This window comes from Castanea sativa, chromosome 4, assembly GCF_040712315.1.
Source record: "Castanea sativa cultivar Marrone di Chiusa Pesio chromosome 4, ASM4071231v1".
NCBI classification, from domain to species: domain Eukaryota; kingdom Viridiplantae; phylum Streptophyta; class Magnoliopsida; order Fagales; family Fagaceae; genus Castanea; species Castanea sativa.
This window is the reverse complement of record NC_134016.1, coordinates 27,568,475-27,712,653: the sequence shown is the minus strand read 5'-3', so window position 1 is coordinate 27,712,653 and position 144,179 is coordinate 27,568,475. Positions and strand designations below refer to the sequence as shown.

At 36.6% G+C, this 144,179-nt stretch overlaps 8 protein-coding genes and 3 long non-coding RNA genes across 15 annotated transcripts; 6 read left to right on the top strand and 5 right to left on the bottom strand.

Moving 5' to 3' along the window:
- The first annotated feature begins 27,898 nt into the window (after window positions 1–27,898).
- Window positions 27,899–29,291, top strand: LOC142630492 (uncharacterized). Its single transcript, XR_012843324.1, has 2 exons — window positions 27,899–28,168; window positions 28,820–29,291. It is a non-coding gene; the product is annotated as an uncharacterized LOC142630492 (long non-coding RNA).
- A 7,466-nt stretch (window positions 29,292–36,757) lies between these two features.
- Window positions 36,758–47,135, bottom strand: LOC142631004 (pre-mRNA-splicing factor SPF27 homolog). Of its 2 annotated transcripts, none has more exons than XM_075805059.1 (7): window positions 46,730–47,135; window positions 46,452–46,627; window positions 45,797–45,880; window positions 44,977–45,046; window positions 44,749–44,882; window positions 44,599–44,663; window positions 36,758–37,089 (listed from the first exon to the last, which is right to left on the bottom strand). In XM_075805059.1, the coding sequence occupies exons 1-6, from the start codon at window positions 46,967–46,969 to the stop codon at window positions 44,603–44,605; spliced, it is 765 nt and encodes a 254-aa protein (XP_075661174.1). In that variant the 5' UTR covers window positions 46,970–47,135; the 3' UTR covers window positions 36,758–37,089; window positions 44,599–44,602. The 2 variants fall into 2 exon arrangements, with proteins under 2 accessions (XP_075661174.1, XP_075661175.1); XM_075805060.1 differs by having other exon boundaries at window positions 36,758–37,086.
- Window positions 42,318–43,076, bottom strand: LOC142632662 (uncharacterized). The gene has a single exon (XM_075807029.1). The coding sequence runs from the start codon at window positions 43,074–43,076 to the stop codon at window positions 42,318–42,320; it is 759 nt and encodes a 252-aa protein (XP_075663144.1).
- A 1,825-nt stretch (window positions 47,136–48,960) lies between the features above and the next one.
- LOC142631003 (peroxisome biogenesis protein 3-1) lies at window positions 48,961–71,040 on the bottom strand. Its single transcript, XM_075805058.1, has 7 exons — window positions 70,637–71,040; window positions 70,179–70,340; window positions 69,860–70,059; window positions 69,582–69,712; window positions 51,533–51,660; window positions 50,438–50,662; window positions 48,961–49,754 (listed from the first exon to the last, which is right to left on the bottom strand). The coding sequence occupies exons 1-7, from the start codon at window positions 70,651–70,653 to the stop codon at window positions 49,502–49,504; spliced, it is 1,116 nt and encodes a 371-aa protein (XP_075661173.1). The 5' UTR covers window positions 70,654–71,040; the 3' UTR covers window positions 48,961–49,501.
- Window positions 71,041–94,792: 23,752 nt separating this feature from the next.
- On the top strand, window positions 94,793–96,902 carry LOC142630557 (small ribosomal subunit protein RACK1). The gene is made up of 2 exons (XM_075804559.1): window positions 94,793–95,780; window positions 96,578–96,902. Exons 1-2 carry the CDS (start codon window positions 94,899–94,901, stop codon window positions 96,680–96,682), a joined length of 987 nt encoding a protein of 328 aa, XP_075660674.1. The 5' UTR covers window positions 94,793–94,898; the 3' UTR covers window positions 96,683–96,902.
- A 4,587-nt stretch (window positions 96,903–101,489) lies between these two features.
- On the bottom strand, window positions 101,490–103,530 carry LOC142632661 (enoyl-CoA delta isomerase 2, peroxisomal-like). The gene is made up of 2 exons (XM_075807028.1): window positions 103,522–103,530; window positions 101,490–102,059 (listed from the first exon to the last, which is right to left on the bottom strand). The coding sequence occupies exons 1-2, from the start codon at window positions 103,528–103,530 to the stop codon at window positions 101,490–101,492; spliced, it is 579 nt and encodes a 192-aa protein (XP_075663143.1).
- Window positions 102,819–112,757, bottom strand: LOC142631662 (uncharacterized). The gene is made up of 10 exons (XM_075805893.1): window positions 112,294–112,757; window positions 110,776–111,293; window positions 109,663–109,862; window positions 107,929–108,099; window positions 107,201–107,515; window positions 105,746–105,904; window positions 105,519–105,668; window positions 105,180–105,386; window positions 105,054–105,095; window positions 102,819–104,858 (listed from the first exon to the last, which is right to left on the bottom strand). Exons 1-10 carry the CDS (start codon window positions 112,655–112,657, stop codon window positions 103,631–103,633), a joined length of 3,354 nt encoding a protein of 1,117 aa, XP_075662008.1. The 5' UTR covers window positions 112,658–112,757; the 3' UTR covers window positions 102,819–103,630.
- Window positions 112,758–116,215: 3,458 nt separating this feature from the next.
- LOC142632660 (serine/threonine-protein phosphatase 7 long form homolog) lies at window positions 116,216–118,647 on the top strand. The gene is made up of 6 exons (XM_075807027.1): window positions 116,216–116,326; window positions 116,446–117,212; window positions 117,307–117,397; window positions 117,571–117,969; window positions 118,193–118,570; window positions 118,642–118,647. Exons 1-6 carry the CDS (start codon window positions 116,216–116,218, stop codon window positions 118,645–118,647), a joined length of 1,752 nt encoding a protein of 583 aa, XP_075663142.1.
- A 14-nt stretch (window positions 118,648–118,661) lies between these two features.
- Window positions 118,662–119,667, top strand: LOC142630446 (uncharacterized). 4 transcript variants are annotated; one of them, XR_012843315.1, is made up of 4 exons: window positions 118,662–118,954; window positions 119,055–119,174; window positions 119,310–119,377; window positions 119,481–119,667. It is a non-coding gene; the product is annotated as an uncharacterized LOC142630446 (long non-coding RNA). The 4 variants fall into 4 exon arrangements; XR_012843316.1 differs by having other exon boundaries at window positions 119,310–119,385; XR_012843318.1 differs by having other exon boundaries at window positions 119,055–119,210.
- A 46-nt stretch (window positions 119,668–119,713) lies between these two features.
- LOC142632659 (protein STRUBBELIG-RECEPTOR FAMILY 5-like) lies at window positions 119,714–124,201 on the top strand. Its single transcript, XM_075807026.1, has 12 exons — window positions 119,714–119,741; window positions 120,091–120,223; window positions 120,338–120,409; window positions 120,512–120,577; window positions 121,205–121,276; window positions 121,362–121,433; window positions 122,045–122,116; window positions 122,187–122,252; window positions 122,985–123,047; window positions 123,135–123,297; window positions 124,003–124,062; window positions 124,172–124,201. The coding sequence occupies exons 1-12, from the start codon at window positions 119,714–119,716 to the stop codon at window positions 124,199–124,201; spliced, it is 897 nt and encodes a 298-aa protein (XP_075663141.1).
- Window positions 124,202–125,361: 1,160 nt separating this feature from the next.
- Window positions 125,362–126,434, top strand: LOC142630568 (uncharacterized). The gene is made up of 2 exons (XR_012843353.1): window positions 125,362–125,415; window positions 126,019–126,434. It is a non-coding gene; the product is annotated as an uncharacterized LOC142630568 (long non-coding RNA).
- Window positions 126,435–144,179: the final 17,745 nt, after the last annotated feature.

Below are 144,179 nucleotides of genomic sequence, written 5' to 3'. Positions count from 1 at the left end.
TTTCTTTGTTGGAACCTGAAGGTTCTGTAGGATATGGAATTAGCTGTGGGACCATCAGAGGCAGAACAGGGAGAGTTGAGTCAGGGGTAGGAGTAGCAGCAGGAGCCTCTTTAATCTCCTGTATCTCCAGGGGAAGCCAAACGTTCTCGGACTTCCTCAGATCCGAGGATAGAGGAACTCCAGCTACATTTAGGGCTTCCCCCCAGACTTTCTGACAGTACTCTCGGCACAAAGCCGCGAAGGCCTCTGTCAGCTGCTCCTCGGTGGTTGCTACCCCTTCCTCGTAGCTCGTCTGCTTGGCAGCCTGTAAAGAGCTTTGGAATGAGCTGGCTTCTTCCTTCATCAGCGCAAGTTCTTTTTCCAAATTCGAGCGTTCCCTTTGGACTCGAGCGAGCTCATCATCTTTTTTGCGAAGGAGCTTGCGCTGCCCTTCTATCTGGGTCTTCATAGTCTTCAAGTTTGACTCGACCCCATTTTTCTCTCTCTTCAGCTCAGCCACCTCCGAAGTAAGCTTCTCATTTTCAGCAAGGGCTGTGCCCAAGGACTTCTCAGTCTCCATCCTAATCTCCTGCTCAGTTCTGGCCTTCTTCCGAGTGTCTTCTATGAACTTCTCGGCTACAAAGACTTCCTGAATGGCCTGTAACAAAGTATGAGGGAATCAGGAATAGTAAAAACACTTATGAATATTGTTAAAAGTGGAATCTTCCTAAAAAAGGGGTAAACTTACCAATGCTAAGTCTCTTTTTAAAGAGAGGAATAGTTGTGGCTGGCTCATTTTTTCCAAGGTTTCCATGTCCTTGGGAAGCAAAAGAGGGCGCTCCAACACTTCGGCCAGGTGGTGAGCATGACCTTGTTGAACCGCCCTTATACTGGATTGGCAAGAGATGGGTGCACCGTCCAATCTTAAGTCGGGGGACCACGTGGTCGGTGCTCAGCGCACTTCGGCCACGTTCCTGATTTCCCCGCTTTCAACTGAGCGGGCCCTACCCTTGCCTTTATCCAGCTTCTGCTGCTGAGCCGCTGGAAGTTGTTGTCGTGGTTTCTTGGGGTCCTTACTGATTGTCCCCTCGGCCTCCCCCTTTCTCTTCTTTTTAGGATCCTCGGCTGGAAGTTTTGGCTCAGCTGGAGGAGGAGGAGGTGGCAAAGATTGAAGAGCTTGGGACCCCCCCGTCTTTTTCTCCACCACCTTCGCAGCTCTATTGGTTAGGAGACCCTTCATCCTGTCCATATCCTCCTCGGATTCGTCTTCTGGTTGGGCAACGACTAACCCTGCAATTCCAGAGGTCTCAGTGGCTTCTTCTTCCTCGTCAGAGAGTACAACGAACTGGTTCCCTCGAGGTCTTTCGGTATCTTCAAATTGGAACTGTTCTATCTCCTCGTCTAGCGTGTTTGAAGAAGACACTTGCTCCTCTAGGACAACAATCGCCTGGGAGTGTGTAGCTAGAGGGACCGCAGCAATTGGTTGTAGATGCAGTACGGTGTGAGGGGCGTCAGGGAGATCGTGGTCGTCCAAAAAGTTGGGCCGGGCTACGTTGATCTTCTTTCGCCTTCGGTCACCCGCTACTATGGTGTTTTCTATCTCTTGGAAGTCCGAGGAGATAGGATCGTACCCTAGAATCAGATGAACGGCTCTGAGTTGTAGGTCCTCGCTGACAAACACCTCGGAGCGCAGTACTCGGTTAAGATCTGCAACGTTGCAGTGGCTTAAGCGTGGGCGCACGTGTTGCTTATCTGTAAAAGAAGACACCAAATCAAACAAACATGGTCAGATTCACACAACATATAATAAACCTAAATAAATGTGAATACGCATTTGTGTGAGTGTTAGAGGAGTTTGTGCGGGGGGTAAGGTTAGTCCTAAGGTGTCGCACCTGGATCTCCCCACTCAACTGGGCAGTGGAGGCCGTCGTGCCAGTTCCCAGAAACGATCAGGTAGTCATCCTTCATGCCTTTGTTGGATTTGGGCAGACAGGAGATTAGCCTAACGACGCTGGAACGGGATTTAATATAGTAACCTACTTTGGAGAGTTTATGGGACTCGTACAGAAAGACGACGTCGTGCCAGGTGAGGTTTAGCCACATTTGCTCGTTTAGAGCATCGACGCTGCCCAACACTCTAAAAACGTTTGGGAGGCATTGATCGGGACACAACCAGTGGTTGCGAAGGTACTCCCTGGTTACAGGTTTCATTGGGAGGGTCATCCCACCCTCTATAAAGGCTATCATTGGGATGATAACCTCTCCCTCTTTTCTAGAACCGGCCACGGCTTCTGCCGGGCAATATTTTAACCCTACATCGCCGGGAATGTGATACTTGGCTCTGAAGCCTTCCATTCCAGCGGCGGTATCAACTACACACTTAAACCTACCCATCAGAAAAGAACGAAAGGCTAAACTCTAAAGGGAAGAATATCTACGAAGATAGCCGAGGACTATATCCGAGGAGAAAAGGTTAAGAATAGAGAGAGCAAGAACTTACAAAGTTGAAGGTGAGCAGATTTCCACGGTTTTCTGCAGGTAAAGTATGATTGCTGATGTTTTGATGGGATTAGCCCCTGGGGAATTAAATGAAGGCGCAGGTTCCCGAAGCGTCACGATGTGCGGAAAGGCGGCCTCGAAATTATATTCGTCCCGCCCAAATTTTCGTGGAGTAACAAGGACCGTTGGATACCCATCTCGCCGTTGAACGTGGGGGACAGAGTGTAACTTACAGCAATAAATGCGCGCATTTTTGAAAATAAAACCGCCAAGTGGCGTCTTCTGGGACGCGAAACGATTTCCACACGTGCAATCATTCACAAAGTGTGTGGAGTAAGTTCTCGTCAGATCAAAACCCTATTTTTCTCCTCGGACGTTGAAAATTAGAGTTTTAAGGGGCTATTGTGGGGAGTAAAAAGACCTAATGGGGATGTGGGCCTTTGGGCCATGCTAAGGAAGGCCGACCTACTCTTGGGTTTAGAGCTTGTTAGTATTACGGGTCGGCCCATACGCCAAGGATCCGAGGATCCAGCCGAGGATTAATTTCCCTTCGGACGGACACCGGAGAACCCGGGACTTCATGGTAAAGTTTAGGGAAAGACACGGTCAAGACCAATGGTTAAAAGGGGTGAACCCTTGAATGTCCTAGAAGCATCGATGTTAGAGAAATACCAAAGATAAAGGCTGCCACCTCCACATTAAAGACCCTGCACCTACCACCCTGGCCACATTAATGGGGAAGTGACACCTGAACAGTGGAAATGAAACTTCTGGTTACTATTCAAAGGCACTGAGAAAAGAAATATCTAGGCTAAGGGGGAGTTGGGGCAACACATGTACAAAGTATCACAAAGAGGAGTATTTAAGGAGAAACCTAGAACCGGAAAGGGGGACTCTCTTTTTTGGTAATCGAAAGAAAAAGAAAAAAGGGAAGAGATAATATAAGAACAGCTCTCGGCTTACGTCCGAGTAGGTTGATTTATAATATCCTTGTTGTTTCCAAGTGTTTGCAATCTTTGGCTTGTCATTTGATCCTCAAACACTTCTAACCTGGGTTTCAAGCCCACACTCTACAAATTCATATTGTTTAAGGCTCATTGGGCCTGAGCCCATAACTGTTCTTGGGGCCAGGTGCAATTGTGCACTTACAGGGTGTTCATTAAAAACTAAGTAAGCTAAATATCACACCTATATATGCTCATAAAATGTAAATATAAACAAGGAAGTATGAATATAACAAAATTTAATTGTGGATGATTGCAGTTATTTGATGAAAAACTTCAATTGTAGCATATGACATTATTCATCGAAAAAAAAATTAAATATTGTGACAATATTTTAGCAAAACTCAATTAGTAAGAAATTTTATAGTAAAATAGATATTCATGTCTAAAATAGCTACTCTAACTTTATGTAATCAAAATTCCTATATGAATGAGATTAATATTATATGATATACATATTTTATTTACATAGTTTCATACTTCTTTAAATAGAATTTTATCTTAATTTTCTCACTCAGGATGTAGCACATGCCTTGCACGGGTCTCCCAAATTAGTAGTACATAATATGATATTGGTTGTGTAAACAACTTTTTTTTTTTTTTTTGGGTCTAAAAATCAGTTTTGTATTTTGTGGACAAATTTAATGATACATATGTACGTCTTTTCAATAATTATTTAATTAATTACTTTATTTTAAGTAGCCAGCTTATATTATTTTCTTAAAAAATATAAATGGATAATATTATTTTAAGTTTTTAAATGATGTATTATATGATTTATTATTTTATGTAACATTTGTATATAATTATAGGGTCCTTTTCATGTGGGAACAAAACTCCAAAAGTGTGAAACCTACAAAAATCATTAATGATATTAATAAAGAAAAAAATCATTAAAATAGCTTGTTGAATTTAGATTATAGGTTCAATATGCTATTTTTTCTATTTAATAAAGATAAAATCTATTAATAATAAAGATATTAACAAGATTTTATTTTACTAATAATAAAGATAAAATATATGGTTAAATTCCTTTATCATCATCAAAGATTTTGGTTAACGCAAACCAGATACAAGATTTTTCGAACCTAGTCAATATAGTCCCTAAAACTAACTTATTAGTTTCTAATTAAAAAGTTAGTTATTTTTTCTCAATTATTTTAAGGACTAAATTGATTTTAAAGATCAAAAGTTAGTTTTGAAAAATCTTGAATTTGACATTAGCCCAAAGGCCCCAAGCTTAGCAGTGTGTTTGGAAAGGCCGGAGGAGAGAGGAAAAAAAAGAGAAATGAGAAGAAATGCAATCAATTACTCTGTATATTTATCATGGAAAAAATAAAATAGAAAAAACCATTTTCCCTAAGTCCACATGTTTGCAATCTGCCCAAATTAGGTGATTTTGAAAGGAGAAAATGGTTTTAAAAAAATAGAGTCCACATAAATAATATAATATGACATAAAGTTATATATTTATTTATAACTTTTATGCATCTTGTACATTTTATACGGACATAAAAGTAAAAAAAACATATATTTTCTTTTCATTTCCTTCTGTATAGCAAATCAAATAAAGGAAAAAGAAATACAATTTTCTCTTTTCTTTTCTCCATCTCACCCTATTTCCAAACATACACAGGAAAATTGATTTTTTTTTTTTTTCTTTCTCATTACTTTGCTGCTATTCATTTCTTTCATTTTTCTACTCTCTCATTTGTAACCAAACAAAGCATAGGTGTAAATGAAATTTACCCAAAATATAATTTGAGCGACAGCAATTAAGAAAATGCATAGAGAATCGCAAAATGTGCGCATGGCATGGGAAGCAGTAGGGCTTAGCTGGCAGTCATCACTGTGTTCAAAGTTCAAACTGGAACGCCGCTGTCCTGTCCCGTCTCGTCTTTCGATTAACAAATAGTGGATCATTATCAGCAGAATCTGAATAAAAAAGCACTGTATCTGTATGTATTAATTAAAATTTTTATTTTTTTTGCGATAATTGCAAGTAAGTATTACATTCCTCTTTACCAACCACGTGTTCTGGATTCCATACGCAACGTGGGGACAACACAGACCAAGACGAAGAAAAAGCTAAAGTTGTCAGCCCTGTACTCATTAAGATCTACCCCTAGATTTTCATTGTCTACTACTCCACTCCTCTACTTTTAACTCCACTTCACCCACCACTATTAAGTATTATCTTATCTAACTTTTTACCGAATTTTTTATTATTATAAATAAAAAGTTAAAATAAATATATAAAAAACTTACGCATAATAAGAAAAAAAAAGATAATTTACATAAAATTCACAAATATTAAGACAAATAATTTATAAATTGATTTTCAAATGAATCTCAGACAAATTCATTATTTTTTTTCTCTATATATATATATATAACTCACCAAAAAAAAATTTATAAGTTTTTTATTGTAAATAATTTATAAGTTGATTTATAAATGAATCTCAAATAGAATTCATTATATATATATATATATATAATATAATATGAGAGCATACCTTATCACTTGCAAACATGAATTAATGAGAAAAAAATAATAGCTCTAAATTCACAACAGCACGAATCACAGAATTCTGTTAAAAAAAATGGCAAAAGTGTATCATATTACCGACAACATCTGTATGTAAAAAAAATAATGAGAATTTATTACGGTTATTTAAACAATAATTTTTAATATTTAAATAATTTTTTATTTTTATATTTTTTTTATTTATATATATTTTTAAGAAGCAACAACTTACTCAAAATCTCTTCACCCTAAATTCGAAGGCTTTTACTTTATGAATATTTGTAATTCATGCCTTTTTCTACTAAAAGGAAAATTAATCTTGCTCTGTCTCAGTTTATTTGTCTATTATTTTATTTTGAAATGTTTTATAATATTATAATTTTTAAAAAATAAAAATTATTAATTTATTAATGTTTCTATTATACTTTTATTTTATTTTTAAAACTATTTGAAAAGAAAATTAATAAATATTTAAAAAATTAATCTAATTGGGTCACCTTTTTAATTATCTCTTAAAAATAATTCTTTTTAAAAAAATTGATAAATTTATTTAAGAATAATTTTGTAAGCTTATACATTTTTATAAAGTAGATAAAATAATAAATGATATTTTCTTAAAAAAATTGACTTTTCAAAGGACAAATAAATCAAAACAAAAACTTTTTATTAAATAAAAATAATAATAAATAAAGGTAAATTAGTTGGAAAATGTGGTTAATGAATGCGAAGAGCAGGAGTGAGTGAACGTTAACGTTAACGTGCGCACTGTGAGGAGGAGGGGCCTACCAATCAGAATGACATTGTGTTGTCAAATCAGCGTCGCTTTTGTCTAATCAAGGGAAAATTTATTCAACATCGACCATTCATTCATCCCAGACTTTCCACCCTATTTCACCGACACGTGTCCGCTAAACATTTTGGCATTACATCTCGCGAGTTGTTCTTTCGTAAAATCTCGTGTTCCCTATTTTGAGTTTTCCTAGACCATCACGTGACGTGAGACTTGGCAGCAACAAACTTCTCTACTGGGCTATATACTCTCTATAGTCTATACTCTATAGCTCAAACCTGTCTCTTTGTTTTGGGCATGTAACCAAGAACTGAACCCAACTAGCAGCCGAACTGGATTGGTTGAACCGGTTTTAGCAGGGAGAGAGAGGGTTAGGGATGGCAACCACACTTAGAGTCCACTTATTATATGTGCTTAAAAATTAAAAATTGTTATTTGAAAATATTTGTAGAAATATATATCAGTGAAAAAGTGTGTGAAAATATGTGTAATGTTGTTTAAAAACTGAAAAAAAATGATTGTTTGAAAACACAAACCAAATACCTCTTTGATTTTTTAGATATATAATTTAATAAAAAGTTATTTTGAATAAATTAAATTAAAACTCATAAAACATTTTAAAAAACAAGTTCTAACATAACAAAACATTTTTAAAACATAACAAGACGAAAATTCACGTATTAAAAAAAATATAAATACAATTCAAACATAACAATGCAATAACTAAAAATATAAACAATTTAAATCTTAAAAAAAATATAAATTCAATAGTATAGCATAAAAAAATCTGAAATTTAAAGTCTGAAAACTAAAAGCACATATATGCCTTACAAAAAAAGTTAATAAAAAAAATATATTTTAATTGCTTGAATATAATCAGGGTGAGTACATGGAAAAATTTTAGCATCATCTTGTTCCATTTATTATGCGAGGCCAGTAAATTTCGTTCACTAGGGGTGTGCATTATTTTGAAACCCAAACTATTCAAAAAATCGGGAAAAAAAAAAGTTCAAAGTTTTTGAGGTCAGACCGGGGTTTAATTGAGATCAAATTATGGGAAAATAATAATTATTAATTGAATTATATAATAAATATTATAGTTTGTAAGATAAAGACCCAAGAAGTTGGATTGCCTTAATAGTTCGTGTATCATACACAATTTCTAGCATAGGTGGCCTAGATTTGAGTCCCAACACTTGCCTCTTATCTAATATTTTCCAAAAACACATACTCTAGTTTAAATTACCAGGAACTGATAGTGGAGAACCTTTTTTCCACGCCCCTAAGTTTTAAAGTTTATTATATATATATTTCCACAACTCTACATTGGGAAAATCATCAAAATACTATGAGCTTTCTAATGAATTATAGGATGATTTGAGTTTTCAAAAAGAAGAAGAAGAAGAAGAAGAAGAAGAAGAATAATAAGAAGAGCTCTCTCTCTCTCTCTCTCTCTCTCTCTCTCTCTCTCTCTTACAATTTTACCAATTGTTTAATTGTTTTTCTTAAGAAATTAAGAAAGAGACAGAGACAGTGAGAGGTTCTCTCTCTTTCTTCTCTTTAGGCGTTGAAACAAACTTGCCTTAATACACTAATCCCCTAATGGATTGGGTAAAATTTGTACTCGTCGAGTTGGGTATTCGTCCCCAAATGGATTTTTGCCATCCCTAAAGAGAAGCTTTGAGAGAGAGAGAGAGTTCACATAAATAAAAGGTCTATAAATCAATGTTATTGATACCGTACTGTACCGGTCAGTGCACCGGTACAGGTACATTCCTATTTCGTACTGGAATAAATACCGGCCGTACCGGCCAGTAAATGAATACCGGACCAAAACACAAAATGCTATGTTTTTTTTATTTTTAAATTGTGGCAGTTTTTGTCTCTAAAATAATCAATAATGAAAGTATTTTGTAGATAATTTCATTATTACACCTAACATTTGATCTCTCCAATTCTTTTACTTAATTTGGATTTGGTGTTTGAATTAAGAGTTCTATTTTCTTCTTTTTTAACTGTTTTACTAACATTAATTCTAATTTCCAGTTGATCTTTAGGTTGCTGTATTAATCAATATACAATAGTTGAAATGGAAGGTATTTATGAGACTAAAAGTTGAAGAGTCTGTGTGTGTGTGTGTCTAAATAGAGATTTTGTGTGTGTGTGCGTGTGTGTGCGTGTGCGTGCGCGCGCGTGTATTAAATATATAAAATAGCGGTAAACCCAATACAATACATCGGTATTGATCGTTATCCAAATATATCGTACTGGTGACCAAATCGGTACAGCCTCCGATACAGTATTGACTTCTTTGCTATAAATAACGGTGCTAGACACAAGATTTGGTAGTTGAGCTATTGAGTTATTGCTACATTGGGTGCAATGACATGGTGAAAATACATTACTTTGTTATTGTATCACTTCTCAAGTTCAAGAGCATGCAAATTTTATTTTATTTATTTAGTATTTTTGTAATGTCAAAAAACTGTAGTAAAGTTTACTTTGTTTGATTTGGATAAGGTACAATTATCATCTCATATGAGATGTAAAAATTAATAGAGTAAACTTTTTAAACCTTTTTACATTGTTTTCTAATAAGTTTTTACATTTCATATAAAGGCAATTGTGGGGGGACAAGGATCAAAGGTAGTTAATGGAGATAATTAGAGTAATTCCGAAGAGAGGAACTAAACGGAGAGGATTTGGTTAACTAGTAAGGAGTTTGGGATGATGCCACTGTTGACAATTCCAAGGGGGCCTACTTAACCTCAGGAAGGCCGAGACCCCGGAAAGAAGGTAACACAATGCGACCCTCGGGGAAACAAAGGTAATTTGGTTCTAAACAAGGAGAAGAAGAAAAAGGAAGGACAAGGAAGTCATCCCCTCCACATTAAATATACTGCAACCACTTAATTGGCCGCATTAATAGAGAAATGACCATGAACAGTGTCTATCACAGCTCATATTTTTGTTGTAGAAGCCTTCTAGTAAGATCTTGATGGGACAAGTATCAAAAGAATTTGATCTCAACCCTCTAAATGTAAGATTCAGATGCATCCTTGAACCTTATATAAAGCCAAGGAGCACCTGGATCAAGGGGAGGTTGAAAAAAGGGAAGGAGAAGGAAAAAAGATCATTTAGTTGTAATTCTATCCTCGGACTGAACTCGAGGACGAACACTTAATAAATTTCAATGAGAATTCAAATTGACTACTTATATCTCATATCAAAGTTTAACCTGAAGATTCCTTTTTACTTAATGGGTATTTTAATGTTAACCTTGCATCCCATCTCTACAAATTAATTAAGTGAGTAAATTGTAATAAAATAAAAAAAATCAACATTTACTGATTGACTTTTCGCTACTTTTCGCCCGCCACAATTGGCGCCGTCTGTGGGGAGGTCAACTGAAGTACCCTTACGGTTATGGCTGGTTCCAGGCACAGTGGATCAGTGGAATCTGTAGGTTCTCAACGCAGAGATCACTTCATTAATCTGGAGAGAAGGAGAAATCGTCATATGGTCCACACTCATAGTCAAGGAGTACCCTTTGTCCATTCTAAGCGGACTGGACAACACGAGGCCAGTCATCATTCACATGATGAGGAACTACACAACTTGGAGAGGCAAGTTAAGCGGCTATGACGACGTCTTCATCACCGAACTCAAATAAAGGGAAGTAGGACTTCCTCTTCAAAACAGTATTCAAGTACTGGAAGTGATTGTAGTTATCGACCCAAAAGCAGAACTCCGCCTAGTGAGTCGTTCACATCATCCTCCCGTCACACTTCTGGACGAAAGTATTATCGTAAGAAATCTTGTACTCTGCTGAGGAGAGGCCAGGGGCATAGGGCCATAGGGAAGGCCCTCCTTCAAATTTCTTATTCTCCATTTTCTCAGCGTATTGAGCAAGCCGAGCTCTCTCGTCACTTTAACCAGCCTACTTTCACCATCTATAATGGTAAAACCAATCTTGTTGAGCATTTGAGCCATTTTAACCAGAGGATGGCCATTCACTCTAAGAACAAGACTGATGTGTAAAGTTTTCCCTTCAAGCCTTGGACCAGTGGCCATGAGGTGGTTCAATGGCCTCGAGGAAGGATCAATACATTCCTTTGAAAAGCTCAAGAGAGCCTTTGGGGCACGGTTTGTAACTTGCAGTAGAATCCCTAGACCCTTGGACTTTCTACTTTTGATGTCTATGAGAGAAGGAGAGACCTAGAAGAATTATTCTGGCTGATATTGGGAGATATACAATGAGATCGATGGAGATTTTGAAGGTGTTGTTGTATGAACCTTCAAAGTAGGACTTCCTACGCAATCCGACTTGTGGAAATCACTTACTATGAAACCACCTCGGAGTATGCATCAATTGATGGATCAGATAGAAGAACATAAACAGGTCAAGGACAAATAGAGTTCTGTTAAAGGTAAGGCTAAGGCTTTCTCCACTAATCGAAAGGATAGTTTAGTAGGTTGGTTCACATCTTCCAGGCCGAGGAGAGAATTTTTTAACCAAACACCCCATAATATCGCGGCCACTTAAGTGGTAAATTCAGTGTTCAAAGAACCAATATATCAAGTGTTAAAGAAGATTAAGCACGAGCCCTACTTCAAATGGCTAAATAAGATGGGAGGAGATCCCATTAGAAGAAATCAGAATATGTATTGCCAGTACCACCAAGATCGAGGTCACACAACTGAGAACTGTAGAAATTTAAGGGCCTTTTTGGACCAGCTAATTAAAGTAAGAAGGCTAAAGCAATTTCTACAACAGCCAGATAGTCAAGGAGATCGACCTGTCGCAGGACTGCAAAGGGGTGGTGCATCTCGGTCATCCTTAGGAACGATAAATGTTATTTTTGCAACCCTGAGAGAACCACCTCACCTAGCTAATAGGGTAATGTTGGTGTCACCACAAGTGGAAGAATCTGCAAAAGAAATTCAGAACAACTAGTCATAGGATTTTCCGTGGAGGATAAATTGGGAACGATTCAACCACATGATGACGCCCTGGTGGTAACCCTGTGGATAGCAGGATTTGATGTCAAGAAAGTAATGGTTGATCAAGGCAGTGGGATAGAAATTATGTACCCTAACTTATTTAAAGGATTAGGACTTAGACTAGAGGACTTGGACTAGTGTAACGCTCCGTTGATTGGGTTTGATGGAAACACTACTATTCCAAAGGGGATTATTCAGTTGCCTGTTCAAACGGGGGAAAGGTGGTAGATGTAGATTTCATAGTAGTGGACGCGTTTTCATCATACACTGTCATCTTGGCCAGGCCATGGCTACATGCAATGGGGTTGGTTTCATCCGCATTGCATCTCAAGGTAAAGTATCCTACCTCAAAAAGGGTGGCAGAGCTATTGGGATGTCAGTCAGTGGCCAGACAATGCATGGTGGTGGCGGTTGGGCATTGTGTGGCCGAGATTGGTTCAGAGAAAGTGGCACCGACATTGTATCAATCACAGCTTGGGATGCTTACCTTCTCGAATGGTCCAGTGTCCTGTAAGGAGTTAAAAAAGGTTACCATTAGAGAAGATGTGGATAGAAATTTTCAAGTTGGAATTCGCCTCCTAGTAGAGGATAAGAGGCAACTAGTGGATTTCCTTATGCATAATTTGGATGTTTTTGCATGGAGTGCATACGAAGCACTCGAGGTTGATCTCGAGTTTATCTGTCATCACTTGAATGTTAATCCCAAGGCTACCTCGAAGAAGCAACTACCTCGGCGTTCATCTAAGGAACACGTTGAGGCTAAAAAAGAAGAGGTCCATAAGCTTAAGCATGTTGGGGAAATCAAGGAGGTTTTCTATCCTGAATAGTTGGCTAATACTGTGGTGGTAAAAAAGAAGTTAGGGAAGTGGAGAGTATGTGTGGATTTACTGATCTCAATAAAGCTTGTCCAAAGAACACGTTTCCCATCCCAAGAATAGATAAGTTAGTTGACGCAACGTATGGACATCCTAGGATGAGTTTCCTAGATGCGCTTCAAGGCTACCACTAAATCTCATTGGCGTTGCCTGACCATGAGAAAACAACCTTCCTTACCCCAACATGCAATTACCACTACAGGGTAATGCCCTTTGGGCTAAAGAATGTGGGATCTACCTATCAAAGGATACTAACTAGGATGTTTGAAAACCAATTGGGAAAAAACATGGAAGCATACATTGATGATATGGTGGTTAAAAGTAAAGAAGAGATCGAGCATCTATTAGACCTTGGAGAAACTTCTGCAATCTTAAGAAAGCATAAATTACGCTTAAACGCTTCTAAATGCTCTTTTAGGGTAGGGTCTGGAAAGTTTTTGGGTTACATGATCACCAATAAAGGGATAGAAGTTAATCTCGACCAAATTAAGGCTATTCATGACTTGCATCCTCCTCGAAATCCAAAAGAGGTTCAACGCCTTACCAAGATGATAGTAGCTTTGAAATAGTTTATCTTGAGGTTTGCTAAGTGGTGTAGACCATTTTTTCAACTATTGGATAAGTGGAAGGTTTTTTCGTGGTCCAAGGAATGCGATAAGGCTTTTGAAGAATTGAAGGCATATTTGGCTAACCCACCACTCTTGTCTCAGCCAGAGAAGGAGGAGATTTTGTATGCATATGTGGTTGTTGCTAAACATGCAGTGAGTTTAGTGTTGATACGGGTGGATGAAGGAATTCAAAAACCAGTGTATTATGATGCAAATCCCTTCAAGAGGCTTAGATCAGGTATCTCCATTTGGAGAAAGCAATTCTTGCTATCATCCACGCTACGAAGAAGTTGCCTCACTACTTCTAGGCTCATACTGTGATTGTTCTGACTTAGTTGCCCTTACAAGCATTACTCTAAAGGTCGGATTATACAAGAAGGGTCGCAAAATAGGGAACTATGCTTGGTGTGTTTGATATTAAGTATTTGCCTCAAACTGCTATAAAGGACCAAATTCTGGCGAAACTGGTAGCAACATTTATAGAAGAGTTAGGTGACTCAAAAGAGGGAGTAGAACCTGAGGAGATAGTAGCAGTGGGTTTAGTAGAAATTCAGCAAGTTTGGCGTCTGTTTGTGGATGGTGCAGCCAATCAAAAGGGATCAGGAATAGGAATTGTGATGATTTCTCCGGAAGGAATTACTTTAGAAAAATCCCTGAGATTGGGTTTTGCAGCAACAAATGACGAGGCTAAATATAAGGCTTTATTGGCGGGGTTGGCAGCCATGCGCAAGCTCAAGGGTAAGGTGGTTAGAGTATTGTGATTCAAGACTTATAGTTGGACAGGTTCGGGGTGATTTTAAAGCTAAAGACCCGAGGATGCTTTGATACTTGAATCAAGTCAAACTTTCTTTAGGAGGCTTTTATTCCTTTACGCTTGAGCAGGTACCCTGAAGCAAAAATTCTCATGCTGATTCACTCACAACTCTAGCTACCATAAGCAAGGAGAATCTTCCTAGAATTATCTTGGTGGAGGATTATACATCGCCTGCCTATGATGTACCAGTTTTGGTTTAGATCCATTTCACTCAGATGGGCCCAAGTTGGATGGACTCATTGCTTACATTTCTCAAAAGCGGATTATTACTCGAGGATAAAACCGAGGTAGAGAAAGTTCGTAGGAAAGCGTCAAGGTTTTGGCTGTCTGAAGATCAAAAACTATATAAGCACTCATATCTATTGTACATTCATCCTGAGGCAGTAGAAATACTACTGGAGGAGTTGCATGAGGGAATATGCAACAGTCACATAGGTGGGAGGTCGTTTGCTCATAGGGCCTTAACGCAAGGATATTGGTGGCCGAGCATGCAGAAGTCCTCTCAAGAGTATGTTAAGAAGTGTGATCAGTGTCAAAGGTATTCTCCTAACGTACATCAGCCAGGGGGTGCTAAATCCATTGAGTAGTCCTTGGCCTTTTGCGCAGTGGGAGCTGGATATTGTGGGACCTTTTCTTAGGGCAACAGGGAATCAAGTATCTCCTTGTTGCAACTAACTATTTTACTAAATGGGTTGAGGCTGAACCATTGGCAAACATCCGTGATCAAGATGTCAAAAGGTTCGTGTGGCGAAATATTGTAATAAGGTTTAGGGTCCCTAACATACTTATCTCGGATAATGGGTTTCAATTTGATAGTAAAGTCTTTCAGAGGTACTGTTATGACTTAGGGATAAAGAATAGGTATTCCACCCCATCGTACCCACATAGTAATGGATAAGCAAAGGCCATCAACAAAATCATTGTAAATGGATTAAATAAAAGATTGGAGGATGCCAAAGGAAAATGGGTGGACGAGTTGCCCCATGTTTTATGGACATATCGCATAACTCCTAGAACATCTATGGGCAAGACCCCATTTTCCATGACGTATGGATATGAGGCGATTATTCCTACTGAAACGGGTTTCCATCATTAAGGTCTGACCAACTCCTCGGTGGCGACAATGAACGGTTTCTATCCCTTGATCTTGACTTAGTCGAGGAACGAAGGGAAATGGTTGCGATCAAATTTGCACAATACCAACATAAACTTAGGCAAGGGTTTGACAAATGGATCAAGGTTAGGGCATTCATTCCTAGAGATCTCGTTTTACATAGAGTGGTCGGAAATATGAGGAACCCCTCTTGGGGAAAGCTGGGTCCTAATTAGGAAGGTCCTTACTACTTACTAGGTAACTTCTATAGCTAGAACGGGAGCTTATTGGTTGGAAGATCTAGACGGGGTTGTAGTTCCTTGGCTGTGGAATGTAAATAACTTGCGAAAATATTATTATTAGTTGTCTAATTGTAAGTTATGTATATATGGATATTTGAGATGTGTTGATCAACTTTGGTACATTCCTTGTTTTAATCCTAAATATTTCTAAGTAAATCGCCAAGTGTTAAATAAAGCCTTGGTCGGGTTCAATTCTTTAGATCACCTGCCTTGGGTAAATTAACACTTAAACAAATCGTCAAGTGTTAAACAAAACGTCAGTCGAGTTCAATTCTTCAAATCACCCGCCTTGGGTAAATTAATACTTAAGCAAATCACCAAGAGTTAAACAGAACCTCGGCTGGGTTTGATTCCTTTGATCACCTGCCTTGGGTAAATTAACACTTAGGCAAGTCACCAAGGGTTAAACAGAACCTCGGTTGGGTTCTACTCCTCGAATCACCTGCCTTGGGTAAATTAACTATGGTTAGAGTGCATATGGAACCTCAGTTGTTCTGTAGTTTCCAAATTTCTTGCCTTGAATAAGTTAGCGCATATTGGAAATCATAAATTGTCTATTCGAAACTAATTAGTACTTAAAAAAAATTGAAAAGTGCAGAAATTGAAGTTCACTACAAAGGGTGCATAATGAAACTGGAATTGAAGTTTTCTTGTATTAGCAAGGTTAAACGTTCATCAACTTCAATATACAAAAATATATGGTAGAGGCCATCACACTTAAGGCCATATATAAGAAAAAAACAAAACAAACAAACAACAAAACATGACAATATAGTAATAAGGTGTCCCAATCCAGCCTCTACTGTGTCTTAGAGACCTCCAGTCCCTTCTGCTTCTTGATGCCCCCAGAAACTTGCCCTTCTGCAGTGAGTTGAGATGGCAGTGGAACTTTTTCAGCAGTTCTATAATATAAGGTCTTCGTTCTTCCTACACCGCAAAGAGCCGAGGTAGGATTCTTTTCAGTTGAAGGTGTCTCAACTACAACAGTGGAAGAGGACAGGGCAGTTGTGCTAGATTTTGGGGGTGGATTCTCAGCCGGGGAAGGCTGGATAGCGGTAGTAGTGTTGGAAGGAGGTTAAGTAGGAGTGTGCACTCTAATGGCTAGAGGATAAAAAAAATTTCTTGATTTCTCAGCTCCGAAGAAGGATCTACGCTAGCAGCATTTAAGGCCTCAACCCAAGTCCGAAGACAAAAGCTTTAGCATACCACTAGGATCTAGGATTTGAGGTGGGCTTCAGTTTCTTTTTGTCCCAGGTCAAATGCAACATGCTCAATCTTACCCATATCTTTGGTTTTTTGCTCCAATTCTTTGTTTAGGTCAGAAATTATCGCTTGAGCAATAGAAATTGTAATAGTAATTGACGAGGAAAGAAAGTGTACCAGGGCTAAATCCCTTTTCAGAGATAAAAACATCTCATGCTTTTTTAAGTTCCGAAGTTTTGCCATGTCTCTTGGAAGAAGAAGCGCTTACTCAACTGAGCTCGCCACGTAGCCTACCCTCTCGTGATCAAAATTACGAATTGAGGGGTTTGAAGAAAGAGGGGTACCGTCTAGTACGAATGGAGGGTTCCAGCTTGGAACACGAGAGCAATGTTCAAATATCGCCTCGAGATCCTCACATTCCCTCCTTTGTTGAGTTCGGCTCATTTTCGTTACTTTGGCCTGCTTAGGAGGTGTTTCTTCTTGGATCTCTCCCTCCTCGGTTGAACCCTTTCCACCCTTCTTATCCCTTTTTCGCTTTTTGTCGATTGGTTCATTTTGTGGGGGAGGAGGCAGAATCAGAGTAGGAGGTCTAGGAACTACTGAGACTTCAGGGGTGGTGTTCCAACATGAGATTCCAGTAAAGACAACAGGTCAGGCATCCTTTTTTCTAGCACCATTGCTTCAGGTACCTCACTTACCTCTTGCTTTTAACTAACAAGAGTTGTGGTTAACCTTGAACTAGATGCTATATCCTCAACCATGTTTGGATGGTAGAAAACCTTGAAGTCCTCCTCGCGGACAAGGCTTTCTGTACTCTCCCCTGATTCGTCTTCTTCATCTTCTTCGAATTGAGCTTTGGATGGGGTTTCGGCTTTTTCATCTGAAGATGGAATAACCTCAGTTATTGGTTAAGGATCTTTAAAAGTAAGGAGATCTACAGTTTGTGTGCTAGCCAGGGGAGGTTTCCGAATAAAGCCTTCAACGGCGACGTCAACCAAGGCAAGACGCGAATCCTTGGCTTTGATCACGTGTTTGGACACTTGGAATCAGTTAGAAATAGATTTGAAACCGAGAATGACATGTACTGCCTGAAGTTGTCCTTCCTGGTGTAGAAAGATCTTGGATCTTAAAACTCGGTTTAGTAAAGCAAAATTTACCAGACCCCGTCTTTTGGCAGTAGCTTTTTTGTCTGTAATAAGAAAATAAATCTTAGTTACTTAGGCAGAATTAAATAGTAAGATAATGAAACCAAAAACAAATAGTGTTGAATATTTAAAATATTGGTACTTCCCCTAAGTAGCAAAAGGCCTTAAAGACTTCTCTAAACTCCCACTTGGAATGCCATTTGTGGTCAGACAGTGAAGTCCATCATGCCATTCTCTGGAAATGATGAGGAAGTCCTCGTCCATGCCTTTGTTCGTCTCGAGGAGGCAAGAAATCAATCTAACGACAGGAACCCTAGTTTTAAGATAACAGTTTGCTTCGTTATTCTTTTGGCAACTATAGATCCAATTGATGTTGTGATGGGTGAGGTATATACCCATCTTCTCGTTCATCACATCCACACTACCTAACACCTTAAACATATTTAGGACACATTAGGTAGGACAAAGTCTAAATAGAGTAAAAAAAATCCCTAGTAACTCTACCCATGGGAATCCTCATCCCTCCCTCAATAAAGGCTATCATCGGAATCACAACGGCTTTAGTAGGCCTTCTCTAATGCCATTCACTTATAGTACAGTTTTGTATTGATACATTACTAGGAATCCTATAGTATTTGTTAAACTTCTCTCTGTGTTCGGGAGTGTCAACCAAATTAAAAATTCTACCCATATGGGAAAGATAAAAGATAAAAGATGAGAAAAGTCTATAAATGTGAAGGAATAAGGAAGAATTTCTTTTTAATATATATATATATATATATAGAAATGACATACACTTACAAAATTCGGAAAAGAATGACTCCTTGGGCTAGTTTTCTGGAATGAAGAGCGTTTGTTTGTTCTTAAAAGGAAGAAATAGAGATAGAAGTTCCCTATTTCCCTGTATATATAGAGGATGAAATGGTGGCGGCAATTTTCCCACTTTTTTGCTGGAGGAATAAGGTCTGTACGATGTTCATCTCATTGTAGAACGTGGGTGATAGCGAGCCACCTATAGCATTTATTGAGGCGTTGTGGTTTCCGAAGCGTCAAGAGCGTGCTTCAGTCAGGTGAAAGGAAATTCTCACATGGGATAATCTAGAAGTGTGGTATTAGGAGAAATGGCCTAAGAAGACAAAACCTCTCTCTCTTGACTCGAGAACGGAGAGTGAGGTTTTGGGGGGCTGTTGTGGGAGGACGAGGATCAAAGGTAGTTAATGGTGGTAATTAGAGTAATTCTGGAAAGGGGAACTAGTAAGGAGTTTGGGATGATGCTGCTGTTGACAATGCCGAGGGGGCATACTTAACCTCGGGAAGGCCGAGACCCCGGAAAGAAGGTAACACGATGCGACCCTCAAGGAGACAAAGGTAATTTGGTTTCGAACAAGGAAGAGAAGAAAAAGGAAGGACTGGGAAGCCATCCCCTTCGCATTAAATATACTGCAACCACTTAACTGGCCGCATTAATGGAGAAATGACCATAAACAATAACCATCACAGCTCATATTTTTGTTGTAGAAGCCTTCTAGCAAGATTAAGATAGGACAAGTATCAAGAGAACTTGAAATCAACCCTCCAAATGTAAGATTTAGTTGCATTCTTGCAACTTATATAAAGCCAAGGAGCACCTGGATCAAGGGGAGGTTGAAGAAAGGAAAGGAGAAAGAAAAAAAAAATCATTCAGTTGCAATTCTATCCTCGGATTGAACCCGAGGACAAACACTTAGCAAATTTCAATGAGAATTCAAATTGACTACTTTTATCTCATATCAAAGTATAACTCGGAGATTCCTCTTTACTTAATGGGTATTTTAATGTTAACCTTGCATCCCATCTCTACAAATTAATTAAGTGCGTAAACTGTAATAAAATCATAAATCAACATTTACTAATTGACTTTTCGCTACTTTTCACCTACCACACTAACTTTTCATGTAACAACCAAAAAATCCATAAGAAATAGGGAGAAAACATGACAATGAATATCCATACTCCATATTATCCATAGTATTTGTCAAAAGAATGGCATAACAAATATGAGGATGTGTTGTTTTCATGATGAAATTATTATATTTAAAATTTTGTAGAGTTAAAAATAATTTTAAAATTGTGTAAAAATAATAGGCTAAAATGCAAAATTGACCCTCTAGCTTTCTTCAGATTTCATTTCAATCCTCTAACTTTGCTTTCGTTCATTTTAGTTCTTTAAGTTTCAGATCAATTTAATTAAGGCCTTTTCGTTAACTTTTGTTAAAATTTTTTGGAAAAAAAAAACCTGGAATATATTTTTCATTCATTAATTGATTTTTTTAATTTAAGAAATTTGAAGAAAATTTTATAAAATTGAAAAATTAAATTAAAAAAAATCTGGAAAATATTTTTCAATCGTTAATTGAATTTGTTAATTTAAAATATTTGAAGAAAAATTTATAAAATTGAAAAATTAACCACAGCATATAACAAAAGTTGATGGAAAAACCTTAATTGAATAAACTTGAAAGTTAGAGGACTGAAATGAACAAAAGCAAAGTTAGAGGACTGAAATGAAATCTGAAGAAACTTAGGGAGTAAGTTTTGCATTTTACCCAAAATAATATTACAACTCACAATGTGGAAGATAGTGAGAGAATAATAAGACATGTAAAATGGTGAAACTTTCATCATTATACTATGTATGGATGGAAAGAAATAAATAGAGGATGGGAGAGAAGGAAATAATAAAATAAAGGAATAAAATATAAGAGAAAATAAAGCAGGTTATTCCTTTATGGAAGAGAATTTTTTTTTTTGGTTGTGTTGGAGGGAGGGGGGTTCAATTAGGGAAAAGAAAATTGCGATGACATTGAATGATTCTTTTTTGCTTAGGCACGAGCCTAATGTTGATAATTACACAAAGCTACAACCTTTTTTTTTCTACAATCTTATTGAGAAAAAATTTGTGCTAGTGACAAAACACTTTAGTAAGTAGTGAATAATATTGAATTAAGGCGTCATGTATTGTGGAGTTTGGTAATATTTACCTTTTGATAGATAGCTTATTTACTTAAAAGTAAAATGGAAAGTAGCTTAAAGCTATCAAAATATGAGTTAGGCAATCGGATGAGGAAAATATATGACACTTTTAGAATATTTGATTATTATATATTAAAATAATTGAAAAGAAATATTTTATCTCAAAATTTTTCTATCTCATTATATGACAATTGATAAAACCATTGTTTTAAAAACCGAACCAAACCGACCGGTTCAACCAGTTGAACTGGGAACCAAAACTATAACTGGTCCAAAAAAACCCAAAATAACTGGTGAAAATCAGTCAAGAACAGGGAAGCAGACCCTTTCATGGTTCTTTAACCATTCTAGCTTTTAAAACCATGGATAAAACCATCAAAATATAGTTTGTCTCATAATCTAGTTAATGAGTTGTGTGACTTATTTTAATAATACACGTGAATGATCTTATAAATCATCATGTAATGGGTTAGGAATATTCATCCAAACTAGTTTTTTTTTTTTTTTTTTAAACTTTTATCCAAATATTAATATATTTCTCATTCATCATTTCTGTCATTATACAAATTTTAATATCCACCACTAGTTTTCAACTTAAATGTCAAAACCAAATATAGGTTTCCATTTGCCAAAATGCATTTTGTCTTTAGCCTAAGATGAAGAAGAAAAAAAAAAACTAAAACTGAACTAACTTTAGACCTAAGACCTATGGGTAAAATGATCATTGGCAATTCTAGACCTAAGATCGTTCCTCATCCTTTGCCTAAAAGGCTAGATACTCCACATACTCCTTATGCCATTTTTGTGGTGAAGCACGCACCCCAACTACTTCAAGTTGCAAGTAGTAGCTATGACATGTTAGTGAGAAGGTGTCCTAGCCAAAAGTGAAAAATCATGTGCCTCTTCTAAATTAATAGATCAAGGCTTTGATCATTCTCATTAAATTTTGAGGGAATAACAATCCCTCTCGCCATCCTTGGCGCTGTTCAAGCAATTATGCCTTTACATCTACATAGACTCAACCTTGAGCCGTGTGGGTGAAAAAGGCCTTTGAGAGCTTGACATATGACTTACTAAAGTAAATCAATTGAGAATAATGTTCTCAAAATATATCAAACCCAATTAGTTGTCCATACTCTAGGGTTTTGTGATCTCATTTCTAAAGTAAAAAAGGACAATTGAAGGACGACTAAAATAAACAGACTTTTAGAGAGCTACATTTTGCATGCATAGGGTTCATATATCCAAGTTCTCTAACAGTATTACCCATTAGAGATTGATATATTCGAGCTTTGATCATCAAGGTGAAGCTGCTACACTTAAGACATATTGATGATTTGAAGAATCTTTAAGAAGATTCTTGAACTTGTGGATGAAATGTTTGTGTTGAACAGAGTACATGTTACTTGTTAGAAGACTCTAAGGATTTAAAGCTTCATGTTTTCACATCAATAAGATTGACATGAGGTAGTTGTTGAGTTAGAGTTAATTCTATTGTATAAACTTCAATTTTTTATACAGTAAATTTGTTTCTTGTAGGGTTGGCGATAAACACCAAGGGTTATTCATTGCTAAGGTTATCTATTTATAGCAACATTGCATGCCTCTTTTAATTTATGCATTATTTATTCTTCCCGATATTGGTGTTGTTAGGATTAGTGCCTTTAAATCCTATTATATGATGCTATGTATGACATTATGTATGATTTAATGTTGTGATTAATAAAGTTGTATTATTATTATCTAAAATAATGGTAACATGAATATTTAGACATTATTATATAATTCATGAGATGCATAGTATGTGATTTAGTCACAAAAGATATAAATTACAAGTTCTTTGTTAACTCAGAATTTTAGTTTGTAGTTGGTGATGAAATTGGGCATTTCATCTGTGAAGACTATAACATATCAACTAAGATGATTTGTCTTGATAATGGAAGTAGAGACTTCTAGTTGATATGTTGATATGTTTTAAGAGTTAAGGCATATTGAACTAGACCGCTGTGAGATTTATTATTCTCCTAACAATTGTCAAATGAATAATAAATCTAATGACTTCTATTTACATCAACTCTTAATCCTGAGAGATTAATGGACCTGATTATGAAGTGTAGATTGCTTTGATATATTAGGAGTAAGATCTAAAGTCACGATCAAAACCTCAGTATGTTAGGCAGCCACATTTAGTATTGATAAAACTTATATTCTCAAAATGAAATTTATAATCTCTTAACGAAGATATAAAATATTCTCTTGAAATAAGTTTAATGAGTTTGGTTATTTAGAGTGTTAAACCTAACCACTTTAGTAAGGAGTTACTAAAGTATATATTTATGAAACTAGATTTCATAAATATATAATGAATAGCTTAAAGGATTAAACCGGGTACTCAAAGATTAAGATGTAGTAATCTTCAAAGTGGCAGTCTACATTCATGACTTTGTTTTACTACGAATATTTTATGAAGGGGTTGCCTGTATAATAAAGTTTTGGGATATAATTTATTAATAAGGCCTAAAGTGCAATTATATTTATATAGTGGTATTAAATATAATTAATGGTAACTTTGGACTTGTCAAGAGTTGACAGAAAAGCCCAAGACTCATTTTAGCTAGAGTCTTATTTGTTGTCTTTTGATCCCACTCCAAGCCACATACTAAAACTCAATTGGAATGACCCAAAAGGCTAGCTCAATTAGATAATCAATTAGAAATAAGGAGAGAAACATACAGAATTTCATAAGTGTTGAATAAAGAATGAAATGGTTTGTATGTGAGTATAAGCCACTCTCTTATTCTCCCTTAGAAATTGATTGAGAGATCACACTTCTTGGGCATTAAGTGGAACTGGAGTGAAGATTAAAAGTGTTCTCAAGTACTTCTAATCTTTGGTTTTTGAATTTCACCACACCAAGGTACACTTTTTTGTTCTTGAATTCTGAAGTACATGTTAACAATTGCGAATGAAGTAGATCCATTAATTTTTCGCTGTGCATGTTTTGTATGCGATACAAACTATATTTTTCCAATATGTGTGTGATTGATTAACCATGAATTCAAAGCTTAATTGATTAATCTAATTAAGATGACTTAAAATTGGTTAATTTGCAACAACCAAGGTCTGAATTTCCTAAAGCCTAAATTTTATAGATAAAATTTTAGAGATTTTATGAAATTTCATTGTATTTTTCAAAAAAAAAAATTGAATATGGGAAACAAATCTATAAAGGATGAAGAGACACCATTGAAGAGCCAGCAATGAAGGGCTATGACACGTTAGAGACAATTCAAACTTTGCATTAGGCTTACTGTTTGCATAATTCTATAGAAAACAAACATTTTGAATGACTTCGCTTACACGAATTGTTTTGCTTGACTCTTTGATCAAACAAACATTGAGTGAACCTCAAATGACTTCAAACATAAAGTTTGATCGATCTTCGCCTAATACTGTCTTGAGTGATCATTAAAATTAGAACTTTGCTAACTTAGTACGACACTCACTTGAGTGATGTTTAGACAAATTTTTTGCTCAAACACTCCACTCAAATAAACTCCAAAGAATCACACCACTATAATTGATTTCTTTTTAAGATTATTCCTCCACTTCTAATATGTGATTATTACATATATTACAACTTATGCATAAAAAACTTAATTTGAAATCAAGTGCAAATGCAATACCTAAGTAGTCTCAAATATTAAATAAAAAAGTTAGAAGAAGTAAAAAGGTAAAGAAATTGTGGGAGGGGATCCGAGGGTAGCACCTCTATTGGACCATGTTCAAGGAGCTTACAAGCCCAACAATCGAGCTTTGAGCTGGGAGACCTAATAAAGCCTAGACGAGGACCCTAAACAACTTAAGGAAGTGAACAAGAGGAACCCCGACCCTAGTTAGGAAGCACGAATCAAAGGAAGTAACAGTAGCCAGTATAGGCAAAGAGAAGGAGATGGAAAGCTTCCCAAGGAAGCATCCATCACCTCTGCATAACCGCATTGAATGCCCTGCAACAACAATGTTAGCCGCATTAATGGTTGAATGACACATGAACAGTGTTAAGACAGCCTATAGTTCATTCAGCACTTTCTCTAAAGGTGGGATGGGAGAAGTATTTAAGGGAGATCAACTACCATCCATGTGAAGGGTCAAGATGGAAAGGAAACCATTATAAAAGGAGGGAGGATCCCAATGAACAGGGACCAGAACCTAAAGATTTGAGAGAGAAAACACTAGTGAACTTTTAAGTGTACAAGCTTCCTCGGCTGACCGAGGAGAGATCAATATATTCTTTTACTCGTTTTATTTGCCTAATTTTTACTTTTTTCCATTTGGACCATTTCTTAAATGTTAACCCACTAGATAAGAAGCCAAGTGTTGATTTGATATTCCTAACTCTACAAATTAATTGTAGTGGGCTCACATCAAAAGCTTGTTTATCCTGCCCGGGCTTTTTTTTCCTTTGTTTTTTGACCCACAAAAAAAAAAAAGGTGAGAGAAATGGGTGTAATTGCATAGAGTGCAATACCTAGGCTATTTTGCACCTTATCTCAATCCTAAAAACTTTGTCCCCAAAAGAAATGTTTGAAAGTATTAGCAATGTCTCACATCCAATGCAAACATTGTTCATATATATATTTGTTTGACTTCTTTTTCTAAGGTATTGGAAGAAGCACACATGTAAGCACTAATTCATATTCATAGGGAAAAAAAACACCAATTCATGTCAAGTGCAAATGCAATACCTAAGTAGTCTCAAATATTAAATAAAAAAGTTAGAAGAAGTAAAAATGTAAAGAAATTGTGGGAGGGGATCCGAGGGTAGCACCTCTATTGGACCATGTTCGAGGAGCATACAAGCCCAACAATCGAGCTTTGAGTTAGGAGACCTAATAAAGCCTGGACAAGGACCCTGAACAACTTAAGGAAGTGAACAAGAGGAACCCTGACCCTAGCTGGGAAGCACAAATCGAAGGAAGTAACAGTAGCCAGTATAGGCAAAGAGAAGGAGATGGGAAGCTTCCCAAGGAAGCACCCATCACCTCCGTATAACTGCATTGAATGCCTTGCAACAATAATGTCAGCCGCATTAATGGCTAAATAACACCTGAACAGTGTTAAGACAGCTTGTAGTTCATTCAGCACTTCCTCTAAAGGTGGGATGAGACAAGTATCTAAGGGAGATCAACCACCCTCCATGTGAAGGGTCAAGATGGAAAGGAAACCATTATAAACAGAGGGAGGATCCCAATGAACAGGGACCAGAACCTGAAGATTGGAGAGAGAAAACACTTAAACTTGTGAACTTTTAAGTGTACAAGCTTCCTCGGCTGACCAAGGAAAGATCAATATATTCTTTTACTCGTTTTTTTTGCCTAATTTTTACTTTTTTCCATTTGGACCATTTCTTAAAGGTTAACCCACTAGATAAGAAGCCAAGTGTTGGTTTGCTATTCCTAACTTTACAAATTAATTGTAGTGGGCTCACATCAAAAGCTTGTTTATCTTGCCTGGGCTTTTTTTTCCTTTGTTTTTTGACCCACCAAAAAAAAAAAAGTGAGTGAAATGGGTGTAATTGCATAGAGTGCAATACCTAGGCTATTTTGCACCTTATCTCAATCCAAAATACTTTGTCCCCAAAAGAAATGTTTGAAAGTATTAGCAACATCTCACATCCAATGCAAACATTGTTCATATATATATTTGTTTGACTTCTTTTTCTAAGGTATCAGAAGAAGCACACATGTAAGCGCTAATTCATATTCATAGGGAAAAAAAACACCAATTCATGTCATTGTAGTCTAATATCTCTATCAGTTTCTCATATCATCATATGCAAAGCACTAATTCATGTCATAGTAGCTTTCTCAGTCTCTCACACGCAATCACTATTCACTATTCAAGTCATTATAAAATGAGGGAAAATCCCAATGAATAGAGACCAGAACCTGAAGATTGGAGAGAGAAAACACTCAAACTTGTAAACCTTTTAGTGTAACAATTTTCCTCGACTGATCAAGGGAAGATCAATATATTCTTTTACACGTTTTATTTGCCTAATTTTTACTTATTTCTATGTGGACCCTTTCTTAAACTTTAACCTACTAGATAAGAAGCCCAAGTGTTGGTCCGCTATTACTATATTTACAAATTAATTATAGTGGGCTCACATCCAAAGTCTGTTTATCCTGCCTAGGCCTTTTTTTCCTTTGTTTTTCGACACACACAAAAATTTAAAAAGAAAAAATTGTGAGAGAAATGGGTGTAATTGCATGTAGAGCAATACCTAGATTGTTTTGCACCTTATCTCAATCTTAAAAATTGTCCCCAAAAGAAATGTGGCAGCAACATCACACACATCCAATGCAAACATTGTTCATAGATATATATATATATATATATATATATATATATATATATATATATATATATTTTTTTTTTTTTTTGTTGGACTTCATTTTTTGAAGATATCAGAAGAAGCAGCACACATGCAAAGCACTAATTCATATTTATAGGGGGAAAAGAACACCGATTCATATCGTTGTAGTCTAATATCTCTATCAGCCTCTCACATGCAAAGCACTAATTCATGTCACAGTAGCTTTCTCTCTCTTTCTCAGTCTGTCACACGCAAACACTATTCACTATTCAAGTCATTAATAACTCATGCTTTTTTCTTTTTTTTTTATGGGAAATAACTCATGCTTTGGACAACAGAGTACAGGTGAAAGGATTTTTCCCTCCGAGACCTTTTCCTATTCCCCATTCTATAAAATGATGGACAGGGTTTGTATAGCAGTAGTACTACTATTTCTCTTTGTACGTGAAGAATTGTAGACAGTCAAAACAACGATAAAATCCTACAACTATATATCGTGGAAAAAGCGAGGCACGTGATTATCATAATGAGTCTTCATCAACGAATCTTAAAAACAAACACTGCCGGTTCCCAAGACTTTTCGTTAAAAGAAAAAGAAAACAGACCTGGCCGACTCCTACCATTAAAGCACTATAAAAATACCCTCCTATCTACCTCATCCAATACATCAAAGGTCTCCTTAGTTTACCAGCTATTGAAGGGCATAAATGGGTGGTTGTGCTGGCCTAACTTTAGTTGGTATTTACTGTATAAGGTTTGAAGAGCTGGTTTGAAGTGGGGTTATCTATGTTGTTAGGGTATTAAAGGTGATTCCGGACTTTATAAGGAAGGCTGTGTGGTGTGGTGCGGTGTGGTGGTAGCCAGATATAAGTTCTCTGAACGTTATGATGTCTGGGTTGTCATGGATCTGTCAGTTTTATGAGTGTCTTAGCATGTATGTGTGTGTTTATTTTTATATATATTTTTTAAATAAATTTATTTCCTTTTGAATCGTGAGGGGTTTTTGCATAAATAGATGGATCTGTGATAGTTTGTCTATGTGTGTTTTTTTTGTATTCTTGTTTTTAGGTTCTATCTACTCCTATTTTCAATTTTGGTGTATGAGGTAAAGTTAGGGTTTTGGAAGGTAATGAATTTAGGGTTGCAGTTGTTGCTTAGTGCTTCTAAGGTTTATGGAGTGGAGCTCCTTGAAGTCCAATAGAGGGTCTTGCTGGGTTGATTGAGCTGCTTTGTTATGGATCCCACAGCCCTATCCATCAGATTATTTGGATAGGTTTGCGGCTTGCATACCTTAGGAGCTGCGTTGCCTAAAGTTAGATCCTTGTTTGGATTGAAGGGAGCTCTACACCTCTACTCTTTTATGTCTTGGACTTAAATCGGTGATATTTATGTTATATTTGCATGTACTTCGATCTTGTAAATTTTTTGGTTAATCTTTGTGTCATTCTTGTTCATGAACAGGTGCTATTTTGTGATTTTATTTGATGTTCGTTTACCATGTCTAATGTCTTATATAAAGTTGTTCAATTTTAGCATGATATTGTGATATTTTGTACCTTTCGTTTGCCATTTCTGGTCCTCACAGGCAGTCAATGCTGTCGTTCAAGCGCTAGATTTGCTGCTGTTTTTTATTAATGATGCCTACTGGTTGCCTCAGAAGCATTATGATTGTCTCAGCTGAGCTCCTTTTTGCTTGGCCTATTAGCCAACGAGAGCTTTTGTGGTTAGATCCATTCAATCAGGATGCATATCTGTGCACACTTATGAGAGTTTGCGGAGTACTGTATCATTACAGATTTGGAGTGAATTGTCCAGAAAATAGACTTTATTCGAAGATGTATGTAATAATTTAATAGTATGTGTGAGATCTGAGAAGTTGCATTCTACTTTGACTTTTAGGTTTGTAGTTGAGACTAGTCAGCCTGGCCCCAAGTTTAAACCAGATTGAAACTTATTAAGACACATTGTTGTCTGGTGTAATTACTCCTGATTATACAATTTTATTATTCAATTTTTGTAATTAAGTGATTTGGATAAATGTTGATGCACTAACTCAAGCCTCTCTGTGGGTGATGTGGTTTGCGGTCATGATACTGCCCTGCTAGTGAATAATGTTTACACTAAAAATGATGTCTTACCTTTTACAAAAACCATTGAAGCGAGGCCTCGCTCAAGCCATAATTTCTGGTGTTAGATACTCTGGTTTTTGGTGCAAAACTGTGTAGAACTCGATTAATCATTAATGTCTGCTGGGAATCTATTTTTCGTTGCCCGAATTTCTTTAGTTTGATTCGGCTTTGTAGCTGTATCTCTCTATAATATTGTCACTCATCTAATATTGCAATTTCCAAGTGATATTTCTCTACGCGTTAGAAGGATGTAATACCAGAATCTCTAAATACGCCGAATTGTTGAATTACAAACAAATAAGATGGCTTATCTATAAATACGCCGAATATGTGTAGCTAACAGTGTTAGACTTAAATCATTGACAATTTTGAACTGTTCATGTTGGCGAAAATAATTATGTTTTAGAAAGGACAAAATACCATAAGACAAAAACGTCTAAACGTGATCCGCTGAGTTTATCTTTGATCTGACCTATATTTTTGAAAAAATGAAGAGGTTCGTGAAATCTTTATCTCAAAATATGCCTTTTATATGCAAGCAGCAAGTCTTAATTTTCACTGCCTAGCAAAAAATCAGGGCTGTTGAATACTCCTTGAACATGATTTGGATTTAAGAGTTATTTGAACATTTTTTGTTAGGGAAAAAAGTTCAAAGATGTAAAGGTTGATATAAAAAATAATTTTTAACGCATAAATGTACTTTTATTCCTTACCTTTTGATCTTTTTCTATTTAAGTTTTTACATTATAATTTTATCATTAGTCTTTAAACTAATTAACGCGTATTATTTTTGTTCTTTTTGTCATTTAGTCGACAGAAGTTGCTCAGGTGGCCGTCAGAGGCAGCAAAATATTATTAAAAAAATTATTTTTGTTATTTTTGTCATTTAGCCGATAGAAATTGCTCAGGTAACAGTCAGAGGCAGCAAAATATTATTAAAAAAATTATTTGGCATTTTTAAATGCCAAAATTTTAAAAAAAAAGTTACTATTTAAAAAAAAAATACAAACAAAATAATTGAAACCCAGCAAAAGAATATTATTACTTATTATTATTATTTTTCATAAGAACATTACAACTTGTTCTTCGTGTTCATTCTAGATCAAACCCAGCATCTAAGAACACAAATCTAGCAACTAAAAACTCAAACCTAGATCGCAACAAGACAAACGGAAAAAAAAAAATAATAATAAAGACCAAACACAACAACCTACCCAAATCACAAATAGGGATCAAACACAAACGAAACCCAGATCTCAACCCAAGCCAAAATCATCAGTAGACCCAACCACCGATCCATGTTCACAACACCCACATGCAAGCCTCCAAATTTTTCATGGCATCAAGATCTCACGGCTTCCATGATCAAAACCTCGAAGATTAGCCTCTTGATCTACTCGCCGCTAGTCATTATTGGGTGAGGTAGAAAGAGGTGTGAGTACCACTGTTCTCAGCTTCACAACCATTGTTATGGGCTCCAATACTGAATCGGTGACTGGGTGGGTTTTGTACAACGGAGCCATAACTACACAAAAACGAAACTATTCTTTCTCAGGTTTCGTACACCTAATCGGCGGACCTTCTTCATGGGTTCGATGGGTCAATGGGTTTTCTTTCTTTGACGGCAACGGCAACCTCATCACTGAGAATAGAGAGAGTTTAGGTCAGTTAGAGTTTGAATTAGATCGGAGTTTGGCGGATTAGAGAGACTCTCCATCCATGGAGGGTGAAGAGAGAGAGTTTGAGAATAGAGAGTGTTTGTTAAATGTTCTTCTGAAAAAAAAAAAAAAAAAAAATTGTAGGGACTGACGAGTGTGTTTTGATTTTGTTTTGATGAGAGTGTTGAATTTTAATTTGGGTTTGGGTTTGGGTTGGTGAATTTATCTTTTGTTTTTTGTTAAAAAAAAAATTAAAATTGAGTAATTAATTTTTTTTTTTAATTTTCGTATTTAAAAAATGCCAAATGATTTTTTTAATAATATTTTATTGCATCCGGCTGCCACCTCAGCAAATTCCGTCGGCTGACTGAGGAAAAGGACGAAAATAACACGCGTTAATTGGTTTAGGGACTAAAAGTGGTAAAATTAAAATGTAGGAACTAAAATGAAAAAATATCAAAATGTAGAGACTAAAAGTACATTTATGCCAAAATGTTTTTATTGGAAAAGAAATCAAAAGTTTGCTCTTATAAGTAGTGTGCGTGCGTATTCGCTCTATCTTTAAATCCTGTTGCTGTGATGTGGGCTCCCATTCAAAGACATAAATGCTCCATAACAAATCAGAAAATAGCTCAGATGCAAAATATATATGGCGTAAATGCACTTTTAGTCCTTACATTTTTGTTCGATTTTTATTTTGGTCTCTACATTTTATTTTTACCACTTTTAGTCTTTAAATCAATTAACGCGTGACATTTAAGTCCTTGCCGTCACCCAAATAACTGAAAATGCTAACGTGGCTGACGGCACAGTAAAATAATAATTAAAAAATATATTTTAGTATTAAAAAATTGTCACGTCAACATTTAAATTAATTTTAATTAAATAAAAAAATTAAAAGCAAAAAATTACATGAATTGTGATCTAAAAAGATTAAGAACTTGTTCTTCAATGTTCTTTAAACCCAAAAAACCCAGAATCAAAGAACATAAACATCAAACCTACAGGGAAAAAAAAATGAACATCACCAAATCAAATAGCATGAAGCCATAAACAATAGCAAACATAGGAAAAAAAAAAACCAGAAATTTAAAAAAAAAAAAAAAAAAAACAACAACAACAACAAACAACCATTCAACATCGTCAAAAATGCAAATCAAAAACCAGATCAAGCCCACCTGACACAGATCAAAAACCACAATCCAAGCTTCGTTTGCATTACAACAATGCAAACAAACCAAACCCATCTTCGAATCCAAACACACTGGCCAAAGAAACCCCACACCCACAAGAACACCCGGTCGAAGTAATCGCTTGGATCCGAGACTACCCAGATCGGAAAGAAAAACCCAAGACGGATTTGCAGATGGAGACGAGTGGACTGAGGATCAACTCGAAATCGACGAGGGAGTACTCGATTGGCCTGCCGTCGTGGAGCAGACCCGGGCCAGACGAATCGGACTCGGATTCAAGTTCAGCTCCAGTTGGTTCCTCCTTTGGAAGTAGATTGAGCTTTTCGATAACGGACTGTAGGTGCCGTTTTTCAATCGGACGAGAGGAAGAGGAAGAGGATGTTGTCGAATCGTGAATTGGCGAGGCGATCTCGGATAAGGAAGCATATGCAGCTGGAGGATCTGACAGACGAGGTGACTCATTTGCAGCTCTCGAATCGCTATCTGGTGCAGAAAGTCAACGCCAAGGAGCGGAACTACGGGTGATCGAATCCGCCAACAATGTTCTCAGAGCTCAGCATGCGGAACTCACAGATCGCTTGCGATCCTTGAACTCGGTGCTTCAAATGATCGAAGAAATGAGTGGATTCTCCGTGGATATTCTGAAGATTCCTGATCGAAGAAATAAGAGGATGTTCTCCAGTTGGTTTCGTGTGGGTTTTCCTGTGTTTGCTTTGATTTGGTGATTTTTTGCTTTTAATTTTGTTTGATTCTGGGTTTAAAGAACATTGAAGCATTTTAGATCACAATTCATGTAATTTTTTGCTTATAATTTTTTTTTTAATTTTTTTTTTAATTTAAATTAATTTAAATGTTGACGTGACAATTTTTTAATACTTAAATATATTTTTTAATTATTATTTTACTGTGCCGTCAGCCACGTTAGCATTTTCTGTTAGCTGGGTGAGACGGCAAGGACTTAAATGTTACATGTTAATTGATTTAGGGACTAAAAGTGGTAAAAATAAAATGTAGAGACCAAAATAGAAATCAGGTCAAAATATAAGGACTAAAAGTGCATTTACGCCAATATATATATCCTCCCATTCAAAGACATGCATGCGCACCATTCCTAGCCTTTTAATAGGAAAGTTACAGAGGCTGTTTCAATTGAAAATTATTCAGGCATGTTTTGGCATGCTTTATTAGATTCTGAAATAAGAATGGTTTATTCATGTGAAATAGTATTAGGGTATTTTACCCACAAAAAAAGAAGAGTATTAGGGTCCCCGTTAATACTAAAGACAATTAGTTAAGAATGGGGATTCTTATTATTAGGAATAGGACAAGGACTGGAACAAAAGACGATGTAGTGAAAAAACTATTTCCATTGATTTGTTTGCTGGTAAAATAGGAATAAAACCATAAATATTTATTTTTAGAAACATAAAAATATAATATTTATTAAGCGCTATATTTAGGGAAATATAATAATTTCTAGAGTTATTACATTAATTAAGAAATAGCTACTATATCCCTCCCTTTAAAGATGAATAATTATTATTCAATTTAAAGAATTATTACTAATGAATAGTTTTTTCATTTAAATAGGACCGACCTAATATAATTTAGAGTCTAAGATAAATTTATTACATCGGTAGTAAAATAGGAATAAAACCACAAATATGTATTTTTAGAAAAATAATAAGAGTAATGCTACACGTACAAATTATTTTATAACATTTTTACAAAATGTTAATGTGGTTAACTTTTTATTGGTTTTTATTTAGGCCCACTATTAACAACACTTTTTCATTTACCAATAATCACTTATCACATTAGCAACCTGTAAAATAATTTGTATTAATAGTATTATTCAATAATAATAGTTATTATGCACTATATTTTGAGAAATATAATAATTTTTACGGTTATTACATGTATTAAGAAATAACTACTATATTCCTTCTAGAGATGAACAATTATTACTCAATTTAAAGAATTATTTCTACTAGAAAGGAATTGTTACTTAGTAATAATTATTAATTAAATTGAGGAATAACAATTTGCCTTTTTTTTAATAAGAGCAATTAGTCTTTAAGAGGGTCATAACAGCTATTTTTCGGTAGTTATAATAACCAAAGTTAGTTTATTTCTAAATATAAACTTTCTATGAGCTGTAAAAAAAAAAAAAAAAATGAAGGATCTTGCAGACGAAAGCCAAGAGGTACTCTTTTTTATTATTTATTTAATTTTAATTTATATATATTTAGCTTTACTGTCTATTTACTATTTATTAATTCTATAATTTTTTATATAAGAAATTCATTGCTAGATAATTTATATTTTATATAATATATAATATTCTTGGGGCATTAGGAAAAAGATGGGCTAGTTATAAGACGGATCATGATGGAAGGCCAAGGACAAGGGGTCGTGGAAGTGTTTTGAGCTTTATCTAATAGATAGTGGTGGCAAGCTTTAGAGAGTAGGGGTGAGGTCCCCATACTATAGAAGGCCGTAAGCAATGGCTCGATGGAGATGGTTTGAATCAAGCGAAAGCAAAGGCATTTGTTGGCACTTGAGATGCTGAGAATCGAAGATTTTTAAGACATGTAACAGTGCTTTAAGGCTGTTTGTGCCCCTTTCTTTTACTTGAAACTGCAATCCAAAAAAAAAAAAAAAACCCCAATATTGAGATCGGCTAAAACAAGGTGAGAGTCAAAAGGAATTATTGAATTACTTAGTAGAATTGCTATAATTGCTATGGATGTTCTGATATTGAACAACTGAGTATCTCCTCTAGATGGAAGAAGGTTTTCTTTGAAAAGTAATTTTGTACCATCTGCTTGAGCTTGAAGAACTCCTAAGGGTCCGAAATATTCAGGTCCAATACGCTGTTGTAGCCTTGTGGATATTTCTTTTTCTAATCATACAATTACTAGTACACCTATTGTGATTCCTAATACAAGAGCATGTAACAATTAAAAAACATAGGAACAAACGACATGTTATTTGGATGAGGTAGAGGGTTCAATTTTTATTTTATTTTTTTTGTTCGATTTGGAGTGCTAATGGGCATTTTGTAACTTACATATCTATATTAATTTTTCATCTCTTTGAAGAGATAAGCCTCAAAAGTTAAGGCAACAACTAGGATTTTGGTTCAAACTAGTTGAAACTCTAATTGAGTGAAAAACTATTAGACTAGATGAATCCACCCTCATATGAAAGGGAGGACTTATGTATCCGATACATGATATAACTTCTTGCATGAGGGAAAAATACACCATGTTTCAGATACACACCATGTTTCTTGCTTTACTATATTTACTTCTTTTTGTTGGTCTTGTATAACTGAAGGTTTTATGTCTATCTTAGTCAGTTTTTTAGGTCTACAATGTTTACTAATATGTCTTGATTTTTTACATTTATAGCAAATACTTTTCCATCTTTTAGGCTATTCTTTCTTTGATTTTGAATCTTTTTCCTTGGAAATTTCAATAGTCCTTAGTAACTTCTTGATTAAAAAGAAATAGAAATTACACATTCACAGAACATGGCTCTGATACCATTTACCACCCAAGATAGAAGCACATAACTTAAAATGAAAACAACGACATAAGAATATATAAAGGACAATATAAGAATATAACAATAGATAGAATCAAACAAATATGATAGAAGTCAGGAAGAATATATGACAATATAAAATAATATAGCAAATAGTAATAGTTACTTGTGGGATCCACTTTTATGTGAGAGGGAGGACTTATATATCCAATACATGATATACTTTCTCTTACATGAGAGATCATGTCAGGCCCATATCCACCTCAATTTGATGCACCATTTGCTCATTGGAATTAATAAATTACTATTATCATTTTAACTATTTTTTGAAAAATCTGTAAATAATTTATTAAACAGTTTCATACAAATAATATATTGGGGGTCACGTGCCGCTCATGGCCCTCCCTAGAACTTGTATATGGGTCACCCTCTACGAATTGAGGGCAACCTGTCAGGAGCATAAAGAAGGAAGATTTGAGGTCCTGACTACAAGTTTCGCTCGCCATTCAGAGTCCCCAAACAGCCCTTTTTATAATTATAAATTTATAACTGAACAAAATTTTGGAAATACCAGCCTAAAACCGGATTTTCCAATCGATTACGGTCAGTGAGTTCGATGCACTGCATTAAAACAGACCTACTAGCATTTGCTACTCTCTTTCTTTTTACTACTGAATAAAAGAAACGAAGGATTAACCGGCTTTATGACACTAATTACAAAAAAAGTACAACACATCTTTTTGTTCTTCCAGATCCAAAAACTTCGCATAATTTTAGATAAAGATTACCCAACCATATATTAAACATCAATAGTAACCATCCCAAAAAGAGCAAAGGAAGACCAAGCTTAAGGGAAAAGGTAATAACTGCACTAACTAGTTGACGATGAATGATGACAACGATGATACAGATGTTGATTATAATCATGATAATAACAATAACAATGATGAAAGGTAAGTAAATATGTTATGTCTCTTAAACAAAGCCAAAATGAAAATTTTAAACACATCTGAATTTAGAATATTATTTAGTCAAAATTTGTCACTCTAATAACTCCTAACAACCATGTCAGTACATTGGCTACAGTTAATAGATTTGATATAATATATGGGGAATTCTCAAGGTCCTCGAGGAACATATCTACTCCATAGAATTAGGACAACCATGTATTTCATCTAAGGCCAGCAGCATCCAGCAACAAAACAAAGTTAGAACTACAAGATTTAGAGTACAATATACAGATCATCCCCAAAAGACTAAAGCCCTGCAGTCCACTCCTGCCATATTTGAGAAGCTTGTAACACCACCAATGTTTGAGAACTACTGTCATAAAATCCAGTTGGTAATCAATGCAATTGAGATGAATGGCATCTGCCTAACATTTAATATTTAATAACTACTGAGGCATATAAACTACAATCATTTAAAGCAGCAGAAATACAGATTAATAAATTAAAATTAGCAATAAATTTACATATAACAGGAAAAAACAAAAGGAATATTACAAAAGCAAAACTTTTACTGTTTTACAGACCAAGTAAACCCAAGATCACCGACAAATCTCTCAATTTGATTCTATAATGTACTAGAGATGATGTAACTTAAGCTATTGGTGATAGTAGAGACAAGCCCAGGCCCTACTTGAAAGTGATTTGGGGTGGTATACTATTATTTGTACGGATGCCTTCATATTTATCAAACTAATTTCAATGATTTCCAATCCAGAATAACTTCTCAAAAAATAATTTGTCCAAAATAGGTTGATATTGAGTTGGCATATTAATAGAGAAATTAAATTGACTTTTGAAACTTTGATTAAATATTGGGTTTATACATGAAACCTACATGATCATATACAAGTTAGTTTAGGGTTCAAGTGGTAGCCTAGTCGTAATGACTTTTTATTTTTTTTACTAGTCGTAATGTCATCCTTTGTGGTGTCCTATATCTGTGGTTCAAACCCCTCCTCTCCCTCCCCCACTTTCTACCCATCTCCAAAAAAAAAAAAAAAAAATATATATATATATATATATATATATATATATATATATTCAAGTTGAGTTCAATAATCCATCTAGGCCCACCAATAAGCTCTTAGCTCAATAGCACTTCTCCCACAATAATGGGATGGGGGAGGTGAGTTTAAAACCCCAAGTGTGTAACTTACCAATATATATAACAAGTATCAACAACAAATCCACACAGCCCATTTAATGAAAACCTATATCCACAAACCCAAAACCACCAAAATTGCCCAAATCCCACGGCCCGATGTGATTACACAACTATATTGTGGTTGGAGAGGCAATATCTGCTTCGGAAACCTAAGTTAAGGCAAAGTCCAAGAATAAGCATCCACGGTACTTACATATATACGATGAATTTTGTTAAAAGGCTAAAGAATTACAAATAAAGAATTATGTAACCACTCTAAAAATATTGGAATGGAATCCCTATTCATAAGACTCCATGCACAAGACCAAGCAAATAAGGTACTAGAATAAGTTGCCAACAACTGAGTCCTCGTACTTTCTGTATCTTCAAATGCATTCCATCCATATGGTCCACATCAAACATAATGGAATAATATTCCAAATATCCGACAAATGCATACCCACCCAATTCCTCCAACCAAACATTAGGTCAAATACCATTGCCGGTAAAACACAGTGGATCCCAGAAGGACCTAAAAGCAAGACTCCACGAATCAAAAACAATATTGCAATGCAACAAAAGATCTACCGTCTCCCCACTACAATGACACATGGGACACCAATTTACTGTCAAATAAAGCCCTAATAATGAGATGAGATTATCATAAGTGAGAATCTTTCCCCATGATACCATCCAAATGAAAAAGGTGACCCTTTGTGACACCCTAACACCCCTAATACCTTTCCAAGGGAAGGGCACTCCAATTAAGCCCCTTTGAGCATTATAAAACAAGCAAACATCAAAATCCTCACTCTTTTTTAGCCTCCACCGCACTCAATTGCCACCTCCTCTATTGGGGATATGTGAATCTAGAATATAAAGAAAAGAGGTGAATTCCCTACTCTTACTTAGCCTACAATGCACTCAATCGCCACCTTTACTATTAGGGATATGGGAATCTAGAACATGGAGAAACAAGGCCATCATGTCTAGGTTATTATATTTTAATTTATCTTTTATTTGGTTATTCTAGAGTCGGGTAAAATTCTGCAATTGTTGGGTATCAACCATAGTTATAGGCCTGGGGCATTCTTTTATTATTAAGTATTGTCTTATTTAGTTTAAGTCTTTATGTGTGGGCTTTAGTTCATTTCAATTAAAGTGTGGTTTAGAAGTCAAAATAGAAGTCCTAGTTCTATTAGGAGAAGTTAAGATTTATGATCTATATAAGTCTCCTATTGTACTCAAACAAGGAGAGGTTAATCAATAAAATATTGAGTGTTTTGAATATTGAGGCCGTTGGCCTCATTGTGTTTTTCCTCATCTCTTTCCTGTGGTACAGTTCACCTGCACTGCTCGTGTGTACTGTTCATGTGCATTGTTTTTTTTTTTTATAAGTAAGAATGTATATATACGAAGGTTACTCTATGCCTGAAAAACACATAGCAACCCAAAAATACAAGAAAAAGAAAACAAAGAGAAACAAGAGAGAAAACCAAACAACAGAGAAATTACAAAAAGAGAAGGGAACAAAAAAAAGAAGGGAGGGAATCACTAGACGTGAATCCCCACGCCCGAGACCAATCAAAAAGAGTTCCACAAAAAGAAGCAAGCAACTGATCCCTAGAGCTATCCAAATCCTCAAAAGTCCTCCGGTTCCACTCCTTCCAAATACACCAAAGGATGCACAACGGGACTAAATTCCAGATCTGAGATGAATGTTTCCCCAACCAATTCCACCATCCAAAAAGAAAGTCTGGAACCGAACTAGGCATAAGCCAAGCAAAGCCAAAAGTTATAAAAACAAAGCTCCATAACCGATAGGCCACCTCACAATGAAGAAGAAGGTGATCTACCGTCTCTCCACCATGACGGCACATAATGCACCAATCCACAAAAACCAATCTCCTCAATCTCAGATTGTCTCCCGTTAGGATCTTATTCCAAGCTACACACCAAACAAAAAAAGAAACTCGCCTAGGGGCCTTAACTCTCCAAATAACTTTCCAAGGAAAGATAGTTGAAGGAGAATTTCTTAATTTGTAATAGTACGACCGGATGTCAAAAGCCCCATTACGCTTCAATTTCCAGCTCATCCGGTCACCAACATCCATAGGAGGGATTATAGCACCCAACATACGAAGAAACCGCAGCCCTTCATCCATCTCCCAATCATTAAAAAATCTACTAAACCGAACATTCCAAGATCTTCTATCCTCCGCCCCCTGCCTATGCAAAGAAGCTTCAACAGAAGCTTCCTTATCAATGGCAATGCCATACAGCCTAGGAAAAGCCAACTGAAAAGGTTGATCCCCATACCACCCATCCTGCCAAAACCTCACCCTATTCCCCAACCCAACCACAAGCGGCAATTTTCTTGAAATCCTCCCAACCCATACGGAAGCTTCTCCACAAACCACACCCATGAGCTCCCCTACCCAGCTTTGAGGTCCATCCCCCCCAATCTTCCCCATATTTTGAAGCTACTACCCGCCTCCATAAACGACCCTCTTCCTTACCAAACCGCCACAACCATTTCCCCAATAAAGCCTTATTAAAGGTAGTGAGTTTCCTTATCCCTAAGCCACCATTGGCTATAGGCGCACAAACTTTGTCCCACCCTACCAAATGAATCTTGCTATCTCCCCACAGGAAATCCCTTTGCATCTTTTCAATTTTATTAGCCACATGAGTAGGAATTGAGAACAACGATAGAAAGTAAGTCGAAAGACTAGAAAGCGTACTCTTGAGTAACATCAAACGACCCCCCTTAGACAAGTACAACTTCTTCCATCCAGATAATTTCCGGTTAATACTTTCCAAAATTGTGTTCCAAATTGAAGGGGAGTTGTGAGGAGCCCCCAGCGGCATGCCAAGATACGACATAGGTAAAGATCCAACTCTGCAGCCCAATATATCCGCCAGAGCATGCACATCACCAACCTCCCCTATAGGAACCATTTCGCTCTTATGCACATTGACCTTCAAACCTGTTACCGCCTAAAAACTAAGGAGCAACAACCGAATATGAAGAATTTGCTCCACATTTGCATCACAAAAGAGGATAGTATCATCTGCAAATAATAGATGTGAAACACGTTCCCCACCATCCCTCCTACCCTCAAAATTAAAACCACGGATCAAGCCAGCTCCCTCCATTCTTCTCAACATCCTACTAAGCACCTCCATCAAGATCAAAAATAGCATAGGAGATAGCGGATCTCCTTGTCTTAAACCCCTTGAGCTACCAAAGAAATCAGCTGGGGACCCATTAATCAAAACAGAGAACTGAATTGTGGATATACAAGAACGGATCCACTTACACCACTTCACTCCAAAACCCATCATGTTCAGCAGATACAACAAAGCCTCCCAATTCACATGATCGTAGGCTTTCTCCATATCGAGCTTACAGATGACTCCAGGGACCCTACTCTTCCCACGACTATTCACACACTCATTCGCAATGAGAACCAAATCAAGGATTTGTCTTCCACCCAGAAAGCTATTTTGATTCTTAGAAATCAATTGATCTAAAACCACTCTCAAGCGATTAGCCAAGACCTTAGCCAGGATTTTATACACACTCCCCACCAAACTAATAGGACGAAAATCTCTAATGTTGGAAGCACCATTCCTTTTAGGAATTAAAGCAATGAAAGTCGCATTAAGGGATTTTTCAAACTTGCAATGATGGAAAAACTCTTCAAAGACCGCTAAGACATCTTTCTCCACTACCTTCCAGCAGTGGTGATAGAACGTCATAGTAAACCCATCCGGACCTGGAGCTTTGTCCCCTTCCAGATCCCTAACAACTTGAAGAATCTCCTCTCTCTCAAACTTCCTTTCAAGCCAAACCCTTTCCCTGTTCTCAATGCGATCAAACTCCAAACCCTCCACAAAAGGCCTCCACTCCTCAGACTCCTTGTACAAATTTTTATAAAATTGTACAGCTTGAAAAGTTACCTCGGAGGCCTCTTCAAAGACCACCCCATCCACCTCCAAGGTCCTTAGATGATTAGAACGTCTATGGGAGTAAGCCATTTTGTGAAAAAACTTGGTGTTATTATCCCCCTCCTTGATACATAACATCCTAGATTTTTGTCTCCAAGAAATTTCTTCTAATGAAAGAAGATGCTCCACCTGGGATCTCAAACCAGCCCTATGAACAATCTCCCCATCAGAGAGACCTACATCCCCCTCCTTGGTGTCTAGGGTTATCAACTCCTCCAGTAATTGCTTCTTTTGACGCGCTACATTACCAAACTCTCGACGATTCCATTGCACAATGTCCTCTTTCAGAGCCTTTAATTTTTTCGCCAGCACAAAACTAGGAGTACCTACGAAGGAATGTCGATTCCACCAGGTTTGAACTCTATCCACAAATCCCTCCGACTTCAACCACATATTTTCAAATCTGAAAGGACTCTTCCCCCTTGCCATTCCCCTGCCTCCAAGAGAATTGGACTGTGGTATGAGACAGTACGGGGTAAGATCCTTTGAGTAACATCTGGGAAATGATCCTCCCAATCGGGAGTGACCAAAGCTCTATCAATCCTAGACATCATTGGTTGATTAGAACCATTGGACCAAGTAAAGCTACCTCCTTCCAAAGGCAAGTCAACCAAGTTGAGATCCTCAACAAATTCAGAAAATTTTTCCATAGCCGTAGACAAACGAGTCTCTCCCCTACGCTCGCTAGGGAAGCGAACTATATTAAAGTCCCCAAAGCAGCACCACGGAATCCTCCAACACTGCTGAACTCCCACTAGCTCATCCCACACGAGACCCCTCTCAACATTCTCATTTAGGCCATAAACGCCTGAGCAAGCCCAAATAAACCCATCCCCCACCCCTTTCCACTTTACCGACACTGAGAATAAACCAACCATAACCTCCACCTTATCCAAAACCCTTTTGTCCCACATAAGCAAAATACCACCAGCCGTCCGATCAGCCTCCAAGACAGCCCAGTCCACATATGGGCAGCCCCACAAACTACAAACCAGCTGTCTATTCATACTAGCAATCTTTGTCTCTTGTAAACAGACAACATCACACTTCCAATCCCGCAACAAGTTCTTCACCACAAGACGTTTCCGAGGATCATTTAAACCTCTAACATTCCACGAAATCATTTTTATCTTCATGTGCATTGTTCACAGACCCATTAAAATCATGTTGACCTTAAGGAACTTAGAGAATCCGATAAATGGGTAACTGTGAACATCACGGGAGATATCACTCAACTTCTCATTCTTGCTTCCCTTGGAAGGGGATTTGGAAAGTCGAGGTTCCTGAGAGGGTGGCTTTCTTCTTGTGGACCGCTGCCCATGGTCAGATATTCCTACCTTGGATAATTTGATACTCCGGGGCCTCCCTTTGGTGAATAGGTGCTGTATGTGCTGCGGATTGGCAGAATCTGTGGACCATCTTCTCATCCATTGTCCTGTAGCTTATTCTTTGTGGGTGCATATGTTGCAAGCTTTTGGGATCCAATGGGTCATGTTAGGTTCAGTGGAGTGTTTGGTGGCCTGTTGGAATAATTGGTTGGGGAAATTTTCTTCGGACATTTGGAATATGGTTCCTGGCTGCTTGATGTGGGTTGTTTGGTTGGAAAGAAACCGGCGATCTTTTAAGGATCTGAAGAGAACGCTTGAACAATTACAAGCTCTCAGCCGAAATACTCTTTTTGATTGGGCTAGGTGCTGGGGTTCTTCAAATTGTTCTTCTGTTTTGGAGTTTCTTTCCTCCCTTAGAAGTGCCCCTTAAGCTGCCCTCCCTTTCTTCTTTTTTGTTGTTTTTGTCTTTGTTTTTTGTGTTCACCATCATGAACACCTATATTTGTAGTTTTTGTTCTTTCATGATGAATATAAGCCTTATTACTTATCAAAAAAGAAAGGAGTCCTAGTACTAGTGGGAGTCCATATACTAATATTGTAGTGGATTGAACCTAGGACCTCCGCATTTATGTCACACCCCAGACCAATGAGCCTAACATCCGATTGGGTCCATGGGGGTTTACTTCTTAAGTGTATATATCCTTTAAATTATTCAAATTCTAATGGCAGCTTATATATATATATATATAACCAGTATGCTTGTATCAAACAAAACAGTTAAAAAGGTCATATAATATCTGTCTATTTAGCATTCGCCAGCAGGCAGGGCCCCTTTTCTTTCTCCAAGTGCAGTAGCTTATCCCAAATTTTTTGATAAGTAGTAGCTTATCCCAAATTAGGGGATATGTCATCTAATCTTATAAAATACACAATCTACGTTATGCTGATTCCAAGTGGTTGGAATTAAAGCTTGAGTTTATCATCAAAATTACATTTAAGTATGATTATATGGCAGCAAAATATGAACAATATAAATTTATTCACTCAAAACCTTATAATTTGAATTAATAAAATCACCTGTGCTGATTCATATATCAATCTCATAAGTGCTAAAGTAGCAAAACTAATTCAGCAAAGGCACAGTAAAATTATTTCAGATTTAATATTTCCATCTGATTTCAATGTTCTCATGTCACCTGGAATGTATTCTAGACTCTAAATGTAAAGAAAAATCAAGGAATACAAAATTATTCTATATCCTTGAAATCCTAGCAACAAATAATAGAGCCACATGATCAAATTTAAAAGAAATCTGATATCAGCAAAGAAAGAATACCTTATCATTCCGAATGCAAAACAGTACCATTCTGTTTCTGTAAATCGCCTTCTAAGTTCCAGCCTCTAAATAAGAAAAAACTAATAAGCTCCCGATCCAGTAAAACACATATAAGAGAGAAGAAGACATTCCATTGTAGACACATATTACCTCTCTGATGCTTCTTTCCTCAGTTCTTCTAAATGATTTTCAATTTCAGTACATGCAGCTTGAATTTCTATATTTTTATGACAGAGCTCCTTCCATTGTGTGGACAATGCAGTAAGCTCATATGCAGTATTGTGCTGATGATTCAAAGAAGTAAGCAAATTAATCAGATCAAAATGCAGCACAGTATTGAACTACAATATGGAATGGGACACGAGAAAGTTGAATTACCTGATGATATTTCCTTTCACGGTTCACTGTTTCACTCTTTTCATTCTGTTCCTGAACTAATTTTTGCATTCTGAACAATGATAATGAAAGTGAAAAATAAGAACTCGCAAAACATGAAATATCAAGGGAACATCAATCATCTCACATAAAGCTAACAGTGCTGGCACTTAAATTGAAATTTGAAAGATGCACTATTTCCTTAAGCAATATATCCTAAACTACAAGTTTAAGTAAGTCATGAAAGACAGAATTGAAGCTTGTAATCAACTTAAGGTGCATCGCCAGAGTGCCAGAGCTGAGGCATACTATTTAGATAAAGGTGCATAACCTAAGAAGAAAGGGGGAAACTACCATAAGCCTCAGTTCCCCAACATGCTTAAGGTTGGCAAATAGGCACACTTGAGAAATTAGGAAAATGCATTAAGGTGTTCACGATGATCCAAGGGCATGTGTCTGGCTACAGGGGTCCAACTCAGCTAAAGCATGGTTAGATGAAGTAAGAAACTACCACAAGCATAAGCAGAACAATTCAAAAACATCCAGTAGCACAATTTTAATAATCTGGCATAGAATACCAAGTGTTTGAGCTACCATATGATATCTGAGAGATTGAGAGAATAAATTAACATAAGCAATTAAACAAGGGTCCTTAAGCAGAAGAATTGATTTCTATGATGAGAGCAAATGATCATTTCACCACATGTTGAATCTTTTTTTTTTTTAATTGGTAATTACACACACACCCAATAGGCTTTGAATCCACAACCTCATTTAAGCTAAAACTCATTTGCGCACTACATACGTAATTTTACAAACAAACCTTGATAGGTATGCCTCCAATCGTTGGATAAACTGCTTCCAGACATCAGGACCATATTTCACCATCAGGTCCAAATTCTCAAGACTGCAAAACAACCAATCATTTCAAAGTAAGTACAAGATATCAAATCTGCACTAAAAACAAGTTCAAAACGCAGGCAACTGTTTTATCATCTGGGTATTGCCGTTTTTTCTAGTCTTAATAATGAAATTTATGATACATCACATGACATCATGAATTAAGGATTACAAAAAAATAACAAGTATTTCTGCTTCAAAAGCAAGTAGAATCCAATGTAACTGAATCTTAATATTTTCAAGAATAATCAAAGTAATTTTGAACCCTAACGTCTCCGTTGGAAACACCAGGAGGTGCTCGTCAAGCTAATAAAACCTATTGTTTTATCATCTGGGCATTGCGCCTTTTTCTATTCTTAGTAAAGAAATTTATGATACATCAAATGACATCATGAATTAACTATTTCAATAAAATAACAACTGTTTGTGCTACAAAAGCAATTACAATCCAATGCAGCTGAATCATAAGATTTTCAAGAATAATCAAAGTAATTTTGAATCCTAAACGTATCCATTGGAAACACCAGGAGGTGCCAGTCGAGCTAATAAAAACACTATTGATTGCGAGTATACATGACCTGATCATTTGATACTGAAGCAAGCATTGAGCTCTGTGAAGTGTATGATTCCAAGCAGATTCATCATTCCATTTGTTCGAAGGCGGCGGTTCCAAATTATACCGTGACCTATCGAGAGCCACCGGAGGCTTCCCGGCTCTCACACGCTCATACTCTCTTGCAATCATCGGGTGATTCTGAAAATCCAAAACAATGACAAAATCTCCATATCAGATCAAACAATGAGAGAGAGAGAGAGAGAGAAAAGCTTAGGTTAGGGTTAGGGTTTAGGGTTTAACCTTGAAATTGACATTGGGAAGAGGAGGAAGGTCGTTGAGAAAGTCGGCGGGTTTCTTGGAGCTACGACGCATCTCATCCTCGACCAAACGGTCAACCTCTTGCTTCACTCTGGCGTCGGCGTAGTCATCGTCGATGTACGGCAAGGCGTCGATGACTTCGGCGCTGGACAGTCCGGGCCACGTGGGACCAGCCGGAGGAGGAGCTTCTAGCATTAGGATATCGCCATTGCTCTCCGCCATTGTTGAACACCGATGAAGCTTCTCCGATTGACGAGCAAAGGGAGCTTTCTATTTCTACACGCAGAAGAGAAGAGTGAGGCAGCAGCAGCAGCAGCAGCTCTTCCAGAATGCACTGCAGACCGTTCTTTTCTTTTCTCCTGAGAGGGATACACAATTTTGTGAATATGTCATGGTTTTGAGGGTATAGTTGTAATTTCACGGCTTAGCACAGCCCAACACCACACCCTGGAGCCAACACCACACAGACTCTCTTGTTTAATTTTTGGAGCCCGACCCGATTTTCACAGCTTAGTGTTTTGTTTGTTTTCTTGTTTTTTTGGCAAAAGAGGATTTGAGGTAATTTCGAGGATAGTGTTTAGAGCTGTTTGATGGCGTTGTTTTAGTATCGTTGTTTGTATTTTTTGAAAATACATGTAAGTGAAAAAGTATAAAAATATGTGTAATATTGTTTAAACACATGTACCAAACGACCCCTTAATTTTAAGCCGATTTAGAGCTATTGGAGAAATTGTCTATATATATATATATTTTTTTTTTATCACATCTATATATAATTTTAGTTATATAATTTTTAAAATGAATAATGTAACTTATTTAAATAATACACGTTAATAGCCATAAAAACCAATTTAGAGTTATATTTTGTCTTTTTAAATAACTTTGGGCTCAATTCATTCTTCACTCACTGTCTACTAATAGAAAAGAATCATCCTTACCCAAAATATGTCAATTTTTTTATTATAGGAAAATGGTGTTCCAATTTTTTGCTAAACTATTCTCCTCTCCATTTACGAGACACCCCCAAAATCTTTATCCATATATATAAAACCGAAACCTCTGAAATTCTTATAATTTTTCACGTCAGAGCAATATTTAAATAAAATTATTTTTGTTTAGTCCAAACTTAACAATGAGTGAAACTCTATCTTTCTAACGAATCCAACTTAAACTCAAACTCGTAATTTTTTTTAAACGAAATTATTTTTGTTTAATCCAAACTTCACAAAAAGTGAAACTTTATCTCTCTAACAAGTCCAACTTAAACTCAAACTCATGAGCACTATAAAAGCAATGCAAACCCCAATATATATTTTTTAAAAGCCGAGTAGAGGTATGAGCTATTTTTATATTATTTCCTTCTTCTCTACTTTGTTAAAAAAATAATTTATTTTACGGATTTTCATGTATTTTTTAAAAAATAATTTTCGTACATGAACAACTAAACTCTCTTTAACCGTTTTTTACAAGATAAAAAAGTTTGCAATAATTGAAATTATTCTTTTAAATGTAATTCGTCTTTCTTTTATATTTCTCTATTGTTTAATCATATATATTTTGTTTAGTTTCAATAATTTATAAGCAGTGAATCATGGTTCTTTAATATTTTTTAGTCTTTCAAAAATTTTAATATCTGAATTTTGGAGTTATTTTTTTGCAGTATCTAAAATTGCCTAACAAATTGTTTGTAAATCATTGCAAGTTCAAGTAATTGCTTTTTCATCAAATTGTAACACAAATTGAAGTCATCTAAGAGCAAATTATGCAATGTTCTAGTTTCTTAATCAATTTAAAAGTTTATAAAATTATTTTGGTCTACCTCACAAACAGGTAAATTCTCATACATAGCACGAGTTAGCGACTAGTGAATTAATGTTGTGGTAGATTGAACTTAAAATTTATAAATTTATGAAAATCTATTAAACTTTAGTTTACTTTTAATTTAATCACTTTTTAATTTATAAAACATTAATTTATAATGACTATTTCAAGTAGAATAAATTATTAAAATATTCATTAAAAAAAATCAATTTTTTTTTAAAGATATGATAATGTTAATCCTATGACAACCGCTTCTTAATAATAAAGTCAAGATTGTAATATGTTATTATGTTTCAATCTTTATATAGATGAAATTCAATCTTAGGTTTGATATTAAACAATAAGAGACTTTATCAGTTGGAACACACATATGCGTGTTTATTGTCCACCAGTTAGTAATAATTTTCTTAAACAGTCTATTGAATTTACTCCAGGTTTTTTCTTTTACAAAGAGCATAAATTCTAGTACAATTTATTTGCGATTGGGTTTACACAACAAAGAATATCTTGAAAACTATTCCCCCAAAGGACTACACATAAGGGTTCCTGTTTCTGGGGGTTCTTCACAGCTTTCTTGAAATCTCTGACTTATCAATAGAGCCAGTTCAATTCCACCAGTTTTAAATAGACAGAAATACCACAACCAAACGGCTTCATATGCATATCATTCAAGACAATATAGGACATGAAAAATTTGAACATGTCTAATGATCTGTGTAACTCAACTTATAGTCCGTCTTATCTGAATTCCCCATCTCTCCTATTCGTCAAATGCCATTTTCATGAATTAACATGAACTGTGGAATGGAGCATAAACATCATCAAACATAGCCAAGGTTTGGCAAACCAAAATACAACCTCATGTGATGATGATTTCCTCGTAACATTCTCAAAACGTAGTTAATAATTTATGCTCACTAACTATTCACTAGTCTATGAGGGAGGCATGTTTGCATAAAGAAGAGTGAAAAAGATTTCAACTTCCGGATCACTTTGAATAATTTGGATGAACCGGTTTTTACTAGGCCCGTAGACAAGCAAGGGACCCATTTGTGTAACTAGTGACAGAAGCTTGGCCAGTGGCATCCCTGATGTTAGACTGCCTCCAGACCGAGCCCCCATATCCTCTACTAGAGCATCCAGCACTGCCTTTAATGATATATTAACTACAGTCCCAAATTCCGCACTGCAAGAAAAATCATAGCAAAGATTAATTTGAAGCCTAAATTCTGTTTAGACATCCTTCATATTTCAGTCCCCAACTGCTGAAAGAAAAACCAAAACAATAATTTTTACTGAATATTTGGAAGATTCTTCAAGGACTGAAAACATCAAAATAAAACCTTTTTTTATTACAGATTAGATAGTAGTGGAGAGAGATGAGGTTCGAACCATGGACATGAGATACTATAAATGATGCCATTACTAGTGCGCTATCACTTTAATTCTTGGGGGTGGGGAAGGATGGAAGAAAATGTGCACAAAGTTCACTCAGATCTTTGTTGTTTCAACAACAACAACAACAACAACAAAAAAAAGAAAAAAAAAAGAAAAAAAGAAAAGAGGAGCCATTTATAGGTTTTGACAATTTCTTCTCTTCTACTATGCTTATTTCCAAGCAGATCCTGAATTTATAAAAGCCAAAGAGGGAATTTTGGAAGGGGAAAGTATTGAATTGAAAAGACTTCGTATCTTTACTTTTGACGAGGGAGAGGGATCTTCTTCCTATGTTTTTTTCCTACTGTTAACTAGTGCATTTAAACCATATTGATTGACACCTTTATGCTAGGGGATCATGCAAATCATTGCCACCTTTTTTTATTAAGTTCTATAACCATATGCATAAATTGTTATAAATAATAAAGATACCTTGTCAATACTTCCCCCGTCTCCACCATAAGTTGGTCAAATTTAGTAACATCAGAAAGAATTTTGCTGTCACTGCTGGAGGCTGTGGCTAGTCTGTCGAATCTAGCATCAGGCATGATATAGCTTACCCAGTGATGGGGGCTTCCAATGCTCATGAACCTGTCAAGTATCTGCCTGATAGTTTCATGAAGTACTGTAGAGTTGAAGAAATCCTTCAACTGCTTTCTGCACATAAAACGTTTCCAAATTATTAATTATAATTTTACTAGTAAGTTACACTTTCATGCGGTGGATTTTGAACCCACAACCTCACCTTCCCTCAATTCTAAAAGGAGAAGGATGTGTCATTTTAGCTGGAACTCATTGGTATTTCTGACAGTTAGTTTTATAAGATTTCTTTGACACATAGCGTCTTACATGATATCACTGATATCCAATTATTGCCAATAGTTTATGAAACTTGATTTTCAGTAACTTTTGCAGTCAGCAGGAATATCATAGATTTTCAGGGTAAGTTACTTGGAGGCCAGTCCAACGTGCTTCAGCAATAGTGGGGGCCCAAGGGTCACCACATGATAGATGAAATGTTAAAGGAGGCCAGAATTAGCCTAGATTGTCTGATGTTGGCATATTGATAAGTGATAACCATATAAAAAAGGTCATATCCAATGCACAAAGCTCCCACTTATGAGGGGTTTGGGAGAGGTCATGGTAAGCATCCTTGCCCCCAACTTATTGGAGAGGCTGATTCCCATATACGGTTCCCAATTCAGAAAAGCAATTGACAAGATTACATGTCTACAAATAAACTATGTCTCAACATTATGCTTAAATATTGACCAATACAAAGAACAGACGTGCCAATTATTTTCATCTCAATTTTTTTGTTCTTTTACCTAGAACGACTGCCTAATTGGGTTCATCTTTTTTTTTTTTTCCAGCCTTTTTCTTCCTTTTCTTGATTAAAGGAGGAAAGAAGTACGTCCGGAGATTTTCCATCAACCAAATGATTGAATAAACAAATAAAATCTCAGCCGATTGTCAGATTGCCATACAATAACTTGTGGACTCTTAAGATGGTAAATGGTACCTTACCCCTTAAGAATTTCTGTTGCTGCTGTTTGCATATCCGACATCAAGGCAGGCAGACCATAGTTTGAGAGAAAATCAGCACTAGCCAGAAACTTTTGCTCATCATCTCGGTCAATCATATCAGCGTTCTCCTGTATAAAAGAACAAAAAGGACCTATTTTAGAGAAGAGGAAACCCCACTTCAGGTCACAGAAAGATCTACAAGAATTAGCATGTAACAGATCCAACATGATTAGTCTATAATGCTAACATATTACTAATTAAATAATTAGCCATAATACCCATTATATATTTGCATTGGATGATAATAAGAAAGAATGGTAATGGGGATATACAAAATCTTATAAATCATGCATTTCAAAGAAATAAATGTTTAATTGAGAATCACAAAGTTGAACACCAGATGCAAAGATTTAAAAATACATATTTGTATGCCTGTACATAGAAATGAGCTGCTATCTTCGTTTCCACCATATATCTAATACTCCATATCTTCATATATCTAATACTGCATATCTTCAACATAAGTAAATTGTTACTTAGCAAATTAGGTAGTCAAATCAGCCATCAACTACATCCAAAATCATTAATGTAAAAGGCCCCTCTGCCATAATACCTCATTCACCCAACTACTTAACTCATTCAGTTTGTCAGGTCCAAGGTTTTGTGCATGGGGTTGATGACATTAGTAGCTGAGTGTATACCTAATTAGGTGCCTCCAAAGCTATCAATAAGCATATAATTACTTCAAATCTTCAAAAAGATAAATTCCTAATGAAATTTTATCCAATCCCTTTGCTTAATCAATCACTCTTTTCTTTGATATTTCATAGCTGTATAATTTTATACGTCTTTGGTATGTTAGTTCTCAGGTTTAAATGCCCTTAGATGGCAGATAACAACTATAAATCTGGGTAATGTATGGATTCTGTCTACAGCAGAGCAGATTCCAAGCTTCAAAAAAGCAGTACCATGTTTGTATGATGGCATTCAGGCGAGATTTGCTGATGTCCATTGTAAACTCAGTTACACTAAACAAGAACCCAAACAAATATTTACTGATTCTGCAACTGCTGGCTAATAGGCCTATTAAGGCAAATGTAAACATGCCAGTCATGAGCAGTATCAACAAGGGAACCAAGTGACAATTGGCAGCAACCAATAACAACATGCCACTGAAGGCCCACAGATAAATGTATGGCCACAAAGATAAAGCAGCTTAATCAGAACCAAAAAAGGTGGCAGCTTATGTTTGTTCTTTTTTTGAGCTTCCTTATTCCTCTATGCTGAGGGGTGAGGGGGATGATAATCTGACTTGAAAGTTGACTAAGACTGGTGTGTTTGATGTGCGCTCTTACTATAAGCTGTTGCCTGGTCTTCTCACTGATGTGTTTCCTCAGGAGTGCATTGGTGGGCAAAGGTGCCTAAACGGGTGTCTTTCTTTTTACAGACAGCAGCTAGGGGTAAGATACTCGCCATTGATAATCTAGTCAAGAGAGGTCAGTCCCTGGTTAACAGGTTTTGCTTATGTTGTTGTGATGAGGAATTTGTCGATCATCTTCTACTCCACTGTAAGTTTTCTCATGCTTTATGGAGTGCAGTTTTTAAGGTGTTTGGGATTTAGTGGGTAGCTCTCTTCTTTTTGCTTGGATAAGAAGAGCACCTGTCAACGATATGAAATATGGTCCAGGCATGTTTAATGTGGTTAGTTTGGCAGGAACGTAATATTCGCACCTTTGAAGACAATAAGAAACCCTTAGACCTCTAAGAATCTCCTCTTCGGTAGTTTGTTTAGTGGGCTCGTATTTGGGGTCTTACGCATTATGTTTCAATTTTTGAATTCTTACAATATATTAGCTTTAGTTCTTGAACTTGTTGTATTTGTTTCTTGTTCAGAGTTATGTTTCAATTTTTTTTCAATAAAAGTCTTATTACCTATTAAAAAAAAAAGACTGAGCTGTGGAAGACATGGGGTCCATCCCAAATAATTCAAGATGACCCCCACCCTCCCTCCAGGCTGCAAATATGAAAAAGCAGCAGGTTATATAATGTGAAACCCAGATATTTCTGTCAAAATTATATTTAGCAACTTTAGGAGACATTTTAGATTAAGATGGAATCATCTTGAAGGTGGAATCAGTATATGCCTGGATCATGCTATGGTTTTGGGTTACAACTATGGGCTGAACTTAAAGATGTGCAAAGCAGTTTGAAAAAATAACAGGAGAGGAAAGCTAATATATAGAGAAGAATGTTAAAGGTTTAGCTTAATGAGTTTACCATGCTGATATAGCTATTTCATGGAGCATAACTTTGTTATCATGGCATATATGTACATCTCAGTCCAACAAATTTTTAGATTAAGATGTGATTCAGGACATCTTTCAGGGTTTCATTTGAATTAGATTTTTTTTTCTATTCTTTTCATGAAATTTTGTGTAAAAAATTCCACAAATGTTAAGAAATATTGAGCCAATTTGCTTTATTTTCCAGCCTCCCCTTCCCCCCACTTTCTTTTTCCTCTTTCTCTTCCCTTAGCCCTAAATGTTGGGTTGTCATCTTCTCTCATCCTCGCTACCTTTAATCTTCTACTCTAATTTCTATCTCTAAAAATTCCTGTAGTTCACTTTCTGTGAATACTACAGTGATCTCAAAATTAGTTGGACTGAGATGTACATATAGGCCATGATAACAGAGTTATGCTCCATGAAATAGCTAGATCACCATGGTAAACTCATTAAACTAAACCTTTAACACTTTTCTCTGTATATTAGCTTTCCTCTCCTGTTATTTTTTCAAACTGCTGTGCACATCTTTAAGTTCAGCCCATAGTTGTAACCCAAACCCATAGCCAACATGATCCAGGCATATACTGATTCCACCTTCCACCCATAAATTCTTGAAATTAAAAAATCCTCGCCTAGTGGTGCTTGAGGTTAATGTATGCAGCCCTAATTTCTAGTTTGGGGCTGCTCTATATAACGATTCCAATTCAGCCACCTAAAAATCCCCCTATTTCTTTCTAAACATCAGAAAACACAGAAGCTTTCTCCTAGATAAGAAAATTTCTGCACCACTCACCTTGGTGAAGGTTTTATTTATTTAATACAAGGCACCCAAAAAAATGACATGACAAAAGTAGGCCAAACACAACAAAGAGGTGAAGGAAGTTGTCCACACCATCCAGTAACCGGGAGTTGCCAACACTATCCGATAACCAATAAGAAAAAAGGAAAATTGGGCAATGGCAGAGGGTGGATTAAGAGGGGGCAATTGCCCCCTGGAAAGCTGGGAAAAGTAGAAACTATTTTGGGGACTTCGGCCACCCCCCCCCCCCCCATCTCCTTCCTCTCTTCCCCTCTTTTTCTCTCTGGCCATAAGCTGGAAATATGTACGAACTGTCAGTTTATCAAGATTTTAAAGAAGAAAATAGACTGCCTTCCAAGAATTTTTTTGATAAATAGACTGCCTTCCAAGAATAAAAACATAATTCAGTAATTCTAAAATCTGAGTATAACTTAGTATTAATTATTAATTGTATTATTCTCTCATCACATTACAATACCAAATGCCATGACTTTCCTTTCTTATTTAACTAAAATCATTTTCCACCAGTTTGGCACTTGCATCTTCTTTTTATTTTGTTAGTAATTCTACTTGTAATAATGTGAGCAAGGAAAAAATGGAAACATCTAAAGGTTTGATAAAGAGCAAAAGAGTAGTAAAGCATTACGTTGCACTTGCATCATCAAATAAATCAAAAAATACCAAAAAGGATATTGGACTTTTTTTTTTTTACTAATGCTTGCAATTAAACTACTCATTTAAGATTTGGTATATTTAGTTGACCGTATACCAATATTGAACTTATTTATCCCAAAATTTTGGGATTAAAGTTTAGTTATTGTTATTGACTGTATTTTATGCCCAATGATTGAACTTATTGTTATTATTATTATTATCAAATTAGAAATTTATAATCACGAACTACTATAAACTTTTTATTATTAGGGTGCTACTTATAAAACATAAAATCAACAAGCATTGTACATTTAGTCCTATTTTTGGCTAAAAGACAGTGTAATCCAAATCAAATTCAATGTGAACTCATTTTGGGTTGAATTAAAAAATGAAAGCTAAGCCTTTTTTTTTTGTGCCAATGAGCTCTATCTCAACGGGCACCTCCTCCCCTTGTAAGTCCTAATTGGGGGGTGAGGTCGTGGGTTCCAAATAGGTGTGTGTAAATTATCTATCAAAAACAAAAAACTTATACAAGTTGATTTTAGAATTAATTTTTTTAATTCACTATTTCAATGATTCCTTCCAAACTAAAATCCTAGCTTTGCCAATGACACTAATTATTTAAACCAGACCCCAATCAAAGGGAAATTATCTCTGCCCCACTCCGTCACAGTCCACCCCAGTCCCTTTATTTATGTATTTCCTCTTTCCTGTTTTTTAAAGTCCAATCTCAGTCAAGGCCAGACTGATTATGACACACTTCTTGTTACAATAAACTCTGTTGTGAACCGGAAAAAAAAAGAACAAAAAAAAAAAACAAAAAAAAAACCAAAACAAAACAAAACAAACAAACAAACAAACAAAAAGATAGTTAGTCAATTCGAGGTGACTAGCCTCCTGAACTTGAGAGAAAGAATAGACTTTTGGGTTAATTTTCTGCTTGCTTCATTCATAATTCTTACGTACATCAATACTAGTACATCAATACTAGTGACGAGATAAACCTCATCACAACCAAGTCCTGAAACATAGTATACAACTCCTATTTAAATTTAAATACAAATTGAAATAGAATCCTAATCCTCATATTCCCTTCCCCTACATATGAATCTTGTCCTCAAGATTTTGCGACATAGAAATTAATGCTGGCTCACATTGATTGGAGAATACTCACCCTCGAATTTTCAAGTGTTGAAGGAAAAGCATTATGACCATGGAGACCTACACCAATTATTTAACCATTTATGTGGGGCACTACAAAGAAAAATATCTCATTTCCCATACCTATGAACTCATCGGGAATGACTTTTTTTTTTTATAAGTAATAAAGATTTATTGATATATAAAAATAAATAAAAAGAAAAAAAAGACACCCAAGTACACAGAGAATGTCAAATTCAATGTGTTCAATTGAGATTGGCTTATTTGAAATCATGAAAAGATCCCTTTGATCAATCTTTGCCACTTCATTGAACCTTTGATCTTCAAACTCAATTTTTGTAGCAAGTGCATCCTCCAACATATTACTTTCTTGAACCGTTGGTGATTCTTAGAGTACATCGTTATGATTCTCTGAAATTTCATTGGATTCTTGATTCGTTGGGTGTTTCTCGAAGACCTCTAAAAATTGATCACACAAATAGTGCATCTTTGCTAATCTTTGGGACATGCTCTTGAGAATCTCTAACATTTGGTTGACATTCTCTGACAAAATTCCCAAAGTCCCCGGATCAAGGCTCTAATTTGAGCTACGCATGATGGATGCCAAAGGATTTTTTTTTATTTTTTAAATTCTGGCTTGGGATGATTGGCGGTGAGACAAATCATAACACTCTGATACCAAATATTGTGAACTAGAAAAATAAAAGATAACTTAGTCGATTTGAGGTGACTAGCCTCCTAAACTTGAGACGTAGAATAGACTTTTTGGGTAATTCTCTACTTGCTTCATTCATGATTCCTACATACATATATACTAGTGAGGAGATAAAACTCATTACAACCAAGTCCTAAAATATAGGATACAACTCCTATTTAAATTTTTAAATACAAATTGAAATTAAATCCTAATCCTCATCCTAATCTACTGCAGATTATTCAAATTCAAACTTCTTATTTGCCATTTGGCTTTGGGATACAACAAACTCCAAGTCTCCATTGTCATGATTCTACCTTTTTCCTGTAAGTAATAAAAATAATATTAGAATGTATCAAATAGAGGCTCAACCCATGTACCCAGGGAGTACACATATTAAGACACATTGATTGACATGGCTGCCCTTATCATGAAGCCACCCCATCCTTCACCGGAAAATGTAGGTCCCCAGACTTCTAATTATCATTTTACAAATTCCAGCCAAATCAGTCATATCCCACCAAATACAACTTCTCCAAAAACTCCCAAGGTCACTCCATTCCCAATCAATAGAAGGTTTGATAGCAGTGAATTTCCAATAAGGGGCCTCCACACACTATATCAATATTTTATTTTCTTCCTTCTTTTTTTTTTTTGATAAGTAAGATGTTTATTGATATCAAAAATGAAACACCCTAGTACACAGAGAGTGTACAAGGGTTAAACAGTCAAGAGCACAAATTACAAGAATCTAAGAAATCAAGAAAAGATACAGATGATTGGTTCTGCAGAGCAGTCAACCAATCTCTAAGGGTTCTAAAGAAAAATAGCTTCAAGTCTGAAATTGATCTCTCCTTATCTTCAAAGCACCTGCTATTTCTCTCTCTCCAAAGACACCACAATAAGCAATGTGGAACAGTCATCCATATATGCCCATTTCGATGGCAACCAAATTTGCCTTGCCAACATGCTAATAGCCCCACTACAGATTGCGGCATCACCCAGCTAACTCCAAACAATCCAAACACCATTGCCCACATATCCATTGCAACCGGACAATGGAGAAAAAGATGATCAACCGATTCACCATTGCACTTGCACATGTAACACCAATCCAATAACCAAATCTTCCTTTACGTAAATTGTCAATAGTAAAGCACTTCCCCAAATCAGCAGTCCAAACAAATAAAGCAACACGAGAAGGAATTTTCTTTTTCCAAATACTCTTCCAAGGAAAGCGGCAATCATTGGAGCCCACTAAGAGAGCCGTAATAATCCTTAACCATAAAATCCTTCTTTCTATCAAGTTTCCAGCACATCTTATCCTCACCAAATCCTTTCACCGAAGCACCATAAATGGTATCCATAAAACCAGCCAATGCCTCTAATTCCCGAGCATGCACACCCCTAAAGAAACTTACATCCCAAAAGAGAACTCCATTATCAAACTTCATAAGCTCAGCCACACTAGCCTCCTTGTCTCTGCAAAATCTATACAATTCCGGGTAACTGACTACAAGGGAAGTCTCACCACACCAATGGTCTTGCCAGAATTTCACTCTTGACCCATCCCCAACATCATATAGAATGTGGCGAGAAAAAGAAGGCCATCCCTGACGAATATTTTTCCACAAACCCACACCATATGGACCATTAACAGGCCTAGTACACCAGCCACCCCCTTCACAGCCATATTTTACCTCTATCACTTGCCTCCAAAAGGCAGTCCTCTCCATCCCGAATCTCCATAGCCACTTTCCAAGCAAAGCTTCATTAAAAAGTCTTATCTTCCTTATCCCAATGCCCCCTGAAGCAATGGGGAATGCATCCATAGCCCATTTAACTAAATGGAATTTTGGCTCATCTCCAATGCCACCCCATAAGAAATTTCTCTGTAGTTTCTCAATTCGGTTAGCCACATTAACAGGAATAGGGAATAGAGATAGGAAATAAGTAAGTAAATTAGATAGAGTGCTTTTAATTAAAGTGACTCTACCTCCCTTTGATAAGTACAGACGTTTCCATCCTGCTAATCTCCGTTCTATCTTTTCCAGAATTGGGTTCCAGATTGCCTTATCCTTGCATTTAGCTCCTAAAGGAAGACCCAAATACTTCATTGGAAGAGTACCTTGTTTACAGCCAAGAATAGTCAACAATAAGTCCAAATTATGCACCCTACCAACAGGAACCAATTCTGACTTGCCCAAATTGATCTTTAGGCCAGAAACCACCTCAAACCAAATAAGGATCATACGGAGAAACAGAATCTGGTCCAAATCAGCACCACAAAAAATCAAAGTATCATCCGCAAAGAGAAGGTGAGACACCACCAATGATCTTCCCTCTACACAACCCACACTAAAGCCTGACATGTGACCATCATGAGCAGCCTTTTCCAACATCCTCCCAAGGGCTTCCATAACCAATACAAATAATAAAGGGGATAATGGGTCTCCTTGTCGTAACCCCCTGGAACTCTCAAAAAACCCACAAGGAGAGCCATTTATCAGAATAGAGAAGCGAACTGTAGATATACAAAAGAAAATCCACTGACGCCATTTAGCAGAGAAACCACCCTTTTCTAACAGCTGCATAAGAAACCTCCAGTTTACATGATCAAAGGCCTTCTCCACGTCTAATTTGCAAAGTAGTCCTGGCAAATCAGATTTCAATCTACTATCAAGGCTCTCATTAGCAATAAGTACAGGGTCAAGAATCTGCCTGTTTCTCACAAAAGCATTTTGTGATGCTGAAATTATATCTTCCATGACTGTACGGAGCCTATTAGCTAAGACCTTAGCAATGATTTTATAAACCCCCCCAACAAGACTAATGGGGCGAAAATCCTTAACTTCAATTGCTGCATTTTTTTTAGGGATGAGAGTGATGAATGTTGCATTCAAACTCTTCTCAAACTGACCTTTAACATAAAAATGATTGAAAACAGCCATAAGATCAGGTTTGAGAATTCCCCAACAAGCTTGGAAGAAAGTCATAGGAAACCCATCTGGACCAGGCGATTTGTCACCATTAAAATTCTTTATGACCTCAAAAATTTCTGCCTCATCAAAGGGTCTATCTAACCAATCTGCATTATCACCGGATATCCTTGGAAAGATCAATACTTCTGGAAATGGTCTATCAACTTGCTCCTCAGAGTATAGATTCTTATAGAATTGAGTAATACAATTAGCAATCATGCCTTGATCGGAAGACAAATTTCCATCTACCATAAGGCTCTCAATGCCATTATTTCTTCTATGTGAATTAGCCATTCTATGGAAAAATTTGGTATTTGCATCCCCCTCCTTCAATTGCAACATTCTAGACTTCTGCCTCCAACTAATCTCTTCTAAGAGAGTGAGCTTTTCAATATCCGTACGGAGATTATTTTGTTCTAACTTTTCCTCAGCTGTTAAAGGCTGAATCTCTTCTCTAACATCCAGATCATTTAATTTGTTCCATAGATGCTGTTTCTTAATAGTGACATTACCAAACTCCTCTTCGTTCCACTTTTTTAGATCCAATTTCAAAGCTGCCAACTCCTTAGCTAAAATAAAACTTGGATTGCCTTGGAACAAGTAAGATGCCCACCAAACCTTCACTTTGTCAACAAAATTCTCCAGCTTCAACCACATATTCTCAAAACGAAAAGGGGTTTTACCTCTCCGATGACTTCCCCCCTCCAACAAAATTGGAAAATGATCTGAAAGTACTCTTGAAAGCCTTTTTTGGGAGAACAAAGTGAAGTGATCTGCCAAAAGCGGAGAGAAAAGAAATCGGTCTATTCTAGAAGCGGAGGAAGTATTGGACCAAGCCATTTTCCATACCTATAAAAAACATAGAACCCCATACAATTTGCATACCTGTTAGCCCCCAATAACCCATCAAACAGCCATTAAGTACCTAATTTCATTGCTGCCCAGAATTTCTACAACCTTTCATTCTCTTTTTCAGAATTTAATCCACCAAACTTCAAACTTTTCAAACACTAATTCAATTTACAAACCCAAATCCTTTTCCTCAACATTACAAACCCTAAGATTATAACTTTTTCCTACCCTAAATCCCACCACAAGCACACATACATAGATTCCCCAAATCTATCCTACTATAGTTTTATATTAGTGAAAGATCCTATCTTCTTCTAAACCATCAACTTGTTCATTAATTACAATGGCACCAATATTGATTGCACAATTTACTCAAAAGATTCAAATGTCATTAGGAATTTTGTCTCTTGGATTCAAAAAGAAGCTCAACATATCAATTATGGGATTCAAACTGTGAATACTAGTTCCACGCAGGTAAAAGCTATGATACACACAATTGGAGCTGCTCACACTGGTGATTTTTCAATCAAGACATCACAAAGCAAGAGTTTGCTCCATCTTCAAACAAAAGAAGTAATGTTAGATGATATTGACAAAGTTTCACAAGAGCAAGAGGACAACATTGGACTAAATGATGCCAAGAGTAAGAAAGAAAATGCCAATGCTAAGATAAAGCCATATGTCCATAACATCAAGGCCAATGATGAGTTTGTTTCCAATCCGGTCCAAATCATTGATCTTGCTATACCATATAAATTCAATGGATGGTGGCAAAGAAAGACTATTCAATATCAAAAGCAAAATAAATGTTATCGCAAGTTCCAGGTTCAAGAAGTCTTATTCTTTAACATTTCAAAATTTGACGCAAAGTTTCTCCAACCAGGAATAATAATACACCAAGGAAATAAGAGTCATGTTTTCATCTTGTTTAATAATTATGAAACCAAAGATTCCTAAGCGTGTGGCGGTCTTTCTGTGGACAACTGCTCATGGTCGGATCCTCACTTTGGATAATCTAATGCTTAAGGGTCGCCCCTTGGCTAATTGGTGTTGTATGTGTTGCCATGATGGGGAGTCGGTAGACCACCTTCTTCTACATTGCCCTGTTACTCATTCCCTATGGTCTTGTATGCTTCAGGCTTTTGGTATTCATTAGGTTATGCCAGGTTCGGTGGCAGGTTTGTTATCTTGTTGGCATCAGTGGCTTGGGAAGCATAATTTGGATATTTGGAATTTGGTTCCAGGGAGCTTAATGCAGATTGTGTGGTTGGAACGAAATCGTCGATCTTTTGAGGACAATGAGAAGACGTTGGATGAGTTAAAGGTGCTAAGTCATCACAGTCTTTTGGAGTGGGCTCGTTGTTGGGGGTTTACTGATTGTTCTTCTCTTTCTGAGTTTATGTCTTCCCTTAGCTTAGTTTCCTGATTCCCCTCTTTGAGTTGTGCTATGTGCTCTCTTGTTTTTTTTTTACTTGTTGTTCATCATCATGAACATCTTGTACTTTTCTTATATTATTTTATCATTAATATTATTTCTCTAATTACCTATCAAAAAAAAAATTATGAAAACTTAGAACTTTTCATAAGTAGCACCAACATGCAATGTCCAATCAAAGCATACCAAATATCTCCACTATTGTGTTTGGCAAACCTCCCCAACCAATTTGGCAACAAATCAAGAACCCTGCAAGGCTATTGCACCTCAAACAAACACAACACTGGAGACCATAACTCACTAACACAATCATAGTGTAGCAATAATTGATCAACGCTCTCGCCAGCCTCTTTGACATATTAGCACCTTTTTACAACAATTACTTTTTGAGGCAATAGCAAAACCAGATTATTTTAGAATTTATATTTTCAGATTTTTGTATTTATCTTATAGGAAATTGGATAATAGTAGACTTTTATTTGGATAGGGATTAGATTTGAGATTAGATAGCGATTAGTATTTGAGTTTAGTTAGTATTAGTTTTCATTTGTCGTTATCTTTTATCTCTTTATTTTCTAGAAGCTCTAGCTCTATATAAGAGTCTGGTTTATTTGTAATTTTTTTTTTTATAAGTAATAAGTTTTATTGTAATAAGTTTTAAAACATAGATGATTGATTAATGAAATTTAGATTGGAGATTTTCCAATAGTTGGGTGCTGATTCCTGACATCTTAGGTGCTGGTGCCTAAGTTTTGCTTGGTGCTAATTCCAAGCGACCCCTAAATGTTGATTCTAAGGGTTTATCTCTACCAATGCAGGACAAAATGAAAGTAACAAGAAAAGTAAAGATGAACCCTAAGAATTAGCACTTAGGGGTCGCTTGGATCAAGCAAAACTTAGACATCAGCACCTATGATGTCAAGAATCAACACCCAACTATTGGAAAATCTCCAATCTGAATATCATTAATCAATCAATCGTCTATTCAAACATAAACTGCCTAAACCCTTTATATAGAGCTAGAGCTTCCAGGAAATAAAGAGATTTTTGTGCAGTGAGTTTACTATCATAAACTCATTGTACTTTTTTTTTCAATAAAGCTTTGATTACCTATCAAAATAAATAAATAAATAAAGAGATAAAAAAAATTTATAAAAAAAAGATAACAACATACAAAAACTACTTCTAACTGAACTCAAATACTACTATCTAATCTCAAAATTAACAAAAGAATCCTAAACTAATCCAACTACATAAGAAATCCAATCTAATAAGTTGTGTTGTCCTCGTCAACTCTCTCGGGGTGGGGAAGACTTGACCTCGTGATAGGGTCATGGAAGATTAATATGCTATTACTTTGCATATTCGCCTATTCAAGAATTATTTTATTGGGTTCTCATGTGAAGTCCTATTGAAGTGAAACTAGTGCCCTTTTAATGGTCTACATATGAGTATTTTAGGGTTAAAACAGTTTTTAATTTGGGTTTATATTTTATTAGTTATGGTCAGTTTTATATTGAGGGGCAAATCTGTAATTTCTGCAATTCCAGCAAATTAAGGGTATTTTGGTAATTTTGTTGAGTCTGGAATCTTCTAGAGTTTTAAGTATCTTAGGTTTATTTACTTTGGGTCCAAGTTAGTATTTATTAGGTTTTGTTAGTAGTCCTAATACTAGTAGGAATCGTATTACTACTAGTACAAGTAAAAGTCTTTCTATATATATATATATATATATATATATATATTGTGCTCAATGTATTCAAAGAAGTAAAATGAGTTGATTAATAAAATTGAGTATTTTGGGCAATAGGCACGTTGGCCTTTGTTGTTTTTTTCTCTTTCTCTTTCTTTCTCTCCTTTATTTTCTCTTCTTTCTTTCTAGGGTTACTGTTCACAAAGCCCCTAAACAGCCCTAACTTCTCTCTAATTCTTCTTCTTTCCTACCCTAAACCCACCACAACTAAAAGTAGACAAATCCCTAATTTGTCCTGCATCACCTCATCAAGTATAACTCTGAGTAATACTATAGGAAATCAGGATTAGGTTGCTGCAGTTCCTCCCTTGTGATCCAAGTGTAGTCCAATATTGGTCATCCCTTCCAGCAAACCAGGAAGCATTGAATTTCTCCATCCCTAGTAAAAATAACCCACTCATACAAAATAACATCAATATTTTCTTTACGTGCTGGCAAAATGGTTGTTGGTGTTGGATGAATCATAGGGATTTGAGCAAAATCATGTGGTTGGTAATAAACTGCAGGACCTTAAATAGCCAAATTCTCATTATTAAAGGAGTCATTTTTGTAACCAGTTTGAAAATCAACAAGACATGCATTTGGTCCAACATGTTTCAACATTTTGAGTGATTCAGTACTACAAGCTTGCAATTGCTTACTTGGAACCATGACATAATCCCCCTGCTTGAAATTTCATGTAATTTGAATTAGCTTGGATTTATAGGGATTATCATTTGCTGGAAATTGCTTACTTACCTCATGATGCTTATATGTTCCTATTGACTCAAGTGCTCTATCATGGGGTGAAAATGGGAGAGTGCTTAAAGGCTTCCAAGGCTTGACTTCAAATGGACTCATGCTTTCAGTAATGGAATTTTCACATGCAAGTTGGGTGACATGGGAAATGGAATCCTCGCTCTTTGCCTTTTCTAGACTACTCTCATGGGGCTTGTCGTTAGGTGGTATTATTTGAATGCAACCAAGTTTAAGATTTTCCTCACATTCATCATCTATGACATTGATTTCATCCATGTTGGGTTCATATACTTCTTCTATATCATTCTCTTTATTCTCTTCATGAATAATAAAGGCCTTAATGGGGCATTTAGCAGCAATATGACCAAGGCCTTGACATTTAAAGCATTGTAGGTGGGAACCTAGCTTTGATGGCTCACCAACTACTCCTTTTCCTTTATCATCCTTAGCTAATGGTGCACTAATTATGTTGGGCTTGGGAGGGGATAAGGTGAGTTGAGGCTTGCTACTTGAAGGTAGAGCTGGTGGCGACACTATGGATTTCAAGATGCCTTGCAAACAAGGATCTAGAAGTTAACTCACAATTTCTAGCAAGTTCATAGTAATGATCTAAGGATGTCACTCCTCAGATGATCAATTCCTTCATAATTCTGGGATTTAACCCATCCCAAAACCTACAGAATGTTGCGACCTCATCCTTAGCAATTTGACATCACCTCTTATACTCTTTGAACATCTCAATGCACTCTATCACATAACTAGTACCTTGCCTTACGCAATTCCATTCATCTAAGAGGGAACTCTTATAAGTTAGGGGAAGATGATTCCTAGAGAATGTATCTTTCATTTCTGGCCAATTAGTGAGGGGAGTTTGATGTCTTCGCCTAAAGGTATCTTCGAGGTCCTCCTAGAAAAGGTTGGCTCTAAGAGTTTCATTTTTGCATACCTAACCTTCTTATCTGCAGCTCAATTATAACAATCAAAAAATTGCTCCATTTGGCACAACCAATCAATGAAAGCCCATGGATCAAGATGACCATCAAAGGTAGGTGCTTCTATTTTCACTTTTAGTATCCTATCTTCAGTTTCCCTAACATCCCTATGGTCATTATGATTACGATAACCTCGCCTATGGGGCGGTGTACCCTCATGGTCAATTTCATTCTCATTCCATTGGAGGAAAGCCTTTACTGATTCTACTTGAGTGGGTAGGTCTTGGAGAACTTTCATTAAATCCCCTAATGTTGGTTCCATGGTGGGCTTGGACTCGAAACTAGACTCAAAACTAAATTGGGATTTGGAAGTAGATTGTGACTTGAAACTTGACACAATGCAACCACTACATATATACATGCAAAGGGTATTCTACATGTGAATGCAAGTCAGACTAGTAAACAAATCCCTAGCAATTTGATGTCCAATATAAAACAAAAGCTAACCAAATAGAGTAGGAAATTTAGTCATTGGCTAAAATTAAAATCAAGTAGTACTTTTGCTCAAAGTTTTGAATTTTTTTTTACTGATTAAGACTAACTCCACAATTAATAATAAGGTTTAGCTACTTCGAAGATTTTGAAACACTTTTTTTTTTTTTAATAAATGAGCACAAATGTGGTCAAAGATATGGCCCATATGGGTGCTTTTTTTTTTTGGACTAGCAATCAAAAATGACAAACAGAAAGGTGAGGTTCAACTATATGATAAACAAAAAGGTCAGGTTCAAGTATTGTTTGTGAAAGGTATGTTAACCAAACACGTAGAGAATATATTGACAAAAATTTTGAACCAGAAAATTTAAACTTGTGCGGGTCCACTGGGCAGGCTACCATGTATGAATTATAGGCAGGCAAATCTTTTTGTTTTCTATGTGTGTACTCACAAACAGAAATTTCAAAGCATCAGATGGGTCTAAGGTTGCTCGAGTCGATAGTCCCTCACAATGTGTCTTGGTCAAAGGAGTGGCATGGAGTGGTCGGATCTGCACTGAAGCTTGGTCCAATGGTGGCGCACGAGGTGAAGGCTTCCAGCAGTGCAGCATTGACAAGGATTGGGCTCGAGGGTCAATGGAGATGGTTTGGTGTCACGATTGGAACAGGTCAACAGATGGTGATTTAAAGGCTGGATTGTCGTCACTGTGGCATTGGATGGCGAAACTTGAAGTCGCTGGTGCGATGGGGTCCACTGCTAGTGATGGAGGCTAACAATGGCAGTGACTTCTTATGGGCCTGATCTGCCTGTGTGGGTTGTGGGCTTTCCAGATAAGGGTTTTCTTTACGGCAGATGGCATCTGTGTTGGTATTGTGGTTTGATGGGATGAGAGAACATAGCAAGGATTTTTTTTTCTTTTTTTTAATGAATCAATTTGGCTCTGATACCAAAATTGATGCAGGACAAAATAAAAGTAACAAGAAAAGTAAAAACAAACCCTAAGAATCTGCACTTCGAGGTCACTTGGATTTAGCACCAAGCAAAACTTAGGCATCAACACCTAAGGTATCAGGAATTAGCACCCAACTATTGGAAAATCTCCAATCTGAATATCATTAATCAATCAATCGTCTATTCAAACATAAACCACCTAAAGCCTTTATATAGAGCTAGAGCTTCCAGGAAGGCAGGAAATAAAGAGATAAAAGGATAACAACATATCAAGGGTCTGTTTAGCTACCGCTTATTTTGCTAAAAACTGAAAATTATTGCTGAAAACACCGTAGCAAAATAATTTTTAAGTTATAAATAGTACCATGGGACCCAGGATTTACCTCGAAATCTGCGTTTTCACAAGTTTGGCTGGGTCGTGAACAGTGTCGTGGGACCCAACCAAAAACACAAAACACACAATAATCCTCAGGCAAATGCACGCCAAAACTAATCATATTTGCACTCAAATACTAATACCTATTTAATCTCAAAATTAACAAAGGAATCCTAAACTAATCCAACTACATAAGAAATCCAATCCAATAAGGTGTGTTGTCCTCATCATTTACTTTTATTGTTACTTTTATTTTGTCTTGCATCACTCGTCTTCTTCTTAGATTATCAAATGTAAAAATCTTCCCCAAGCCTGAGCTATAGCTCAACTAGCACTTTTCCTCCCATAACAATGGGATGGAGAGTGAGGTTGTAGTTTAAAGACCCACCAGGTGCTTGTGTAACTTACCAATAGGGAGAAAGAGAAAGAATCTTCCCCAATGTTGCAGCCCATGTAAAGAGCACTACTTTAAGATGAACTTTAACCTTTCATGTACTTTTCCTTGGGAAGTATTGCACATCACCAGTACTAATCAGCATATAGAAAGATTTCACCCCATATATTTTTCTACCTGTTAACAAACAAATAATATCAAACCAGCCAAAAAATACCTATGTTTGCTGCAACTTAGAATTTCTATAACCATTTATCCACCAAAAACAGCAGTATGCAGGTTTGACTTCGTGAATCAGCCTCTCCAAAAAAAAAAAATTAGGGGTAAAGCTGCTTGCCATGACCTCTCCAAAACCCCACAGAAGTGTGAGCTTTAGGCACTAGGTACGACCTTTTTAAATATAAAAGATTATTACAAAGAGGAGAAACCTAAGTATAAAATATACAAAGGATACTCCAACAGAACTGCAATGAAGTATCATCAAGAAAATCTAAGTTTTTTTTAGCATTCAGAAAGGTGGAGGTGCCAAAACTATTCATATAACTTATGGAAAAAAATATGGATTTTAAATCAAGAGTAGATGAGTCAATGCTGTTGAAGGTAAGATTATTTCTCTCCTTCCAAACCGTTCACATAAAGCTAACCTAAACAGAAATCCTAGTTGCTCCATTTCTCTGCCTTCCATACATTTCTTTACAACTGAAAATCACATCAAACACCTTCTAAGGCATCACCCATTTAATCCCAAAAATCACAAAAGCAAAAGACCACAAGTCCTTGGCCAGAGCTCAATGAAGCAGCAAGTGATCAAGGGATTTCCATGTGGTCCTCTGTTTCAACCACCAAAATTCAAACTTTTTAAACCCTGATTTGACATGCAAAACCTAAATCCTTGCTTTCACCATGATAAACCCCAAGATTATAACTGCTACTATTCTAAAGCTCACAAGCACACATAAACAAATTTCCCCAATCTACCCTACATAACCTTTCTACGGAAAGTAAATTACGTGTAACATTTCTACCATTAGTAAAATACTACATTTTAGAAAGTTCAAAATCCATAATTAACCCACCATTTATAGCAATGTTACTAATTTAAATTATTCTAAATGTTTATACTATATGCATATGATGGATGAGTATCAAGAAATGACTACATACAAAGGTGAAAGGACTGAAACTATTTCAGGCATATGGTGAAGTCTCAATGGACAGTGCTAATGGGAGTAGTTTAGCCATGAAAGTTGAAGTCCACAATCCAACTATTAATTGATAATCTAAACACTACATTTCATGTTACTTAATAACAAAATATTAAGGATAATTGTTTCATTATAGGAAGAAAACTTCTCCATAAGCAAAGAAATCAGTTGCGCTAGATTACATAAGTTGAGAAAAATTCTGTAAGGATTTGCAAAATGTGTCCAGCTAGAAAAAAAATGTACACATAATTATAGATACCAGAACCTCTGATGAACAAAATAAAGTGTTAAGTGTTTGGATAAATAATTTAATATAAGAAGGGAAAAGGCAGCAGGCTCTTACAAGGAAATAGGAGCTTTCAAAACCACGTGCGGTATCAATGTATAAATGTCTCCCTAATATGTTGACCTGAACTCTAATGTATAAGCTCAGCATTGTCATTGCCCAAAGGGACAAAGCCATCCTTGTAAAACCTAAGAAAGTGTCATGTCCAATACATGCTAGGTTAATCATAATATCCTTGAGACAGTGAGATTAAAGAAAACCTAGAAGCTAGTATGTTACAAGCACAATAATGTAAAAAAAAATAAAAATAAAAATAAAAAATAATATATTCATACTTATAATTTTGAGTCTATCCCACAGTTCAATTTTCTCTGAATGCGTCAAACTGTTTGGTTGATTCTTTGCATTCTGGAGCCTCTCAAGAAGCTGAGAAAGGTCCAACTCTTCTGCTATCCGACTACTTAAATGATGCATTGCATGAGGCAAGGTTGTTGTATCAGCTATTCTTTGAATATTCTCAAAATGGGCTTGCATTCTATCAATATCAACAAAGAAATCAACAATATTAGAAACCAAAAATACACATACTTCTGGAAATACAATGTTCATGATACCAATGAAACAAAAACATGATGAGATTGCAATTCTCTTAACTGGGCCTTAATGAGTCTTTCGCCTTCCCGCTCATCTGCGAGTTCTCTCTCCAGATCAACGAGCTTGCGCCTGTGAGCATCATACAGTTTATACAAGAAATACCCACCTCCTAAAACTCCAACTGTAACAAAAGCCTTCCTCCTGTGCCTTCTCCAAAAATCCCTAGTTTCACAATCAAATACACATATCAATGGCAAGTAATTGGATCACATAAAAGCTTATCTCTGACAAAACCCAATAATAATTACACAGACAGGTAAAAAGAACAAGCATATATGCACAGGAACACTCATTTCCTACAAACCCTTAAAAAAAATAAACAAAGAAATTGTCCTAGTTCTACTATTAAACGGACAAATTCAAAAAACTCAGCAGAGGAAAAAGGGCAAAAAAAGCAATAAACAAACAATTTAACAGATACCCAGATGAGAAAAACCAATATAGGAATGAAAACTGACCTTAACGTGGAAAGCATTTTGCAGCTATGGAACCCAAATATCCATTGCTATGCCTTGGCTTCTGGGGAAGCCATTAAAATATTTGCACAACAAAAATAAACCAATGGAACACAGAGATATATAAGACAGAGAATTGTTTCAAGGAAAAGATAATAGAGAAAGGAGAAAGCTGTTTCTCGTTGCAGTCTTAGGAAAATCCGCAACAATACGAGAGAGAGTACAAGTCTACAAGGGTCAAGGAGTTAGCCTTATATATCTTGACTCGAGGGTTTAGGATTGAAGTAGAGTGTAGAATACAGACTCCTGAGAATACAACCTCAAAAATTAGGAGAGAGGCGTGGGTCAGAGGCTACCGCTGCACTTAGTTGTTGGAACCCGAATCAATCTTGTCTTTAAGATAATCTGACAAAGTTGCTGTTTTTTTTTTATTAATAATTTTTTTTTTTTAGGATTTATTTTTATTTTTAAACTTAGGGAATTGGTATGTTACGCCAGTTTGGTCCCTATTTTAAAAACTAAAAATTGTTGTAAAAAAATATTTATAAAAATATGTATGGTAAAAATGTATAAAATATTATTTAAAAATTAAAAATAATTATTTAAAAATATTAACCAAACACCCCATTATCTTTTATTAGTTAAGACTATTTACAAAAACATCCCAAAAACCTCGCAATCCGATTGAAGTGGATTGAATCCAGGACATTTGAGTTTACATCATCCTAACTAATAGGTTCATCACCCAAATTCACCGTGGGCTATTATATTATTTAATATTTAATATTAGTATATTACTAACTAGTGGTTATTCGATAACTCATACAATGCATTGAAAAAATTGCCATGATAGTTTTTTTCTCTTTTAATTTTTTTTTCTAAATAGGAAATTTAATAATTATGATAGTTATATATAGAGATTTATTATTATTGTGTTTTGATTTGAAACTTATTCACGCAAAATTTAAAGTCAATCACAAAATTTATATTAGATTTTCATTCCGAGCAAATTTATATTAGAATAATAATGTATAAAATTGTGAAATCTCATAAGCTTTAGTAACAAAATATTATAAGATTGTCTTCATAAAAAGAAATTTGATATATAAAAATATATTTGACATTTAGCTGATCTCATCTACAAAATGTCAAAATGTAATCAATTTTTCACATGTATTTTATTAGTTTATTTCAATCACCATCAACTACTTAATCTAGTATTTATCACTATATATATTAAGCCAAGATTTTAATATAGTGTTTAAATATAAAATAGATTTTAAGTCAATCACAAAATTTATATTAGAATTTCATTCAAAATAACAAATTTATATTAAAATAATAACGTATAAAATTGTGAGATCTCATAAGCTTCTGTGGCAAAATATTATAAGATCAACCAAATATAAAATCTCTTCATAAAATAATTGATATATAAAAATACATTTGACATTTAGCTGATCTCATCTAAAAGATGCCAATTGTCTTTGGTTTTGTATATAACTAGCCAGAAACCTTGCGATACGTGGGAAAGTTCAACAAAATATTATTCTTCTTTTAGATCTTTTTCTTTTTTTGGTTCTTAGACAATATAATATCATTATATAATTTCATATAACAACAACTATGTTTAGGATTCAAATCTCTCATATCTAAACTATCAAATTATTAAAAAAAATATTTTATGTTAAGTTTTGTGAATATTAACTCTATCTATGATTTTTAATTAATTTGTGTATTGTGCAAACATATTATAATGAATGAATATTTTTCTCAAAAAAATAAAATAACGAATGAATAAAATTTCAACTATAGGTAGCTAAAACATATTTTATATTTCTGCTCATGCTATATTATATTTTTTTAATTTTTAATTTTTAAATGAAAGTTAATGATTATGATAATTATAAATAGATATTTATTATGACTGTGTTTGAAATAGAACTATATATTCTTTCTAATATTATGCATTTATTATGATTGTGTTTTTTATATAAATTTATACAATCGACTATTTAAAGAAAATATGATACATCAAGATTTTAATTGAGGGTTTAAATTTAGACTAAAATTTAAATTCGATTTGAAAGTATATATGATAGAAAAATGGCATGTAAAATTATGAGGTCTCAAAAGCTTATATGGCATAATATTATAAGGTCAACCTAAAATCAAATGGCTTTGATTTATATATATATTATAAACATAGATATAGATATAGATTCCTAGCTCTTCTCATAAAAAAAAATCCTAGCTCTTTATTTTTCCTAAAAATTAATAAATTTACATTTTAAATCCTATATAATTTATAGTTGTAACATACTAAAACAAATTATTTTAAAAGTAATAACTTAAACCCTTAAATTTTAAAAAAGTAATAATTACATTATCGTTTCAAAATTAATAAATCAAAAACTTGATTTCATAATTCAATTGATATTAAATCTCAAATATAATGTTGTTCCACTTAAATATGCTGATATTTAATTAGTTTTTTTCTTTTAATATCAAGGTTTCATTTATACTTTTGAATTTATAAGATTTAATTTGTTAAATTTTAGAATCTCAATTAACTGTAGGTTCTAGATTATTCTAAAAAAAAAATCTCAAATTTATCATAAGTTAAATCTCAAAAGAAAAAAATTTATTTAAAAAAAATATTTGTGGGTTTTATTTCGCTTAGCTGGTAAAATCTATTGTCGTTAGTAAGAGATTTAGGGTTCAAACCTATATATGTATATAAAAAGAAGTCATCATAGAATTTAGTTCATTAGTTTTGAAATTATTGGATTTAGTTTGTTATGCTCGAGAAATATAACGTTTAAAATGAGTTTTTTATTTTATTTTTTTTTTTAAAAAGTGTTCTTAACTTTCTTTATATATGATGATGTCAAAAATTGTCAGTAACTCGCGCAATCCTCACATGCTTTAGACAAAACATGTGCAACAAAGAAGAAGAAGAAGACCTCACAGAGAGTATCGGTGTACTATTGGCCAAATATCCTTCGAATGTTAAATTAGAGAACTTTTACAATTCTAGAGTGCCAAAGCTGAGGGGAAATTATGCGTACCTTGGTTTGTAAGAGTTTTGGGGTTTTTATAATAATGTAGAGCTAACATTCGTTTCTTAGCGGAGATGGACTTTCCTTATAGGGAAGATCCTCATAAATACACGTATCTTGCGAGATCCTTTCCTTATAGGGATTCCCTTGATTAGGGTTAATCGTGGGGTACAAGATATTTCCTTATATAGATATTCGTGGAGGTCAAGCAAGGTCATGCTGGACTTGTCATGCTCTTTATTCCCCTTGGCTTCTTTTACTCCCGTCGGCCTTTCTTACTCCCACCGGCCTCTCTTTTCTCGTTAGCCTAGGGATTCCCATCATCTCATATAGATGTCGTCGGGTATTGAGGTGATGTCGTCGGCCTATGGCGTTGTCAATTTCGTACTACTTCACACGTATATGAAGCTGACGGGCTCAATGGAGTCGTCGACTTCTTTGTATGCAATGAGTTTATTTCTTCCTAAAAAACACCCTTGTCAGCTGCCCTCTACTCCATGATTTTGTCGGCTTTTAGCTGACGGGTCATGGAGTGCAATCTATAGCTTTTTTTTTTTTTTTTTGGAAAAAGGGGTATCATTAATGGTTCTTGAGCAGCTTTTATTAAATGCTAGAATAGGTGGCACAAGTTGGTTGGTCTCAATTCTGAACAAAAGCGTTGCTTCGTTTTTTGTGTTCCTTCGTCCTATAAATAGTTCATCACCTCTTCTTATTTTTCCTTATTTCATCTCTACGAATCATAAGAGAGAGAGTTGTCATCCTGTTACCTTCGTCACAGTCACCTTCGTCACAGTCACCTCACTGCCGTCAACCTTAGAAGGGGTCGTTGCTTTCAACCCGTCCGCTTATTTTTGTAAGTTTTCTTCTTCCTGTCTTCATTTATATCTTTGCATCCCGTCCCCCCATTCGTTTTGAGACCTCGTCAAGATAGGTTCTTAGATAATACCTATGTTGCTTGTAGGTGGATAGATGTCAGATGGGGAAGCAGTGAGTGAACTATCGTCAGCAGTCCGTGAGGGTGTGGGCTACGATGAAGTATTTCCGTCAGGGCGTCGTCTTTCCCCTTGGTCCCCCGAAAGGGAGCCATCTACCCATTCCTTGAGTGATGAGAACGAGGATGAAGGAGATGTGGAGGACAAATACGACGAGAGAGAAAGGGACGGAGTGGAAGAGGAAGGTGAAGAAGAGGGTGAGGAGGAGGAGGATAAGGACAAAAGTGGGGATGACGGGGGGAACACCCTCTGAGGGAGGTTCAGGAATCAAGAGGACGACGGAACCCGTCCTTTATTCTTCCTGCAATGTGGATGGTCAATGACTTTTACCTGAAGATGACGACCAAAATATTTAAGGAACTTTAGGATCGTTATCAAATCCCTAAAAACATCCCCAGCTGTCTGCCCAGGAAGTTTGAATGATGTTATTTTGGGAAGACTGCAAACGTTGGCATGTACAACGCTATGTTTGCGGCGTGATTGAGACTACCACTAACGGAACTGCACCGTCAGCTAGCCAATTATTTAAGTTTGTCCGTCAATCAAATAGCTCCCAATTCTTGGAGGATATTTATAGGAGCTGAAGTGCTTTGGGGATGTCTTAATGGTGGGAACCGTTGGCTTACCCTCGACGAGTTCTTTTATTGCTACAGACCCCAACACATCTCCTCATCCCAGGGGATCTATCACTTTGCAGCAAGGATAATGTCACTCAGGCTGGTGTCAGACATGCCTGACTCAAACATGAATTGGAAAAATAGGTATTGTTTCGGTCAAGGGGCAAACTGAGTGTGCCGTCAAGAGGAGTGGGACACTATGCCCCATGGTTTTGACAAAACTAGATTTAGGTTTAGCACTGCCAGCATTCTCCCTCTTATTCATTCATTTGTTGTGTATTTAACGTCGTTCGTTGCTTTTTCTGTTTCAGCTAGCATCTGTCCACAAATAATCGACAAGTAGGAGGCTTTCATCCATTGCGTGCTAGAGATCCCTTTTGGTGAATGAAAGTGGAAGGATCTTGTTACTCTAGACACTACACGCCTACTGTAGCTCATAGATTGAACGCTTACTCTTGTCGATGTAAATGTCCACTTTCTTCTGTTCATTCTTACCTGTACTAACGTCTACCTTTCTAATGTCCATCTTTTGTCCTTGGCAAAAATGGAAGCAGGAAGGTAGAGGGCCTTGGTAAGGGCGTCAACCGCTGCGTGCAAATAGAAGGAGAAGGAGGGGGTGTCAACGTCGACTCCCAAGGTCGTTGGCAAGGGATCGTCCAAAAGGAAAAATAAAGGGAAGGATGATCGTCCACTCAAGAAAGGACCGATCATCCCTATGGGTGACAAATAATTAAAGAAGTCGTCGCCTCCCAAACCTAGCCATGGAGCTGGTAAGGGTTTGATGACGGTGATGGGTCCCGTCACCCAGGGAAACGTTCATTGTCTTCTCACTCATAAGGAACATGCCGTTGAGACAGTAAAGTCAATCATTAAGGAGGCAGACTTGGACTCTTGTGTTGAGCAAACAACAAAAGACTTGGGAGCCGGGTCTTTTTTACCTTTCTAGGGTACGTTCTTTTCTCAGACTTTCTTCCACACTATTTTTCATTCATTGGCTGACGGTTGCCTTGATTTCAGGCGTTGGTGCGTATGAAGGCAATCCAAGATAGGTGTGTCGCCCAAAAAAGGGTGATTAGTCGGCTTCAAAAGCGTCAAGAGACCCAGAACAAGGAGCAGGGGCAATACAGGGAGGCCATCTGCACCCTCAACAAGAAGCTGACAACTATTACTAAAAAACTGAAGCAATAATCCAACCTCTGAGAGAAGGCGCAAAAGGACAAGGATAACTTAGAGAAGGAGCTGACGACCCTTCAAGAGCAGATGGAGAAAGCCAAAGGCGACGCCATGGTGGATTTTAAGGCCTTGCAATATTTTATTGATACGTGTGTCGTCTACTATGGCGAAGGTTTTGATGACTACCTGAAGCAGGTTGGGTTCGTCTATCTAGACCTTGACTTGTCCAAGATCTCCATGGATGACCAAGTGCCAATGACTCCTGCTAGTGCTTACACCGTCAATGAGGAGACCGACAACTCTGCTCACTCAAAGTAGGATCCGAAAGATGACGGTGTGGTTCTTGCTTAACCTGCTTTCAAAGTCCCCGTCGCTCCCTTGGTCTTGTTTGCTAAAGACCCTCCTTCAAAAGATGCTAAGAGCCCTTCTGCCCCGGATGCCTAGAATCCTTCATCCTAGTTTTATCTTTTCAAATTTTTAAGTATCTTGTCTTATTTTCAGATAATATTAAATGCCCTTTTGTTTTTGGGCTTTGTTGTAAACATTTCCTTTTATTTATGGCATCTGTTTAATGCTTTTGTTATGTGTTGATTCTTATCTTGAGATATGCATATGTCCATCCACCTTGGGACTAGCATACATGTTCGGATGTACCTATCCTCTAAAGGACTTGGTGAATAGTTGGGATGAACACGTCCACTTGTGGACTTAGTAATGAACTCGTCCGCTTGTGGACTTGATAACTTCAAGGCATCATCATGGGATGAACTCATCCACTTGTGGACCTAATAATGAACTCGTCCACTTGTGGACTTAGTAATTTCAAGGCATCCCTATGAGATGAACTCGTCCATTTGTGGACCTAATAATGAACTAGTCCACTTGTGGACTTAGTAATTTCAAGGCATCCCCATGGGATGAACTCGTCCACTAGTGGACCTAATAATGAACTCGTCCACTTGTGGACTCGTTAATTTGGTGGCACCCCTTGGGACAGACCTGTCCACTTATGGACTTAATCACAGATGTAGTTTCATAGAGACATATACATACACAGGTCATATCTGAATAACTCCTCTAATTGTGATAAATGTGTGTATAAGTAAAAAATTGTTCTTGAAAGAATAAAAAGCCGCCTTTTGGGCTTAAAAAGTATTGTAGATAGTAAAAATTAACTAAAATGAAGTAAACTGGAAATGAGGAGTGTTGTTCTTCATGTCGTCGTCTACTAGTAGTATCTTTTCAGGTGCTCCATGTTCCATGGGTGGCGCAACTTCTGCCCGTCCAGCATCTCTAGGTAATAGGTATCTTTCCTTTGCCACGAAGTGATTTTGTAGGGTCCTTTTCAATTAGGTCCCAGCTTTCCCTGGGAGGGATTTCTAGTAGAGCTCGTGACCTTCCTTAGGATGAGGTCTTTGACTTGGAAATCTCTACGTCTAACTCTGGAGTTGTAGTGCTTGGCCATAAGGTCCTGGTGTTGTGCTAACTTTGTTCAATTGTTGCCCTGACCTCATCTACCAGGTCAAGCTGTAGGCGCATGGCTTCGTTATTCCTGCTTTCATCATGGTTCTCCACCCTGTAACTTGTGAATCCGACCTCAGCTGGGATAACGGCCTCGCTGCTGTATGCTAAGCGAAATGGCGTCTCTCCCATAGGAGTTCTGGCCGTCGTCCTGTACGCCTATAGTACGCTTGGCAACTATTTTGGCCATATACCATTTGCCCCCTTGAGCCGATTCTTGATAATTTTGAGCAAGGATCGATTCGTGACTTCAACTTGTCCATTGTCTATTGGTGGGTACCTTTCCTCCGCGCCTCGAAGTGCTCGACTAATGTAGTATACGTGTTTCTGTACCCTGTCTTCTTCTTTGACTAAGGTTGCACTGACGGCAACCAGGGATACAACCAAGTAGAGGAATAGCTCTTCCCCTGGTTTGGAGGGACTCAGCAACAGCGGGTAAGAGAGGTAGGCCTTTAGATCCTCAAATGCTTTTTGACACTCGGTCGTTCACTCAAAAGACTTCTTTAGCGTGTGGAAGAAAGGTAGGCACTTGTCCGTTGCCCTTAATACGAACCTATTCAGCGCAGCTACCTTGCCATTGAGGCTTTGTACTTCTTTCACGTTCCTTGGTGGCGCCATTTCTATTATGGCCGGGATCTTGTCTGGGTTGACTTTGATACCTTTCTGAGACACCATGAACCCTAGGAACTTTCCAGCCATCACCTCGAACGCACACTTGCTCTGATTGAGCTTCATGTTTAGGAGCAAAAGGTGTCAAAGGTCTCCTTGAGATCGTCCAAATGGTCGTTCTCCCTTCGGCTTTTTACCAGTATGTCGTCAACGTAGACTTGGACATTCCTTCCAATCTGATGTGCAAACATCTTGTTCATGAGCCTTTGATATGTTGCGTCCGCGTTCTTGAGACCGAACGACATTACTTTATAGCAAAAAAGGCATTAGCTGGTGATGAACGAAGTCTTCTCCTGATCAGTTTCGTCCAGTTTGATCTGGTTGTAACCAGAAAAAGCATCCATGAAGCTTGATAACTGGTGTCTGGCTGTAGAGTCTACTAGGACGTCAACCCGCGGAAGGGGGTAGCTATCTTTGGGGCATGCTTTGTTCAGGTCCTCAAAGTTTACACACATCCTCCACTTTCCATTGGCCTTTTTAACCATTACTACATTGGCCAGCCAGTCAGGGTAGTTCACCTCCCTAATGAATTCCACATCTTGCAATTTGCGGACTTTTTCCGCTATGGCCTTGTCCCATTCCTAGGCGAATACTTGATTCTTCTGTCGAATAGGGGGAAAGAGGGTGGCACATTCAACCTGTGCACCATGACTGAAGGGTCAATCCCAGGCATATCATCATGACTCCAGGCAAAAATATCCTGATTTTCTTTTAAGAACGTCGTGAGTGCCTATCGGATCGGCGGATTAGCAAGGGTGCCGATCTGCCGATCCTGGTCATCCGCTCAGGCTTAGAGTTGTCGAGGGGTATCTCTTCCAATCCCTTGACGGGTTCTGCAACCGTCCGCTGCTCTTCTATGCTCATGGTCTGTAGATGGTTGTCCATCTCCAACATTACTACGTAACACTCGCGTGCCGCCATTTGATCCCCACATACTTCTCCAACTCTATATTCGATGGGGAACTTAGTCATCAGGTGATAAATTGAAGTCACAGCCTTCCATAAGTTGAGGGTAGGTCATCCTAGGATGGCATTGTAGGCAGACGAGCAGTTGACCACAAGGAATGTTACATCCTTAGTGATTTGCTAAGGGTAATCACCAACCGTTACGGGCAATATGACTACACTGAGGGGATATACTCTTATTCCTCAGAACCCAACAAGCGGGCCATTAGTTAGAACCAATCGTTCTTTTTCAATCCTCATCTGCTGGAACGCTAGGTAGTAGAGGATGTCAACAGAGCTTCCATTGTCAACTAGGACCTGGTGTATGTTGTAGTCCCTTACCCGTATGCCAACGAGTGCATCGTCATACGGGTGGTGGAGACGTCAAGCATCTTCCTCTAAGAATCCAATGAAGGGGTTGTCGACCCGCGCCAATTTTGGGATGAAGCTCGTCAGCTAAATGTTCGGAACCATCCTTAAGTAAGTCTTATTGGCCTTTTTAGATGAGCCAAAAGCTGTAGTTCCCCCCCCCCCCACAATCATTCTTATGTCTCCTAGGAATGGCTTAGGACACTCGTTCTCCCTTCGGGCAGCCTGTTCTTGCTACGCATCCGTCCTTTCCTTGCTGACAAACCTTTGTAACTTTCCTTATCTGATAAGAGCTTCTATTTGCTGCTTCAAGTTGTAGCAATTGGATGTATCATGACCGTGATCACGGTGAAAACGGCAGTACTTGTCTCTAGACCTCTTACTAGGGTCTCCCTTTAGCTTGCCAGGAAATCAAGGCTTCTTTATCCTTGATCTACATTAAGACTTGATCGATCGAGGCATTGAGCGGGGTGAAACTTTCCAACCTCCCAGTGGGGGGTTTGGAGAGTCTATCTTCCCATCGGTCTCCAGTCCTAGTTGTCTTTTATCCCCTATCCTGCCGTGCCTCTTCCTGTCTTTCCCTCTTCTTGGGCTTCTCTTTTAAGGCAAGCAACACGTCTTCCGCGTTCATGTACTTAGTAGCCTTGTAAAGCACGCCTGACATAGTCTTCGGGTCATTTTTGTATAAGGAAAACAAAAACCTCCCTTTCCGTAACCCATTCGTGAATGCAACCACGAGTATCTTGTCGTTAACTTTATCAATTGAGAGGGCCTCTTTGTTAAAGTGGATAATGTAAGACCTCAGCGTTTTGTCCTCCCGTTGCTTAATGTTCATCAGGCATATAGTGGAGTTCTTATACCTATGCCCCCCGATAAAGTGCGAGGCAAACTGGGCGCTCAACTCCTTGAAGGTACTAATGGAGTTTAGCGTCAACTTGCTGAACCAAACCCTTGCAGGGCCCTTTAGTATAGTGGGAAAGGCCCGACACATGATCTCATCTGCCACGCCTTGCTGGTGCATCAGGGTTTTGAAAGACTCCAGGTGATCTAAGGGATCCTTAGACCCGTCGTAGGCCTCTACCTGCGACATGCGGAACTTCAGTGGAAGGGGAAACGAAGTGACGGATGTAGTGAATGGTGAATCAGTTAGATGGACCAACTCGTGGAGGTCACTAGACACCTGTCCTCTGAGGGCGTTCATCATGAAGTCCATCCGTTCCTTCGTCATTTGCATCTCCGCGACCATGTATGGTGGAGCCGTATCTGTAGCGGATGGACGGCTTGTATCCTGTTGCTCTTGTTTGGTTGGGGCGTTGCTGCCCTCCGACCCATCTTGGTCCCTTTTTTCAGCGCTGGTACCTTCTTCATCCTCCTCTTGATTGTTAAGCCTTGCATTTTTTTTTTGGGCATAATTGTTCCTCTAGGTCACGGTTTTGCTTGGTGAGGCATTCTACAGCCACAACGAGAGTCTAAACCTGTCTCTTAAGGGCAATGGTACGTAGTTCGTCTCCTTGATTATTGTTGGTGGTCGTCATCGAGCGAGTAAGTACAATGCAACTTTTTGTTTGGGAAACGGTAGTATGGCTTACAACTTTCCCACAGACGGCGCCAACTGATGATGCCAAATATCGTCAGTAAGTCGTACAATCCTTACATGCTCTAGACAAAACTTGTCCAACAAAGAAGAAGAAGAAGACCTCACAGAGAGTTCCAGTGTGGTACTGTCCAAATACCCTTCAAAGGTTAAGTTAGAGAACTTTTACAACTCTAGAGTGCCAGAGTTGGGGGAAATTATGCGTACCTCGGTTTGTGAAGGTTTTGGGGGTTTTTATAGTTGCGTAGAGCTGACATTCGTTTCTTGGCGGAAAGGGTTTTTCCTTGTAGGGAAGATTCTCATAAATACACGTATCTTGTGGGATCCTTTCTTTATATATAGGGATTCCCTTGATTAGGGTTAATCGTGGGGTATAAGATATTCCCTTGTATAGATATTCGTGGAGGTCAAGCAAGGCCTTGCTAGACTCGTTATGCTCTTTATTCCCGTTGGCTTCTTTTATTCCCGTCGGCCTTTCTTACTCCCGTTGGCCTCTCTCTTCTCGTTGGCCAGAGGATTCCCGTCATCTCATGTAGATGCCATCGGGTATTGAGGTGATGTCGTCGGCCTATGGTGCTGTCAATTTCGTACTACTTCACACGTATATGAAGCTGACGGGCTCAATGGAGTCGTCGACTTCTTTGTATGTAACGAGTTTATTTCTTCCTAAAAACCACCATTGTCAATATATATATATATATATATATATATATATATATATGTCTTTTGTCATTCGCAAAATCTTTATCTTACGATCTTATTCAATGAATAAGGTTTTATAAATTCTAAAAAATCTCTTTTATGAATGGAAGGAGTCATCATAGAATAGGAGGAGCCTAATTAGAGAGTTACCTTGCACATTTTATGCTATAGGAACCATCCAATTGTCCAAACCCACAAAATTCTTATACTAGATCACCTTCACTTTACCATCCACAAAAACAAGCATTCACTATCAACTCACTCTTGCATAAGCCATCATAGTTCCTACCACTTAGTATAAGATTTTCAAAATAGATCATCATCAATACATCCAACTCTACTAGTGTTACAACTCCTCCATCATAAGTCATAAGCATAATGAAATTTTGTGAATCCAAATATGAGAGAAGGAACAAAGTGATCATTGATGCTATGCTCGTGAGATCCTAGGATTTGAACCACCAAAAAGCCTTGTGCATCAACCTACTCAATCTGTCCAAACTATCCGATTCTTTCCACCTTTCCCTGCTTGTATCCACATAAATATAATATTGATTTCAAGCAGGTGGCATCAACGATAACTGATATGACACTCATACTTATTCTGGTGCATGTAAGTACTATTTTTCTACCCTTAAGTAATTAGGACTTCTTATATTAGTTAATTAGCTATTTTGTGATAGATTGATTGAGTTATGTAGATCTATAGACATTGAGAGACAAAAATGTTTGATCTATAGTAATTTTTTATTAGATTGAATTTTTTCCTAGTATAGACATATGGGGCATCAAATCATGATTGTTGCAAAAAAAATTCTTTATATACGAGTAGATCTATTTTCACATGTCATTAACTAATATTCATGCATCGCGTAAAAAATGTGATGACATTCATTGCATTACTTCAAGTGTTAGACCAAATTTTTAAATGAGATTAATTAAATTTACTAAATTTTTTGGGTTTAATTTTTTCTCTCTCTAGTCTCTTTGCTAAGAAACTAGATAGTAGAACTTATGTTATCTTCTTCGAAATGGTATTTCTTTCCCTCTTATAACAATGTTATTAGTATGGCTTGTTGGCTTTCCTTTTTGGAGCGGGGAACCACTGTCTCTCTTGTCCTCAAAATTTATGTCTCTTTCCATCATTTTCATTGACTTTTTTCGTCATGTACTTTGTGTTTTTTTTCCCTCTCTTACCATGGAAGACGTCCTAAAGGATTGGAAGAAAATCTCCCTCACTAACACAAAAGGAGTAAAAGTCAATCTGAAGAAATCAAAGAATCTGAGTAGTTGAGAACATGTCCTCACAGCAAAATTTATGACCAAAAAAGCCCTCAATGTAGAAGCAGTTGGTAGAAATGATTTCAAAATCAGAAAGGCTAGCGATCACATTCTCCTATTTGTGTTTGAACTTGAAACTGATACAGAACAGGTATTAGAAACAGAGCCTTGGTCTTTCAATAAGCACATGGTCATCTTTCAACGTTATGATTTCTCTATTCCTACAAGAAAGTTAAGGTTTACATCTACAACTTTTTGGATTCAAATGCATGGGTTGCTGGTTAGTATGTTTGATCCTAAGACAACTATCGAAATTGGGGAAATGATAGGTACTATCTCTCCATCCGATCATTTGAATGAGATGGTCAAAGATTTTCTCCAAGTTAGAGTGAAGGTCGATGCTTCAAAACCTCTTTGTAGGGGTTGAAAGATAGCTATCAACGCCACTGATGTCATATGGGTCTCCTTTAAGTATGAGCTTCCAAACTTTTGCTACTTGTGTGGTAGGGTGTCCCACGCAGATAAAGAGTGTGATATTTGGCTTGCTAGCAAAGGAACTCTCATGTTAGAGTAACAGGAATATGGTGCTCGGCTTCGAGCCTTACCGTATAATCCCGAGAAATTCTCCTTTACTACTGTATTAAGAATGGGTGACGGTTATGTTCATACTAAACTAGAGAGCTCAGTCCCAAGAAATTTACATGCTCACGATGATACATCCCATCACCAAGCCTCCGGTGAATTTTCTAATCATCCCTAGGGCGGTGACGGTATCATTGACAACACAGTAGTTACAAATTTTACAACCTCGAATTTTGCGACAATTATTTTCCGGAATGTGGCTCAGGATGTTACCATTAATAATGAGGTAACAGATGCAATCTGAAATTTTCAGCTTCCCATAATCAGTTTCAAGAGTTTGAATTACAATTAAATGAGATTGATTCGGCCATTAAGAAGTTTGACACAAATAATATCTCCATATCTATAACCGATCCTGATACTAATATTTTGCCCATTACTACAGATCTTAATGGAGAGATTTTAGGAGAGAATTATGACAACACTCAAGACTCCTCTAGCACGGGTCTTTTAGCTCCACGAAAGTGGAAAAAAATAGCACGACCCCAACCCTACTGATTCCCATATGCAAAATATCGTTTCGAGTAAAAGAACCAAAGATGAAGGTGAAGAAACTCAACCCGAGCTACCCAACAAAAAGTGCCAAGTCTTTGAGGAGAATGGCCAAGAAAATTCAATGATGGAGGCTGCAATGCAACCTCGGCAATCTCAATGAGTTTTCTATTTTGGAACTGTCATGAGCTTGGGAACTTTTGTACAAGGAAGGAGCTTGAATTAGTGGTTCGGACAAAAGATCTCTCTGTAGTGTTTTTAGTCGAAACGAAGCTAGGCTAAAAGAAATCAAACACAACTTAGATTTTGAGAATTTGTTTTTTGTTGAGAGAAATAACAAAGGGGGAGGATTGACACTATATTGGCGAAATTCGATTGATCTGGATGTTGACACTTTCTCCAAAAACCATATAGACGCCATAATCAATGAAGGAAAGGAGGATGAGTGGAGGTTCATGAGCTTTTATGGTGAACCATGACGCTTAAACGGTTTGAATCTTGGAATATGCTCTGCCAATTGAATAATAGATTTAGCTTACCATGGCTTTACGCTAGGGATTTCAATGAATTATTGAGAAGCTATGAAACGTTGGGAGGCAACAATAGAATTCAAGCTCAGATGCAGCTATTTTAGGATGTAGTGGACGAGTGTGGCTTCCTTGATCTCGGGTTTGTTGGATCTTAATATACTTGGCCAAAACAATCTAGGAAAGGCTTGATCATGGTTTTGCAAACAATGAATGGCTTATGAAATTTGCTAGTACAAAAGTTCACCACCTTTCATCGGATACATCTTACCACAGTTCACTTTGGATTGTACTAGATGGTTTGGAGCTGCCCTATACTGTAAAGCCATTCAGGTTCGAAGAAATGTGGCTATCTAATCTGATTTGTGCCAAAATTGTTGAAGCCATGTGGTCCTCAAGGTACATAGCTAATCCATCCGTGGAGGTTATAAGGAAAATTGATAAATCTGGCAAAGAATTAAATAGATAGCACCGGGTTTACTTTGGGAATGTTAGAGAGGAATTAGAAAAAAAGAGAAGATTATTCAAGAATGCTGAGGAAGAAGCCATGAGAACTGGGGTAAATTTCAGAGTACATGCTTTGAAGCTAGAGATTAATGATCTCATTGATAAGGAGAACCGGTTGTGGACCAACGCACAAAGGTACTATGGGCAATAAACGGAGATAAGAATTCCAATTTTTTTCACAACCGTGCAACACAACAGAAACGGAAAAATTCAATCCTTAAAATTCGACACACATTTGGTTAGTGGAGATCAAGTTCTGAAGACATGGACAAGTGCTTAATAGATTACTACCAAGAACTTTTCACTTCGGCTCACCTACAAAATTCTGATGCAGCAACCAACTCCATAAGTTTCATCATTAGTGCAAACACATACTCTTAGCTCTCAGCAGATTTCAAGGCCAGGGAAGTTCAAGCAGCTCTAAAGTAGACGGCCCCTTTAATAGTCCCAGGCCTGGACGATATGCCTCTTTTATTCTACAAATTTTTGGAGTTTAACCAATGATGATGTAACTCAATCAGTTCTTAAATTCCTTAATTCTTCCTCTCTTCCTGAACACCTAAATCACACTTTTATCACCGTTATCCCAAAAAAGAAAAACCCCGAATATATCTCTGCATTCATACTTATATGCCTTTGTAATGTATTGTATAGGATTTTTTCAAAAGTATTGGCAAATAGGTTGAAAAGAATCTTACCAAAAATTATCACAAAACATCAAAGTGTTTTTACTAAAAGTTGCCTTAATTCTGATAATATTTTGGTAGCTTTTAAATCTCTCCACAGTATGCAGAAACACACAGGATAAAATTAATTTATGACTATCAAATTTCATATAAGTAAAGCTTATGACAGGGTGAAATGACCATATCTTGTAGCGGTTATGACAAAAATGGGCTTCAATGATCAAACTTATCATGCTATGTATCACAACTATTTCTTACTCAGTTCTTGTTAATAGAGAACCAAAAGGCATGATATACCTATCCAAAGGTATTAGATAGGGTGGCCATTTATCCTCTTTCCTCTTCCTGCTATGTATTGAAGGTTTGCATGGTCTCATCAACAAAGCAGCAACCAATGGTGACATCTAGGGCAATGTTATAAATACCGTTTTGGAACCTCTTTCAATTTGTCCATTGGAACAAAATGTTTCAATACCAGCCTATTTCGGCATACCGTTGCATATTATTTCGGGGTTTTGCTATTTTATAAATATATATATATATATATATATATATATTGATAAACAAACCATGTGAATTATTAAGGGTTTTAATTTTTTTTTCCTTTTTTGATAGGAAAGGGTTTTAAAGTTATAAGTACATATTTGATTAAAATATGCATTTTTTTTTTTATAATTACTTCATTTAAATTATTTTTTTCATTAAAGTACTAAACTCTTTTGATGCAACACTATGGAGACATGACTACTCTCAAATATTTATAACACTCTTCCATTCCAAGTTACAAAATAAATGAAAAGGTTGTCAGTGGCTCAATAAAAACTAGCTTGTAATTCTATGCATATGCATGTATACACTTAAAAATATACAATAAGATACATAATATAATTCTTATATATATAATTTAAATACTATTGATAGTCATTTTTATATTTTGTTAACTCTATAAAAAAAATTTGTAAGGATATTATTAGGTATAGAATGTAAATTGTTCATGTTTTTTTTTTTTCAATTATTGTGAAACACTTTTTTTACGATTCATTTATTTTAAACTCTTTGGTTTTTGTACTTAATAACTCACTTGAATGAATATTTATGATGTGGTCCCACATTTGATTCTAAAATTAAGAAATAAAACTCTCTAAGAATAAATAATTTAGGACACATGGCGTAAAATTGGAACTTTAATTTGGAATTTAAATTTCAGTTTCTCTCAGCTTTACCTATTATTATATATATAGATTCGTCTAGCACACTACCCAAGCCAACTGCATTTCCTAATTCTAACATTTGTTTTTCCTTTTCTTTTTACCACCCATCCGTTTCACACTTTTACTTCTTTCACATTTGTAGCTTTTCTACTTTTTCTCTAGTTGTCTCTCCTCCACACATTTTGGGACTCTTCCACTTCTTTATTTATAATTTATTATCTTCATCTTCAACATTTGTGGTTTCCTCTGGTTTCCTTTGGCTCTCTCCTCGCAGTATTTTTTTTCCTTATCTCAGTTCTCACTTTAAGTTCCCCCAAAACAACTCATCATCGCCAGATCAAACTCATCGTTGATGGTTTTTAAAGATGTAGTTGTACAATTTGGTATGTGCATTTCATTTTTTTCCCTTAAAATTTATACCGGCCGAATCTTAAATTTCAACCAGAATTTACCAAAATAACCCGAAACACCCGAAATAATCCTAAATAGTCCAAATTTTACTAGAGGTGGAACAAGGGAGGTTTGCCATTCCGGTTTGCTTACCGGTATGGTATTTTTCAGCCATTTCGATTGCAATGGAACGATATCCATAACATTGATTCGAGGTTATTCTCTATGTAGAAATAGCTCTCACCTGACACACTTCTATTTTGCAAATGACAATCTTTTGTTTTGCCGGCCTACAATTAGGAGTGCCAAAAAATCCTTAACATCCTGGATTCTTATGCTCAGTGCCCAGGACAACAAATTAATAGAAGCAAAACTGTAATCTTTTTCAGCAAGTCTACTTTTGAAGACATTAGAGACCATATTAAATTAGCCTTGGGCGTTCTGGAGATAAAGTAGTATGAGAAATATTTGGGGTTGCCATCTCTTGTAGGGAGAAACAAAAAAGCCAGTTTCAATTATATAAAGGAGAAGGTGTGGAAGAAGATTCAAGGGTGGAAAGAAAAGTTACTATCTCAAGTAGGAATGGAAGTGCTAATTAAGGTTGTGGTCTAAGTCATCCTAACATACACAATGAGTTGCTTCAAACTTCTTGTGAATTTGTGCATGAAGATTGAAAGCCTTATTAGGAAGTTTTGGTGGGGACCAAAAGGAGAGCAAAGAAAAGTTCATTGGGTAAAATGGGAAACACTTTGTCAACCTATATCAGATGGAGGAGTGGGATTTAAGGATCTAGCCATTTTTTGATGAAGCTTTATTAGATAAGCAAGCATGGATACTATTACATCATAAGAATTCTTTGTTCTACCAAGTCTTTAAATCGAAGTTTTTTCCTCATTGCTCTATAATGGAGGCTTTAGATTCCACTTGTGGCTCCTATGCATGGCACAACATCTTAAGGGATCGTGATGTCCTTTTGAAAGGTCCTAGATGGAGAGTGGGTTGTGGAGAGTCTATAGGGGTTTGGAATGATGCCTGGTTACCATCCTTTAAGTAGCCAAGAATTTTATCCTTTTTTATTGTTGATTTTGAGGAAACAAAGGTATGTGATCTTATAGACCCAGTTTCTAAACAGTGGGATTCGACCAGGATACAAGGTTTATTTAGCACTCAAGAGGTCGGGTTAATAACAAGTATTCCTTTATGTCACACCTATGTTGAGGACAAGCTAGTTTGGCCATACACATCATCGAGTATATATACAGTTAAATCTGGATATTGTTTTCTTACCAAAGAAAATTCTGCTCAGCCCAATATTGTGAATTCGAATCACGATGGGGGAGTTTGGAAACTTATATGGGGCTTGTCTGTCCTTAATAAAGTTAAAAATTTCCTATGGCGATCTTGTAAAGAGGCAATCCTTGTGATGAAAAATTTGAAGAGAAGGATGATAGTTGTGATCATTGTAATTCAAATGCAGAGAGTGTATTGCATGCTCTATGGGAGTGCTCAGCGATCTCGGTAGTATGGGACTCAGTTTCAAAGTTGAAGTTTCACCAAGCTTAAAGCTTTTCAACAATCACATAACTTGTCATCTATGCTCATGGAGAGGGAAAAAAATTTAAATTTGCTTGCAATGATTCTCTGGATAGTGTTGTACCGTTAGTACCAGATCATAGCCAATAATAGGGACTATCCCATCAACCAAGTTGTCCAGAATGCCCAGCAAGCACTTCTAGATTTCCACTGAGCAAACATTGTAATCTTATCTCAAAACTCTGCTCGTGATCTTCCTTGGGTCAGATGGACCCCCTACCTGCAAATTCTCTTAAGGTAAACTTTGACGGGGCAACCTTTAAAGATATCGAAATGGTAGGTCTGGGCACCGTGATTTCTCTTGGTCAAGCTCCCTCTCCGAGCAGGTTCCTTTCCCATATTCATCAGATATTGTCGAAGCTTTGGTTGCAACAAGAGCTATCTCTTTCGCTCTAGAACTTGGCTTTTCAACCTTTATCCTTGAAGGCAATTAAGAAATTGTGATCAAGAGCCTCATCAACGAGGATGTTTCTCTCTCCTTTTGGCCATATTCTTGCCTCGACCAAAGCCAACATAGATTCAAGCTGGTGTATTTCTTTCTCTCACATTTGTAGGCTTGGGAATTCTATCGTTCACAATCTAGCTAGACATGTTAGAGGTTTCTTAGTGTGGATGGAGAATATTGCTCTACACCTTTACTTTGTACTTTCAGCTAATTACGACTAAGTTTTCCTTAATGAAATTTCATGACGTTTTTTCTCAAGAAAAGAAAAAGGAAAGTGTTAGACCAAGTATAATGCATTTGTTATTTCCTATTGCCTTGGATTAGGGTTCATGGTGCTTGAACATTTCAAATATGTAGATCTATGCATTTCAAATGATTATAAAATGTACTAATCAATAAATTTCTCTCATAAAATGTCATTGTTCTTGGATCAACACTGAAAATTCCAGCATGTCACTTAATCTTACATGACATGAGATAATGAAAACAAAACCAAAAATAATAAACTTTGTTAGACATTGTCTAGAAAATTATTGAATACTCCGAGAGTACAATAAATGCATACTCTCCCCTCTCACATGAATTGTGGGTCCCATCATAAATTTAATTAGTAGGACTCGCAATTATGTGAGAGGAGAGAGCACGCATTTATAGTACTCCGAGAGTACTCAATAATTACCCAACACTGTCTAGGCCTGTCATTTAGCAATAAAAGTGACTGTGCTAGGCATGTAAATTCAATTAATGTAGAAGTAGTTGCTACTTTATTAGGAAGCTCTAATATGGCTCCTCGAACATTCTGTGTCTCTCTATGTCCTTCATTAAACGCTCCAAGGTCCACCCTATCCGAGGTTCATGGATGTTGGGATATCTTCTACAGTCCAAGGTCCATCTCCCTATTAATGGGCTTGCCACCTCATTTTGTCAACAAGAAATAGGCCCATCTCCTCATCAGGCCCAATGTTTCCTATGTTTAAGGCCACTTCCCTACAAATCTAAATAACACAATTAAACTAATGTAAAAACTAAGTGGCATTTTAATGTTATAGATGTATAGAACCCATAAAAATATAACACATATGTTATATTGTGTATATTTGTTAGGATTTTTATACGTGAGTAAGTCGTGTTATTATTTTTTTAATGAGTAATTGGATTTTTCCCACCTGTGATTTGGTCCATTTTAAAAGTGTCTATACGCGGTTTATTAAAAAAATGTCATTTAAATTGTAAAAATCCATTTTTTTTTTAGAAAACTACCCAACAACATGGTTTTCTAATATTAAGTTATTTTGATTGAATGAGCTTTTTAGTTTTTTTAGTTATATAATTTTAAAGATCAATTCAAATTTCCTATTTTAATAATTTTTTATATTGAATTTTTATGCAATTATTTAATTATGGCTTTTGTTAACGGGTGCTGGACAGAACCCGTTAAGTCTGCATAATTTTACTAAATTAGCCCTACTTTAATTAGGAAATCAAGAAAAACAACATCACATTAATGATGCGTGTCAGGCGGCATAAAAAAACAACAAATATTGCATGCTTTTACTTAAATACCCTTTCAACCATTTTTTTCCATCTCCTTTCTCTCATCTCACCGATTAAAATATCTCATTTTCTCTCTCTGTCACTCTCTATCTCTTCCCTCTCAGTCTTCCATGCTCAAGTCTCTCATCTTTGCTCAAGATCTCTCGCCGCCTCACCTAGCTGCCAACCTCCATAGCCATGGCCGCCGACCTCACCTCGCCGCCAGGTCTCTCATTTCTTCTCTCTCTGTCACTCTCTATCTCTTCCCTCTCATCCTTGCTCAAGATCTCTCGCTGCCTCACCTCGCCACCAACCTTCACAGCCCTCGTCGTCGACCTCCACAGCCCTCGTTGCCGACCTTCAAATCGATTAATCGGGTCGTGGGTATTTGGGATGGGTTCCGATGTGTGGGTTTTGGGTCATTGATTGATTGGTTGGGTTGGGATTTTAGGCCGGTGATGGTGTCGTGGTTGTGGCGGTGGTTGGTTGAGTTTTGGGCCAGCAATGTTTGTGGTTGTAGTGGGCTAGCGGTGTTTGTTAAAGATTTTGAGTTTTTTATTTATTTATTTATTTTAGGTTTTTGGATTTGGAATTTGTTGTGGGTATTTGGTTGTATTGTTTTTGAGTTGTATTTTGGGTGGTAGAGGAAGCTCTTGGTTGTGGCGGTGGTTGTAGCAGTGGTTGTTGGTGGCGACTGTCACTGGATGTGTGTTTGTAGATTGGCTGGTTTTGAGTAAATATATTATTTAATGTGGTTTACATATTATTTTAATGCTTAAAATCAAATAATAGAAGATGTGATAAATATTGAATGGTAAAATAATACTTTAAAATAATAAAGTAGGTGTGTGTCAAAATGTCATTTTTTATAAGAGAGCTGATGGTGATGCCCTAAAGCTAATCGGTTTTAGATGAAGGTATTGGAACAAAAAAAAGGGTATTTTGGTCTGGTTACAAAATAACTTGATTTTTCCAATAAAAAGCTGACACGGGCCTAAACATAGTCAGCTTTTTCCTACTATCCATAAAAAATGAGTATTTTATTATATTTTATACCACGTTAATGGGTGTTGTGCAGCACCCGTTAACAGGACCCTTTAATTATATATATAATTAGATTTGTAAAAAAAAAAAACCAATTAAACTGAAAAATAAAAATAAAAATTTTAGAAAAATACCCAACCATGGTTTTGTAATGTTAAGTTATTTTGATCAAATAATAATATCTTTCTTTAATTTTTCACATTTATATATGAACTTTTAGTCTTTTAATTTTAAACTTGAAGTAAATAGTCAAAAGTCAAGAGATCAATTCAAGATTCCTATTTTTAATATATTTTATATTTTATGCAATTATATATATATATATATATATATATATATATATATATAAAAGTCAATTATATTTGATTGGTTGAGCCACTATATCGATGGTTCAATGTTTGGTTCGATAATGATAACTAGTCCCAAGTGCAGGATAGTCGCAACAGTGCCAAAAACTTGTTGTGACTTAAATAATGCTCCTAAGTGCAGGATTGTCGCGAAGTAATAACTCGGTAAGTCCAATGTCGAATCCACAGGGAAAAAGTAATTGATTAGCAAACCACAAGAGAATAAAACTAAAATAATAAAGTTTAATTGAAGAGATTTTTGATAGTTTAGTGAAGGTAATTTAAATTGAGAGAAAATAACTTTATATTAAGGCGCTAAGGTTTAGGAATCCACACACAACACATCTATTGGTAGTCTTAACAATATTTATTTTATAACTCAACTAAAATTCATACAAATGATGATCTTAGTTGGATGATTTTCAATAAGAATTCAAGAATTAATTGTCTAAGTTAGTTTCATGAAATTGATTGATTTTAGGCAAAACAAAACTAGTGAATTAGTTTGCAAGCAATACTAAGCATTTAACGTGCCCAGAGTCTATGATAAATTAAAGGATTATACAAAACTAAACATTTTTCTAGATGAGTAAAACAATAAAAAACATAAAAACATAAGCATTAAAACCAATAAATAATTGTTAAGAACGTACCAATAAATGGTTGGGTTTTACCTCTTGTCTTAACAAGGCTTCTAACAAGCCATAACACAAATAAAACTCTAAAAAAACTATAAAGAAACTTTAAGAAAACCTAAATTATGTTCTATAGCAACTTTCCTCTATTTTAAATAGGTCAAGGAATTTTATCACAAGTTGAATTCCCATTTGGAGAAAATTCCAAGTTTTTAGGCTTCACTTAACCGACGTTTTTGGTCCATTTAACTTCAAAATTAGGACTTTTGGTAAGCTACAAAGTTGTAACCCTTTAAGTTAGCTTTCCAGTCTAACTTAAATTATCTTGATTGGACATCTGAGCTGAAAGTTATGCTTCAAAATAAGTATGATAATGATTTCTAATAATGATATCAATATGTAAAATTAAGCTACTATCAATTTGAATGGTTGAACCACTATATCGATGGTTCAATGTCTGGTTCGATAAAGATAACAATGATAACTATAGTCTGGAGTCCTAATCTGAATTGGATTTGGATTTGGTGCAAATTTTCTTTGATTCCTTACTTCAATTGGACTTAAATTCCTTCTCAAAAAAAAAAAAAAAAAATTGGACTTGAATTTAATTGGGTTGGTCTTATTTGACTTCATCATCACCATTGTAAAAGTAAAGTTCATCAGTTTTCTTCTTTGCACAAATCCACTTATTTAATTTTATTATCCTACGAAAGACAAATTTACGTATTAAAATTCAGTTAATCACAAAATTGATTATTTAGCATTATTCCAAAACGAACAATAAAATGCATGAATTAACTTAAAATAAGTATGATAATGCTTTATAATAATGATATAAATATGAAAAATTAAGCTATTATACTATATCGATGGTTCAAGGTCTGGTTCGATAATGATAACTATAGTCCGAAGTGACCCACCAATTATTAATGTAATGTCAATTAATTTATATATAGTTTTTTTTTTATTAAACCACACATTGCAAAATAATTTTTTCCTCTCTTTATTTTTATTGAATTGAACCTTTGGTTTTTCTATAAATTAATTTAATTTTTTTTTTTAAATCCGAGAAATTTAGAAAGGTAAATTCGGGTTGAGAATGGGAATAAACATAGAAACAAACACTCCTCTACTCCCCTAGGTTATCACAAAACCCTAGTTTCAATCCGTATAAATAGCTCTCATTGTTACTCCATTTCTCTCTTCACTGCATTCTCTCGCATTTAGCACCCCTAAAAACCCTAAGCTTTCAAAAGCGCGAGAGAGAGAGAGACACAGCCACAGAGCCATGGCAGAAGGACTCGTTCTCCGCGGAACCATGAGGGCACACACCGACATGGTGACAGCCATAGCAACACCCATCGACAACAGCGACATCATCGTGACTGCCTCGCGCGACAAATCCATCATCCTCTGGAACCTCACCAAGGAAGACAAGACCTACGGTGTCCCTCGCCGTAGGCTAACGGGCCACTCCCACTTCGTCGAAGACGTGGTTCTCTCCTCCGACGGCCAGTTCGCTCTCTCCGGCTCATGGGACGGCGAGCTCCGCCTCTGGGACCTCCAGGCCGGCGTCTCCGCCCGCCGCTTCGTCGGCCACACCAAAGACGTCCTCTCCGTGGCTTTCTCCATCGACAACCGTCAGATCGTGTCGGCCTCCCGTGACCGCACGATCAAGCTCTGGAACACCCTCGGAGAATGCAAGTTCACTATCTCTGACCAAGAGGCGCACCAGGACTGGGTCTCGTGCGTTCGTTTCAGCCCCAACACTCTCCAACCCACCATCGTTTCGGCGTCGTGGGATAAGACTGTGAAGGTTTGGAACTTGACCAACTGTAAGATTAAGAACACATTGGCTGGACACACCGGGTATGTGAACACCGTCGCGGTTTCGCCCGATGGGTCGCTTTGTGCCAGTGGTGGGAAAGATGGGGTGATCCTGTTATGGGATTTGGCTGAGGGGAAGAAGCTGTACTCGCTTGACGCGGGTGCCATTATTCATGCTCTCTGCTTCAGTCCTAATAGGTACTGGCTTTGCGCCGCCACGGAGCAGAGCATTAAGATCTGGGATTTGGAGAGTAAGAGCATTGTTGAGGATTTGAAGGTGGATCTCAAGACTGAGGCTGAGAAGGCCGATGACACCACCTCTTCCAATAGTACAAAGAAGAAGGTATAATTTCAATTTGAGCAATTGTTTTTGAATTTATATTGTGTGTTTATTTGTTTATTGGTTATTGGATGTGGATGTGTATAATTTGTTTAGTTTGGGTTTAGATCTCAGATGGGTCCTGTTATTTTGCTATTTATTTCATTTCTTAAGTCTGGTATTAGATGATAATTAAATGTTTAGGATTGCATAGCATGGTAGTTTAAATTATCATGTGAACATTTGCTAGGCTTATGGTTGTGCAGCAACTTGTTCTGCTTGTGAGTTTCATGAAGTGATGGAATTTTTGGTGTTAACTTTGTTACATGGTATAATGTAGTTTGTATATCTTCTATCTGTCAATTCTCATGTTCTTATCTTTCAGTTTCTTGTTGTCAGGATTGATTTTGTTTTCGTATTGATTATTCTTTTCGCACTATTGACAATTGCAAATATGTCATTGAAGTATTGTTCACTGAGCGTTTTCCGTACCATTATACTTTGTTGTTATTTCTATGGAGTAATTGCATTCTTCAAACCCATCGTCTCTTTGAATATGCCAAGTAGGTTGTTTGGATGTATTGTTGCATTGGTCTTCTAGCAAGATGTTTTTCTTTATTTGTATATAATTTACATAGGTCTTTGGTGATGGCCTTTTCTATTTATTAAGCTGCATAAAAATTTTAGAGAACTTCATAGTTCTCTTGAGGATGAGTTTGGATAGTCTCCTACTAAGGTTATTCGTTTTTATTTTTGGAGTTGTGTGTGTTTTTTTTATTTTGTCAATTTAATTTAATTTAATTTTTTCCATTTAATGGCAGGTTATCTACTGCACAAGCTTGAACTGGAGTGCAGATGGAAGCACACTGTTCAGTGGGTATACAGATGGTGTTATCAGAGTGTGGGGCATTGGTCGCTACCAGTAAAGCTTCAGAAATTTGATATGCATTTCTATTTTGAGAGCAAACAAGTTACTTTTGATAATCGTAGCTGTTTGAAAGATTAAGGATTTTCTTGGTTACTCTGGAACTTTTGATTATTTTTATGTTGGACTTGGCTTTGAGGCCAATGATGTTTTGTTTCTAGTTTTTATATTAGATTTTATATTGGCTTTTCATAATATGGATATGAAGTTAGTTTGCCTTCCTTTCTGGTTTGGTTGCATATATAATTATTTTTTCTTGAGGTCTATTTTTGGCGATGATATGGATCCTAGTTCAGTAATATTTGCTTAGATCCATAATTAGTTTGGATTCAGATCCTAGTTTTTTTTTAATGCTCAAACCTTTGAATACTGGAATTTCTTTGTTTTTTTACCAGATTCAGGATGTAGGATATTTTATTTATAGGTACTCCAATATACTTGGTTCTGGGTAGGGGGTGAAGTTATTATGTACCGTGGTTTGATCAGTACTGTTCTTTCTTTTACCTCAGGTAGTATTAATGGTTAGTTGTCTGTTATGTTTATTCGGATATTTTTAATAATCATGGGATTGGATGGAGGAAAATGCCTCTATTGTAAGAAAAGTTATTGGGCCCTTGTGTTTGCAGTTTGCACAATTACTGGGTAACACGCAAGGTTATAAAAATTTGGTTCGGTGGTTGGTTTGTAGGATCGGATCGTGAATTATAAAATCTTACATATTTTCAGATTTAAAGCAAAAAAACACATTGATAATGATTTTGTATTTTGAATAATTACATAAATTATAAATTTATTTATAAAAAATTTAAGATTTGCATCATATGATGTAATTTGCATGTTTTATATTGTTAAATTTATATTAATGAAACATATATATTTAAGTTGACCTAATATATTTAAAAAGTTAAATAAATGTTTATTTAGCAACCAAATATCAAAATATATGTAAAATATTTTTCAAGTTCTAAGTCTCAAGTTTGAAATTCAAAATAAGTTAGCAAATGAAAACTAGTTAATTACAATATGAAATTTAAAAGCAAAATGAATATTAAGGTGAAGTGAATATTTAAATATTTTTATTTTAATTATTTCCATTTCATCATTTATGTAAATATTATATATTTGTATACTAAAGTTGCAAAAGACATCAAAATATAATTTCACACTTAACTATTCAAATTATATCCTTTTCAAAAACAAAAAAAAAAACACTATTCAAATTATACTACTTAGCAACAATTAAAAAGCATGCTCAAAAAAATCAATCAATCAATATACATATACAAGCATAACTGATAAAATTATATATATATAAAAAAAACATTTTAGTAATATTAGAACATAAATTAGTACTTTAATCAAACAAATTTAACAACATTATAGATTAAAAGACAGCAAAGCCAACATCAAATTCTTTATTTAGAAATGATGAAACATTCTTTCATTTTGAATACAAGTGAATTAAAAACTAAAAAACATTTGCTTGGTTAACATAATTTTATAAAAATAAAATAAAAAGTCAAACCATTATGACATGAAAAAATAAAAACCCTTAAATTTTCATCAAATACAAAAAATTTATTCCATAAAAAAAAAACAAAAAAATTATGTTTTTAGTAGGATTAGTAGGATCCCATATGATCCTAATGCAATTCTAAATGTTATGGGGAGATAGGATAATAAAATCGTGCGATCTTACGACCCAGACCGTGATTTTGACAACTAGATTAACATGTTATTAATCATTGATCGGTCATGATTTACAAGTTGCTTTTTAATTTTTTGGCTAGAATTCAAATTAGGGTCTTAGATCCATTGTTAGAATTTTTCTCATTGGGTGAGCATTGGGATACTGTTAAGAGTTCTGATATGAAGTTGGAAGATTCACTAGCATCAGTGTTACGTTAAGGCTCACGGGTTTGGAAGATTCAGATGTTTGTGTAAAATGCTGCCTGTGAGGAGAACACCAGGAGACCAATGCTTGTGTTGCTGAAAAAGACTTGGAGCAGTTAACTGTATGCTCCTTTTGAACCTTAAAGTGAGAGGTGTATCAAAACAGTGAGGAAAAGGGACGCTTATAATGCTGAACTAGTTAGGATTAAGCTGAAAAGGGTGAAGAAGAGTTTGGACGAATGTTCCATGATGATTAATCATGTGTCAAGGGAAAAAATCAACCCAGAAAGCTTTACAACTAGCTTCAGCCTGTTTGAAACATAAATCAACCTAGTTGGAACAAAATATTGAGCTTGGTGTGACGTTTTGTTTGGGATAAGATCCCTCTTCCATTGAATCCTATAATAATTCTTCGATTTTGATTTAGATGCAAGACAATGATAGGGAATTGGAGGGGTTTCTCGATTATCTGAGTAGATGTTTGAAAGCAATCACTGGATGCGTTGCTTTAGGTGCTGCAGTTTAAGGCTCTAATTTGTACACTTAAAAAATATGCAATGAGCTTGAGGGACAGCAGCACTTAGAGCAAACACATCAGCTCGTGTAAAAATTTCCTCTATTTTACACAAAAAACCTCCTTTTAAAATTTTACACATTCATTTTTACAAATCACCCACATCAGTTCATCTATCCTACTCCCTCTATTAATTAAATAATAATTTCCTCACTTTTTTTTATTATTACTCTCAACTGCCGCGCGCCTTCTTCATTTTTTGGTAATTTCTCTCTCTCTCTCTCTCTTCATTTATGATTCATGTCTCTCTCTCTCTCTCTCTCTCTCTCTCTCTCTCCTTCTCTTATTTCTCTTTCGCTCTCTCTCTCTCTCTCTCTCTCTCTCTACCCATTTTTCAGCTCCGATCTTCGATCTATAGCATCGATCTCCGATCCCAACCGCAATCTCCAATCCACGACCACCGAGCCCAGCCGCGATCTCCGATCCACGCCGAGCCCAGCCGCGATCTCCGATCCACGCACCGCCGAGCCCAGCCGCGATCTCCGATCCACACCGAGCCCAGCCGCGATCTCCGATCCATGCACCGCCGAGCCTAGCCGCGATCTCTGATCCACGCACCACCGAGCCCAACCGCGATCTTCGATCCACCCTCCGCCGAGCCCAGCCGCGATCTCCGATCCACACCGAGCTTAGCCACGATCTCCAATCCACGCACCACCGAGCCCAACCGCGATCTCCGATCCACACACCACCGATCCTAGCTCCGATCTCCAATCCCCAGCACCACCGATTCCAGCTCCAATCCGCAGCTCCACCGACCAAAGCATCGTGGGTGTGTTTGTGTATCTGTGTTTTTTTTTTTTTTTTTTTTTGAGCAAGTGTATGTCTGAGTTTGTTAATGAGTAGCTGTGTTAATTTTTCTGTGGATGATACTGAATTTGTTGAGTTCGTTGAGAACGGAGAAGAGAGAGGAAAAATGGAGCGAACTATTTTGGAATAAAATAATCCATACATGAGCTACAGTGCTCGTGTATATTTACACGGTACTGTAGCTCGTGTATGGATTTCCACATTTTTGGCTATTTATACACCCACTGATGTGGGTATTTTTTTGCATAAAATGTGTAAAAATTGTACTTTCTTTTATTTTACAAATTTTTAACTGAGCTGGTGTGAATGCTCTTACGCGTTGCGTGTTAAATTCGAGCTATTTCACGGAATAACACTCATATATATTGAGCTCGTAATGGTACCTCGCAATTCAAAAGTATCTCTACAGCTGAAGTGGAGTAAATGAGCATGAGGGACAGGCGGACAGCAGCAACCCTTGCGTGTTCAATAGTGGAGTGAATTTCCTCCTGTAGGTTGTTGGTCATGGGAAAAATAGAAGGATAAAAGCTGGTTTTAGGAAGTATAGAGACCAAAGCTGGTTTTGGACGCCCTTCTCTTATTCTTCAATTTTTATTTTTTATTTCTTTTTAATGCATGTTGTGATTCGTAGGATTTTAAATTTGCTAGGAAATATCTCTAAGTGGAGGATTCCTAGGGGAGAAATTTCAATTAAAAATAACCTTTTATCTTTACTTTTGTTGGGATGAGACAAGAAATGGCAGACTAATTACCAATTGATACTCCATGTATTTTGTTAAAGCTATAAATCAAATCCGTAAACCTTTTCTTTCGAGGCGAATTGAGCTATTAGCCATGAGAGAGAGAGAGAGGTTTGGACAAAAGAATGGTACTTTATTATTTGAGATAATTACACTTTACCCACCTGTGATTTGTCTCTAATTTGATTTGCCTACCCGTGGTTTCATTTTTAACACTTTGCCCACCTGAGATTACCTCCATTTATGCTCCATAACCCACCTCTAATTTTTCAGTTACTCTAACAAGTTTCATCAAAAAATCAAAAAAAAATCAGATCAAACACACCTCTCCACGCACTCTCACTTGAATCAAACAAGAAATACACCTAGAAAACTAATACAAATCAAATCAAGCAATACCATCCAACTTGCTCACCAAACTAAGATCCTAGATCCAAGGCAGTAAATCTACAAAAACAAAGTAGACTGCAACACCTCAAACTACATTGTAGCATCTAGGATTTTTGTTTTGATCTATTTTTTGGGTATTTAAATTTTTCCCAAGAAGATCAAGATTTTCTTTCCAACTAAAGACTAAAAAATCAAAAATCAAAACAAAAATCCAAATGAAGCCAAGCACATGGAAACAAGCACAGAAATAAAGAAAAGAACTCAGATAGAAATTTCTTTCCACCATTTTTTTCTCAGTATCCAAACGAAAATCCACTAGTTTTCCAACCATGAAAATCAAGCCCAACTATTAAAACCCAGCCATGAAACACCATGAAAAACCCAGCTATGAAAACGAAGACCTAACCATCCTCACCGCCTCTCCTCGCTATCGTGCATCGCCTCTTTTCCTCGCTATCGTACACCGCCGAGTCCACGATTCCCATCCTTACCGCCTCTTCTCCCTTAACCTTCCTCCCGGCCAGCAATATATCACGCCCAGCCGAGGCGGAGCCAATCTTTGACCTCATTAGAGCCGTAAAGTAATCTGGGAAAATGAAGCCAATATCGACCTTGCTCACGTACAACACGCCCCGATCGCGCCTCATCAGGATGTAGTTGTGGATGAGCGCGAGGAGGAATTTGGTAGCGGCGGCGTGGCCGGGGAGCGCGGCGATTGTGGGCATAGGGAGGGAGAGGAGAGTAGAGACGACTGGTTTGAAGGAAGCAACCAAGTGGTGGAGTCGATCTATGGCGCCAGAGGAGGAGTAGGCGGATTGGGCCCATGCGAGGTCGAAGCCGTTGGAGAAGAATTTGCCGTGGGCGGTGGTGATGAGTGCAGAGCCATGGACAGCTTGGGATTTGACTTGGGAGAGAGTGAAGATGAGAGTTAGGTTGAAACGGTATTGCTTGATTTGATTTACATTAGTTTTCTGGGTGTATTTTCTTCATGTTTATGTATGTTCTTCATGTTTGTGAATGGTGAGAAACTAATACTATATTTTAATTTTAATTTTTTTTTTCTTGTTATGAAAGGATAGAGATATAAAATGGGAGAAAAAAGACTTATTTACCCTTCAAATTAACAGAGGTGGGTTACGGAGCATAAATGGAGGTAACCTCAGGTGGACAAAGTGTCAAAAATGAAACCACTAGTAGGTAAATCAAATTAGAGGCAAACCACAAGTGGGTAAAGTGTAATTATCCCTAATTATTTTTTTTATATTAAATTAATGTATACCAAATTTTCATATGGATTGGCTATTATTTATCATTCAATTTAAAAACTCATGTTCTCAGATCTATGTATAATTTTAAAAATAAATAAAGCTTGAAAATTAAGCATTTTTACTGGAAAAAAAAAAAGGAAAGAACAAAAATAATGACATAAGTTAAGCGTACGAAAAAAAAAAAGTTCGATTTTGAATACATGTGGCTAGTGTTATGAGACAAATTTGTCGTTATTATCCTTGTTATCTCGTTTCACAATTTTAAGGATTTTTTTTTTCTATATCAATTCAAAATGAAACTGTAAATTATGCTTAGGAGTTCGGTTGTTTTCATTTTGATTCCTTGACTTTTAGGAATTTTCATTTCGGTCCACTAAGTTGGAATTTCTACAATAAATTAAAAAAAAAAAAAAAACACTACAAAAAGTGGCTTATGTCAGCAACAGAATTTGCACCACAAAATACAAGAAATTCTTTCAAAATTTTCAATATCCTAAACCAGCCAACCGGGACAAAAATAAAGGCAGATACAAAAAATACACCAATAATAAATGGTGAATGTTGCTATATGAATGTAACACGGCAAAATTGCTCCCTTGACAAGAATATGCACCTCTTACTATACTAACTCAACTGGACAAGCATTTAGGTCTCAATATGATATGCTGATTTAGTCCCAAAACTGGAATCCCAATTTCATCTCTCGCTTACACAAAACTAAATTTACAACTATATATGACCTCAAAACCCAAGGGGGAAGGGGACACCAGTGTATGGGGCTTATCACATCCTCGTGAATATGCTTCCTAGTTATTCACCTTACAAGAAGAGATATGATGTCGCCTTTCCAGCTATGATGATGATTGGTATATCATTTGAATGATTTAACATCATACTTGCAAGATGACAAAAAGGCATTCTCGGAGGAGTTATAATCTTGAAGTTGATCAATCCTTTTTGGCTACCACTTCTGTTACCTTGAAGTCGTCTCTTCAACTTATTTCACAAAAAGCAAGCAAGACTCATCATTAGCCTTAGCCATGGTGGTTTAGATATCCTCATGAAAAGCAAGCCAGACTCATAAGGACGTTCCGGATTGATGTTCAAAGATTCTCCAAACAGGTATGTAGAGCAACAGTCAGTGATTTGACTGTATCCAGCTAACCAGGCTCATCATTAGTCATGAAGGTTAGCATATCCTCAGAATGACCAAACAGCAGGCAGCAAGGTGACAAATGTACAGGAGATTCATCATTACGGCATGTCTAAGATTCCTAAGCTTGCATGTTGGATCGATTTCCATCATTATGTCTATTTACTCTAGAAATCAATTTGGATCCTTTCTTCTTTTTCAATTTATTTCGCAGAAGGCAAGATAGAGTAATATCACCATCCTCTTCACAATCACCTTCTGGGCTGAAGCTCACTGCGTCATGAGCAGCATGCTGGCCTTGGACAAAATCTTTTCTATCAGGCCCGTTGTCACTATCTATTATGGTTTGCATATCCACCAAATGACTGGACTGCAGCTTGCAAGGTAACAAATCATCAGGATTTCCACCCAGACAGAATGCCTGAGATTCCTTATCTTGTGTGGTAGATAAATTTTGATTTCCATACTTAAGTTTTTCTGCTACATTGGAAAGTGATTTGACACCCTTTTTCGGACTAGATGAAGAGCAGGCCTGGCTGGTATTTTTGGCCACTCCAAGCCTTCTCTTCTTTGGTTTATTATGAAGAAAGCAAGCAAGAGTAATTTCATCTCCATTGGTTGCCCCTAAAATCTGCTTAGAAGAGACGTTTCTGTGTTTTGAGACTTCCAACGTATCTTGTTGGAACAGAACAGATACATCCTGGCATTTCCCTGATGGCTCATTTCTTATTTTCCTTCTTTTTTGTTGCTTTACAGCCCCTTTTTCCATATCCAAAATGCTGTTTTCCACACCTTCACCATCAGATTTCCCAAACTCCCCACTTTCGGGATGTGACGAGAAACTGTGGCTATCCTCAGCCAATTCCATACACTTTTTCCTTTTTGACCGCAGTTTAGCTGGTCTCTTCTTCCCTGTCTGCATGTGCTCATTCATTGAATCAACCACTTCACCATTGGTTATAGGTAACAATGTTGAATCCAGACAAGATACATGATCAAGTGGATGTTCATCATTAGTAATTCCTAACAACATTGGCTTTGCAGAAGACAACATAGCATTCTGGTTTCCCCCCAAATCTGTTGTGCATTTGATCCTCCTAGAATAATGCTTGGATGTCTTCTTGTTTGATGTAGAATTATTATCAATAGCAGCCTCTACACATTCACCATTAGTTGTTCCTGATTCCAAACTTTCAGGCAGTAACACAAGACTCTGGTTTTCTGCAACTGGTTTGATGCATTTCTTTCTCTTTGAACATGGTTTGGGATGCTTTTTCTTCTCTATAGTACCAGAACAAACTTGAGATTGTTGTTCACACTTCTTGAATCTGATCTTCCTTGGAACATTGCTGCATTCATAGGGGGGGAAAATCTCATTGAGTAAAGCAGACTCGACCTTTATAGATAGTACGAAAGGAAAATATTAAAGGGGCATAGCTTATCCACCATCGTAATTCAAAGAAAAGAAAAATATTAAGAAATCCTAGAAAGCTTCTATGACAACTGTAATTGGAGCATCAAACTAGACAAGCAGACAAACTTACCATGAAGCTGCATTCTTCTTCTCCTTGGATGTTGCCTTACCTCTGTGCATTGAGGGAGCATCAAGTCAGAATTGGTACAGAATATGCAGTAAAAAAAAAATGGAGACAAGTGTCTGAACATTATACCTTAATCTTCCCTTCTGTTTACTGCAAGAATTTTCATTTTCTGGTTCTGATATTGAACCAATCATTGGTAATGGAAGAAAATCACTAGGTCCAAGGGCAGGACGTTCCACCTCCCGATCTACAAAGTTGGATATAAGAGCGGCTTTCTGTATTCTTCTAGCTTCTTTAAGCATGGGCACTTCATGTGGAAGTAATACCTTCCATCTCCTGGTTTTAAAGAAACAGGATGCAATTGAAGAAGGTTAAAAAACTATATATATAGTCACTAAAAAATAGATGTAAAACATTTGACATAATGAGATCTAGTTGTCCATCCCTCAAAATCCAAAAACTTCATACCTTCGGCATTGATTATCTGTACGTGGAGGCACACATGCAGCAACTTTAGCCCAGCAATATCCATGTTCTGCTATTGCTGCTTTCAACTTGGAATCCTCTTCCTCAGTCCATTCACTCCAACTTAGCGAAGGATCTAAACTATTGACCCATCTGTCATAAGAATCAAAAGAATTAGCAATTTTCTCAAACCACAGGATCTAGATTGAATTAAAATTATTCCATAGTACCTTTCTCTACATTGCACTTGAGTTCGACCAGGCACAAATTGAGCTATCTTATTCCAATTTTTTGGCCCAAAAAGCATCACAGCAACTTTCAGGCGTTTGTCTTCATCTTCAATCCACCTCCCCACTCTTACCCTTGTAGGATGAAGAGATTTTTTCCATCTGCATGTCATAAAATGTAATAATGAAATTAATTAATTTCCAGTGAGCAGACACAACCAAGTCCTAAAAATGTCATCTTCAGTATAAAACATAATCCAAAGCATATAATCAATAATTGCAAGAAGGAAACCAGAAAAATGTGTCAGAGAAAAATCTGGAAATAAACGATTGATTAAAGCAAAGCCACATTTTTTTCGTTTTTTTTTTGGTTGGATATATGTTTTTAGAACTTAAAAATGGCATTTGGCAACAGCAGCAAAATTATTTGCAAAAAGAAATCAGATATTTAGTAACCTTGAACTCAGGTTAAATAATGGCAAGATATATAATTCATTTGACTACATGGAAAAAGATGACCACAAGTACTATATCAATCACATATATATGCTGCGGTATTGTATTTTTGGGATAAAGACTTGATAGACAAAAGGGAAGAGAAAATAAATGCACCTTGCTTAGGTTAGAAAAGGCCCAATATTGGTAAAATGATTAGACTCCAGATACAGAAATAATTATATAAGATGAGGTGGCTTATTATAAGGCACAAATTGAAAGAGGACGGTCAACATGCCATCAAAAGAAAGAGTGCAGCAATAGAGCACAACCAGTCCTCAAAAGATTTAAAAGGAAATGACCAACAGCAAAAAAAATGATGTGGAATGATAAGGCTCAACGAAATACGAACAAAGCCAGTTTTGGGAAAGGGAAGAAAAAACTAATTCAGGTTGTTGGACAGGTAACTGAAAGATTAAGGAAGAACTTGCATGCAACCCACTCTCACAAGAAAAAGTAGCATGTCTACAAGATAAGGCTTGAGGCTTGTCAGATATTTTAGGCTCTCAATCCTCCAGTGCACATGTCTGCTTCAGGCCCAGATCTCTCTCTGCTTTTCTTTTTCCACTAATAGCTGTTTTCGCTCAACACATGTTAAAGACCATGTCACAAGACATTGATAATTGTTATGGTCATATAGAATGATCTAACCATCAGATAGATGATATCACAGTAAAAAAATCTACATGGTAGAACATAATATTGAAACAATTCCAATAAAAAGTACCAATTCCAATATATCCACACACGTATAATTATATAAATTATATGTAAGTACACATTTCTACATAATCAATGCACTATCAATGTTAATAGGTTTCCTCAGCCCCAATCTCACCGCTCTTTCTTCAATAAGAAAATACAGCATAAAAATAATACTTTGCGGTAGCTTTAACTACAGCAAAAGATGGCTTTGTTGAAATAAACACAAACTCAAAGATTCTTTTAAGATAGCAAACTAACCTATTAGAACATTGGGCACCAGCCCGTCCTTCCAAAGTAGATGCTACAGACTGCCAATCGCTCTCACCAAAGACCTCTACAGCCGCACAAAGTTGAGCATCCTCATCCTTAGTCCACGCCCCTTTTAGTATGGAAGCATTCAAACTCCTTTGATAACGTGCCAAGCACTGAAATGGGGTCCTGTTTGTCCCCAGTGATACTGCAATATCAAACCAGTTAATTATCCCCTTCTCTTGGACAAGTAACAAAAGATTTTTATCTTCCATAATCGTCCATGGATTGTGGTTGATCAAGGGATCTTCATAGTTCAACCACCTAAAGGAATTAACAAACGTATATATTTAGCCATTAGAAAATAAACAAAGCAATCAATTTTTAAAAAGTGACCGTGGTTCCAAACACATAAGGAAATGAGAGCGTCACAGACGTCTGTGATGACAGCCATCACAGACGCATTTAGCAAGACTGTTTTGAGTAAAGCACACATCATGTATCCCACCTATATGATCTATGATGACCTCGCACTTTTATTTAAGCCCAAGCATGCTATATGTGTCTGTGATGGTGATTATCATAGACATCTGCAAAGATCGCTTCATTGGATACATATGCTTCATAGGAAATCAATAAACATGAAAACAATAGTCAAGAACTGCACAACTCGAAACAGAAAATTTGAAGACAAAGAAGTTTTATATATAAGATCTAACCATTAAGAAAACACATACCTTACTTCACATTCAGCACCAGAGCGACCTACAACATACATCGAAGCCAATTGCTCCCAATTCACCTTGGGCAGAAACTCTCTAAGATTTTCTGGGGTAACTTCAAGATCTTTGATTGATACAAGAATCTTGTCAAAATCATTTGAATCTCCACAAGATCCATCTAAATCACTATCAAAAAGACATTTGTCAGGGAAGCATGCCCATGAAACAATGTTACCAATTTAGAAAGTCAAATGTCCACAAAAAATGTTACCCAAATAGGGGTGATATTCTCAATATATGTAGAAATGTCTTTGAAAACAAGAAGGAAGAAGATCCAGTAACACAGACTTGGTGCCCTACTAATATTATGTCTTTTTCTTTATTTTTTAGTTTATTTTTTCTCCTTCTGAGCACCATATACATGGATTTGGAACTCTGTATGAAATCATCTAATGGTGATCTAACTAGGTCCTTTAATTCTACATAGTCTCAACTATACATGGGGACAAATTTGCAAAGTCTGAAGCCTGAAAAACACAGAATTTCCATGGCCTCATAATCTAAGATCATAATGACAGAGGGCTTTTCCCTCAAGCTTATGCTTTTGGTGATGCCTGGTAAAAAAGATTACATTATAGTTTTTTATAGGGGGTCATTCTGAATGTTTCATTAATTAGTCATATTCTGAATGTTACTCTCTAAACAATTTCATTCATAACGTAACTTATGCTGTAGCAATAGGCTGGTTGGATAAGAGTATCCATCAAGAAAGCCCAAAACTCATTTTATGTGCCCTACTCAATTTAAGAAGTCTTTTTGGTCCAATTAAGTGTCCATGGTAGTCAGTATTTATTCAGCAGGTATTTTTAATTAGGGTTTTAATGTAGGGCCATGGTGTATTTAATATGGGCTTAAGTTTATTTTTCTTTAAATGTTTTCTGCAGCATTACAAAAGAGTTGTAAATTGCAATTATCACGTTGGAGAGCATGGCAGATTATTAAAAATTAACAACTTAGAGCATTGTTCAACCCCCTTGGTACCTCTCTCTTGTTTCTAGTTCTCTATTTCTTTCTCATTCAGCCAATGAGTTCTGGCTCATGCAACTCCTCCTCCCATGAGAGTGAGTGGAGGTGAGATCGTGGGTTCCAAAACCTCCAAGGGCATGCGTACCTTGTCAATAAAAAAATATTTCTCATTCATCTTCTACTTGCCTCATTAATCTTTTCTCTTCTCTCTTTACTTTTCTCTGATTGATCTAAAGATTATGACTTAAAAAAAAAAAGGTCTAATTAAATGAAATCAGACTTGTGAACATATCTATTAGTCTATTAAATCTCAAACCTAATTCTCAATACTTTCTGTGTTTAAACTCCAATCAACCCATAATTTCTACATCAAACCAAAACCCAATTTCCAATTAATTAAAGCTGAAAGTCAGCCACTGTTAGACATCAGTTACTAAAGCACAAGAATGTTCTGCTAGTCATGTATTCTTTATCAAATGTAAAAAAATGGACTTAAGGCGTGTTCTGCTAATCATTTATCCTTTATCAAATAATCCAGACCACATGCTTCAGTATAAGAGAATGGAGCTTTATAACGTAAAGTTCAACATCTGATGCAAGTAGCTAAGAACTTAAGTTATCAAACAGCACATGATTTTTAAGGGCACAACAACAACAGCAACAACCAAGCTTTTGTCCAAAATTTAAGGGCACAACACACACACACAAAACCCCTGTTTATACCTGAATTGATCCACAGAAATTTGAAGCACCATTTCTTGAAATTGTTGCCTTATTCCCTTTCCAAGATTTTCCCTTTCTGCCTTTGACCATTTTTTCCGATCTAATGAAAGTGGGAAGTTAGTCAATGCCATTCTATAATTAGTAACATGAGAATTCTCTGCTGGACCATAATACATGGCATGAACCCGCTTATCATTAACCTACAGAAACAAGAAAGAGATGTCAACATGAGAAAAACAGACAAGTAAATTATGTAAAGAAAGTTGAAAACTTCAATTCTATATAAGAAAAGAAAAATAAGAAATTATGACTAGCAATCACAAAAAGAGAAATCTTAACAGTTATTTGCTCTCTCCCTTCCCACCCCAAATTTGGTTGAGCCTTTAGAACTAATCCTAAATGATTTAGTCCAGCCAGCCAGTTTTCATTTATTTCCTTGAATTTTTTTAAACATTAAACTTTTATTGAGAATGACACAATACTTCATGAACACAAGGCGTACACAATTTTTTATTTTTTATCAGTAAGAAAATAACTTTATTGAAATAGAGAAGAAAAAGGAAAGGCTGAGGCCAAAGTACACAGGCAGTATACTAGTGACACTCGAAGAAAAGAGAAAAGATAAGAATGCATCAAAAAACAATCAGCACAAAAGGTAAAAGACAAACTGTCCAAGAAGGCCAGAATGTCTAAACCTGAACCGAAATCAGAGCAATACACCTGCTGCAACTTAAACACCCAAAATCTGAGATTTAATTTAAGTTGAATAGTTTAGTGTTCTTTCCCTTAAGGTGTACACAAAGTACTCTTAAAGAATACAAACACCAATCATTACATACAAAGAGAGTAAATCAACCAGTATTAGATTACTAGGTACTAACTCTTTATTGAGTGCATAGATCAAATTCTCTAAAAACTGATTTCTTAACATACACGACATGTTTTTTTTTACGTTCTTGGGGTGGGTAATGAATATTACACTTATTTAGAAGAAAAAAAAAAGGACAAGTATTATTGGTATTTAAGCTGCAAATGGCAAAACATATATAGAACTGGTCTCGGTATTAAAAAAAAAATTGAGAAAGCCAAATGAAAAGATAAATATCAACCAACCTTTGAATCCTTAGAAACCAATGATTTTTTCACTGAAATAAGCTGGACACGAGGATCCTTTCTCTGTGATAATGCCCGCCCAGTTCTTTTTTTGCAAGAAGCCTGGAAATCTTTAAGGATTTTAACACGCTCCTTTAGCCTTTTGTTTTCCTCAATTCTTGCTTCTAAATTAACCAACTGACTCCGAATGAACTTTTGGGAGGATCTATTCTTTTTAATGGCATCCATAAGCAACAGAGCAGACTTTGGGAAGGATGACTTCTTAAGTGGCAACATAGGTGACTTAGAAGCACCCGGTTGATGGTTCTCAACAAAACTAGATGGCTGGATTCCCAAATTTTCACCGAGCGGACGAGAGTTACAAAAATCTTCAGAATCTATAAATCCTTCACTAGAATTAGTTCTATGAACAATAAAATTATTGCTAGTTTCCTTCTCCAAGGATAGACTAGAGGCATCAACCTGCTGCTGAGGTTTACTTAGCGAACCCCCAAATCCAATTCCTTGTTTCAAAGAATCTGCAAATATAACCACACACACCAGCTCTTTTAAACAGGACCAAAACACGAAGACATAAATTTACAGAAAAAAAAAGTATTATAATGAATCACCCCTGGATAATTTTTTTTTAATACTATATATATATATATATATATATATATATATATATATATATTTGATAGCTACAATGGGGAGGGGGGAAATTGAACCAGGATGTCTTTGTTGAAAACTCCAGGAGGTGCCAATTGAGCTACAAAGCTCTTGGATTTTTTAATTCTATATATTAATAGGTAATATTTGAGTCTTGAGAGCTTTGTTCAAAAAATTCATACCTGGCCCCTTAAAATTGAAATTTGACCTCAAAAACTCATAAATTAAAGTGGCCACTTAGTCCATATTAGTCACGAGTGGCGCCATTCAATTTCTCAAACAAAAATGGGATGTGGGGGAATGACTTATGTATTATAACTAAGTGCTTGGTATGACACCTTTGTTGTTTGCTTATTTGTGATCAAAATTAAAAGTTTAGGACCTCAATATTCGGATAGTGTCGTGCTGTCTAACTCCACCGAAAGGATTGTTCAGGCTTCATCATCAGCAAGGTAACTTTACAATTGAGCATCCTTATCATTTAAATAATTTCCATGTTGTAATAAATTCTTAATCAAAAGCATTAAATCATTTAAACACATATTGAAAATATTTGCTTGTTAATAAACAACTATCCACAAGAATTCACAAATCACGAAGAACTAAGTTTGACGATGGAACTTCACCATTATGTGTAATGTGGTTCAACGTCTAGATTTCACTAAATTGTTTAACCTATCAATTTGTTTATTACAGAAATGTTGTAACCAACATTTTCAATTATACTAACTCTTCCAAATTCTACTACTAGAACTATGGAACCAACATTTTCAACCACAAATATTATCAACAACCAAACAAAAAGGTTTCGAAGCAAATTAGAAAATGATAATCCAACCAAACGGCGAGATTATTAGGAGCAGTTACCGGAATCGTAGGCCGCAAATCGCTGCTGAATAGCGCGGAGAGTTTCGAAATCGTCCTCGTCGTCGTCGGAAGCCATTGGCGGGAGAGCACAGAGAGGCTTTAAGGAGAGAGTGTCGGAGTTGGAGAATCGGTTCTGAATGTTTCGGACCAATTCGAGGTCGTCGTCAGAGTCGTCGCCGCCGGCACCGGCGGCAAACAGAGACGGAGAGGGATTGTTGTTGTTGTTGTTGATGAGGTCGTTAGGGTTTTCTCCGGTGATCATGCAAGCTCGCCTTAGGGCTTCAATATCATCGTCCAAAACGTCGTCGTCGTCGTCATCATCGTCCGTGAGCTCTGCTTTTTCTTGATCGGTGCGAGGAGACATTGCTGTGTTAGGGTTTAGAGTGAGAGAAAGCGGTGGTGTTTTAGAGAATTATAAATACAGATAGAGGCTTTCTTCGAGAGTTTATTATATATTACCCTCTGTTTTTGGACACCCTTTCCAAATAACGCTATTGTACAAATGATTTCGTTAGTTGGCCGGTTTCAGAAGAATGTGGGAAACTAACATCTCGAGTTTTAGAAACTCGAGATTTAATTAAAACTCGAGTTTTTAAAACTCGAGTTGTCGTGTTTGTTCTTCGATTACGTGGACAAAGTTTCCACCTGGAGGAATTTAGCCACGTAGAAATCGAGTTTATAAGACTTGAAATATGCATTAAAAATCGAGATTTTAAAACTCGAGTTAGTGGGAGAAATCGAGTCTATAAGACTCGAAATCCACACAATATTCACTTTCCCTTTCAAACGCGTAACTGAAACACTCTCAATCTCTCAACTCTCAGTCTCTCAACTCTCAGTCTCTCAATCTCTCAACTCTCAGTCTCTCAAACGCTCTCTCTCAATCTGTCAAACACTTTCAAACGCTCTCTCTCCTCTTTCAGAACCCTCTCTCTCTCGCTTCTCAGCTGCTGCTACACCGACTGCCGGTCCGCCGTAACACCGCCGGTAAGCCTCTCTCCCTTCTCTCCATTTCCTTTCATCTTTCTTTTCTTTGCTCCATCTTTATATTTAAATAGCCAAACCGAATATCCATTAGCATACATTTTTTTGAAAAACATTCAGCAACATTTTAGTTTTGATAACTCTTTTTGGTTGATTGTTGAATTGTTGTATTGTTTGTGGATTGATTGTTGATTGTTGAATTGTTGCATTCTGCTGGCTTTAAAATTTGTTTCACCAACCGTTCTAGGCGCCAAGGGGCATTAGTAGGTTATATGCACAAGCTTTGGTCTGTAAGAATATACAGCCACTACATTCTATTTTCTTGTCAAACCTTTAATCTTTTCAACTTAAGATAGGGTGGTGACAGGTTGGGCTGGTTGGAGCATATCAACACCACATTGACAAGTCTGTTTGGCAAATTTGTTAGAGAATAACGCGCAACCTTCTAATACATTGACTGAGTTTGTGTAAACCCATGTCAACTGGTTTAAGTCTTCTCTATTTGGCTAGTTGTATATTTTGTTGATAAACTAGGGAAAAAGAAACAAATTAGACAATGATCTAATAAGTTAATATTTAATCTTTATGGGTAACTTTTAGTTATCACTTATCATTTTCATTTTTTTTCTTACCCTCATGATCTGAAACTTAAATTATTTTGATTTTAAGGATTTGTAATTCTTCTTCTTCTTCTTTTTCCTTGGCACCCTGAAACCAATTTTAAACCCCATCAACCCTTAAAATTCCCATATATAAAACTCTTAAATCTATTCAGACTTTCTTTTTCCTTAAACTTGGGTTTTCTTACTTTATTGTAAGCTCAAACTTTACCCTTTATGTTAATCTTTTAAAACCCTGAATCCAATATATTTTTATAAACATTTCCTGCCATTAAGGGGTTAGGACTTAGGAGGGCTTGAGCTTTCTCAGAGCTACAGCTTTTTGGAAAAAGCTTCAGCTGCTTTCAGAAGCAACCCAAGGCTGATTAACAAAATCTGCCTAAAAAGTCAAGCTGCATCACAAAATCAGCAAACTGCCGAAATGCCTGTGGGTTACAAAACCTTTTACACCTATGGAGAAGCCTCAGGAAACGAGGCCAATTTCCTCACCCAAGCTCCTCCAAAACCCCAAAAATAGCTGCTTTTCAAAGAAGTCCTACAGTTGTTTCCTTTGAAATTTGTCTGCAAGTTTTTGGCCTCAAAGTTGATATTTTTCACCCTAAATTTAAATTTTAAAACGTACAATCTCTCCATCCACCATTTAGAGAATAAAATCATAAATTTGGGTCAAGTCTAAACATACAACCTCTCTTAATTGATTAACCTTTGATTTTAAGGCTTTCCACCAACATGATTTTTTCTGGCATATAATGCACCAGATTCAATACAACACACTTTTTTCAACCAAAAAGTCATGGCTTTTGTAGCTAACCTTTGACTACAAACCACTAAAGTATAGGAGTTTTTATAAAATTCTTATTTTATTAAACAAAATCCTCCCAACCAATGCTTGGAGAAGGATCTCTTTTGGACAAGATTAAGAGAAATCTCGCTTTTAGCAAAAGCCATTCTATATAATCTTCACCATTTATTTTCAGGTGCGCCCTTTAAACGGTTCCCCAACCTTCGAAAGCATCATAAAAGAAAGCTGTATGTTGGAATACCTGCTACATAAAAGGAAGCTGTCTACAATTGGTCCCCATGGCAGCCAAGTGTAGTGGAGACTAATACGTGTTATTTTCTTGCATCATTTCTTAGCTTCAATGGTTTGCCCTTGCGCAAATTTCACTCATTTATGGGTGCCTGCATATAATCTGTTTTTTAAGAAGCACTTCGTGGACCCTTTTGACCACTAACATACATTTTTTTGAAAAACATTCAGCAACATTTTTGTTTTGATAACTCTTTTTGATTGATTGTTGAATTGTTGTATTGTTTGTGGATAATTGATGCAGCCAGCAACTATGATTTAAATTTCATGCTTAAAATGGCTCTTCAATATTTCTGGGTAGTTTACTATTTACTTTTGATTTAGGGGTCTGTTATGTTATTAAGTCGTTTATTTTAGGCTAAAATGCAAAATGCACCTTCTAAGTTTAACTGAAGTTCATTTCAATCTTCTAACTTTATTTTTGTTCAATTGAGTTCTCTAAATTTTTAACAAAATTGGATGAAAGGACTAAATTTGAAACTTAAAATGATTCAATTGAAGGAAAGTAAAGTTAGAAGACTAACATGAATTTTAGTCAAACTTAGAGGGTGCAATTTGCATTTTAGCCTTTATTTTAAGTTTGTGCTGAATTCAAGTCAGTTGACAAGTCTGATCTCACTTTTGACTAGTTGGTATTATTGAGTTAGTTGTCTCTACAGAATCTTTTTTTTTTTGTTTGATAGGTCTCTAGAGAATCTTGAAAGTAGTAGGTATTTGTTAGGAGAATATAGAACTATAAAAACCAGGTCTACAGCTAATGTAAGGCAGTCTATTGCTGATTAAGAATACTATATCCCATTTAGGGCTCATGTCATTTCAACCTGTTTTGTCTTCTCATAATCTGTTTTAGATTGGTTCCAGCAACCCTTGGCTGCATTCATGGTTATGTAGAAGCTCAAGAATCTGAGCCTAGGAAAATTGGAGTTCAGTTACTATATTTCCTAGTTTCAGTAGGAAGAGTAAGAGCCTCCATTTTTTAGCTACATGCCCAAAATCTACAGGTGGAATGCAATCTAATGTGTTTAAATTGTTAGTTTTAGACTTGTTATGTACATACATACATATACACGTGTGTGTGTGCGTGCATACTTCAACTTTAACAGCCCTTTTAAGAAATGAAATAATTATGTATTTTAACAATTTCACTAGGCTTAATATAATTGTTTGTGGGCATTAGAGTTATTTATGAAGACTTAATTCTGTGGAATATTGTTGCACTCTTTGCAGTATGGAGCCTGGGATCGATGAGGAGCCAGAGATTGTGCGCCCTGGTCCAGAAGATCCTTCATTGTTGACGCGACAACGAAATCATCGATCAGAGGACATTTGGAATGGCGAGGTGAAATATCTAGTTTTAACAACTGCTTTAATTTTTACATCGTCTTTGACTTTTAGCAAGTTCTTTGAAAGTTGTATATCTAATTCTAACGACCGCTATAATTTTTATCCATTTTACAGGACTCGGGCTCACTTACATGCCGTGGTCGCGCTAAGGAGATGGCAAAGATAACGATGCAAGATAATCGGGTGATTGATATTATCAAGTTGGTGGGGTTAGAAGGATTGTTTAGGGTCCCTTCCAGAGAGATAGATCATTGCCTAATATCGGCCCTAGTTGAGCGATGGCGGCCGGAGACTCATACGTTCCATCTTCCACATGGTGAGATGTCAATCACCCTAGAAGATGTGGAGGTCATTTTTGGACTTCCTATAGACGGTGAGGTCTTGGTTGGGCCGACTACTGTGGTGGATGGGAATTGGAGGCAACTGTGCGTGGAGTTGCTTGGTTTTGGCGTTCCGGAGAATGACAACAAAACTTTGGTGGGGCAAAGAATTCTCATTAGCCGCCTTGTTGAGCGCATTGCAGAGCCACTGCCTCATGATGCAACGGAGGAGCAAGTACATCAGTATGCTCGGTGCTATATTTTAGCACTACTAGGGGATAAGATTTTCATGGATAAGTTGGGAGATAGGGTGCATCTGATGTTCTTGGAGTTCCTGCGGAACCTTCATGATCCGCCAAAGTATAGTTGGGGTAGTGGTTGCCTGGCATGGTTGTATAGAGAGTTGTGCCGGGCAAGTGATAAAGAGGCATCGCAGATTGGTAGGGCGTTGCAATTGGTCCAGTATTGGGCATGGGCGAGGTTGCCATTCTTGTGCCCGAGGATAGAGCCTCCACCTGGATGCGATTATGGCCCATGGCCAAAAGCTCCACTTGCATTTAAGTAAGTATTTTCCTGATACTTAGTGTGTGTTATGCAATGTACTATTCTTAGTAACTAAGTGGTAATATCTTATGTTATTCGATCGTAACTGTAGGTGGGTGCGGGTGCCAAGCCCGAAGAGTAGGCCATCCGGCACGGCGTTGATCCATTATCGTGAGCAATTAGCTAGAATGCAGCCGGACCAGGTAATAATATACAAAATTTCTGTGGAAGTTATGTTAATTTTCCTTAAGAATATGTTGAAATCATTGCTTTAACATATCTTCTATTTTAATTTTTGTTTTTCCCTTTATCTATGTATTCTCCTTTGTTTCACATTTTAAGATGCTATGATAATTGTATTTTGTTTCTACTGTAGATTATATGGCAGCCATATGAGGCAGACTTCGGCCACCTTCCTGACTTCTGCGTCGCAGGGAGGGATACGTGGACGGCAAGGGTGCCACTGGTGTGTTTTTGCATAGTAGAGACACACCACCCAGATCGTGTCCTTCGACAGTTTGGGTTGGCGCAAGAGCGGCCCGACCATGTTGTGTACGATGATAGACTGCATAGAATAGACTTACGTGGGAAGGTGGAAAAGAATTGGAGGGAGGAGCATGGACCGTATATCCTTACATGGGATACGAGACAACAACGAGTTTGCCATGCACCTCCTCAGATTGGTGAGATGCCTCGCAATCATGATTATTACCGCTGGTACCGTTCGGTCACTCGAAAGTATGTCGACCGCAACAGCGCTAAATTAGATATAATGGTAATGTGTTAAATTAGATTTTATTGCCTACGTTGTTTTTTCTTCAGTACATGTAGGAACGTAGAATCAATTGATTTCTTTTTTCAGCAAATCTGGTTTGATCTGACTGACCTCCAATTAAAAAGACTTTCTATTACATATAGTATTCTAATAACACTTTTTGTTCTTAGTTGAGTATTTGAGTAGATCAAATCTGATTGTACTGGTTCTTTCTCCGTTTTAGATTGAAAGCCATTTAGCACTGTTGGAGATGCTTCCTGTAGGCAGCCGAGCACACAACCATGTCCGACGTGTCCTAAATAATGTGGCTGGGCTTGGTGGTGGTCTTGCAGCAAATGGGCAGGCAAACAATGGGCATGAGACTGAGTCAACAGCTACTGCAACCCCAAGCACAAACCCAGCACCCCGAAGTACATCGACCCGTGGTCAAGGTGCTACTGCAAGCCCAAGCACAAGTGCAGCTAGGGGCCGTGGTCGACCTGCTACAGCAAGCCCAAGCACAAGTGCAGGTAGGGGCCGTGGTCGGCGTGCAACAACCCCTCGGGTTGTAACTAGTCCCGAGGTACCTGCACCCATCCCACACGCATCTCCTCCACCTGAGGTTCCTCCACCTATCCCAGATGCATCTCCTGAACTCGAGGTCCCTTCACCCACCCCTCATTCGCAGCCTAGTTTTGATCTTGGTTTTGATTTTCATATGACCCCTCCTACGCACCCTGAGACACCCTCATACCCACCCACCAGCTCCAATGCACCCACTTTGCCCATGACAATGATCCCCACTCCTAGCTATACAGAGCATCATTACCCACCTACCTCATCCTCATCCGACCCTTTAGGGCCTCCAGTTGGGATTGACACTGATGTACCGGACGAGCATCCCCCTCAGCAGCCCTCACCCCCACGAGGTAGACCACAACGTACTAGAAGAGCACCCACTTGTGGGACTGGTGGACACAAAATAGGACACAAAGGCGGCTCTATGGTATGATAACATTACCAACAATGTAATGATATATCTTGTGGTTCACTTTATTCTTATCATTACACCGAATATTGATTGTATGCATCTAATGTCTTTGCAGCACGATGATGAGCCTAAGGATGATGCCCCACAGCCTCCTCCCCCCGCGCCCAAACATTACATAAGGGTTAAAAAACGCAAAATTGGTGAATCTTGAAAAAGAAGCAATACCTGAAATGTGGTAAATAATTTTATTAGAAATTATTGGAATTTTAAGGTGGGCAATATTTTGCAATAACATTATGCATGTACTTGTGTTCTATTGAGAACTTGTTACTAAACTATGTATTGGTCTTGTGTGATGGGACTCTTACAGAATCTAGGAAAAAAAATTTATGGCGAATGTGTGTTACCATTGAAAGATTACTGCATCAAAAACAGAAGGTTCTTATGTTATTATAATTGATTTTATTATTATTATTGGTATTGGAACTCGGGTGGTGCCTGCTTCTACACTTGTTCACCCAATTGCTTATTCTTGCTGCAGGTTTTGGTGATGACAGCTCAAATTCTGTTGAACATTCTGAGACACAGTATAATCAAAATGGAAGCAATTAACCTCCTTATTCTGGATGAGTGTCATCATGCTGTGAAGAAACATCCATATTCTTTAGTGATGTCTGAGTTTTATCATACAACGCAAAAGGAGAAGAGGCCATCTGTTTTTGGAATGACTAGGTAAGCAATTTTACTAATGGAGAACACTTGCTTTTTGAGAAAATGTGGGGCATGTTAAACTTGTGTCCTTGTAAGTGCCTATATCAATGCATTAAAAGGTGCAATGTAAAGAACTAGGATCTTCTATGTATTTTGACAAGAAGGCATCAAGTGGATGTTGAAGAGGTTTTATGCTTGTGAGTATAGTTTCTAATTTATCCATAATGAGTATTGTAACTCAATCAATTTTGTTATATTTGCATCTGTTCTGTGTTTTGGATCCTATACACATAGACATCCTTCAACCTATGGGAGTTGCATTTTTATTTGTATGCATCGTTACTGAGATTAAGTTAGTTTTCTCTTTGAAAAGATTTTAAATTGGTAGTTATGTATCATTGAAATTGAAGATCGTGATGTTTGCTAACTGTATTTTGCAGTTTCTGCCCTTAATGTGATGTATAACAGCTTGAATTCTAATTCAAAACTAACTGGCTGGAAATCAAGTGGGGGTGACCCTTGTGGTGATTCCTGGTTAGGGATCAAGTGCTCGGGCTCATCCGTAATCGAAATGTATATATCATTTTCAAATCTTTATCTGCCTTATGTTGAGAACTTACTGTTCATATTTTACAGAATGTACTGAAATTTCTGAATCAAACCTTCTTTTTGCTAAAACATTTGCAGAAACCTATCTAACCTTGGACTCACCGGATCAATGGGATACCAGCTTTCAAGCTTAACATCCGTCACTCACTTGTGAGACCCGTTTTTAAAAATAGGCATCTTTTTATGTCACAATTTTCTTTTACCTTAGAAAGAACTTCACCTGAAGTCAATGCATTTGTTTGTCTAGTACAGTGATTTAAGCAAGAACAACCTAAAGGGTGAGATACCATATCAACTCCCTCCTAAGGCAGTTTACATGTAAGTCATCATGAAAAAAAACTCATATAATTTTTGTAAATTATCCTAAACTGAATTTATTTTGATGCCATTAATTTTTTGTTTACTGTACAATGATCCTTTTTTGGCACTGTTATGGTCTATGAGCATGATTTATGGTATCCTGCTGCTGTCATTTGAAACTTTACACTGTTCCTCTAGACTCCTTTTATTAATTTATATTCTTTTATTTACTTTCATCTTTTTATCTTGTTGTTTTTACTGAGCTTTGCAAAAGAGTGGCATAGTTGAGCTAATTTAATCATTGGAGAAGGTTGAATTTCATCAGTACCATCAATATAGCTTAAGTTGATGGCCTGCATCACTGTTCACCTCCTACAATTATTTATCTTGGTGGCTTGTGTGATGAACTTAGTGATTGCATATGGTGTCATATATGAAATTTACATACTTCTTAAAGAAATTATATAGATCTTTAATACATTGCAGTCCATCTGCCAAAGAAGACCTTTTTCAAGACAGTAGTCTTCGATAATATTCTACCTTATAACTAGCTTCTTGTCAATACATTTATATTGGCCTTATCCTGATCTATTTGCATTGACCTTAAATAATTTACAGTACTGATATTGCACGTTTGAGGTGCAGAGATCTTTCTCAAAATGGCTTCACTGGTGGTGTGCCCTACTCAATTTCTCAGATGGCTGACCTTCAATACCTGTAAGCAATTTTTTATTTGATATTTTTAATTTTGGCATTTTTTTTTTGGCAGTCCTGTTTCTTAATTATTTGATGATGGGTGCAGATATCTTGGTAACAATCAGCTGAAAAACCAGTTGAGTGATATGTTTGGAAAACTTTCAAAACTGAAAGAGATGTAAGTATTACTAACATGACAGAAAATTTCTTCTTTTTTCCTTATTTGAGTGGGAATTGTAAGCTCCTGCTTGCTGTGAGCAGCTTTACAAATTCACGGTCTTGCATTTAATATGAATTAAGCTGGCTTCTGGCTTTTTACAGTAAACACAAAATTGTGTATGTGCTTAAGTCTATCTATTGATATTTTTTTTTATATAAGTAATGAGAAAATTTTGTTAGAATATCAAAAAAGTGGCACCCAAGTATACAGGAAGTATACACTAGGGACAAAGACAATCAAAAACACAAATCACAAGCATCTCTCTATTGATATATTGCAAAACTTTTATTTTACTTTCACAAGGGCCTATTCTATATATTAAACTTCCTTATAAGATCATAAAGTCTCTCTTATGGGTTCCTTACTAGCTGAACTAGATCTGGACTCCATATGAACATGTTGTATAACCATTTTATCAAGTTATTCATTGGCTTGATTGAGATTACAAATCTGCTATCTCACTAAATTTTGATTTAAAAAAAAAAAAGATGTAACACAGTATAAAGATATTCTTTATAATTAATGATAAAGAATAATTTTTCTTATTCATACCATGAACTGCCTTGCAGGGATCTTTCCGACAACTCACTGTCGGGCAATTTGCCTCAGAGTTTCAAATCACTCAAAAGCCTCAAAAAATTGTAAGAATAAATTCATTTTAAATTTAGATCTTTAAATTTCTGTGCTGCTAAATTTCTTATCTTCATACAGGAATCTGAAAAACAATCAATTCAGTGGCTCAATTAATGCCCTTGCTAATCTTCCCCTTGATGATTTGTAAGTAGGCATCCAGTTCATATTTTATTACTTTAACATGGTGGTTTTCATGAAAATTGTACAAAAAATAATATTCATTATTTCATTTATTGTATTTATTTTATTTGTGGCTTAGTTTATCCTTTTATTGTACACTGTATTGAAAACATATCTTCTGTCTCATCCGATAGAATATTTGTAAAACTATTTTTTATATTCCTTGGATTTTACTCTATACAGCCTCAAATGGTAATCATTCTCTGAAAAAGTGAATAGCCAATATTTGGGGTTAAACCTTTTCTAATATGATAAGGTATTTAATATACTTGACAAAAGGTTTCATAGTCATTGAAGAATTATAAAATGAGATAAATTATGTGCCGTTTCCTTTTCTTAATTGAATATGGTGCTCACTATTTCTATGTGTGCATCTTTCCATGAATCAAATGATTTAACTTAGTTATCTAGTCCAACACTGAAGTGTACTTTTATAATTCAAACTGTGCATTGAAAATGGCCTCCCCAAATAATACCGGCTAAAGAGACATCCAAAATTTAAACCAGATGGAATGTACTATCTAAAAGGGCTTGGGGCAATCATAGAAAAATTGTTGCCTTCCGAAAGCACAATGCTCTCTTTATCATCTTAGTTACAAGGGATACCATTGAGAGTTTAAAATTTTCATTAAATAAATATAATTATAAAGTATTTTGTGTTGCATGATATATTTTAAATTCCATCCTTAAATGCAGGAATGTTGAAAACAACAAATTTAGTGGATGGATTCCAGACCAATTGAAAGAAATAAACTTAGAGTGAGTGTATCTGTTCAAATTACTCTTATTTATGGATGCAATTTTTAAGAAGTTGTTTCTCTGACTTTGTGATTATCTTTAATGAAGATCTGGAGGTAATTCCTGGTCATCTGGAGGAGCTCCTCCTCCTCCTCCTGGTACACCACGTGTTGCTGATCGACACACGACTAAAAACCATTCTGGAGGTAAGTCTGTCCTGAGTGGAGCAGCAATAGCGGGAATAGCTTTAGGTGCACTGGCAGCAATTGGGGTTCTAATTGCACTATTTTCAAGAAGAAAGTCATCTCCTTCCTCACATTTCCTTGACATCCATTGATTTATAAAATAAAAATAAAAATGACACCTATTAATTAGAGGAGTTTGTCTTTGGTGGAAGCCAATATGTGTGTTGGTCTGTTTTCTTCTTTTTAGGAATCATTGGAAGGAAATCTATTCTAGAATTTCTAACCGATTTTCCTTGGAGGTGCATGTAGATGAGTAGAAAATCAAACTTTGGTAATTAAGTTAGTGTGCACTATCCTGCCTATAGGGAAAGGATCTCCTCCAATGCAATCCTCCAATTCCCTCCCAATTTTAGCCTGGTTTGAGACACGCGGCATTTATTTGATTTTTAAATGCTACATGTCTTACACCTAAATAAAAATAGGAGGAAATTAAAGGATTCAATGGGAGGGGATCTTATTCCACAGATAAGAGGTTTTGTACAATGCTTGTGCCAATATACTTTACTGTTAGATTTGACTCTTTGTTGGCCTTTTCTCATCAGTCTTTGTCTGCTTTATGTTGGGGTAATATGTTTGAGTTCCTTCATTGTTAAGTGAAATCATCTGTTAATGAAACTTGAAACTCATTCGTTTATTTTCCATATGGCATAAATGTTCTGAAACTCAATGTTTTCATAGCAAATGCTTTTTGTTTATACTGGTGGTTAAAAGGTTTGTTTCTTGTGTTGCAGTGTGGGAAATCTGCAGCTATCTATGCTTGTGCGCAAGAGCAAGGGTTTGAGATTTTGGAGGTATCACTTGAAATTGCACAATTTTTTTTTGAACTGTATTGACTATTCTAGATTTGATGGTTTCACTGATTGATTTTATGTATCCTAATATGCATATAATCATGAATAGGAAGCTCAAGATGCTGGGATGCATGGTTAAAAATTAATATAGCCATTGATATGACATAAGCTAACATGCACATAAGCTAGGATGCATTTCCCTTTTTTTTTTAATCCTTCTAATGCACTCAAGTTCCCCTGTTTTCATTTAATACTATGCATGTTGTAGTGTGAGGGCAAGTGCCTTCCATTCAAGCGATAGGAGAATGGGAATCGGCCTCTCCCAAAAAACCAAAAGTGGGGGGGGGGGGGGGGGAAGAGGGCGCCTACCACCTTTCCCATATCCACAAAAGTGGGATTTTGTGCACCGGGTATGGCCTAATGCATGTTGTGGCACACCGCAATATTTTGGATTCTCGCACATTTTGTGTTGGTCGGTCTTGGGGTGGATTTTGACACCAACCTGAAGTTGGTTTGAATATATCCTAACCAATGCCAGACCAAAGCAATTATTAAGTTGATAGGCTGGTTTCACATGAGTTGGTTAGAAACGAGTTGGGTTGGTTGGATTCGGAGATTGGCTGCAAGTTATTACTTATTACTTGAATCAATTAATTATAGGATTGGTTGAAACTGCTTTTTAACGGTTAAACCCAACAAATCCTTTTTGGTTTGGGATTTTCAGACATCATCTTTAGATTCTTGAAAAAATATCTATATGGTGTTGGTAGGTTGCGAAACCGTGGGCAAAGATGCTTGCCATTGAATCCAATTTGCAATAAATTTAAGCTCTAGTTTCCCCTCTAAATAACCGACTACCCCCCGATTGTTGTGTATGAATGCAAAGCACAAAAAATTTCAGTTAGTCATTTTGGAGTTATTGTGTTTATCGGTAGAAGTGTTTCTATTCACTACATCGGTGCTATGAGAAATGGTTTGTTTTGCCTTATTCCCAAGGACGGCAAAAGTAGCAGTTTTGCTTTCACTTCGATCTACTTATTGATTCTTCTTATTACCTGAACTTCAAGCAACAAGTATGCTACGGCAGAAAGCGTAATTGTCTTCTTTGTTGCTGTTTGATATAGCTAGGGGTATATCCCACTACTGCTATCAACAATTTGAACCATTTTAACATACCGTTAAAAGTCAATTCAATAACTTGTTGTATAGTTTAACTTTATGGAAACAGCCTTTCAAGTGAAAGTTAAATGTGTCTTATCTGTTGCTTTGTTAGCTAAGTGCATCGATCGTCGCAAGTGGAGCTCTAGTGAAGCAGAGGTTTGGGGAGGCTCTAGAATCACGTTGGCTCAAAAGGTTTGTCAATTTATCTTTAGCACTAGTGGCTGTGTTTTTAGTTTCTCAACTTTATTGTGCTGGGTAATTGTATCTGACTAAACTTTCCAACTATGCAGTCTTTTTTTTTTTTTTTTTACTATGAAAATTTCTTATATGTTTAATTGTTTCATGTGTTTGTTGTGTATTGCATTTAACATGAGATAAATAATTCATTAATGATGACGATGTAGAGGGTGCAGTAGAAAATAAAAAGTGGGCAGAAAAAGGGAAACGGGGCCTCAAAATAATATAAATGTATGATAAAGCAGGACTAGCACTTGTGAGAATCTAGCTTCAAAAAATTCTTTTCAACCACTTTTTAGATGCACTTTAGAATGGGATAAATTTGCCAGATCATCAATATATGATTTATTTATGGCTTCCACTTGGTGGGGTTGTAAATATTTACGGGGTAAATTGCATTTTTAGTCCCTTAAATATAGGTTCGATTTTGGTCCTTCAAATTTTAAAATGTAATAATTTAGTCCCTTTGTCTAATTTCTGTCCATTTATTACTTGCATTTTTGGTCCCTTCTCGCTTTATGCTGTTTGATGGAATGGTTTTGCATTGAAATTTTACAGGCCTACCAGTGGAGAAGTTGCAACAGACATCCAAGTAGATGGAGCAGCCTAAGCTCACAGAATGGCCTTCTAAGAAAGACATAGGCCATATGTTTGAGTTTATAGCATGTTATGTTGCATGTGAAAGAGCTAATGTCTCAAAAAGTGTCCTGAGTCAGATTTTAGAATACTTGACATCACAAAATAATTTTCCAACTAGTGTTTCCTCTCATCACATAACTTCAACAAGAAGGGAGAAGCAGGTGCTTGCCCTTCTAGATTTTATATGGTTTGTGGTTTGAAATTTTGTTCAATTGCTGATCTCACTTTTTTTTAGTTTGCTTAAAACAAGTGAGGGAAAGGGGGATTCAAATCTAGGTTCTCCTCGTAAAAGAGACCGAGCATATTCATTGAGCCACAAAGCTCTTGGTTGATAATCTCACATGTGGTTAAATTTCCATGATGACATCAATGAGTTATCTGCGGGGTGTTTGGGTTATAGAGACTAGTTACAAAGATTTTATTTTTTACTTTTATAATTTGTAAACTCCTTATATAGTATAAATTGCCTTAACTGGCCTGCAATGGTTTTTCTTTTGGAGATGTTTTTTCCACTTTATCATTTGGTGCATTGCCAATTTGTGGTTAATAATCACAATCTTGCGGAAGACAAAATTGAGATAAATTGATAATTAATCAATAATTTCGGTGGATTTTCAACTAAGGTTAAAATTTGTATCTTATTTAAAATTTACAAGAAAAAGAAAAAGAAAAAAAAGAAACAAAAGCAGAGAGTTAAGGCGTGACGTGTAGGAAATTATTTGATTTGAGAAAAAAAGCTCGGTGGTTTAGTTGTTTCAAATGTTAGATCTGTTCAGTGGGGCTCATGGAACCTTTGGAAGTGGAATGCCAAAGGATGATCAGAGTCTTTGATGACAATGGAGATGGACGAATTGATTTCAAAGAATTTGCCAAAGAATTTAAATAATGACATTCAGTATTACGTTAGAAAAACGAGTTTTACTCACGGAATATTGAGTTTAGACCATAATTTTCACCAAGCACTTATAATTCTTGCAAACACTAATACAAGTACATCTTTTCATAACATACCAACAACGAACAACAGGGAAAAAATGAGCAAGTGATTTCCTATAAACTTAGCCAAAAGTAATGAACAATTCATCTTTAGATTTGCAAAAGGTGCACGTACAATAGGATCATTTGCCCTCATGATCATTTGCCCTCATTGCGGTGGTATCTGTACTTAGTTTTGTAGGTTTGCCGACCATGATGTGGCCAACGCTTCCAAGACTCTCGTACGTGTATATTGGCATATTTACGAAATCTCTCTTCTTTCCAACCCATTTCCCTCCATAGTGGTCTATGTATGTTTGTAGTTGTTGATCTGCTGGAACTTGTGATAATTCATTTGTTGAAGTAGATTGAAACTTGTTTCTACGTGTACGAGATGATGTTGAGGCGTTGCGACTCATAGCTTACTCAACCTACAAAGTTAGTGGTGTAGGAATAAGAAAAGAATTGTGGTACATTTATAACCTCATTCCACTGTGTATTCAATAATAAAATTTAATATATTCAGGCTTGTCATGTCAATACAGGCTGGAAAACCACTACACGAATTTTTTGTTCAAATGTTCCCAATGTCACAGTGAGATTCTCTTATTCGGCGTAGTTGCGGTGTATCGCCATGACTATTCAGCTGAACAGTATTCATGTGAAGAGTATTTAGCATGCTTGTGTTTCATCCGACATGAACTTGACAAGACAATACCGAGTTGTGTTACATGCATAATAAACTTTTCGGGGTCTTCAGCATCCTTGAAAACAGTGCATTGCAAAATGATGCAGATCTGTGTATTGACGTGAGTGTGAATGATATGACTAGATAGGGTTCAACAGTGCCGAGCTATTGAGCAGCACATGTAGCACTATGAATATCAGTGTAGCAATGGTGGACAGCTGACCCCTAAACTCGAGAATTTGTTTTAATAAATTTAGATTTTGAATAAGGGCTCTCAACCTAAACTTGTTGTCTCCAATTATATATGTAAGTACACAAAGATGGATTTTCCTGACCAAAATAGAACAAAGTGGACTGAATGGACCAAATTAGACCAAATCAGACCAAATCAGACCGAATTAGACCGAATTAGACCAAATCAGACCAAATCAGACCAAATAATTAGACCAAATTATCCAAATCAGACCAAATAATTAGACCAAATTATCCAAATCAGACCAAATCAGACCAAATAATTAGACCAAAATTTTCTTTTCAGACCAAATCAGACCAAATCAGACCAAGTAAGACCAAATAAGACCAAATTAGACCAAATTAGACCAAAATAGACCAAATCAGACCAGATTAGACCAAATTAGACCAAATGGACCGATTTTATTTTCCACTATAACTCCAGTATTAAAGAATCGAGATACCAAAGGAACTCGAGTTTTAGAGACTCGAGTTCCACTGGGCAAATATTTTTTCCCCAACTGCTCTGTTTCAGGCAGAGAGGCAGAGAGGCATGCCCTGTTTCAAAAAAATTTGCCCAGTGGAACTCGAGTTTCTAAAACTCGATTTTTACTGGGCAAATTTTTTTCCCCAACAGCATGCTCTGTTTCAAGCAGACAGGCAGAGAGGCATGCCCTGTTTCAAAAAAATTTGCCCAGTGGAACTCGAGTCTCTAAAACTCGATTTTCTCTGGGCAAATTTTTTTTCCCAAGGAACTCGAGTGTCTAAAACTCGATTTTTACTGGGCAAATTTTTTTTTTCCCAGCAGAAAATGCTCTGTTTCAGGCATTGTTTTACAATGTAAATGCACTCAAATCACAACAAAAGTCATTCTCAATATATCACCATTCTAAACATGTCCAACCACGCTTAATTTGCAATTCTAACCATACTACTCAAATCACAATCTTCATAGAGGTACATTGGATAGAGAATTACAAGTACATTCAACAACAATCAAAAAGTTCACATAGAGCCAATACAACGTCGTCCATGGAAGGATGCCTGAAAAACGTAGAGTATTTACATTAGGAGACAAGATAGTAAACATTAGGTAAACATCGAATGAACAACAATTATTTAACCGATGCATAAATTGTTGCCAACCTACCTAGTGTGGAACATGGCCGCTTGTGGAAGCACCGCGGGACTGCGGACATTTTCTGCGGTTATGCCCGGAAGCATGACACAGTCCACATGTCTGCTTCGATTGACTCTCTATCAAATCTGCGTCCTCCCTCCGCCATCCCGGTTCTTGATCCTTATTCCTCACTCCATCCATCTCATTCCTTATTCGTGACTTCACCGGTCGACCTTTGGCCCGCAACAATGCCGGATTAGGCAACCACTTTGGCCCCATGGGATCCCTCCATAATGACTGTGACTTAGGAACCACAAATGCATGCTCATAAGTGTTAAGGGCATGGTTCAAACCATAACATGGGTGAATATACGTGGTCGAATCAATATGTAAATAGTCACATACTCTAATTGCATGTGAACACGGGATCCCTATATTTTGCCATTTCCCACAACTGCATGTTTTTTCCCGTAACCGAACTTCGTAATCGTGGTTTCCCCTCCCGTGCTACACACGTTGAGTTGGGTAACTACTTGAAATATCAGCTCTTCATTGCTAAATGGCTTGAGATAGTGTTTCTCGCATTTACGCTTATTTCCATCCCACGTGGATAAGGCATATTCACTCCATTTCTTACCCTCTGACAACTCATAATGGTATTCTTTGCGCCGGTCGTGGAAATATTGAACAAGTTTGTTCCAAGTGAACTCAACCAACGCGGCAATAGGAAGGCCCCGTGCACCTTTCAGCACACCATTGAAACACTCTGATATATTGGTTGTCATTGCTCCAAAACGTCTCCCACCATCGTATGACTGGGTCCACATGTCCACATCCTCACTCATTAGGTATGTGTATGGAAGATAATCTTGATTCTTTTCCTTACCATCCCTCCCCGTCACCTTCTTCTTCTTCCTAATGGCCTCAATTTCCACTTGCTTAATGGAGTCCATTATGGTAGCAAATTTAACTACCTGACTAGCATATCCCGCTTTCAACGCCGCTAACTTTAGAGTCGAGTTCTGAAAATGGGTGTTGAAGTTGCTAGCAACATGTCGAAGACAATATCTATGAAATACCCTTGCTTTTCCATCATCCCTTCTAGGCCAGTTTGCAATGGCGTTTTTGATACCGAGATGTCGGTCAGAAATTATGCAAATGCCGTCGTCAGGTATCAGGTGGCCAATCGTTTCTCTGAGGCATCGTAAAAACCACCTCCAACTGGACCCTAACTCACAATCCACAACAGCAAAGGCGAGAGGGAATACCTTGTTGTTAGCATCGGTTGCCATTGCGACCAACAACTTTCCCTGATATTTACCATACAGATGGGTCCCATCAATACTGATAACCGGCTTGCAGTATTTGAATCCTGATATGCATGGACCGAAAGACCAAAACACATAATGCAACAATACGGTGTGATCTTCATCGGTGGGTGTGACACGATAGCAAAACTGGGTAGTCGGGTCCTGATCAATATACGCCATTAGCAACTTTTGCAGCCTTTGGTAAGATTCTTACCAATCTCCAAACATAAGCGCAATCGCCTTTTGTTTCGCATCCCATACCTTGTAGTAAGAAGGCTTATGGCCATTATATTTCGCCTCTATCAGAGATCTGAGATGCTTAATTTGAGTGGTGTGATCCTCAAGTAACTTGTTATGGATTTCTGCTGCAATAAAATTACAACTCATCATTCTACCATCATTTCGCACCCCAGTGGTATACACGTGTGAGGACCCACATACACGGTGACCATCCATAGATTTTGGAGCTCGGGCTTCATAACTGCGTAGACATACCACTTGCACGACTCATGCACGCATTTCGCACAAAAATTTTTCCTCATCGACCTAGTGATCTTAAAGTTTTTGTTTTCCTTGAGGGCACAAATTGTTAATACGCGCTTCACCTCCACTTTACTCGCAAAAGTCAACCCTTTGCACAAATTCATCCCCTCTCTCCAAGTAGACACAAATGGCATCTCAATATGCGAAGGATCAACCATATTTTCCCAAGTATTTGCAGAGAATGACAACGCAAGAGGTGCGTAGGCAGGGATTGTGTTTGTAATGTTTTGGACACTAATAACATTGTCTGCATCAGGTTCACCGCCGTCCAATGTCTCATCGTCATCAATGTCCCTCTCAAAGTCCCGAAAGTCCCGAAAGTCCCCTCTCTCAATCATGTCTTCATAGTCATCTTTATCGGCAAAATCTTCACCGTTAATGGCAAGATTCTCATCAACATAGTCGTCATCATCATCGTCATCATCATCATCGTCATCATCATTGTTAACGACAGTAGTCTCATCAACATAGTCGTCGTCGTCATCATCATCGTCATCATCATTGTTAACGGCAGTAGTCTCATCAACATAGTCGTCGTCGTCGTCATCATCATCATCATCTCCATCGGCATGAACATCATCATCCTCTACATGTGTAGAATACTCATATTGAGCATCCGGAAGCGCAACTTGTAAGCTTCTGGTTGTTTGTTGGATATCCTCTTGCCATCCTGCACGCGGCTCCAACTGTATGTACAACTCAATGTTACTTACTTCAGCTATACTCTCCAACTTGTCAAACATGATCTTCACATGTTTGTCTTTTTCTATCAACATATACTTGTAATTAATCCGGTGCTTCATGATTTCATTTGGCATACGATAAGTAATTTGCATGTTGTACGCATCAGGATTCTTACCCAACTCTTCCATGACAAATATCTTCAATTCATCAAGGGTTTTCAACCTACGATCAACTTCGGCATAATAAGTTTTCATACCCGGCCCTCAAATGGCAATCCCTTGTTCGCATTGGGATTCTTAAGCGGACCACCATGGTATATGATTATAACAATATCAGGCATTGTGAACCTGTTCAAGTCAAGTGCTATGTTAGTTAAATCACATAGTCGTAAAGTGAGGGAAAAAAGTAATGCAATCTTACCAATGAACATATTCAAGCCAGGTTATAGAGTGCCCATTAATATCTAAAGGCCAAGACGTAAACCTTCTAATCCTAGTGGATGGAGAGACGGAATTATCTATTACTCCATTGTGTGGTGACCTATAATGCCTAAAAGGGTTCTGAAAGAACTAGGTGGGTAGAGGAGCATGATTACATACCCATTCACTACATTCATTCACTACCCATTTCATACCCAAACCAATGATAAATAAAGTCAAAAAAACTTGAAAGATCATGATAAAAATAAAAGCCTAGAAATGATGAATAAAATTTTGATAATTACATACCCATTCCCATTCATTACATTCATTCACTACCCATTTCATACCCAAACCAATGATAAATAAAGTCAAACAAATTTGTAAAATCATGATAAAAATAAAAACCTAGAAATGATGAATAAAATTTTGATAATTACATACTCATTCCTATTCATTACATTCATTCACTACCCATTTCATACCCAAACTAATGATAAATAAAGTCAAAGAAATTTGTAAGATCATGATCAAAATAAAATGATGAATAAAATTTTGATAACAAAAACTATACAAATAAATACTCAAAAAATTAACACTAACAAAACAAAGTTCTATAATTCACAATATTGATAAATTAACTAAGTTATGTTAACTATCTACAAAATAAATGGTAAAACTCTTTAACCCACACCCATAGACAACATACCCAACTATAATGACAATCAAATTATGCAAACCCTTACCTTAGATATGAATTTGCTGAGAGGGAAGAGCAGTGAGAGTGGAGAATGTGGTTTTGTGAGAGTGAGTGGTGTGAGAAAGTTATGGGTGAGTGAGTTAGTGAGGGTGAGTGAGTGAGAGAGTTAGTGAGGCTGAGATTTTAGGTTTTCTCTGTGTGTTGAGCAGTGAGAGTGGAGAATGTGAGAGAGTTAAATGCCACGGGCTGAGTTTTAAATAAACATGCCCAGAGGAAATCGAGTCTATAAGACTCGAGTTACTGCATAAAACTCGAGTCTCTAAGACTCGAGTTATATGCGTATAAACTACATAATTTATAATAAGATATAGTCAAACTCGAGTTTATAAAACTCGAGTTTAGGTAGACTTAAAACGAGTTTTAGAAACTTGAGATCCAGGTGGCATTTTCTCCACCTTAGCAAGCCCAAAGCGAGCATAAAGCGAGTTTTTGAAACTCTATTTATTATGTAAATCTCGAGTTTCAAAAACTCGAGTTGCTATTTTCCTACATAGTTTCAAACTATGCCTAACTTACTATATTCATGCCATCCACATGCCTAATCTGCACATTCCCCCCTCTGTTTTTCAGTGGGGAAGAGAAAGAAGCAGGAACGTTTTTTTTTTGCTAGTTGAACAGAAACCTGTTTTTTATTTTGATTTGGGCAGCGCACAAGTCTAAGATGTCGTTGGGCTTGGTTTGGGCTTAGTTTTTGTCTACTACTGGTTTGGGCTTAACTTTTCTACTTTTCTATATTACCATTTTTAGTTTCCAAACTAACAAACGCTCATCTTGCTGATGGAAAAAACACCCACGTGACCATTAAAATAATAATAATAAAATTTGTTATTTGGCATTTAAATAATGTCATGTGAGTATTTTAAATATTAAAAAAACCCGCAAAATTCTAAACTTATGATTTTTTAAAAATTAAAATAATACTTTCTTTTTCCTTTTATTATCTTGTTGTAAGAACATGAATTCACCATAACATGATTATTCTCAAAAACAAAAAAAATAAAATTTTACTTTTTTTAGTTTTAAAGATTAATTTTGTAGCAAATTTCTTAGTTTTTTTTTTTTTAAAATTTGGCAACCAAACACAAATCACAGTCACGTCTTCCCCAAGCTCTCTCTCACTTTCCTTAAATTTTACTATTTCAATTTACTGCTTACCTTAAGCATTATATCATGAGATTCATAACCCTTCCAAAGCATGTAAGAAAGGAATATGGTATTATCTCTCTCTCTCTCTCTCTCTCTCTCTCTCTCTCTGTGGAGATTCCAATTTGTTAGGTTTTGCTGATCACTGATCGATGGGTTTCGGATTTGGGATTTGGGTTTGGTGGTTTCAGACCTAGGGTTGGTGGTGGGTTTTGCGTTTGGTTTCTTAAAAAGCATGAGAAAATCTGGGTTGAGCTTTGTGTTGTGATTTTGTGTTTGGTTTCAAAGAAAAATGAAATCTAGTTGAATGTCTTTGTGTTTTGTAAATTTGTGGGCATGTCTTTATGTTTTGTATATCTAAGTGATTTTATGGAATTGATTGCAAAGAAAATACAAGTTGTATGGGTTAAAATCCGGGTAGCCCAAAAGGATATTGGGCTTGGACCAAAGCCCGCAACAATTAATTTATAGAGGTGTGTTCCTTGACCAACATTTGAACTTTAAACCATAACTCGTCACCAAGGATTGATATCAAAGTTTGATAAAAACTGATAATAAGGCAAAGTTTGCTTTGTTTTATCTTCCTCGGAATGGCCAAAGAGCCTTTACACTCGATGAAATACAATACTAGACTTTTGTTTACTGTGTTCTTTTTTTCTCCTGTCTATTCTTAGGATTTGATCCTTGTACATGTGGGCTCACCTCCTTTTTATAGTCCCACTGCTTTAATCCTGGCCCTCCACGTGGATGGTGGATGGTCTCTCTCCTGGATATTTGTCACATCCTTCTCCTCTCCTCCTTTTGAGGCTATGTTGGGTAGGTAACATGCTATGTGACACAATTCAAGTGATATTCGACCATTAATACGACACACCTAGTTGGTGCAATGCATTTAATGCGAAGGTGATGGTAATTTCATCGGGAAGTTTCCCTCTAACTCTTATTCATGTTGGTTACTGTTGCCTCCCTTGGATTAGCATTCTCGGTTTACTTTTAGAAAACAAGAAACAAAACATGTTTGCTTTTAAAAATAACCTTGAATCCACGAGCGTTTCTTGAATCCACAAGGAAAAAGGGTTATGGAATCCAACAGAGTAATAATAGACAAATGTTTGAATTTTATTGATTGAATAATTGTTTTTAAAAAAACGTTCACAAACTTAGGGGCCTATTTAAGGGCTCCGTAAAAATTGACAGACAAGAAAATATATTCTAAAATAATCTCGAATTAATACCTAACCATAATAGGAACCAAATTTGACTTAAAAAGCATTAAAAACACTTAAAACAAGGAAATAAATACCATAAACCTAAAAGAATAGAAATTACATAAAAATACCAAATATAACAAATTACAGAAATTAATTTTAAGATTTTGTCCTACATCAACTTTGCTCCTAACTCACACACACTAAACAAACTACATCACTACTGTGGGATCCTCACTTCTTTAATCTTATTTCAATGTGAGACTAACTCTAGCACCTCCTTACTATTCGTTTAACCAATGTGAGATTCGAAAACCAATAATGATTTTTCTAACCTTATCATATCATGGGTTGAACTCAACATGATCTATGGGAAATAGGGATGAGCCAATAAGCCATTGAACATAACCTATGAGCAATCACACCATCCTTTGTAAAACATTGCAAAATACAAAAAGTAACAAATTTACACATTTTGCCCCAAAAATCTTCCATATCAATCAAGCCAAAATTGCTAAATATCCAAAGCACCTCCTTATTATATTTTATTATTTTTATCACTCTTCACAGATTTGATCTCTCTCTCTCTCTCTCTCTCTCTCTCTCTCTCTTGTCACTTTCCCTTCACTCTCTTCTCTATCTACCTCATCAGACATGCTCTCTTCTAAACACAAAATCTCCACACATACCCATCATCAAATACTTCAGCTACAAAAATTTGTCCCTCCAAACACAACATTCCCACACAATCTCAATATCAAATTTTTCACCTACACAAACCCATAATCAAGACCCACACAATCTGCGTTTTTTCTCTTATTTGGCTTCAAGCTTGGTGGACTTTTGTGGGTTTGCTGAAATTGAAGTTCAAGCTTGGGGAATTTTATGGGTTTGTTGGAATTGATGATAGAATGTGTGGGGTTTGTTTTGGTATTGATTTTAGCCTCCGGCTTTGACTGGATTTGGTTGATGGGGGCAGTAAATTGAGAAAGATTGATTGAGGGAACTGGGAAGAGAGAGAGAGAGAGAGAGAGAGAGAGATATGAATTGAGAGAATGAAGAAGAAGAAGAAGAAGGAGGAGGAGGAGGAGAAAGAAAAAGACGAAAAAAGAAAGAAGAAGAATGAGAAAAAGAAAGGGAAAGTATTAAGAGAAAATGGAGTTGGCCTGTGTTGTTAAGGTTGGTGGGCCATAGGTAGGTGTGAAATAATAAAAAAAATATAAGAAAAATATTATTTAAATAAAAGAGAAGGTAGAAGAAACGAACTGATGTAGGTGTTTTGTAAAAGTGAGTATATAAAATTTTAAAAAAAAGTATTATTATTATTATTATTTTTTTGCAAAATGAACAAAAATTTTACATTCACTCATGCGGATGTTCTAGGGCTTGTTTGGCATGTGAGTTTTAACACAATAACTCACATTTTAAACAACATTACACACATTTCCACATACTTTTTCACCCACACATATATTTACATGGTTATAGTAGCTTGTGGATGGATTTGCACAATTTTACACCATTTAAGAAGTACTGATGTGGAGCATTTTTGAGGCAAAATGTGTAAAAATTGTCTGTTTTTTCTATTTTACATGATTTTACATTCACTGATATGGATGCTCTAACCATCATATCCAAACCAATCTAAAGCATTTTAGTCAGTTGTGACCACTACTTTAGTCAGCATTGAGTTTTCTAGCGTAAAACCTAATTATTTTAGTCGGATATTAATTCAAGGGATGTCAAACCCCCCACTGCCTTCTCTCTTTGAAAAACATTGACAATTGTAGCTACGAGAGGCCATTCAACATTAGCAAGGTTGAGATATGGTAGTAGAGATTCAAGATTTGGCCATGGAGACCACAATATGGCAATAACGTCCATCCCCTATCGACTTTTGATACCTTGCCATCATTGTTGTCTCGCTCATGGCTGTTGCAGTTGATTCGCCACCCTAGAATCCAACAAATCATGCCATAAAAGTAGTCATAAATAGTAACTAATTGGCTTTTATATTAGTTATTACCAAAATAGTATTGTAATTAAATTAGTCATAAGAATTTTTTTTTTTAAGGATGAGTCATAAGTTGAAAATGTTCCAAATTTATAATAAATATTGAATACATTTTATTTTATATATGTATGAATACAATTATGTTAATAAATTTATAAAGTGTTCGTATATATTATAATACACAATATTGTTGATAATTTCAGAGTGTTTTTTCTTATTCATTTATTAGTCTTTCATGTAATAAGTAAATTGCTTGTGTTTGTTATTTTACTCTACTTTGCTTTATTTGGTGATTTGTTTGCTGACTACTAAATTGGAAATCAATTGAACTTCATATTTGGTTAATTCAATAAAATTGATCTAATTCCGCTAAAATCAACCAAAGGAGTCCAAATTGTTCTGTTCAAAGATAATATAAGTAAGTATATTCCTAAATAAGAATATAAGAAAAGAAGCAATCTATTAAATCAATTATGTTGTATTCTTCTAGTTTCAATTTTTCATTCGTTTCTATAACACACTTATCCATATTTCTTTGGACATTTTTCATTAAAACTTAACTTTAATGAGATGCCCCATTATTACTGAAAATGGTATGACACATATGCATGTTCCTATGATATATATTATGAGTTTTAAATTTATTATATTTACATATAAAACCATTATTGGAGATTCTTTCATGGTTGATCAATGTTTAATTGTTATTATATGTACATAAAAGCTAAAAGCTAAACACTAAAAACTGAACTTATAAACTGATGCAAAGGTTAATGTTTTGTGTACTTAACTATAGTTAAATTTGTGTTAAGTGATTTGTTTTTAAATGAGGTGATATCTTTAGACCCTTAGATCTATTGGGACTAAATCTTCACCTTTAAATGGAGACTCTCCATTTCAATTAGAGCATTAGCATTGGGGGTTGTAAAACCCCCAAATTGCTATTTTTTACCATCAAACCAACAAATACAAGCACTACCCCAATTGTTAATTCTAAAATGTTTTGCAACTTAGCTACAATAAGATTGTACATTTAGAAGCTATTGTAGCAAGTTGTAAAATTATGTATATTATATTTTATTACTCTCCCCTCTCTCCCTAACTCACCTCTCTCTCTCTCTCTCTCTCTCTCTCTCTCTCTCACAAATCGACATGGAAAAGACGTCTGTGGTGGAGGCGTAAAGATCATGGTGGAACCGTGGTTGTGCTTGGGATTTGGGTTTTGGTCCCGGTGTGGTGGTGGGTTTTTTAGTGGTGGTTGTAGTGGGGTTTTATGGGTTTTGTTAGTGGAGGTGGTGTGGGTTTTATGGGTTTTGTTCCTAGTGGTAGGGGTGGGTTTTTTTTTTTTTTTTTTGGTGTGTAGAGATGGTGGTGGGTTTTGTGGGTTCCTTTTTGCTGTGGTGTGGTGGGTTATGTTTGGATTGGTGGTGGTGGCATGTGGGTTTTATGTGTGGTGGTGATGGGTGGTTGAAAGAGAGAGATACCGAGGAAAAGATAAACAGAGAGATAGGGAAGAAAAGGGAGAGACAGATTAGATTATATTATTTTATTGAGTAATATATATTATTTTAATGAGCTATATGGTAAATAAAAACTGGTATAATGGGTATATTGTAAAGTGTGATGGTATAATAGATAAAGTAATTTTTTAGATAGTAAAATAGGATATTACATACAATTCTGGACGCTAATGCTCTTAGAAAATAGAGAGAATCATGCCCTGTTTGGTTTTTTTCTCATCACTCCTCTCTCAATTTTCGTCACTCATCACTCAAAATACCCCAATTTCTAATACCCACCCGTTTGGCACACATCACTCAACTTGTCATCACTCAAATTTTTTAACTTTTTGTGAGCCCATACTTGTAACTTGGTCAGAGCAAAGCTGTTAGCCTACTCGCGGAAGGTTTCAGCCCCATTTTTTCTCTTTTCTCATTTCCCCTTCCCCCTTCAACCCACATCTCAGCTTCTCACAAATTCCATATTCCACTTAGGAGTGAAGGACAACAAAATAGTAGCATTAGAAAGGACCCCGCCCCCCAACACTTTGTCGACAACGTAGCCATGAACAAGTCCAAAAACAACACTAACTTTAATTAAAACCCCCAAATGTATTTTTCTCTCTGTGATAGAAACAGAGGAAAACTGAAACCTAGAGGGAACCCCAAAAAGAATAGTCTTTGTGTGTGCACTGAGAGAGATTCAAAAGGCAATCTTTGGAATTCTCATGGGGATGCATGTGGGTTCTTTATTAATTGCATAACCCAGTAAGGCTTTTGGCTGTTCTTGTTTTAGGCAGCTAGTTTTGGTTCTGGTATGCTCAAACTTCTTCTTTTTGTCTTCACAGCCAAGCATTCTCAGTAAACACAACGCAAAAAATGGAGGAACATAGAAATGGAGGAACATGGAAAAAAAAACAAAACAAGGCAGAACCCTTTGAGCTTTAGCATGTAAATAGATGGAATGTAGGCATTTGGGTCTCACCAGAAAATGGAATCGATGAACGAAGCTTTGTCGGAGGTAGGCCTTGTGCTTCTGATGGATTCATAGTGATATTAAAAGGTTGTGCTTGTGCTGTGGGATTGGGAGAAGGGAAAAGGGAAAGTGATGAGATGATGAAGAAGAGCTCTGTTGGGTGGCTAGGACAGTAAAGGCAAAAAGACTTGTTGGAGCGGCGTAGGGATGGGACGAGATACTGGCAGTGGGACCCGTTTGTGTTAAAAAATTATGAAGTTGCCATTGATATCCCATAACTCATATCTTGAAAACAAGCATCTGGTGTTTCTGAATTAAGTAACTCAAATTTCAAAATTCTGAGATTTTTTAACTAAGTTAACAACACAATAATAAGCCAAACAAGCGTCCCTCCCTGTGGGGCCTAGTGATTTTGGATTATGAGTTAACAAAACTCAGTTTTGTTAACTGAGTTAAAAAAATCCAAACAAAGCCTCAGGATCCCAAAACACAATCCCTCCAATTTGGAGAGAAAAAGAAAAGAGATCATGTGCTGGAAAGGGACCTGATGGAAGTACAAAAATATCCTCGAAGCATTGCTGTAGAAGCACTGTGCCACTACACCAGTGCACATGTTTTTTTTTGTGGAAGATTTGCTTTTGTTTTGTTTCAACTAAAGCATTGTGCACTTTTTTTTTTGTTACCATTAAAGCAGAAAACAACTTACATAAGAGTACTATTTACATCAGAAAGCATAGGTGCCCAAAACTGATGGATTGGCATCTTAGTAGCTTGATCAGCTAAATAACATACATGACTAAGCACTATGTTTGGAACAAAAAGCAGTTTGCATAGAAGTCCATTCTGATGAAGTGACAGGATATCTACAACCATAGTTTGTTCCTGCCAGTTTGGAGCTCAAAATAAGTTGGACACTTGGACTATCTCCTGCTATTACATAAAACCAAAATACGTTGATACCCCATATCTTTGGCTTTCAATAATGCATCCATCAAGGCTTCTTGAGTAGCACCCAAAGCAGTCTTTGCAGGACAACTAAAAGTACCCAAGAAGATGCAGTTTCCCTGAATAGTCCTGGCTTCATACACGTAGGCAGATCGGTTGGTTTGTTTCCTCTTCCTCCCTGCAATCTTGATGAGAACTTGCCAATTCCACCCCATATCTGTCTGGCCAGAATTGAGATGGACCCTCTGTTGGTTAGGTTGTATTGCATTTGTGAAGATATTTTGATACCTATAAGAAAGATTTTGGGCTGTTAGAATGACTTCAATTGGATTAGGTTGTATGCCCTCATGAACCACCCTGGTCCTGTGATTCCACGAAGTCCACAAAGTAGTGAAAATGCTTTGCAAGCATTGCATTGAAACCTCATCCAAACGCTTATGTCTATTAAGTAAGTTCCTAATCCAATTCTAGACAGAGGTGTTCCTTAGTTCTAAGGTTTGAATAGCCAATGTGGTACCATGCCACATAGCTCTAGCAAAGGAACAATACAAGAAGAGGTGTGAAGTGGATTCCTCATCTAAATTGCATAAAGGGCATATACTGGTGTTTGTAATGCCTCTCTTTAAGGGTCATGAAAGTAGGGAGACTGTTATGCATAAGCTTCCAAATAAAATTCCCAATCTTCAAAAGGAGTTTCGCCTTCCAAATGAGATACCAAATATTTGCTGGGATGGAATTAGAATATTGGTGATTTGAACTAGATAGAGAGGTATCATCTTGAAGTAACTTATAAGCATTTTTCACCTTGAAAACCCTTGAATTTGAATACTTCCAAAATAGTTTATCCGAAACTGATCCAATTCTTGAGATAGGATTGCTTATGATGTCCTCATTGATTGCATAAGGGGTATATGCTCCTAACTAGATCAGATTTCCAAGTGCCATTACTATGGTTAATAAGGTCAGCCACAGTTTTAGTTGGGAGATTGGAATTATCAAGGCTTTGAGGAGGACAAGGGTACCAAGCCTGATGAGTTAGGGGGATATCAGAACCTTTACCAATCCACCACCTACCCTATTTGAGTTTGGGGTTTTTCTGATTCACAGTGCCTCTCCAAATCCATGAATGGTGAGGTTTAGGGGTGCACTCATAAATTGAACTCCTAGGAAAATACTTAGCTTTAAAATCTCTTGCCATTAAAGAGTTGGGATTCTGACTTATTCTCCAAAATTGTTTGGCCACCATAGCCTGATTTATCAAGCTAAACTTCTTAAGCCCCAAGCCCCCCATACTTTTAGGCTTACAAATCTCATCCCAATGTAATAGATGCAATTTTCTCACTCCAGGTTCATGACCCCACCAAAAAGCCCTAAAGATGGAATCTAGTTTGTTGCAAATAGTCTCAGGCACCTTAAAGCAAGAGAAAACATAAAGGGGCATGGATTGTAGGACAGAAGAAATAAGGGTGGTTCTGCCAGCTTAGGACAACAATTTGGCTTTCCACCCTTGCTATTTAGAATGAAGTCTATCTACCAAAAATTGGAAATCAACTATCCTCTTACCTCTTAACATGAAATTCATGCCTAAGTATTTGCTAGGGGCCTGCACCAAATTCACCTATAAAGATGCTGCTAAAGCTTCCTGGTCCTCTCTAGAGATGTTTGGGGAACAAAAAAGGTTAGACTTGGCAAGGTTAACATATTGACCTGATATAGAGCAATACCACCTTAAGATTTGCTAAATGCTTTCGAGAGATTTGTTCTCTCTTTTGAAAAAAAGCAGTGAATCATTAGCAAATTACAAATGAGTAAAAGATACCCCATTTCTTCCCAGCCTTACCCTCTGAATTTCCTTATTGTTCTCAGCTTTGATTAAAGCAAGAGACAAAATATTTGCACACATAAGGAAAAGATAAGGCGATAAAAGGTATCCTTGTCTTGATCCTTTATCAGGTTTAAAGGATTGGGTGATGCTGCCATTCACTAACAGAGTATAATGAACAGTGGAGACATATTCCAGGATCCAATTTACCCAATTGGGGGTGAACTTCATGGACAACAAAACAGCTTTTAGGAAAACCCAATTTACCCTATCATAGGCCTTGCTCATATCTATTTTTAAAACACTAAAACCATGCTTTCTACCCTTTTTCTTCCCCAACATATCAAGAATTTCATGAGCCAACAAGGTATTATTAGTAATGGATCTGCCTCTAATAAAAGCATTTTGGAAAGGGGTGATAAGTTCATCCATGAAAGGTTTCAGTCTATTCACAAGCAACTTGGAAATGATTTTGTAAACTACATTGCAAAGACTTATAGGTCTAAAATGGGTGACCTCCTCAGGAAACCTTATCTTAGGAGTTAAAGTAATAAAAGTATGGTTGAGAGATTTGGAAAGATAACCTAAATGGAAGAAGGCATGGACAGTATTAAGGATGTCATTCTTAACAATACTCCAATTCTCTTGAAAGAAAAAGGCAGGTAGGCCATCTGGACCAGACGCCTTCTGAGGACCCAATTGAAACAGAGTATTTTCAATCTCTTCATTTGTGATTGGTCTGTTGAGGATAGCAACTTGCTAAGTATTTAATTGAGGAATAGGTAAGGTACTCAAACCTTCTAAAATGCGGTTAAGACCAATAGTATTAGAATCCTGATAGGAGCTTTTAAAATGGTTTGCTAAAATATTCTCAATATCCATCGGATCCTCAGCATAAGTCCCATCACTCCTTTTAAGATGGATAATTCTACTCCTTGCTCTTCTCTGCTTCACCAAAGTTTGGAAGTACCTGGTATTTCTGTCCCCCATTATAGTCCAGTCAGATCTGGCTTTTTGCGCCCAAAGCATTTCTTCTCTGTTCAACAAAGTTTCAAGCTCCTCCCTAATTGCCCTTTCCTTTCTAACATCATCTATTGAAGATATGGTATTCTGAGCATCTTGTAATTGAACCATCTTTTGCTGAATATCCCTCTCTACTCTTTCAAAAACCTCCTTATTCCATTGGATAAAATCCTTCCTAACTCTGTTCACCTTGTTCTGAAGTTGATAAGCTCTAGTGCCATAGGAAAAACTGCTCCATGCCTTTTGAATCACCTCTTTACAAGCAAGGTGAGAAGCCCACATACGTTTAAAACGAAAGGGCCTTCTTCGAAAAGGAAATTGGGTTTCAAAATCCAGAACAATTGGTCCATGATCTGATCTTATAATAGGCATATTTCTTAAAGCATAATTTGGGTAGGCATTTACCCAATCCACACTTGCAAACGCCTTGCCAAGTTTCTCCATCACAAAATTTCCTTCCTCTCTGTTATTCATCTAGGTAAATTTCTGACCCTTTGTAGCCAGTTCACATAATCCTAAATCATCAATTAATTGCTGTAAAAGAGAAGCACCAGAAATTTTACGATTGAAGGCTTATCATCCATATTGAGAATCTGATTGAAATCCCCAATTAACAACCACTTAGAATGTGCCCTGCCTTTTAGGTGTCGAAGAGTATTCCATACTTCCTCCCTTTTGGATTGTTCAGGGTGCCCATATACAAAAGTTATTGAATAAGGA

Coding starts and splice junctions, on each gene's coding strand:
- LOC142631003 (XM_075805058.1), bottom strand. Junction 50,663..51,532: donor GCAACAGAAATTCTTAAGGG/GTAAGGTACCAT, acceptor TTTTATGTGCAG/AAAGCAGTTGAAGGATTTCT. Junction 49,755..50,437: donor ACGGGGGAAGTATTGACAAG/GTATCTTTATTA, acceptor TTTTTCTTGCAG/TGCGGAATTTGGGACTGTAG.
- LOC142632662 (XM_075807029.1), bottom strand. CDS start 43,076: ATGCACATGAAGATAAAAATGATTTCGTGGAATGTTAGAGGTTTAAAT.
- LOC142631662 (XM_075805893.1), bottom strand. CDS start 112,657: ATGTCTCCTCGCACCGATCAAGAAAAAGCAGAGCTCACGGACGATGAT. Junction 107,516..107,928: donor GGTGCTGAATGTGAAGTAAG/GTATGTGTTTTC, acceptor TAATTCCTTTAG/GTGGTTGAACTATGAAGATC. Junction 105,669..105,745: donor CAAGTGCAATGTAGAGAAAG/GTACTATGGAAT, acceptor TTCTTATGACAG/ATGGGTCAATAGTTTAGATC.
- LOC142632660 (XM_075807027.1), top strand. CDS start 116,216: ATGGAGCCTGGGATCGATGAGGAGCCAGAGATTGTGCGCCCTGGTCCA. Junction 116,327..116,445: donor AGGACATTTGGAATGGCGAG/GTGAAATATCTA, acceptor TCCATTTTACAG/GACTCGGGCTCACTTACATG. Junction 117,970..118,192: donor GCGCTAAATTAGATATAATG/GTAATGTGTTAA, acceptor TCTCCGTTTTAG/ATTGAAAGCCATTTAGCACT.
- LOC142631004 (XM_075805059.1), bottom strand. CDS start 46,969: ATGGCGGAGAGCAATGGCGATATCCTAATGCTAGAAGCTCCTCCTCCG. Junction 45,047..45,796: donor TTGGAGGCATACCTATCAAG/GTTTGTTTGTAA, acceptor ATCATTGTTCAG/AATGCAAAAATTAGTTCAGG. Junction 44,883..44,976: donor GTGAAAGGAAATATCATCAG/GTAATTCAACTT, acceptor TTGAATCATCAG/CACAATACTGCATATGAGCT.
- LOC142630557 (XM_075804559.1), top strand. CDS start 94,899: ATGGCAGAAGGACTCGTTCTCCGCGGAACCATGAGGGCACACACCGAC. Junction 95,781..96,577: donor CCAATAGTACAAAGAAGAAG/GTATAATTTCAA, acceptor ATTTAATGGCAG/GTTATCTACTGCACAAGCTT.
- LOC142632659 (XM_075807026.1), top strand. CDS start 119,714: ATGTGGGGCATGTTAAACTTGTGTCCTT. Junction 122,117..122,186: donor CTCAAAAGCCTCAAAAAATT/GTAAGAATAAAT, acceptor ATCTTCATACAG/GAATCTGAAAAACAATCAAT. Junction 123,298..124,002: donor GTGCACTGGCAGCAATTGGG/GTTCTAATTGCA, acceptor CTTGTGTTGCAG/TGTGGGAAATCTGCAGCTAT.